This window comes from Anopheles stephensi, chromosome 2 (genome assembly GCF_013141755.1).
Source record: "Anopheles stephensi strain Indian chromosome 2, UCI_ANSTEP_V1.0, whole genome shotgun sequence".
In the NCBI taxonomy this organism is placed as follows: Eukaryota; Metazoa; Arthropoda; class Insecta; order Diptera; family Culicidae; genus Anopheles; species Anopheles stephensi.
Window position 1 is genome coordinate 57,848,616 of NC_050202.1, and position 144,179 is coordinate 57,992,794.

Below are 144,179 nucleotides of genomic sequence, written 5' to 3' on the forward strand. Positions count from 1 at the left end.
GTGCGCTGCGGTGCCGGCCCTGGATGGCTGTGCGAAATCAATTAAAAGATACGTTTTTAGTGTTGGGATTTAATGGGAATTGTGATCTTTAAGAGAAATGATTATAGTTTTGCTTTATGGAGGGGGGATTTAAGAGTGCGGCAGGAATCAAAACTATTGACAACTCTTTTCATCACAAAAATAGCTTAATGCAGACGCAGATGGAAAGCAATCAGCAGTCCATTTGTGGACTCTGGAGTTTTGCTGTTGGAAATCGGGAACGTCATTCTGGAGGGATTTTTGTTTAAATAACTTGAATAGATATAATGAATTTGATACGAAGTAAAAGGCCTTGATACTGCAATAAAAGGTATAATCATGTTACCTGTAGGCCAGGAAGGAGATAAATAGTGTACGATGCCTTTTCTCAATACAATCAGATTTTATTGCTTATTTTTATGATAACCACTAATTGATAAAGTTTTGCTCTCTATTGGATGTCAGATATTGATGGCTCTGAGCTTCAATTTGTATGGCATCCAAGTTTCTTGTATTTTGATCATTCGTAAGAACCAGCCCTCAATTGGGAATTGGGATATCAAACCCCTAGTCTTCTTCGTCTTAACGACAACTTAGCCCATGCCTGCTATTACTGACTCTATTTATAGTTATTTATATTACTGACTATTATAGTTAGGTCCCAGCGTGTGAAGTCCGGCACCGCTGTCGCCATTTTCACCAGGTCGCCTCATCCCAGTGAAGTCACAATTATTACTAGTCACAATAGACACACTAGAGCTTTTAGTAGTTTGGCATATTATTGCCTTTAATTATACAAAAATTGAAACTCAGAGGACGTGCTGGTGAATCCGATCCCTAAATCAGCCGCTATAAATGCTTCTCGGACTTGGCCTGATCAACAATCCTCAATAACACTCACTGTCTAGTGTCGTTGTCTACCATCCATTATTCCGGCCGTTCTGGTGGACGCATCAACGCTTCTATCAGTCCATCTCAGTTTGGAGCTGCCACGCCTTTTCCATCCATGTGAACAGTCTAAAAAGGCTTTAAGGGCTTGATAGTCCGGAGTCATTCTTATTACATGACCAGACCAACGGAGCCTGGCGAGTATATTTTGCACGATGGTGGGATCATCATTCGGCTCATAGAGCTCTTCATTGTAGCGGCTCCTCAATTGTCCTTTCACGCGGCTATGAGGGAATCGTCAATTTTGGACTGAGTTCATGTCTCAGAGGCGTTTGTGAGTACTAGATCTATGAATGTTTTATACAGTCGCAGAGACGTCCCTCGCGATAAGAATTTTGAATGCAAAAGATTCCTCAGGCTGTAGTAAGGCCGGATGTAGCTTCCAATTTTTTATGCCGTCTTACAGCATGGAGTGTTCAAATATTACCAGCAACATCATAGCACCACACAACAAATTTAAATCAAACGGATCAACAGCACAATTTTTTCACATTTCGTTTATCTAGCTTCAAGCGCTTTAACTTAAATTCAGATACTTCTCCATTACGAGTAAAACCCTATAATCTGTCCTACCAATGCGCGATAGGCAGTGATTTGACATTCGGTGCAATATCAATTTGACACACTCTATTTCCGTTACCTACAGTGCTCCCGAAGCCGTTGAACTTACCCTCCTTCAAACTGATGTGTATCAAAACACATTTCTCATTTTCCTTCTGTTTGCTACCCTTTTTGCTTGGGATCGTTCAACTGTTTCTTGACCTTTGGGCTTTGAGCAAAAAGTCTCATACGAATGCTGCCCGTAGTGCGTCGTCTATTGTGCAGGACGCACCAACGCTGCGGAAGACCCAGAACAATCTGCACTCAATTTCCGAGCATAAATTTGCCTGTCACCAGCGGTTGGCCCGGGTGCATGACATCGAAACAATGTTTAATATACTGCAACCATGCAATCTCCCTGCGCTCTGGTCTCTCTTCTCCTTCATCCTCTCCGGCTTCCGTCGGTTCCGCACGGAAGCGAATGCTTATGATGAGGTTCGACACGTCGCCCATCATCACCGGGCACCGGGGGGGGGGGGGGAGGCCAGCAAGCGTATGTGATTTGGTCAAGGCCGGCGTGTGAAATTCGCATCATCGGCAAAAAAGTACCATGGAAAACTCCCACTTCATTTTGTGCCTCTCGTCGCGCTTTTCCGCGCTACCACACTCGGAGTTGGCGTTGTGTAAAAGTTTTCCACACCGGAGCGAATGAGGGAGCCCGCCCGTTCTTGATGACAATCAGCGAAGGAAAATCATTTTCCACACACCAGCGGGCTGCTGCGAGCGGCGATTGTTTCGCGAACGGATATGCAATTATAATCTGCGTGCCTCCACGACGCGGTACCGACAATACCTTGCGCTGCATGCGCTACGTCCGGCAAACACCGATTGTAAGCAACAGTGACCACACACACAAACGTCCTATGGACAGCCGCCATTTGATGGGTTTGCAAATTCGCGGCCATTTTCCCTTTGCGCCCGGTCGGTGGTGAAGGCGGTGGAGGAGGTGGCAAGAAAGGGACAAACAACCTACTAATTAAAACTGACCTACAATAATGCACAGCAAGCTCCGAACGCTGGCCCATGATTGCATGATAATTAAACGGTTGCTGGCTGGCGATGATGATGTTGTGGCCGATGGTGTGGCACTTTCGACACCCAACGTGTTTCCGCCCCACCTGACGTGTCCCTTCCCGTTCCCAACACCTGCAACCCACCCGGCAGAGGATGAAACGGTGATTGGATCATCCGGAGGAATGCATGTATGGAATTGGTTTCTAGGGGGGATTTTTTTGTTCGTTCGGGGTTTTCGCTATTGCAAGGTACAGGTGAGAAGACCGGAAGGCTCATCAGCAATCATACAAACACAATCAGCTGCAAAAAATTGAAGAGTTGGAAAAAACACCTTCCCTTACCTCATGCTGCACGCTCACCGTGTAGCATGCTGGACAGCTGGACGGACGGCCTTAGATGATCGGTTAGGATGAATTACGATCCTTATCGTTTTCCGTTGGAAAAGCGTGTTGATTATAATAGTGCCAGAACGTTATTTGCGCCAGTGTTGCGATAGGCATCGATATGACGTGAAGTGAAAAATACTCTACATTACTACGCAGTATGCTCGAGAAGTACTCGCTGTTTGTATAGTCCAATATTTTTTGCCCTACAGTTTACATAAGTTATAACTATATCTTTGCAACGGAATAGTTGTATAAGGTGCTTCGATTGAGATCACCAATTCAGTATTGAATAATTTCAAACGTGGTTCGTTAGAAGAAAATGTTAATCTGAACCAGCTAGAAGCCCGATAGTTTATTTTACCACCAACGTACGGGGCGTCAGTTTATCTGCTTTCGCTAGTCAGCTTAAGAAAAAACAATACACTGAACAGTCATTCGTCTATGTTGAAGGGATTCTGGTCCAAATAGAAGGCACCTGGAACGGTAAGAAGGATAAGAAGCCTCACGGGGCGATGGATGTGTCTAAAAATGTTATTGGTCATAGCTGATTCCTGTTGGGAGGCTTTCGCATCATAGACTGCCAAACGATCTTAATCATTATCACTTCGTCACAGACGTAGAAAGCTATTTTTTTATAGCATTGCCCATCTAGTTTAGGATGTTTTCATCAATATTTCGAAGGCTTCGATACCTAGATTAATTTTTTATATGAATCTCTAGATAGGTCACAGAATTCTGTTAAGTATCCACACTCTGACCTCGGTTCGAATATTTCGTCTATCTATAGAAGTGCGCAGATAATGTAAACCTTGAAGTAGTTACAATTACTCATCAGCAGCAGAGGTAAATGGGTATCAGCAGGAATTACCGCAACTGTATTAAAATTTAGACTTTAGAGAAATAAAAGAGACAGTACAAATAACCAAGAATGGTTAAGTTAATCGCAAGGACACAAGAGCATCGCATGAAAACAACTGAAATAGGTTATAATCCTCAACTTAATTGGCCAACACAACCGATTCTTCACATTCACTATCACAAATGCTTAACATCCCCCAGGCATTTTATTTGTTTTGTAAACACAGCTTTCATACTGTCCGGCACTGAATAGTGAGCGATCCGAATGATTTGATAGATCGTTTCTAACGGATCCCTGTAGTCCTGTCGATCGTTTAATTAGTAAAGTTGGCCTCGGGCAGCAACGATGGGATCCAAAAACAATCCAATAAAGCTAATCAAGTGTGAATGACTTCCTAATTCCTAACGTTGTTTCCCCCATTTTATGTGATCTCATTCTTTCGGACGGTTAGAGAGAGAGAGAGCGCCTAGAACCCTCCTACACCATAGACCGATCGATCTGATGCGCAAGAGCCGATGTCAGGAGCCAACGAGTTGAGGCCACGAAGAAAAGGAAACATAAATTGGAAGAACATGGCAGAAGAGTTTGTTGAACGATGCCATTCCGCTGGGAATGGCAACCAGCCCATTTTAATACCTTGCTATGATAAATGAAATATCAATATAGTCCCGTGATTGTTCATTTATTACCATCGTAAATGTGTTATGTTTGCTGATTAATAGATTAACGATGACGATGCGCTCTGGAAGGTGTGTGTTCGTTTAGTGGTTTCGGGTATGATCATTGTTTTCCTGCACGTACGTACCGCTCGTTGTTCAGGGCTGCCGGGGAAGGATAGGTCTAGCCCGATCCGCATGATCATCGTGCGAGCGTGCGAAGAGGGTTTCAGTTTTGATTTCTAGCTCATGGTTCGGAGGATTTTGCTTTCTAGCCCAATCGAACACCCTTCACAATCATTTATAAGCTGTTCAATTCCTCTTCAAGCAACCCTTATTCGATCTTAAGGACGTTGGAACAAGGTTTTTGTGAGTAATTAATAATTCTATCCAGAAGGATTATTTGAATTCTCTATAGTGATATTAAATATTAAACTAAACATCTAATTTACAGAAATTGGCAAAGACTAATACTAAATGAGAGACTGCGATCGCCTATGAATAGCTCCATCCCATATGGCATCACAAATAGGCATTCAGAGTGGGTTGATGTTTATATTCACTTGTATACTCTGCTTTCATCCAATCAGCGTGAATCTTCACCGGTGGTTTGATAAAGATTAAACTTCGATTCGATACCTGCCATCATTCCGTGATGAAGTTTCGATTCGATTCGAGTTTTGCTCTCTGCATCTCCCACCCTCACTCACCGAAACCGTTCGATTTGGTAATTATAAATCTCGTAACCGTAATCAGCTTCACTCCCGATCAGTTTCGCCATTTGTTCGAGCGCAATGGACATGTGCAGGCACCGCTGGAACATATGTATTGCTCATCGCACGGCCGGCCGATCGATCGATCGATCAATAGATCGATCAGTTTCATCTCATCTCATCGGACTGGCGGTGGTGGTGGTGGTGTTGCTTGCTGGTGCTGCTGCTGGGCCACAAATGAATCATATCTGTGCGAAGCACCATTTGTATCGCCAGCATAGATCACTGGCTCCCTCCTGTGAGTTGCTCGGTGGCCGGCTCTACACGAATGCCGCCTGCTACAGGAGGGGGAGAACTTTTCTTCCAAGCGCTACGATTGGATGGGGTGCTTTTGTCTGAGGTTTTTTTGTATAGTGTCGTATCTAGGATGTTGTTTGGGGTTTTCTACCCATCGGAGGATGGGAACAGTTGTGCGTGTGGACCCATGGGAAGATCGGAATTCGCTTATATCATTGCACCGTAATTCAGTGTCGGTATGGCACCGACGGTAAAGGAACGCGTCAGTCGCGAGAAAGCTGAGTGAACGATTGGGAATTGGGAACAACAAAAAAAAAAGGCCGCAAGCCCGCAAAGAAGTGCTACGTATGGTTCCACGAAAACACTTGTCATGACATTGATTGTGGTTATGTTTTCTAGTTGTTGCTTTCTTTTGGAACAAAGTACTAACATTATGACGGCGATCTATGACGGTGATTATTCGATATACATTGATCCTTTATGGTAGGTTGAAAAGATTTTTTTTTTCGGGTCCATGGCTCAAAGTTGGATTATTCTGTTGAATGTGAAATTTCATACCCAAAATGATCCTTTTGTAAGTCGTAAGACTTAAAGAGATGCTGAGCATTAAAGAAAAAAACACATTAATTGATACATTGATTTATACTCTTCAATAATTGGGCACATTTTATCTTACAATTGATAGTTCTATTGACTCAAGTAATCTTCACTCGATAGGGATGAGTTTGGAATCTTGTGCGGATAGTCCCCCGTTCGCAGGACTGACTATCCTATGGGTGCTATGGGTGAACTTAGGCAAAGAAGCCAGAAATTGCAGGCCAAGAACTCCATGAACATGAAGATGTCGAGTAATGTCATTTCTATAACAAGTAATACACTTATTAATTCATTCAATTTGTTCACGTTCCCAACCGTTAACCATGGCTCTTGTCATCCTTCGTACCTTTTCTGCCGAATTATATATTTATTACTTGGTCTAGAATCTTCACAACCCGCAAATATAACGACTCATTGCATCTTTCTTCAAGAGACTATAACTTAGAATTTCATCTTAGGGCGCTAGTGAGGTCCCGTCGTTTTTAAATAGCTTCTTCGTCTCGTAAAGGATTTTAAGAGCTTGCCAACTTTAAAAACAACACTTCAGAATCACAACGTACTAGTGATAATGGTATACAAACTATAGCATGAGATGGGATCCTTGAACATGAACATGGCAGGAACTGATATCAATCCCATCCGTCCTCCCATTGCGAGGACTGGTTATCCTACTACGCTGTATGATTAAGTATTGTAGGCCAGAAATGGCAGGCATGACCTAAGAGGTCGTCAGGTCAACAAGAAGAACTGATATCAATCAGCTACGAGAAAGATCAAGTCAAGGAAGTCAAAAATGACAGGAAGAAGTTTCTTTTAAATATCACCATTTTTATCAGTAGTGAATTATCATGAGTATAGCAATAAGTTAGAAAATTTTTAATTTTCTTACCATGCCTTGTTTGTACAACGCTTCGTTTGTAAAATTAATAAGCAAACAGTTTCGGTATCAAAATTCTCCAATGATTGGAAAAGCTTCACCAGCGTTTCGGTGTGCCTATCGAAACTTTGCTGTATTGTTCCAACCAACTTCGCAAGCTGATTTTCCTCTTTTGGTATTGGAAAGTAATTGCATTACCACAAATTCGTGCACCATCGAGAGTGCATCAACAGCATTATGCATGCTGTTGGTGAAAACAAAACAAAAAAAGTGGCTTGAATTACAGAATTTTCTACGCTTGCTTGAGTTTGCCAAGCCGCTTCTGCTGTTCTGCTGCTGCCGGTTGAACGATATTAGCTTATGCAGTTGCTGTGCAACATAAGCTTAGCGCACTTGATGGCACTTGTATGAATGGCGTCGATGAGGATGGTGCACTCGCTCGGTACCACGCCAAAGAACAATAGACCACACTGCACTCCTGCCTGCCATTGCCTGGTGTGTGTGTGTGTGCGTGCATGTGTTGTGTACTGCAATCGTCGATCAGCTCACAGTCGGGATTTACCAGCCGTAGTGCCCCGGTGCCTCGATTGCACCATCCCGTTGTGCGGCCCTGGTGCTCGGTTTGTTGTCAGGCCGGGTTGCAGCACAAAATCGGTTGATGACAATGAACATTTCACCATAGACAAAAACGGTGCGCAAATCGCAAAGTTTATGAATATCACACCGAGCCAAAAGCGGGTGCCAAGCGATGAAGTTCGCTCCATGGGTGTGAAAAGGATTTAACGAAGGATTCAGGCGATAAGTTCCGGTGCCACGGGTCGGCAGGTGTGTGTGGGTTGGGGTACAAAATAACAGTAATAATGAAAAAAATGCACTCGCGCGTATTCGCTACCAGTGCCTGCTCGGTTCTGGCCATATTCGCGTGTCGCGGTCGGTCGGTTTGGCTTGCGACATCGAAACAGAATATTCACCTTCCGGCCGAACAATTCTTTTGTGTTTGGCAATTTGTGCGAAAACGAGCTGATGCACTGCTTTTGATAATCGTAAATATAATGTTTTTGTGAAAATAATGACTATTCAACCATGTTGTTGTGTTGGTGGGGGGTTTTTTTTCACCGTTTGCTTTACTATTGGAAAACCTGGCACGCGGCTGGTTCGGATTTGCTGTCGGTGTACAGGTAGCTGCACGTTGGTTTTGACGGTATTACGAGTGAGTGCATCGCTGCAATAGACGTGATATCAGGCCAACGGCACCAAATGTGCAAAAAATAGGGTTTAATAATGGAGCCTAGGTTAGAAATAGGAAAATATGGTATAAGATAATATTTTTTGCTCGTGGTTCTATGTGCATCAAGGAATCGGTTTCCCGCAATAAAAAATAGCTGCGTGCGATCTAACATAAGCCTTCTCAATGGATAGCATGATGTTAATAAATGAATAGTGACCTATCAATTATTTATCAAAAAATTATGACCCTAGGAGTCTTCTTAATTGGCTTCTACAACCTCGAGAGGTCTTGACCGGTCACCATTGCCTTCGGTGGCTTGTTTTTATTCGTTGCTGGATAGTAAGTCCTGCGTACGGGGAAGCGGTCTAGGCGGGATTTGATCTCCGCCACTCTATCGCCTTGGCCACTAGACCACTAGACATGGAACATGGGGGTCGTGTCTAAGAGTTCCTAGATGTATGATTCTCAATCTTCAGAATATTTTCTGCTGAATTGGTCCACCAATTCTTGTTATCTTCTGAGTACCTTTCCCAACTTATGTCCGGAAGGTGTTTTACGAGCCCTCAAAGAAAAGCATTTCAAAATGGCCCTCTTCAAGAATAGAAGAAGAAGCTCACAGCAAAACCCAACATAATCGAAGCAGTTTATGTTACAAAAGCAAGCAGCACGGTGAACTAAATGAAAGGGCTTCACGTGTTTGTCTGACTGTGTCTGACTTTTCCGTAATGTCCACAGTGACATGACATGAGTGGCTGGCGGCCGGGCCGTTTAGTGACGATGGTGTGCTGATGAGCAGATATGCTAAAATCATAAAATAACATGACTGCAACACCCGAACGCACACGCTAAATAAGGACGCGCGGTCGTGCGCTAACAATGGAACGATGCAAGAGTGATGGATCGCAAACGCATCGGCCGGTCGCCATAACTTGGACGCGCGAAGCTTTATTTGTGTAACATGGTGGCTCGTTCGTCGGCTGATTGCTTATTATTTTCATGCAGTATTAAATTATGCTACATTAAAATGTATTATGCCATAGCGACAATCATAAATCGAACAAACGTGGCACGCTCGTGGGGGTTTCCATGGTAGAAGCCACGTTCACTGCACTACCCGTTCTCGATTGATTCTTAGTTGCAATATAATCGAAGCCGTGTGGATCGCGATCGCCGCCCGCAACGGAGGCGTGTGAGAATATTATCACCACAACACGACATTCGACACGTTAGTTTATCGGGCCCGCACTATCCAGAAACGTGGCACACTCGAGACGGCCGTTCGTCGCACCATTTTCTAGGCAGAGCCATCGCTGATAATATCGTTCCATAAGAGCTGGATGCTAAAACTGGAGCTCTCCCGTCGAGCTGCTTGGCTTTGCATGGCCACATGCCAGGGAGCGTGAAGCACGCAGTTATTGCTAGCAAATCTTTATGGAGCAATAAATATTACTTATCAACTACATTTTTCAAGCTCATCTCCCTGTTCGGGGGTTTCACCTTCGCTGCCGAGGAGCAGTGCAATGTGAGTTTTAAGATGTTGGGCGGCTCGCCGTACCAGCGGCCAGCTCGACCAGCCGCCGCACACCACACTAATTAATTATTCATTTCGGTGAAGTGATAAAAGTCACCGATATATATAAATGGAAGAAACTCGCCGCTTGGAGCAGAAGCCAGGGCCGGGACCGGGGGTTTTCTCGTTTGTTTCAACAAGTTACGGTAAGTTTTACGATGTCAATCCATCACATTTTTATAGCACTTACCGGAAGGAAAATGTACTGGAACTGATATTTCTATTTCCATTCTTCCCGCTCGTAAGCACCGATTTGGGCGTCTGGTTGGTGTTTTGTGTATGAATTCATATTCACGATTAGTTTGCTGCATTAACTCAGCCTTAGTGGCGGCAGATATTGGGCCGAACTCTGGGCCAAACCGTGGGTCCGAATGTGCTATTTTTATGAGATTTTAACCTGCACCGATTGCTGCCGTTCTTTTGTGCGGGTTTTAAGAATGGAGGAGAACCTTAGTTTTAAGGAATACATGGACGGCATCATCCCCCTTTAAGAATGATGTCGTAATGGGCGGTTAAGTTTCTTTAAGTACTTCATTAAATCTTCTCGCCGATGGCAAATGAGTGGACGCGGTTTTTATTTTATTTTGGACCTAGCCGAAGGCGCTTCTCACGCCATACTCCACTGTTGGGCGAGTGTGTGTGGTGAGCGTTTTGTACTGGAAGTGCAGTTGCGGTCTGTTCAGTTAATTCATTTATCACTTTTCTCCTCGAACGCTAACAGCATGTTGAAAATGAGGACTGATTGAATTGTATCTTCTGTTGCTTCGGTTGAATAATTTTCGATTGCTATTGTTTTCGCCCCTGTTAACGGCTGTGAGAAATGCATTGTTCGATAGTAATAATTTTATGATCGTTATTGCTCGTGTGCGCTTAAGCTGATGGCTTTCAGCACACTACGTTTATTGAGTTTTTGTTCTATTTTACTCCAGAGTATTTTATTTATATGAAGCATTTCATCGGACAGTCGTCTATACGAATTTCATAAAACTATTTAAGTGTCACAGACGCATTCAGTTCAAAATCAGTCCGATAACGCAAAACATATAGTAATTGTCGCGTTCTGAGGGTTCTGGTTGGATCTGAAAATTTTAGAGAGCTTAATATATTAGAAGTATTCTCGAAATGGACAGCTACGAAAAGTCACAGGGACATTTTGTTGAACTGCCAATCGTTGGAGACCTAATAAAGGACCCCTAGCTTCAGATGATAGACGAGTGTCTCCATTTCTCCAAGGGAGTAACCATATGCTACAAACAAGTTAGCTTCCGTTGGATCGCGCCGATCATGTTTCTATGGAATGACTGTAGGTTGTACTAGCATTCTCGAATAAAAATCGATGTAATAGTCTAGATTAAAAAACAACAGTAAGCAGTTGCTGCTTGTTTTTCACCTTCTATAAATACAATGTGCTATAAACGGACTTTGATCCTATTTTTTATTCTTGAGAGATGGCCTTGACGTTGACGTATTGCTCGGATAAAATGCCCGATCAAAACTGGAAGCTCCATTTCTCGTTTTCAACTCAAGAATCATCGCGGATCATCGCGTCTTCTCTGTCTATGTTGACAACCCTAAAAGACTATATGAGCTGGGTGGTTCGGTATCATTATTATGACATGGTGATATCATGCGAGTCTGACTGCTTCACTGCAGAACAGGGCAGCAACTCCTCCATTGTCCTTCCACACACCTCAACCCTTCAGCCCTTCAAGCCTCTGATCATCTCAAATGCCGCTAGCAAGAATCCTTCTATTTAGGACAGAGTCCAAATATTGTTAGAGATTATGTGAGTACTAGGACTATAAATATTCTTCATAGTGTTAACTACGTCCATCACGACATGTATTGTGAGAGAAAAAGTTACCTGAGGCTTTGGTAGGACGGCTTGGAAGCCTCCAAGGAACCTTTGGCCGTATCTCAAGTTCTATGTTACCAAAGTAGGGTTACGGCGAAGAAATTCGTTTAATCAACTGCTTATAAATTATTTTAAAAATCTTAGGAAATTAGAGATATCATTACTTCTATCATGATATAAACTTTGATACGCTATGTGAATTCCGATAAAATATTAACGAACTATTTGGGACAATAAATTAAGACCGTTAATTTTTAGCTTAGAGCGGTCTTGTGTTCAAGGTTCAAATCCCATCCAGACCGTAGGGCAGACTATTTTACTAAGGGTACAATCAAAAGCTGCACAATCAGTAGTTGTAAAACCGAATATTCCTATTCGCGGCCCAATTGATCCGTCCGGCATGTTTTCAAAGCCTGAGACAAGGCCTTTGAAGGGATTGTACTGAAGCTTTATGTGTCTCTCACCTCTGCATTTTCATTCACCTTTAACATTAAATGATTTTTTTTTAAATTGATATTATTTCCAAAAGACTTACTCGCCCATCAAAAACACTTCCTCCTTTATCCAAAAAAGTGTCCTAAAATCATTTGTTTCTCGTTAAATATGCTGCTCAATTACCATACCTCGCAAAATGAAAGTGTCGGCCCACTGGCGGACATCGTACAAACACGCCCTCGTACGCACACACATATTAAGGATAGCGATGGTCAGATAAGCACGACGTGATGGTTTTTTTTCTTGTTCCATTCGAAATGCATCACCGCATCTGTTATGGCTGTGTTTTTGTACACACATTCCTGTCTACATTCCGTTCGATGTACAATTTCCGGTGCCGTTGTCCTCGTCGTTGCATTTTCTTCGAACGCTTGCCCAAAAAAAAGGGAGGGGGGGGGGGGGGGGAATGGAAGGTTAAGCGGGGTCTTTTGACAATTTCCTTTCCCCACTTCCACACCTGCATTTTGTCGCCCGCATTACCCTTTTCTTTATGAGAAACGTCCAACCGTTCGGTCGCGATATGATCGCCGCATCGCCCCAGCAAAGATGCATTCTAGAACGGGTGGAAAGCATAAAAGAATTGAACGAAGATGTTAGTCTTCTTCCGGCGGTCCACCTCGCTTTGTCTCACTTAATGCATGGAGTGTAAATTTTATGACTTCATTAAAATTAATTTTAAATAAATAATTGGTAAATAAAGCAGCATTATCGTCATAAATTGGAATTTTTGTGTGCCCGCCCGCCTCGGGCGCCTGTTTTGTGTCGATGTTGGTGTGGTTTCTTCATGGCACACGTTTCTAGCATTTTTACCCCTTCTAGACTAATAGAGCTGCTAGCTGAGCTGAGAACTTTTCCCGAATACGTTAAAATCACTCAGAAACCCCGTAGGTGGATTAGCTGAGCAGTTTTTTGAGGTTAGAGAAAATCTTCTGGTCCGTTTCACCGTGGATGGTGACACAAGAGGGTACGGGAAATGCCCGGGTGGCTCTAGTTAATCCATCCGCAACGGTTAATACCAGCGGCGACGGCCACGGTGCGCACATAAACTAAGCCGGGCAGCTGACGAACACGGCAGTTTCTGACTTCGTTAGGGTTCGTCGCTTGACGCGGAGTTTTTCGTTTGCGCTCCGCGTGGGGCTTCTCAACAAAGCCCACTTCCGTCTTGCAAAGAGGGGTGCAGGCGAATGCAAAATGGCAGCAGATTCCAGTTGCAAAATGTTCGCAAATTCGCAATCCGTTTTTTTTTTGTACTCGTTTTCCTTTTCGCTCTTCGCCCATTTGGTGTTATTTCGGTCGGTGACTGCAGCCGGGGGTTTGGGTATCGTCCTAGAGCTTCGTTGCAAATGAGCATAATTTTAATTTATGTACGAACAAATTTTTATAACGTATGCAGCTACATATGTAGCCGCTGTAAGGAGGGAGCATTCACGTAAGGCGTCACGTTTGCTCGGAAGGGGGTCGTTCGTGGCAATGCGGGTCTGGGCCACTCGAGGGTGTTACATATGTGGCGAGTGGAAACGCTTTTTGTTTTGTTCTTCCTTCAACTGCCGACGCGTTTGTTTTGTTTTGTTTTCTAATTTGAATGTGTTAAACCGCACATGTCTTCTCCGTCCGATTATGCACGGACGCGGAGCCCCGAGCATGCACATACACATATTTTATGCGAGCCGACGATCGGATGGCGCTCAGCACCAGCGAAGTTGCGCAGAAGTTGCCCAGCCCCGTAACATAAAGAAACATAAAACCGATTCACAAGCCACACGCGCCCCTGCGTCGGAACGCGTATGCAAAACGCAACCATTCCGAACTATCCCGAGGGGTAGAAAGAGACAGATGGGTGTGTGCGGCGCGCGTATCGCAAGAAGGGTACCTTTCCGGACCTTCCCTAGCCGGGGCAGGCAAGCCAGCGAATAGTTAAAGTTTGTCCAAGACGGGGACAGCGCCATGCTTAAGTATTTTTACTGCCATTGCACTTCTTTCGGTTCGTTTGGGATTTTTTTTGGCTTGCTTTTTCATTCGCATTTCCTCCACAAACTCGCCCTCTCTCTCTTTCTCCCTCTTTGTTCCTGCACTTACGCAACGGAGCAGTGCGAGGAACTGTGGTGCGGCGTATAGTACCACACCAAAATCTTATCGCGCACCAATCTTTCCGCTCTGCTGGAACCCAGCACTATTCTAGGTGTAGGAAACGCGTCGGTACCGTTTGCTGGCATTTTCCCAGTTTTCCTCCTCGCCCAATGCTGCTGCTGACGTTGCTGTTTTCGAGTGGTTTCTTTCGTGTCCTTTCCCTCGATGTTTCTTTCCACCTCGGCTGGGGCATCTTCTCGTTCTATTTCACTAATTACCATAGACTTTAATTTTCGTTTAGTGCATTACGTTGCGTTCGGAATGGGGGTCATGTAACAACCCGAAGGGACAGTGGGAAGTCGCACATGTATACTCGCACACACACAAAAAAAAACAGACAGAACCCAAACGGTTCACATCGTTTGTCCCTCGGACAGTGCTTTTGTGCGAATGTGCCAAGGTTTAGCCAGGGTGGTTGCGAATAAAAAAAAAAGCCCAAGTCACTTACGGCAGCAGCTTTTGGCATGGGAAGGCTGGAGACCACGGGAAGGCTCGCAAAACGTGCAAACGGGGTGCGAAATTTGCATCCAACAAACGGCACAAAACGCACAGTGTGCAGTCTCCTACATAATCTAAACCACACTAAAAGGGAAAGATTGAGGCCCGATAATCAACGAGCGCGATGCACATCGAATTAATTTTCACCGTGGCCTCGACACACTGTCGTAAATTATGCTTGGAAAAAGCACTTGGTTTGTGTTTTTCTTTTTCCTTCTGCTTGACGCGGAGGTGGTTTCACTGCCGGTGCTGCTGCTTACTTGAGAACTTACTGCAAACGTGTAAAGTTGGTTTTTGTTTTTGTTTTTTCGTCACCGGTATGTTTTCGTCTCTACTACGTCTGTTTGCGTTACGGAAGGAAAAGCGCCCGCAAAGGTTTTGGGTAAGCTGGCAGTGCAGGTTGAAAGCATTTTCCAGCTGCGCAGGAATATGATAGTGCTTAATGAGAACCGATTAAAATCTATCGGAGAACGGGAATACTGCCCCATCAGCAGTATTGGGAACGTGGGTAATATAGTTGAACCTGCTGGGGAAAATTTATCTTCAGAAAGAGTGCAATTATTAGCAATAAAGCTTGGGAAAGGTGAAAGAGAGAGAGAGAGAGAGAGAGAGAGAGATGCCTTCTTCTTTTTTTTGGCTGTGCAATCTCAAGAAGTCTTGGGCCTGTGATTTCAGGATTCCTTAAGCTAAATTATTTTAATTTATTCGTAGCTGGATACTCAAGTTCAGCTTACGGGAGAGCATCGGACGAGATTCGATGCTCCGTCCTCGACCGCTGCAAGCAGTGACAGATTGCCTCTAAAATTGCCTAACAGTCTGATTTTCTAAGATCCGAAATTAATATCCCGCTAGACTCGAGGGTAAGGACAACAGCTTTCGATAGTTTGACATACAGGGAGATTTTAGTTTCAAAAAAAGGGTCCAATTATTAGCAATATAGCATTGATGCAGTGAGAGATGCCTGCTTCTATCTTGGCTCTGCAACCTCAAGAGGTCTAGAGCTTGTCGTTACTGGCTCCCTAAGCTTAGTCTAGCGTACGGAATGGTGGTCTTGACGAGATTCAATACCCTAAAAGTTAGATTTTCCAAATTCTGAAATTAATTATCCGATAAATTCGAGGATGAGGACCCACGAACTCAATTTGTAGGTCTTTATAGACTTGGCTTAAATCTTCGAAATATTATTATCTCTATCAGTTACTCTTCTGAAGTGAAGTACCAGAACAATTCCTATAAGAACCTTGATAAAACTATAGCCTCAAATCACACACTATAGTTTTCGTGTTTGCACTACGCCATCGCACCGAAGTTACCATGACACAGAGGTACTTATTACCTCAAGTGACAGCAACGCTTCGTTGCGCTTGTGTGCCCTCGTATCATACTACCCAGATCGCTGCCCTCGCGCATCATCATCATCATCACCATAATCGTTTGGTGCTAGCAAAACCATTCGTCAAGGTATCACCGTTCAAAGTTTCTAACCTCCCCTTGTCCACAGAACAACCCAGCGACGGAAGCACATCAGTACGGGACACTAACAAGATAAACAGACTATCATTGCTTTGTCAATCGGGGCCCCGGTTGTTTGAGGGTTGGCTACGGAATCTCGAATCTGCAGGATTGGTGGCCCAATGTTTCACTTTCTTTCACAGGAACTGAGCCACCACCATGCAACGGCAAACAGTCGGGCCACTGATGATGAACGGGACGCCCTGCGAGGACAATTTGTTTTCGTTATCCTGCTCGCACCGAAACTCATCCGGTTGGAAAATCCGATTTTTAACTTATCCCTCATGTGGAAAATTGTCTTTTTATTATATTTTTTCAATCATACATATCTCGACCGAGCGCAAGCCGGTGGATGGTGATTTAGGCGATCCGGGCGGGGGGCATTTGTTTCCAGTGTGCGTGTGTGTCGTAGGACACGATGGCAGCGCTGGACTGATGATGTTTGGGTGAAAATTTGATGCGGGCCACGCTGTGTCTGATGTTAAGTGATGTGGAAGAGCCGGGTTATGGTTAGCCTGCGTTTGACTTCGTTTGCGATAAGGATACGGTCTGGATTCAGTTAACACTTGCACCCGGGGGCAGAGGAGGGAGGGTTCCAGGATCTTTGAGCTGGTGGGTTAGAAAGTTAGCTCAGCGTGTGTCTCTTTCAAGTTTAGTCATGCATCAAGATGAACGATCGTATCAAAGCGTTACACTGTTAAGGTGCGCTGGTGATTCTAATGATGAGAGGCAGCTTGATGAAGCTCTGAAGATGATAGCCTTTCATCGTTTGATGGAATAGTACACACACAGAGACACACATACACAACACGAACGTTTTGAAGAAGAATTCTGGGTTTTGGGTTGCACATTCATTCTGCAATCGACAATCTGATTGTATCAGGCTTCGTAATGATTTCGTTTTTGATGTAAATGATGATGAAGTTGATGCTGTTTTCGTGTGGAATTGAAACATTTTTTGTAAAGCGTGATGAAATTCAGTGATTGTGTACTGATCTGTGATTTCATTATCTTTACCAAATTGCTATTCTGATGTGATAGATGTTCTTCTTTTGTTTAATAGTTCTGTTTAGATTTATATGTCGATTTACAGCAATTAAATAATGCCTGCAGTTTTGTATTAATATTTTATTCAAATTTTATATTTGGCTATACCCATTTTAATAGGTTTTTTTAAGGAGTTACAATTATAACTTTATAATAACAAATTATAATTCAATTTTTCTAACTATACCCATAGAGTTGATTGAACTACTGAATTGATGTCAATACTATTTCGAAGCAAATACAAACAGACTTTTTCCTTCTTCCCGTTGCTTGCCAAATTGCTCGAAACAAACCCCTTTTTTCGGCTAAATCCTGTCATAAAATTAAAATCACCGATACGAAAAAGGAAAATCAATTTCACTGGACAAGGGTCAGCGTCGGTTGGCAATTTGATGCGCTTAACTTTAGCAAACGGTTTACTTTCACTGGCCAAAAGTTCATTTCATGCTTGATTAGCGAATATTACCCTTTCGTTTTTCTTGTACTTGGATATAAAAGTAACGATTGATCCAACAATAGAAAGGTAATCCATTCATCAGACTGGGATTAGTAAGAAATATTGCGAAAATAATACCATAATTTGGAGACGAAAATGGACGGAAAGTAATTTTTAATTTAATAACGTTTATTTCGTTTATTCGAACTAGTTAAATCTGCCTTTAGACAACAGTCTTTCTATTTTTCATAAATTGTATTTAAACATAATTTAGAATCTAAATTTTTTTCCTAAATCTTTTGAATTATTTAATAGGTATCAAATCCATTTAAAGAGTGATGCTAAAAAACATTTAAAGCAATAATCAAATCAGTAAATTAACACACATACCAATTCTTCATGTTCATTACTTCCTACCATCCTTCCGAACATCAAAAGCTGCACGACGTAATTAAAGTTTTGTTATATTCCTCTTTAAAAAAAACTGGGTCGCACACTTGTTTCCCTCGGCTAGACAGGTGCTTTTCTTCCTTCTTCTCAATATAAAGATTTCCCTCGATTCGGTCTTCTTTTTTCTATCGGCAGGATAATAACAAACACCGAAGAACGGAAGGGACCATAGAGCAGGGAACACAAAAGTTATGATAAATTCAAAACGGGAAAATAAATGAAAAATGAGGTCGGATTAAACGACACCAAAGAACGCCAAACGCTTATGCCAATGGGGCCAATAATCTTTGTTGCCCTTTCTTAAGGGTACGAACCGATCTTCTTGGGCAGCAACCGTCGTCCTAGCGCCTGTCGGCACGTGCGCGCGCGCTTTTTTTACCGAGTACCTAACACCGGGCCGATTTCGAGGACCCAGACAAGACCCTGCTAGCGATTGAAATGAGGCCGTTACGTGTCGCCCTTGTTAGCAGGATCTAGAGAAAAAACACAAAAACGCAAACCACTTGTCCAGTGCGAAAGGTGCGCACCGAATCAGTCAGACTCGTGCCCCAAAACGAGAGTCCAGCCTGCCTAATTATGACGAATCGCAGTGCATTCTCGGTGGAAAGAAGACCCTATGTGTGTGTGTGTGTGTGTGATTGCGGAGCCAGAGCAACACGCAATCAGCTGGCCTTTGGGTTCAGCCGATCGCGAGCCAAAAACCTACGGACGTTCTTCCCGGGTTTTTTTTTTGTGCTATTCCTTTTCGAACTGTTCGACTCTTCCGGCCTGATCACACGCAGCGGGAATTCCCTCGAGAGGGAAGTTCGGCACACCTGCCAAATTATGATACATCGTCGACGTTGTGTAAATGTGTTGCCATCCTTTGCGCAAGTGTCTACGGACCGATGGGCAAAACGATCAAATCGTGTGCAATCTCATGCCGATATAAGAAGACGGTGGATAAATGTGCTTGTTGAATTTGCTAAACGATCGACGCCAAAATATTACACCACAATGACATAACTTAGGATCTGCTAGCCCGTGACTCAGGGAATTTATGCTTCCGCCCGGCGTTAAAAACGATCACCACGAGTACGAGCACGATGCAGCTGGATAAGGTGGTTTAAAGGGAATAGCTGCACATGCGTACCATTAGGGAAGCGTATCGGGATCTTTCATCAGAATACGGAAATAGGTATCAAGACGATTCTTATGTTCCTTGCTAACCGTCCGCTGGAGATTCTGAGATGTGTGAAGAAGTGTTTTTAAATACTGTATTTGTTAGTTCTACGATGCATAGAAAATTAAGAGCTCAATGAACTCAATGTTTAGATCAAGTGGAGTCAAATCTGTAGGAGATTGGATGCAGTTTTAGAACAAAGTTTTCTGGTAGTAGATTGGTGACCTGGTCTTGTCTGAAAGACGTGCCCACAAATCATTTTCTCACGTCTACAAAAATATCCAGTCAAAATACCTTTCGCGACCGGACTGTATAGAACATTCATACTCAGTACTCTCAAACGCCTCTGAGACAACAGAACTCACACGAAACTGACGAAACCTTCTTAGCCGCGATTGAGAGGCAGATGTTCAGAACGTTTTTTGACTCCAAGTATATCGAAGTTCAATGGAGGAGCCGCCACATTGGTGATCTCTTCGAACTGTACGATGATCATCGTGCAGCGAATTAGCCTCGCCAGGCTCCGGTGGGCAAGGCATGACATAAGAATTACACCGGACTACCCAGCCCGTAAAGTCCTTTTAGGCCGTCCACACGAACAGAAGAGGCGTCCAAACTGAGTATAGAGGATAGGTTTAAAATATATATTTATTCATCCTAAACGGCCGCCCCGGTGGCAGATGCGACAGCGGCGTTGGTTTTCACACGGCAGGACCGGGATTCAATTCTCATCTGGGCCGTTCGCCCATAGTGAGGACAGACTATCCATCTATGCGGTAACAATGAGTCTGGTAAGCCAAAAATAGCCAGCATGACCCAAGAGGTCGATAGACCAAGAAAGAAGTAGAAGATTTATCCTAAAATACATCGTGTAGATAGCGAGCTCATTGTCTGGTTCCGGTAGAGTCAAACCTGTCGAAGTTCGGATGTAGTCAAGGCCAGTGTACCAAAATGAATGTTCAGGAGTTTTCTAGGAAACGATTGTTTCTACCTTAAAACAGATTGGAGAGCTGACCATGTCTAATAGACTTGTTCGCCAGAACTGACCAACGAAGAAAAATAAAAAGATGTCCAACCACCGTCAAGTCTAATGAAGTCTCCAGAAATCCCTACGCCCAAGCCAACAGAAATAACCAATAAGCCGCGAAGTTTAATATTTTTTGTACATTTGTATTTTTTTTTATTAATATTTTGTTTTCCGTGATTTTACATTCTTCCATCCACAGTTGATATTAATTACAATACTTTGTTCTGTGTGTGTGTGTGCGGGCGCGTTTTACCAGCCAACAAACGGCCATCTTTATCTACTGTTTTCGGCACACACGCACACGCACTCTACTGCGGTTCGGTCGATCGATCTTAGAGCTATAGTGTTCGGTGCCAGCTTCTCTTTTGTTCTGTTTTGTTTTGTTTTACGCACTCGCACACATTCACATTCTATATAATTTACACATTTATATTTATATGTATGTATTATGTATATACGCCTATATGCATATTTATAGAGACCGTGTGTTTTTTGCTTGCTTGTACGAGGTCGAAGAGCTTACAGGACGTGATCGGGAACGGGGGGTTGGGAAAATGTTGGGGGGGTGGATGGATAGGAAAATGATTTCTTCTTCTTTCTTTTCTTCGCCATCGGTGCTCCTGCCTGCTTACCACAAAGAAAGTACACAGTAATACTATTGTATAGTATAAGTCAACACATCCACAAAAAAGAGACGAATCGTGTAATGAACGTTACCTATGTGCGTTTATCAACCAACGTTTGTTTTTTTTTTAACCCGTCTGGACTGCTAATGTTGAGCATCTGAGTGTTTTCTGTTTTGCCACACACTCACACACACACACACACGTTAACTTCTCACGTGTGTTACGGTGCGCTAATTCCTGTTGTTTTGTTGGTTTTGTATTGTGTGTGCTCATTACAATCGCTCCTGTCGCCCGCTGTTTTCCACGCGTATCGCTTACCTTATCTTCTTTTACTATGTACAATAATTTGCGCTAAAAATGTTTTTTTGTTGTTGTTTGTTTGTTTGTTTGCTAGCTTGTCAGCTGTTTTTTGCCGTGACAAGCTTGCTTTACATGCAAACGCCTTTCTCTTTGTGTGATTTTAGTTCTTCCCTTTTTTTTTGTGACTTTTGCGATCACTTTCTCGCCTTGACTGATTTCTTTTTATGTTTTTGCTTGTTTGTTTTCCCCATTTTTCACCTGCATTTGCATATGTGTAACAAACACATCATTTTCTCTTCCTTTTTACTGAAGATGCGTTTCGCTTCTTTTTGTTTGCTTCTTGCTCTACATCGAATTCATATTGTAATAAGGTGTCTGTACAACAGCATTGCTTCAATGTTTTCACCCCCTTTTCGCTTCACAACATCAAGACGCCTACACGCTTACGCAAAGTTTTGCTTATGTTTTTTTTTTGCCTTTTGCTGAACTATTTTACAGTCTACTTATTTATATGGCATCTGCTTCCGTAAAGTTCGTTCTGTTTTTTTGCTGCTGTTTTATATGTTTTTTCGTCCCCCACTCACAATCGACGCCCCTCCCCACAATTTTCTTTGTGCTAATTGTATGAAAATTTGGTTTTTCCATCCACAATCAACGAGATGCTAACGGGCTTGCTTGCGCGGGGCAAAACCGTTCCCTAATAAAAGTGGGAGCAAAATTTGTGATTGCAGTTTTGTGCAATACCTCACATTGCTGAAACAAGTGTATTACTAAATAAGGTTCAGGGGGGGTTAGATAAATAAATTACACTACTCCTTAAACGAGGTCAGCAACTGAAAAGGAAACAAACTGTTTTCCGTGGTCAATGGCCAGCTTTTCGACGCTGGCTTTTAAAAAAATAATCATCCAGTAAAAAGAAACGGATTCAAACTCGTCCTGGCTGATTGCTTCCACGATAATTCAAACTAAGAAAATTGCACTTTTCTCCACCAGCACACTCCCGCCTTCGCTTGTCCTTATGGTGGGCATTTGTCTGTCCAAATCGAAACCAATTTTACGAACTCTTAAGCCGAGTTTTAGCCACCTGACGATCGTATCCCGCAGCGTCATACTCAGCGTCCTCTGCGCTAAGATTCGCTTGGCTTTCTAACAGTTTTGGAATTCACTATTTTGCTTACCGCTAATCAATTGTAACGTACATCACCTGTGTTGTTGTTTCCTGTGCCTTCAAGATAAATTTCTTCCGTCACGCCTGTCCGTTTGGGGGCGCAAGTTTCTAGTTTCTATCGGCGCGGTACGTTTTCACCCCCAGGCTGTGTTGTTGTACAAAACTCCACCACAAGAGTGTGGTGTTGCGTTATGTGGTGTTGCACCCCGGTGATGAACATTGGTAATTTATCAGATTTTCAATCTTATTTACAAAAACAAAACAACATGAACTACCACAAAGCCCCCCCAAGTCAACTGCAGCACTGCATTTGCTTCTCACCAGCGTGTTCCAGCGCCGGACGAGGCGGGTTGAATTAAATTCGTTTTAAACTTGCGCTCATCATACGCTTGGATACCCTTGCCGCTTCTCGTATCTCGACTTGGCCGACTTCTCGACTTACCTTTTGCACGCCGTGTGTTTTCGTTTAGCCTGCCATGCATTTCACTGACTACTGGATTGCTCTATGAAAATCATTTTATAATACTGATACCGGTGCTGGATCGTCCAAACAACGATCGTCCCTTCGCGCGCTCTCTCCAATAAATTCCATTTCCTGAAGATGATGTTGCGCACTCCTTGGTCCAGGAGCTGGTTGGAGGCTACACTAACGGGGCTCTTTGAACTGATTTTTTTTTCTTTCTGTATGTGTAGTAGATATAATCGTGGGTTGTGAAGAAATAGAAAAAAGTTGTACGAATTTTCTGTGTGACTAGAGACGCATCTGCGACGCAGCTTCTTAACGGAACATCGAACGAAATGGTTTGGGGAGAAAGAGAGTTTTTGTTGCTGTTGTTGTTGTTGTTGTTGGGGAAGTTAGATTTGTACTTGACTTGCGGTCGCTAAATGCAGTTGATGTGGATGAAGATGCAGCTGGCTGGCTGCCGATTCGTGGTGATGGTCGTGCAGCTGATGCAGCGACCCGAGATGGTGCTGTTCCAGCAGCGAGGAGGCAGCATTCGCTATCGACGACAGGGACGAGCTGGACGATGGCGACTGTTGCAGCTGATGGGTGGAATGCTGGGTTTGGTGCAGTAGTAACTGCTGTTGTTGCTGTTGCTGCTGTTGCTGCTGCTGCTGCTGCTGCTGCTGTTGGTGCTGGAGGGATGTCTGGTGCTGTTGTTGCTGGTGTTGCTGCTGAAGTTTCGGCGAGGTGCTAAACTCAAACAAATTGGTATTGAAGTTCCCGGTGCTCCATCACGTGTACTCCGAACGCCAGCTCTGTTGGTGAAAGGTGAGTAGTTTGGGAGGAGACATTAAAGTTAGTTTATTAAAATGGAAGCAATCAAATCAAATTTAAATTCTATAAAGAGAAAAATACGAGGCAGGCTCTTAAAGTAAAGATACAATACTCACCATTGAATTAAGTCCTAGATGGTACGACTGTGAATGGGGGACGACTCCTCCACCTAACGAGCCCGCACCACCGAAGCCGTTCTGCAGTCCACCGGATGTTCCGAGCGCTCCCATACCGGTCGTGTACCAGCCTCCGTGCATGTGCGTGTGCGCTGGATGCAGTCCTCCAGATAAATGGCCGTGTTGTCCTGTTTGGCGAACAAGAGTAATAGAATGTCCCATATTAGCGTTAGTACTTTGTTGTCACTCTTTAGATAACTTATAGCTCTTTCTATATTATTAATAGTATCTTGAACTTACCCATCGAACCGGGGAAACCTCCCGGGAAGGAGGGTTTATGGTCCAGTGGCTTCATCAGGTCTCCAAGATGGCCGCCGAGTGGAAGACACGAACCCGGAATTCCTTTCTTCTTTTTCGATTTGGACGACAGCTTTCGATTTCGCGTCTGAATGCCTTCCTTTTTCATCGTCAATGGTCGGTTAACCTGCAGGTGAAAGCGTGAACAACAAAGGTACAAAAATCATCATTAGTGGATGTAATCAAAAATTCCCAAGCCTTGTCTCTTACTGATATACCCCTTTTGGTGCACTACAAAACTTCAAATAACAGATCTTGTTAACGTGAATAGTGGACCTGAGTACAAACACCCGAATCGTCGTTAATTTTGAGCAGATTCCATAAAGCAATGCCCCTGTCTATCTTTGCGTATCATCGTCCCGAGCACACTTCCCGAGACCACCAAAGTAGACCTCAGACCCAATAGTGCACACACACACGCACGCGTTTGGCCCATTTGTTCACAATCTCCGAGCGGGGCGCGTTCCGGTCGATTTACGCACGGGCATGATGCTTCCCGGGGTTCTACCCAGAGCAACGCGTGCTAGCTAGCACGCGCCACACGCACACAGAGGCCTGAGCCAAAATCACCTACTCCGCAAGCAAGTAAAGGGAGCCCCGTTTACAGAAGATACGCATACTAAATGCCGCGTAAACGAGATGCCTACGACTATGATATCGACCCGGTACGGTGGTAGTTTTCTGGGAAATCTGTCCTTCTCAATCGAGTCGATTCTTTCGCCTGCCAGGTCCCATCCATCGGGCGAGCATCCGGGCCATAATTAGTCCCGCGGCGTTGCAAGGGATCGCCCCAGCGGGCCCTTCTTTCGCAAACCAAACCATATGAAATAAATCTTGATGCAAATCAGCATTCTTGCGAATGCGTATGTATGTACCCTTGCGGTGTGATCAGGGCCCGATCATCATCATCATTCGTCGTCGGATTCGCCGTCGTCGCCGTTGTTGGGTGAAATCGAGCGAAGTTATTAAAGCGTTAATTGGCGTTCTGCATGCTACATCTAACTTCATTACGAAAATGAGCCGAGCTCTGTCTCTATCCCTTTTTACTGGTGCGCACCACTTCTTGGGCGTTCTTTGGCCGGCTTTCTCCCGACTGGCCAGGCTGGCACTGGCACTGTGCCGGCGAGCTGCAAGTGCACCAAGGCCCCGACAAACTCTGGGATAAATGGGTACTGATGATTTTTCGAAGATAAATTGAATCATTAAAATTTCTTTAATTACGAAAATCTTTACATCCGACCGGGGTTTCGTTGGCGCAATGTCGCGGGCTTATTATCGAGTTTACACTCGGGGTAAAAAGTCCGGCCTCGAGGCAACACGAGGATGATCCTCGAGACCGCGGGTCCCTCTGCGTAGCCAGATTCGGTCGATTGTGGTCGTACGGATAACGATCTTACAGGGCCAAATCTCCGATCTCTCATCTTTCATCTCTGCTACTGCACACAAACGCATTTCATGTGGGACCGAAATTTGGCGGGGACTCAAATTTCAACGTTCTGCACAAACTCGGAATTGGTCAAATTGGTTAATTTGTTGCCGTGTGCAGTAGCAAGTGCAAATTTCCCTCTGAAAGGTATGATCTGGATTTTTCTGCTCGCAATGTTTGGGCGGTAAAGCAGTTCCAGTTCCGGTTAAATGTTTGATCGAAAGACTTCTTCAGCAGTAGCGCCCCGCACAGTTCTTCAACATCGGTTGCAGAGGTTTTAATCTCTCTCGGCGATCGTAATCTTCCATGATTCTTCATTTCCTGCCTACCATCAATTGTAGCAGCACTCCCAGGGCATCGGTGCATTCGACGGGAGGACGCATATATCTGTCAATTGTCAAATTGGCTTGTGCAGAACTGTGCAATTGCAACAGCAGGACGTCCTGGCAGAGACAGGCAACAACCGAATTTGGGTGCGGCCGTGTTTGTTTGTGCGAAACGAGGAGAAGGGACACATTCAGTGTAAGAAGAATCGGGATAACCTCCTGTGTTGATCGTCAGGTAGAAACATGAAACTGAACCGATGTCAGAGAGGCTAAGGATCAGATGGGGTGCGGAACAATGCACCCTGCAATTGAAACTATTTTGTTCGATGGCTTTTGTGGATTGCGGAATCCTCATGGAGGGTTTGTTATTCTTCAAGAGCCTCCTTAGACAAGTTAAAGAAGGGAGTGTTTTCTATCAGATTTCCGCATGCTCCATGTGCGGTTGTAAAACGACTCTACAAGGGTATCAATAACCTGGAGTCGATCCAGTTACAGAATAGAAATTGAAAGATCACGTAAAACTCAATACAGGAGAATAAATTGAAAAGAAATAAATCGAATTGGTTCCCGAGCTTTCGACCATTTCCCTTCAATATAAATATTGCATATTGCACTCCAAATGCAATTCAGACCCCCAAGGCTCGCCAACCCGGTAAACCAGGCAAGTGTCACGGTGTGAGCAGCACAAACAAATCCAGCAAAGGTGTCACACTCACTGAACCTCCCGAAGCCCACCGGGCTAGGGCCGAGATCACAATCGTATTTGTCATTCAAATTAAGTTTGTACGTCATCTGAAGGATGATAATTATCGCCTTCTTTCGCGCTGTCTCTCCTTCTCTGTCTCTTTCTATGTGCACTATCCTACACCGGTTTTCGGTAGCAACCGACGAGCGATCACACACCACGTGGGCGACCATATTTCTCAGCCCGCCTCTTCAACGCCACATTGACAGCTGTCAGATGCGCTTCGATAAAGGTTGCCACTGACGATGCAGTACATTTGTCTTCCGCCGATCGCTTACGGGCGGTGATAATTGGTGGTTTAAGTAGCATCAAAATTGAAAATCTCCCACCGGTTGCGATGTGGCGCTGATTGGGGTAGTTTAAATCCACCCGAGCAGCTCTAGAATGTTATCAATCAGGTAACAAAGCCACTGACTACGTGTAATGTACGTCCATACACGGTTAATCTACTGAAATGGAAGGCTCGTTTTATGGTCAATAAAATTGCACGTAACAATATAAATTACATCATGCACTGAGCGGCTATCAGCATCCGTAACCGATAACCGTCGTAGCGATTGCATTTCTTGGACACGAACCGTTTTTTCTCACTCCGCAACAATTTTGGGGACGCGTGGTTGAATCGGGTCGGGTTATGCTTAAACCCTTTTACAACCACTAATCAACGTGTGGATTGAGTTGTGTCCCGGGCGATTAGATCGGCCAGAAAGATCGCGACGTGTCACGATAACGCGAGGACGACCACGATGTATACAGTTAGTGATCGAAGGTTCATCATCACCACCGTGGCTAATTGCAGTGATAGAAGCACCATAAAACGGAACGAAACTGTAATGCTGATCCGAATCGGTAGCTGCATGCACGCACCGAACGTGCCCGGATGTTATCGGGTGGATCAGGCGATATAGCTTTTGGGTTTAGGGTCACCGCGGTTACGATTTCGTGTGACAATCATTGGTTTTATGATCACTGGACTGATGAGTGTACAGCGCGGTTAATAAAGCTGGTGGACAATATCGTTTATGTCCAACTGCTTTTTGTTAAAGCAAACCTTCGTTCATTAACTCTGGATGATGTCACATTTTCTTGAAGCCATGTTGAGCTTATTCTTTCAACAAACAAACCATTATTCTCATCGGTTGAGAAATGACGCTTCAAACTAAATGTCATATTTTCCCATTTTTAAATCACTTTAATCGTGCTTCGTTTGGGAAGTGGAAAAGATGGAAGGAAAATGATACTTCCTCAAATCTCACAAACATTTCATTATCCTCCACTCCGCTACGACGCTTCTCTTTTGCGGGTCTACTCTGCGCCTCCAAAAACACACACACAACACTCAGCTCGCACTCACAGACAGCCACCGCCGCAGCCCGCCATACAAACACATTATAATGATAATTACTATTATTACGGCCATAACAATTCATTTATGCTGCGCTAGGCACATCATGGCCATATTTCAATATCACCATGTGGCTCCACGCTCTCCAAACGCTGACCTACCGGCAAAAAATCTCCCTCCACACAAGCTTTTTTATGATGAAAATGAAAAACCAAGCTTTTGGACATATTTTGCTTCACCACCGAGGGGTTGTGTTTTTCCTTTCGTCTCTTTGTCTCTTATCGAATGGACACCAACACCAACCAAGCTGGCTGCCAGGCCGAAACTCTACTCTACTCAGGAGGGTTAAATTGTTTCTTTGTGGTACATTTCTTTTTCCTCGCTTGAGCTAACACACACACACACACACACACACACACACACACTGGGTTATTGCTGAGCTGGAGGGGCGGGCTGATTCAAACTTGATGTAGTTTTAATTTTTTAATGCATTTTTTCGTTGTTTGCTCTGTGCCATTTTTGTACCCTGCTAGGAGAAACTAGCGCATTTACTTTCTTCGTGGGGTTTCCCCTTGTACCGTAGAGAGAGAAGATGGGCACATTTCCCGAACATTGTCTTCAGTAGATAAACACCATGTTCCTTGTTATAGTAGCAATGTGATTGTTTTGCGGTCCACATACCATAATCCACCCAGTAAAATGTACCAGATATCGTATCACACATGCACCCGAACCCTCTCAACAGTTCCATTAGCTCGATTTTGTGGCCTTGGTACAAGGGTTTGGGGGGTTTAATTTTTGCTAAGCATCGCATGAGCTCGCTCTACTATCCCCGAAAATGCCCAACAACGACTCGGTCAAGCAGCGCACTCCGGTCCGGTTTTGCATAAATTTGAATAATCACCTTTTTTCATTCCATTTTCATTAGCCCAGTAATGGTCCGGGGTTTTGCTATCTGTTGCTGAAGACCGACTATTATTAGTTGCATTTTTAATTGTGTTTTTGTTTCCAATAAACACTTTTATTATATGTTTAGACCTTATTTTCCATTTTCCGTTTTCCCCTTATTACTTCAACTACTCTCGTTATAAAATTCTTTCCCATACTATTTGTCACTGCGCTTACAAAAAAAAAATCCCCCTTGAGAGCGATCCAAACGCACACCCATCGCTGGACGCCGATTTTCACTCGCGCTCGAGGCACCTTCAAGGCCTCCTCCATGAGTGCCTTGCGGCGGTCTGTTGGCGCATAGTGGCGCGTTTTTCCACCCGACTTTCTTGCGGCTTCCATTCGGCTGTCGTCTTTTCAACTGTCAGTCAAAGGCCGCGGACATCGTCTGACAAAAGCTTGACAACCATCCGTAACCATCCGATCGGGTAATGGACGCGCGGTATCATTATGCTTTCGCTTACTTTTTTTCTTCCTACCTATGAGGCCGCCCATCACCCCGTTCATCATTGTGGGCAGGATGGGAATTGGTTTCGTGAATGGTGCCTGACATTTCTTCACTCGGTACGACTTTGGCGGACGATTTTCCGAAAGGTGCACTACCTTTCGGCTGTGGCTGCAGGTTGTTGTTGTTCGACTGTACTGTCCTCGCTGCTGTCCCATTGATGCTCTGCTGAGTCAACACACCGGAGATGTAATGCGACGATGAAGTCTAGGTCGAGGTACCTTTTTTTTTTTACTTCGATTTCGTTTCGTTTGATTGATGTAATGCAATTGAAAAGGACAGGTGGGAAAAAGAGGGGGAGGGAAGCGAAGCCAATTTTTCCTTATCTCCCAACAAATTTTCCCTCCAGTCAGTCGGTCGGTGATTTCAGCTCAAGTGTTTTAATCTCTCACCCGCGCTTACTGCTGACAAATCCGTGATTGCCAGTAAGGGACATCAGTGGAAAGAAAGCCGATTTCTGCTACAATGAGCATCAACCAGCCCTCCGTAATTCTTTCCAGTTGCTTTATCCGGGGAAAAAAACCTGGGGTAGAACCGCAAGGCGTTCGTCTATTCTTTAATATTCATTGTTCCATCGTTCCAGCATCCAGATTCACAAAACGAGCGCACCCTCTCGTATCCGAATCAGAAGTAAATCAATCTTATCGCACTTCCCAAACCATTTACACCCTATTATCATTCGGCTGGTAGCGCCGAGGGTAGAGATGATGGCAATGACTGCAGAATGATTATCCTCTCCCGGTGGCCAGATTTTTGGGGCGGAAAGTCATCATATCGGGCAGGACTGGTAGCAATTCCCACAACCCCGTCGTGAAGCATCGACGCGTATGAAAAAGGGACACGCTCCTACATCCGGGACACGTACTATGTGTGAACCTTGAGGGAGGGAGCGTTTGGCCGGCGAAACGAGCAACCGACGACACGTGCCAGAATATGAAGCGCCATAATCTTTACCCTCACCGGAGGTGATATCGGGTGTATCTTGGTCTGGCAGGCCCGATGATGGCAGATTAGAGGATGAAGTTAATTTCCTGTTCAAAGATTTGATTTCGGGTTTTTTTTTATCGTTTAATGTACGCTGCACACGGAGTGGACATGGATTCCCCAGGCTCATTTCCTAGCCGAGACGAGCAAACTATTTGCTTTCAATTAAAATAAATCCTAAAAAATCAACAGCATTTATTTAACACCCGACCCGAAGCGCAGGTACTTCGATGTGAGGAACAGTTTTCCGAGGAGTAGAGGAGAATGCTTGAATTTGCATGGCGCAGTACATATGGCATCCTGTTACACTACCAGAAACACAAATCGTCCTCCCGGATATCCTTAGTCACACGCACGTACTTCGAATATTAATCGCTTCCGTGTACCATTCCGTATTGGCAAAGCACAGGAACAGGGCACCCGATGGATGCATGGTAAATGGGTCTTGAAATCGGACAGGATCTCATCCGCTGCTGCAGGAATGTCCACCATTAATGGGTCATTATTTTCGTCTTTCACCCCCGAGTCGGCCGGCCCGGGTGTACGTAAATTTTATTACTTTGACCCTCGAAGCGAACCGGATAATCCATGCAGCGATGTCGTCCCCAATATTCCATCCTGCCACCGATGATCAATCTATCGATTGATTAAGTTCTTCGCTGTGCAATTTATTACATCCCGTGGCGTGTTCTCGCCACCCTTAATAACACCAGTAGACGCGGTCCGCAAAAACGGCCGGTAGCTACGGTGGGGGGGTACTTACGTTGTGCAGCTTGTAGTAGAGCCCGCAAGCGTTGCAAACTGGTTCGCCACCCTGATTCCTTCGCCAGAGGGTGGTGGTGGTCGTTTTGCAGTTGGCGCACGATGTTCCGGCACGTCGGGCGGCACTTTGAAGCGACTGGAAAGAGAGATGGTGAAAAAAAAGCGAGAAGAGAATTAACAATCATACATCAAACATTATCGACGCGGGAAATGCACTTCTGTTGTTGGCGAGATGCTTCGGTGATTGGTTCAGTAATGTTTTGCGATCGCGTGGGGATCAAATCTTGGTCCGAGCTTCCTTTCCTTACAAAGAAGTTCAATCGTGGAATCTGCTGCCGCTATCTGCGGTGAGCTCAGGAGTACATGACATTTAACGAAAGTTGTGGAATTTTACCAGCCCGAAGCCAGACGAGCGTTTGAATAGTGTGAAGCAGCTTAAGCCTCCGAAAAACTCCGATCTGCCTACGAAGAAGCGTACCGGGCCGGGAAAGCGCACCTCCGAGATCGCCTCGGGAAAACAATTACGCTTGAAATTGATTTATTGCACCACGCTCGGTGGCTGCCGCCCAGGAACGGCTGGTCGATCGAGCGATTGGTCAATTTTCAAAATCGTATCGGTCAACTTTGATGCGACCGACACACCGGGTATCCTTGCCTGAGGCTGGAACAACGATCGGACGGTCATCACCGGCTGACGGTATGTCTAATTTTGCTCAAGCTTTGTAGCCCGGAGCGGTTGTAGTGGACAAGGGTCGTTCGGTTCAAAATTTGATTTCTTACGTTTCCGACAAATGTCGTGGCTTATTGTGACAAGCAGCACTACCGGAACATTTTTGGTGACACACAAATTTCACCACCATTTTCCAAGACACATCACAGTGATATGATGGGCTGGACATAAATTTTATCTACCTCTGTTTAATGTCCTACAGACAGAGACGTATTAATGCGATTTTTCGTCAGTTTCTGTTGGTCTTCTTCTATTCATTTCAAAGGGAAGCAGATTGTCCAAATATCGTAAATCGGTTCGTTAGTCAATCATCACATTTTCTGACAGCTAGTTTCGGAAAACCTCTCAAAAAAAAAGAAAGATGAATTATGTGTTTTACCACACATCGTCAAGAAACCGTAACATACATCGTTGGTTTTATTTGTGCTTCTGCTATCCACTTCCTACGCAAGACTTTATTAGATGTGCCTCAGGAGAAAAAAAACCTATTGCATAATGGAATTATGCAGTTTTTAGGATTAGTTTGTTCCGAATCGAAAATCATGCGTTTGGAAACTCGTACCACCGATGACTGATGAGCCCTGTACGGAAAGCGTTTATAATGCGTTGAGTTTGGTTTGCAAAAGCATTATTAAGCACCGACGAAACTACAAAACAAACACGTGATGAGCTTTTCAAAAAGCAGTAGAAATAGAAACTAATGTCCAAACGATCTCATCATGACCGTATCGCGTGTGGACAGGGTTGAGTGAGACTAGATAATGTTTCTTTTTTTTCTCTTTCGCCCTGTTCATTCATTAATATTTAGCTGCTTGTTTTTGATTTTAATTTTTTTTCGTCCGACAACTTGGTGGCTTGAACTCGAGCTTCGAAGCCTCCAAACACCCAGCGGGAATGATGGATTGGTTTAACACTTTAATTGTCCGCGATTGCTTTGGCGTTGTTTGGTTAATGGTGGTCGGGTGTTTAGATAATGAACGACCGGCCAACGCACAAGACAAATGAGGTATCTTTGCATTAAATGTTTTGTCGACGTAGAGATTGTGAGCTCTTTAGCTGTGAGAGACTCTTTTTTTTCTATACTTTATAAATAGTCCCAAAATTTTGAAGGTTTTTCCTCACTCAACGCACCCAAGAATCGCATTCGAAGCACGATTCCAAAGCTGAAAGTGAAACTGCCGTGCAAACTTCATTCTCCAGCCGCACCCAGCACCACTCACGGAAGCGCATGCACCACTCTGTCTTGATTACAAAATAAATCCTATTTCCGTGACGCCGCACACTATTTTATTCAAATGTCCTTCTTCCTCCCGATCACGGGACTTTACGGAGGGGACCACCACCCCATCCCACGAGACACGCGCCCCAGAATTTCGGTATTAATAATGAAATCGAATCGACGAAGGCCACCGCAGAACGAACATCGCACCGAGCGGGCGTCCTGGCATTATCCTGGCAGCGGATTGTGTCGGATCATTTCCGCCGAAACGCATTCCGATGGTAATGGCATTTGGTGTAACGAGCTGGTAGAGAAGTTCATGGTGCGAGGAACGAGCAACCATTTTTCGGAATGAAAATGAGCCGGATGTTATTGATTGGAGTATGGTGGGGATGGATTTTCCACGTAAGGCTTCCCGGCCTACTACTACTACTACGCCATCCGGTGCTCATCGTGGTGACATTAATTATGACCAAATTAAATGGCTACGACCAGCGGTTGGGGCGAATCATCCCCAAGGGAGGAAATGAGGGGTTCTTCCATTCCGTTCCAATGTCAATCGTGAGGGGTAAGCAAAATAGGGATAGGAGCCCGGGGTGGGGTGTATAATATGAGTTTTAGCACGCAGTTAACCATAAACTCTGACGCGTCGACATCAACGCTCACCAACACAGAGAGACGGACTCCAGTTCGGGAAATCGGTGTTGGAAAATCGATAAAATCCATTTTGTTTTTCCCAACCCTTCGCTACACGCGCTTCCATTGTTTCGGGTTTTGGGGTGGGCTCGGGGTGGGTCGCATTCAAAACCTTTCTTTCTCCCGAACGCGACAGACAGACAATTGCCCCTTTTGCACCCAAAGCCCGCGAAAGAAAACCCCACTGGGTGAAGCTGCCGGGAGCGAGCGAGCGCAAACGCCAAAACAAGAGCACAAAAAACATCGCCGTGCGAGAGCGCGGCTTACGAAACGAGAGCGCGCGCCAAACCGCGAGCCAAATCACATTTCCACGCCTACTTTTCTCGATCGATTTCCCGACGTTCGAGCGCGAGAGAGAGAGAGAGAGAGAGAGATGGTGAGATTTGTTTGGGAAGCGATTGCATCGAACTGCATTGCAATGCACTGTACTCGGGGGGCGGATGTGGTTTTTGCTGTGGGGTTTTACGATTCCAACCAAGAGCTGTGGCACATTGGATTGGAAGGTGGTAGGTGGTTGGTGGTGACGGCCGCGATGTTTTGACAGCTTGTACGTATAGCCCGTGAGCATATGCGAATGGCGTAACCAAGGTAACGTCAAAAACCAAACACGCTTCAAAGCCGGTGGCGTCCTTTCGAGTACGTTTTGGGCCTGAATAATGGATGAAGTCAGGGAGGGGGCGCGAGAGGATGCGGTAGTGGATGACGCACGGTAAAGCGGAAGCGTTGCAGGTGGTCAATCAAGGTCCGAGCGACACGGCAGGCGAGTGGTCGTAGCCGCAGCAGTGGTAGTAGTTCATCAATTTTGTAGCTCACCATCAACCGGCATCCAGCGGAAAGAAGATGGATGATGATAATGGCTGCAGGTTTCGCCGTTCGTCCACTTTTCCGATGACAATAAGCAAACTAACCACAGTAGGTATTCGAGGGGGGTGGTGCCTCCGCGGACGGCGCGGTAGAACGTAGGGAAGGAAGCTAGAACCACCAGAACCAGTGCCTGTCAAACTGACATTAACCCAATTAAAACCATAGCCACTCTCGTACGTCATCGTACGCTCCCGGTTCCTGAATCCATTTCACGCATGTCACTTCTCGGACACCCCGGCCTCTGGGTCTGGCTTACCGGTGATCCAATCCAATCCAATTCCAATCCATCAATCCAGTAATTGTTGTTTTCGTGTGCCTAAGCCAGCCGTGCCTTCCGCACCAGGTCGCGCCTCACTATCTAAGCCGTTTTGGGATATTGTTCAGCTGTCAAACGAATCGGTTACTCCAACAAAAACTCGTGGTCAGTCAGTCTTTTTCATTTTGTGTTTAGTGCTTTTTGTCAGTGACAGTGACCAGGGACTTGAAGTGGTTTGAGTCGAGCAAAGAGAGAAGGCAAGAAGATTAGAACTCCGCAGACGCACTTTAGAGCCACAACATTGTGCGTCGCGTGGTTTCGTCCCATATCCTTGGCTCCCGATATCCGTGGACCGGTTCCGGTTGGGTTCCGGATTTGTTTCTTTTTTCTGTTCGTTCTTTGTGTATCATATCTATTTCCTAGCGTCGTTCGAATATCGATCGATACGTTCCCGATCGAGTAATATCCGTATCGAAGCGCGTGCACAACAAACCACCACCAGATGTAGGGAAGCTGTACTACGGACCACAGCCAGCGTCAACTGTCAACAAAGGTGTTATTAATTGGTTTTTATCTGCGGTTGAGTATCGATTTCCAAAATCAGCTTTAATTAAACGCTGGAGCGGAGGAGCGGGGGAAGGCTGGATGACGAGCAACGGCAAACGGGGAAAAACGGGAACTCAACACACCATCCAAGGCATCAGGTTAAAAAAAAACATACACAGTAACTGAGAGCTTCTCCCGCTTGTTCCCGGACGCTTTTTCGGGTATGTGTGTGTGTGTGTTTGGTTGTCGTGCTGTTGTTGTTTGACTGGAACTGGTTCCTATCGATCGAATTGCGTTACGAGACAACTCGGCATGATGTCTGCCTATTCGTTTGTCATATTTTGGATACTGAGTTGCCGATGGCAGTAATATTCCTAGCTAGTTCACGCCTGCGTCCTCCGATATCTATCGGTGATCGGATACCGGGTTTTTGATGCGTGGTGGTGCCATTTAAACGATTCCAATTGGTACTCTTTGGCTGGAGCTCTTTGCGTGCGTGGGAATGAGCATAAAGATGGAGTGGCATAAACCATGGTTGACAGTAGGGGCTTGGGGAACGATCTTAATCGATTTAATGTAATAGCTCTACAATGTTAAAAAACTTGAAATACGCTAAATTGCAGAGGTATTAAAATGATATTATAGACATCTCCCTCCAAGAAAAACCTGGCATCAGAAGGCAAATATTTTTGATCGTCTTCATTGCCAATACAACCTTTTTCGCCAAGAAATCTCTTCCCTCGGCTACCTTGTCACAGATACAAAGGATGGCACGGCCGTACGTGGGACTCGCAAGAAATGATTTCAAATGAGACATAAACGAAACAACATCGGTAAAATGGCACCAGTAGCAAGCGGCCCCAGTTTGAGTGCGTGTGTGAAAGCGTATATTTATATCTTCCTACCGTAGCCGTATATGTGTGTGTGTTTGTGGGGAGGTAAACGAAAGGGAAGAGGGTTGCAGTAGGTGGGATCCAAGTATATATGTGCGTGTATAAATTAGAATCGAAATAACGCACTATCGGTACGGTAAGATCAGCTACCAATTAAAGTTGACAGCTGGGTCACATGTACGTGTGCGAGAGACCGAGTGTTTGCTGCCTCCTGCCACCGTACCTTGATGTTCCTTCTCACCCACCACACCCAAATTGGTTGCCCTGCGGGGTACACGAGACCCCATCTCCATGCTTGCAGGGATGGATGCTGCCGTCCCGGATGGGCGAGAGCCGGAACGCCCCAAGGATATATGGGTATCTGCGGCCTAGGAAAAGGATGCTCTTTGTTCTTCGCCCATCTAGTGGCGCGAAGACAATTCCGAGTTCCTCCCCCAACAAACCAGGGACTTTGTGATTTTCGTGAAGGGGGGGGGATGAAAATAGCAAAACACTTCAGACAAGAATCCTTAAATCCCTGGTCTGTTCTAAAACCCTCGCTCAGGGAACGTCCCGTTCGGGATGAAATCGTAGTGAAGATTATTTTAAGCACCCTCTTTGTATGTATGCATCCCCATGGTTGTGTGAGTGCGTGTGTGTGTGTGCGTGTTTAAACACCGAATGATAACGATACCAATCTCCAAGCCCCCCCCCCAGAGAGCGCTCTCTCCTGCGCTATAGAAACGCTTTAATCGTGGCGACGGTGCGATGGTGAAATAGAAAAGATCGCGCCGGTCTAAGTTGGGAGTCCTGCTGAAAACGCCGTGCGCCCCCGTCTTCGAAATAATCCCCAAAGGATAGTGGTAGAGCAAAGGATGGCCGGATCGGCGGGTCTCTGTACAAGCCCGAGAAACTTCCCGTGAAGCGTCGTCCCAGTTGGCAGAGAGTTAAAGTTTTCCCCATCCCGCACGGGGGAAAGCGTGCCTTTGGGGGGGAGGGGAGGGAGGGCAAAAGTGGAGGCGAGAAAAGGATTCCTTAACGATATAAATTATTCATGCTGCAGACATGTTTGGAGAACAAACAATTTCCACACCCAGCAGCATCAAGATAAGCCCGGCCAGATAGCAAAACGCAAAATGGTGGAATAGTCAAACGCACGCTGTGTGTGTGTGTCTGTGTGCCAAGGATGCTGCGGGGCGAAGAGCAAAAGGTGGTGGAAAGGGGGTGGAGGAGGAATGAAAACTTTGTCACTTTTCCCTTTTGGTACCCTCGGGGTAGAGCCGGTGCGCTGGCTGTGTTTGTGCAACGTCCGCTTACCGAAAACTCTCGACCGAAACTCTTCTTCTATGTGTGACGTCTTGACAGGGAAAAAACATGGGGGAAAACTTTTCCATCTCGAGTCCTGGTCGGGACGAACGGGCCCAGAAATGGTTTGTGGAAAAATTCTCGTCAGAATCCCTCTTTATACTCGGAATTGAAGGGAATAAAATGTGGCCCATTACATAAAGTTCCTTGCTGGTTTTCTTCTCTACTTCTGCACGATGAAAGGATGGTTCCCGGGCGTCAGCAGCATCAGTAGCACACTCGAACCCCCAGTTTTTTTTCTTGTTCTCTGGCCGTATCGGTATCGCGGCATCGGGATACCGATCCGATCCAGACGAGCATCATCTAGATACGCGAAACTCCCAGAAGATACGATGCGCATGCCCCACAAAACCGTGCCGTGGTAGTTGTTTGGCACGCACGCAGTTGCGCAAAAAATCTATCTTCCACCTCCCTGCCTTTCCCCTCCCTTTTTTCACCCCCTCGGAGATCCCACACGGTGATTTATTTCCTCCCTCCGGCTTGGTCCGGAGGCCGCAACCGGGAAGCAAGGATGAAGATGGATATGCTTTTGGCTTCCATTTTGTTGGCAGATACTACTACAGGCCGGCAGACAAGCGCTGGCAACAAAGTCTTTTACCTAGTAGATGCAACGCACCTATTTTTTTAGGCTGGGATGAATGCCCTCGCCCCTCATGTCGCAGTTGAAAAACAATCAAAGTGATGGCTGTTGGGCGATCTTGGACGACCCTTCTCAACAGAGAAAAAAAACTTAACCTTCACAATCATGAGCAAACTCGGGTTCAAACCTTTAGCTTCCACGTTTGATAGACGTAAATCAGCTTCCATTAGCGAGAAATTGCCTCGTTTTGATTGATACGCTTTCACGGGCTGCGGAAACCGGCGGACCTAGAGTCTGCCGCAGTACCACCGTATCCCGACGGGCGGTAGTCAAAAGTTTTGGCTACCGAAAACGTTAACGCCATTTGTCGGCTTTCCGTGCGGCCGTGGCCACACCCAACTCACCCGGAATTTCTCCCGACCGAAAGGAAAAACTTCTCCGGTAGCTACCGAAGCGTAGCATTCCAAGCATCAGGGTAGTACTGGTCAGTGGGATGGCAAAAACAAAGGAGAAAATCAAAATCCATTCTCCATCCGGGCCGGCAATAATAGACGCACTCCCTCTTTGAGTACACCTCCCCCCCCCTCCCTCCACATTTTTCCTTCATGCTGTGAACCGGTCAGAGTACGGGGCCGCCCGAAACGAACGTCTTCCGAAACGTCAAAATTCTTGACATACCATTTTTACCGCGCCGGTTCCGTAGGGTTTTTGCCGCCACCGGGGTTGGACCTGCGCTGCCCAGTGGCATTTCATTAATGAAATTCGCTGCCACGGCACGGTCCGGACACCCCGGTAGTAAATGGGGACACCCCCCTCGATCTCGTTCCACGCAAACGTCAGTCAAACGTTGCTGTAGCCGGTGACTTTGCAGCTGATTTTCGGTGCTCGTGTAGTGTAGCGTGTTTTGCTTTTTTCATCCTCCAAATGTCTTGCCTAAAGACGTAGCTTGGAAAAACACGGTTCCAGCTGGATTGGAAGCCCCAAAAAATTGGGCTATCGACCAGGCTTTTTGATTCGTTCCCATTCGCCTAGCACAATGGGTTTTGCGCTTCCCGACAACTGTGTCGGCCCTAGTTGTAGGAAATTCATCACCTTCATAATTTATGTCCATCTTTTGCTGCCGCCTTCGGGGTGGGGAGAGGGTGGTTCAAGAGAGGGAGAGAGAGAGTGAGGTGTACAGGTGGGTGGATGCTAGATGCTGGCACATTATACATTTTGTTTCGACTTTAATGGATTGTTGGATAGCTTTCTGACGCACAGCCGAAGGCACGGCTTGCATTGCGGAAAGAATTGGAAACAAGGGGTCAAAACAGGCAAGAGGGTGAATAATTGTTTCCCATTGTGCGGCGGTGGATGGAAGAAGAAAAATTTCAGGAAAAATTAATCGTTTTCCATTGCGGAAAAACAAACAAGCAACAAGATTTTGAAATGAAACATAAATGTTTTTCCTTCCAATTTTGTTAAACAAAGATGTATAAATTGCATGATAAATTTGAATACAGCTTCAGGCATAAAAGAAAGAATAGAAAACAGGATTGAAGAAAACTCATCCCCCCTACCCCCCCAACCTGCACCAAGTGTCTGTGTAGCTGTGTACGCCAGCCATCGATTAATGTAATACTTTGGAAATCAAAAAGAGGCGTGACAATTGCACCAGTTCGCCTTGGACCTTCGCAAGTCCGCAAGCAACATTCCCAACCGAGCCAACATCCGATCCGTGTCGCCGAAACCGATCGATCGCCGTTGCCGTTGTGCGTGTTACTTTATACGTTTTACTTCTGTTTTCATCTCATGTTTTCTTTCACGTTTCGTTTCGGCATTAATCTGTGTCTTGGGTTGTACAGGATGCAATTTGGATGCATCGAGGAAGGACTGGGAAGAGCAATGGGGTGCTTTCTTTAACGGCTTGTTACACCTTTTTCCCAGGGAGGGATCGCTGAGGACTGGATATTGCAACAATTCTTGCGCGGTGTAGTTTACACACACACACACTCGTCCCGATTACAAATGCGAGACACTCCGGGCCGCTCTCGATGTCTTCTGTGTTGCTGTGTTGTTTGTCGTTTGGCTCGTTACTGGTCGTAAGCCTCGGTCTGCCTGTTTTCGTTTCCACCCGGTGGCTTATTATTATGTGGGGTCTCGCTGACGCTTCCTGAGCGATTCGTATGCATTCTACGGCCGGTGAGGCACAACAGTCACAGCAACCAATTGACGGCTGGCACAGGAGGTTTGAGTGCGGTCGTATGAAAATTGAAAGCGTTAAGCGGGATTTCCGGAAGAGACTTCTTGGTCTTTTGATTGAATCGAGCAAATCGGATTATCGTTAGCCGAAACACCGCGCACAGGGTGGCGGATTAGATTGTCATTCAATTTCGGGCTGCATCCGCCAGCCAGGTTCCATGGGGAGCACCCCTTACCTTGTGCAGTTGCGTGAAGTCCACTCCGAAAGGTTCAATGTCAAACGAAAAACGGCCCGATCAACGCGTCGTTGCGTTTCATTTAATTTCCGTAATTTCTCGGTGCCTTCCTCCGGAGGTCGTCGTGGGTCGTTGGGCTTTGGGATTAGCTGCGGTTTGCGGCATTGCAACCCCGGGATGGGATAGCATCCGTTTCGGTAGCACACCGGCATTGGCCGGGAAAGACCCGTACCGGCCAGACGCTGTTCGTGCTCCTTATTTGTCTACGGCCGGTAATTTCTTGGCAATTTATTGAGAGCTCACGTACACACGAGCGTCCCAGTCGAAGAAGATAGGTTCCCGCGTGAATCAATACCCGGCCCGACCCTGGTTACTATCACCATAAACGGCACAGGAAGTATAGGTACACCACGAGTACCAGGTGGTTCCGTGTAGAGGACGGAAAAAAGTTTTCGCCCTCTTGCCTTCTGCCGAACGTCGTGGGAGTTTCGTACCGTACGGGTTTGGAAGGATAGTAAAATTAATAAGGTGCGTGGCTTGAGGTTATGGCCTCGTTCCTGGTTGCCTGGTTGAAACAATAACAATCGTTGTTCATATAAAAATCACCTATAATCTAATAAATTGATAAAGAACAACGTGCACGAGACGATCGGCAACATCGGGGTGGCAACGGCATGTAGCGCTACGTTGCCGAAGCCGACGACGACGACGTCTATATTGGCTGCTTAATCCAAAAGCCTTCAGCGGATGGGATTGGAACTGGCGCCCTGTTCAGTGGGGGCCATTTCGGGTGCTGTGCCAGCAAAGTGGGAGTGGGTTAGTGCCGTGCTCGTTGTTCCCGGCCGAAATCGGTACCATCGGTTGATACAAATTCCATTACCTTAGTTGGATGTTATACCCTTGCAAACGACCATAGTTCGAAGCTGCTCTGCTGACTTCACCGCAGCTAGTGTCGCTAGCTGCTGCTGCCGTTGATGTTATTATGGTAGTAATTTAACAACCACCACAACCACCATCATCACCGGTCTACAGTGGAAGCTCTTATGAAATGTGAACTAACCGTTGGGTTCCCCGAGCCTCTGTGGGAGAGCCCTTCTACCGAACCAATCTACCGTAGCGGAGTACCGATTTCTTTGCAAACAATTTTTGTTGTTGCTATTCGCATCGCCCTTTACAGCCGGGGAGAATCTGTTGCCAGCCCAATGGTGTATCCACAGGCCCGTAAGCTATCGCGAATTTATGATACACAAAGTGTAATTTTATTATAAGCCATTTGTTTCTAGTCACGATGGGTAAGCGAGACTCTTCCCGGTAGACAATGAAACCTATGCTGCGAATTGGTGGTGGAGGTTTTTTGGCCGCGTGTCGTGTGCATACGAAAACGAACCCCGAACCAGCAACAGTGGCAGCAGCAGGTCGTGTAGTTGTCACGTAGCTTAACGTTCCGGTTCCTTTCTCTGCTCTTCTCTTCTTGTTTTCGCTCACAGCAAATACTGGTTTTAGGAGTCATTTATGGGTCATAAAAAACGGCATTATAGTAATATATTTCTAATGAGACAAGCCTCCTCTCATCGAGTAGTTCGATTGGTTGGAGGTGCATGGAAGCAGGCGTATTATTGCTCAAATTTGTTACAATAAAATACACCAGTTTTTTAACCTCTTCAAGACGTTGTGCCTCAACAAGACCTCTTCTTCTGCAAGTCTGGTTGGATTCGAGTACCACAAAACCCTCGAATTACATTTCTCGATTGTCTTCCAGCGTGCGTCCTTTTTGGTTGATGAACAGGACAGGCATACGTACATAACCAGCATATTCGATTTCCAAGAATCTGCCTCAGTATGCTTGCCACTCAGACGCCTCTTCTAGACCAACGTGCGCCAATCGAGATGAGACCACTGTGACTGGTGTTGTACAGAGGAATAAAACCGAATAAAAACACCACCAACATATCCCAGCTTTGGGGGGGATGGTTTTGCCTCCCAGAGTTCTCCCGCTCCCACATCCAGGTTCCTTCCACTGAGTGACATTGATTTATGCTGTTTGTGCGTTGGATTTTTTTCTCCTTCTCTCTCGCTCTCACTCTCTCTATTTTTTTCTGTCCCGCTGTTTGCTCCCTTGTATCAAGCATCGATTTTCCCGTTCTCCACCCGCAATGCGTGTGGCGAAAAGGGAGTACTGTGTGCAATATTATGCGCCATCTCTTCACGGCATGGCCCTCGGGTGAGTTTTCAGCACAACACACCGAACAAAGCAAGTGTCAGATGTGTCCTGCGCACAGAAGAACCATCCTGTCCGCGGTTAGACTGGGGTTGAAAACGTCACCGGACTCCAGTGCGCAAAAGGTACAAGTGAAAAACGATGAGGTGTGAAGAAAACTTTTTAAAACACGATGAGCAAGAATGGGGATGAAACAAACCCTCCAACACTGGACCGTAATATAAGGAAAGGAAAAAGGAAAAGGTGATGTTCAAAATATTATCACCATCGAGGGAGAGAGAGAGAGACGGCGTACGTCGGCCGAACCGAACTGGGGGGCTGGCCGGGTCCGGTTCAGGGCGGTAGTTAAATTATGGTGTTAAAATATATGTTACATCAAAGTTTATAAATATCTAAAGCCCTGCCAAACTTCACCGAACCCCGGTGGGTATGGAATGGGTACGTTTTGTTCTGCCTTGTTTGTTCTTTCGTTCGCTTACCGGGCGCGAGTTTTTTTTTCCTTCTTCTTCGGTATGCAACAGGCTGTGGGAGAGCTCTGTGTCCGCGTGGTGTGAAAGAATCCGGACGGCAAAACATTGGGGAGCAGCGTTTTAGCAGCACCAGCAGCAGCAGCAGTTCTTGTCCTGCGCTGCGTAAATGAAACTGTCCTGCAAGAGCCGATGGCTACACCGGTGGAAGGAACCATATTTCACCGGCGATTCGCTGTTTGCAAAACTTCTTCGCAATAATGCTCGTACCATCCATCTTGACCTCGGCCGACGACAAAATACCGTACCGGGTAACCAAGACCAAGCAACGCAACTACCCCAAGCTGACAACTATATTAGCAGGCAGCATCGGCGACAATAACGATCGGCAAGCTCGTAGTCGTTCTGCCCGTGTGAGAAGGCTATAGGAATCTCTGCCTCGGTTCTGCTGCTCATCCGCATCCGCATTCCGCTTCCCGCCCTAAGCCTTCGCTGCCCATTCTGCTGCGGAAGATCGGTTTGGGCTTAGGATCTAATTTATTGGTCCTATCGAGGGTTTGGTGTCCGTGTCGAAGGTGCCGAACTTGATGTGGTTGCTGCATTTGCTGCTGCTGCAACGCGCACCCATAACGTTCGGTGGAGGCGCGAGCGCTCGCATCGTGAGGCAAGTCACCAAAATGCTAATTGGAATGTATCGCGTTTCAATTTCGCTGGAAATTTGTAGTCCCCGAAAGGCCCAGCTCCTTCTGTTGCCGAAAGGAGTTAGGGGGATTTTCGGAGAAAAAAAAACGACCGATTGCCGAGTCGTTTCGTTTTTTTTTTTTTTTCGGGACCCAACTCGAACGTCTCTCACGATTTTGCGCCTTGGATTTTATGTTCGAAAATTAATTAAATTACTTTTCCGGATTCACTCCCCGAGAGCAACGAAACGACCCAAACCCTCCAAACATTTTGCGTTGATCGTCGATCGGATGATTCCTTGGCGTTTTGTTGGCGATCGGCTTGACCGTGAGATCGAGAATAGTGAGAGACAACAGCGAGGCACAAAAAAGCGGTCCAAAATACTGATATCGGATTGAACCTTACCCGTTACCCCGGTTGCGTTTGCACACGGACGCAGTTCGTTTGCTGCGCACGAACAGTTTGGAGTCGTTTTAAAACGTGTTCGACACAATTAAAAGCACATAAAAACCGTGTCCCCAAACGCGCGCTGCCCCGGTCGTACGGGGTAAGCATTATCGAACAAGCTAATGAATTCCTCGAATTAGTCGAAAGAAAGGTAACAAGAGCGAGCGATGGCTTTGGCTGCGGAAAGGGTCGCCAAAGCTGAAGAGTGTCCTACCTATAGAGATGTCAAGCGCTGCAACCTTGTGCCCGTGGTTTGCACGGCACGGTCCAAGGTTCTGGCCGGGATGGAAAATTATTTCTTCGACCTTGCTGCTTGCCTGCCAACGCGCGCTGCCGGTTACGCTTGCCTGGGCGAAGGTTTGTGCGATTGCCATGCTAATAACTTTGCTCAAACAGACTATAAACCTGTCTGCCCGGTTGCGTCGCCATCGTCGTCCGTCATCGCATCGGAGTCGACCGGGAGCCGGAAGCAGTACGCTCCCGAAACAACTCACTCAACCAAGGTACGCCCGACAGCTCGACAGACAATTCAGGCCCTTGGTTCGGGTTTGATTTTGTTGTTTTAGAATTTTAAGCAAAACCATTTGCTACCTCCGTGCAGTCGTTTCGTGCACCGGTAGTACGATGAGCAAAACTGATTTATCGATAAATTTTATAACCCAATAATTAACATCATTAACATAACGGACCAACGGCACGGGACCAGCTACGGAACAGGCTTCGTCCCTTTAGTCGCAACTTCGTGCCAGTTCGTGCGGATGATGATGAGCTCAAGACCTCGCGCCAGTGGTCGCACAATCACTGCACGCTCACCGACGCGGCCAGCACGACCTTGCGACCTCGCAACGAATCCTGCTCGGTGGGAAGACAAGTAGAGCTTCATGATCCGTAAGCGTAGGACGAGCAGGAAGTCCCATTTCACTTTCCCTTTGCAAATGCTTTCCTAATAAAACAGTATTTATTCCGGCCATGTTACGTTGGCTCATTCGTTGTAATATGCAAATGAATTCCCGGGAAACCGGGTGAATCTCGATCTGCCCTCAGTGTGGTTAAAGAGCTTTCCACGGTTGCTGGCTTGAAGCATTGGTTTGGCAAAAGTTTTTGTACCGGAACAGTGTTTTGTGGTGGTGAATTGCGCATTCGAAAGCAGGTCAGCGCAAGTCGAATCAATTATTCGAGTTTTTCGGATGGCATGAGGTTGTATTTTGGAAAGATTAGGGAATTCTTGGTAGAAAGTTTTTCTTGACATTCGTGACAATTATCCTGTCAGCAACAAAAAACCACAAACTGTTTGACATTCGATTGTCGTTTGATGGTTCAAGTTCAAACGCTTTTACGTGGAGTTTCTGTGCGGGTTGATGGGTTGTTTGTTCTAGGCGCACGGGCCAGTAGTAAGGCTCTGTTAGCTCTGATAACACACAAACTATAGGGCTGATGCAGCACGTACTCTAGCTCCGTAGCTGTCTCCCACCGTATTCCGTCATCCGTGACGAAGATAGATCCACAGCATATAGGTCTGTGTCGTGCTGCTGCTGCTCACCAGCAATCTAGACAGCGTTTGCTGTGTGACCCGCGCCAGCAAGTATAAGACCAACGTTTGGGTGCTCCATCCATCTTGCATTCCCGGTGTCTGCGCGCGCCAGTCAGATGAAATCGTGATTATCTCAATGTCATCCGTGGCTCATTCATGCCACACACTCACGGCATGGTAGTTGACGGACTGAATGACTGACTGGATTTGGTTTTGGCTGATGTGACTGACTCGGCTGATGTTTGTGCCTGACTGTTCTGCTGTTGCCATTCTTACCCCGAGCGGTGACGCGAACTCGCCCTTACCGCAAACGCCCAACGATCGCGTTGTCGCGGCAAGTGTGAACAGTGTGGAGTGGAGGACTCCGAGGGAGAATTATTGTTTTACCTTATAATTTATGCACTTTTGTACAATTATTAACCATCACGAGAAGCACCGAACGACATGCTGCATTACAAGCATGCGACCCTGCTGTCTAATGAACGCATGCACACAACTAACTGATTGTGGGCATTGGGGCTGTTAGGTGGGGGGAGGTCGACTCGAAAACACGACTAATTTACGATCGTGCCGATTTAATCGAGCTTGTAATAGATTGAATTAAGCAGATCCATGCTCGTGCCACCGGGCCAGGCCCTTCCTTGAGGATCCTGCGGGACGTGCGGCTAGTGTCGATCACGTACCCGGGCATCATCATCTTTCCAGCAGCCCAGCTCATCTCGCACAAACGGAAGAGATGACGTCGATCTTTGAAACTGACTCCACTGGGCCACGAAGAAGCTGGGCGCCACCCGGGCCTATCGTTGGGTGGTAACGGGCTGTAAGAACCGGTTTGTTTACTGATTGTCTCAGCCATGTGGCTACACACGCACACTTAAAGAGCTTTCAAACTGCCAGGGTGCAAGTTCACCCCGAGTTGGAGGTACTACACCTGTGCATGACTTCAAGTGCATCATAATAAACTGCACGATATGGCCTTGGTCACGTCTGGCCGTCTGGAGGTCCGGGGTGTGCAACCGGGGAAAGGTAACTTTATTGGATCACAGCGAAATATGTCACCAGCAAGTAATAAGTGACATTCACGCTGAAGTTGTACTGCTACTCCCTTGGCTGCCAAGCGCTGTCCGAATATCTGCGCAGAGCACATTCCAGCGGTGGAATTCCGAGGTACAAGATAATAATGTTCGAACAGCGACGAGTCGGTTTCATGCCATCTTTCCAAATGGTTTCCGGCGGGCAGATACGTTTAGCATATATTTATGATCGAATTGACGGATGGAACACGGAACACGGGCGACGAGTACGATCGAACGGTTCAAACGCTTTTGGCCCCGAGCTAAAGGGCAGTTTCGATACAATGTTCCCCAACTCCCCGGTACCGCGCGTTTGGCTTCCTTCAGCACTTTACACGCAAGGATGCATATCTTGGCAAGAGGCGAGAGCATCGGGCAGGAAGGCAAGGCGGAAGCTTTACCATGTTGTACAAGGTTTGAAAATTGCCCTCCAATTTACCGTAATCAGTTCCGCTCGCGTCCGCGTCGGCTCCAGGTTTTGTTCCCCAACCCCAGCTTTCGCTCACCGATCGCCCTTTTGTTTGGAGATCATTCGGCAGAGGTTTCCATCCCAAAAATCACCCTCCCGAAACGGTGTCAGATATCAAATCAGACACCAATATTCATCCGCGGCCCCGCGTATGCGAACCCCATTTAGTGCGGCTGCTTCACGAGTCAGAGCGGATGCGCCCGGCTCTGCTGGTGCGATGTCAATTAAAAACAAACAAAACCGTGCACCGGGCAATTAGTGGATAATTGAGCACTTCCAACTGTGCAGTTGTGACTGCCGATCAGTTGGTGCGCATTAGTTTCTGAAGGTTTTCTTCCGCTGGAATCGCTGGGCAGATGAGCTTTACCTCGTGAGCGTGCCACGGGCAGTGATGAGGCCCATCAACGCGGCATTGGCAGACCTGGTGCGAGGGTCTCTCCAAATTCTGGTGGACGTAATGGCCGCCCAATGAACGGCTAAGTGGTCGCGTGAAGCTGCAGGCGTGCACATTTTGGCACAGTGTGCTAATTAAAATTTCATCTACCACAATATCTCAGAAGCCGTGCGAGCTGTGTTTTTTTTTTCTTCTTCTGGATCGGAGTTCTGGGGTGGGACGCCCGGCTTTACCGGAGTGTCCCGCTGTGAGCTTTGCTGTTCGGAACGGACCCGGAACCTGCTACTCGAACGGAAGCTTTTAACCACCCGTCGATGCCCGAGTAGTCCTCTCGGCGAGATGAGGTTCGGGAAGGATCCCCTGAAGTAAGAGGGGTGAGAGCGGGAGGAAGCACCAGTTGTGCTGGGAATGATTCTGATATCGTCGTAGCCTGGCTGCTCATTGGCTCGATGAGAAATTAATTTAAATTAGTCAATAAACTGAAGAAAACTTACGTCCTCCCTTTCCTGACGCAATGCCCAAGCCTGCCCAAGTCTGCTCTTGAGAAGCAAATGAGCGGCCTCTGGAGAAGTGACTCGACGGCGGTCAGTACGTTCGTTCCTGAGAACCAATCTTCGGGAACTCTACACCGAACCATTTGGTTGGCGCCCCACAGAGCGTGGGGAACTGGTGAGTTTGGGCTTCAGGTTCGCCGTTTGTCAGGTTCGTTCTTGGGATACCCGACGATGACGAAGTCGTTGTGAAACGTTACTAATATTGCATGAATCATGGCTTATTGTACACAAACGGACAAGGCAAGAAGTTGTTTTCTTTTATTTTAAGGTAGGAAGCTCTCCCTCTCTCTCTTCCATCTCGTTTGGTATGCTGTGTCTTATGCTTTTCGATGGTTCGACGATGCCTTCGGACGTTTCTTTTTGGGACCCATGATTCTGTGAAATGTTGTCACTCACCTTCACGATGGACACCAGCAGCAGCCTCTCTACCATCGTGGCCGTGGGATTCGGTGCATGAACGTATAAATATAATTCTTTTCGTTTTATTAGAGCCTTCGTCGAAACGCGAAGGAAGCGAGCGCTCGCTCGCTGGGACATCATTTATGGGAGCGGAATTAAATGAGAATGCTACCAAGGAAGCATGCCCGGTTGGGGAGGGAATTCAAACAGCTCTTCTTGGCGTTGCATGTGAAACTAATATAATTTTATAACAAAATACTTGCTCGTTTCAGATTTAAAAATGTCCGTCCCTGCTGATGCATGAAAAACCATTATCCAGTTTTACATATTACAGGAACAGGCAATTTCATACGACATTTGATTCAATTCCGTTCAACTCCGCGTCAAAAATCACCCAACCATACCCGTGTCGACCGTTTGTTTTGTCTCTAATTGTAGCAATCGTGCGTACAGACCCGCCGTCATATTTTCGGAGTCCAATACAACAGCAAGCATGAAACATGACCTTCACAAAACACATTCAACCGGTTGTGTTGCAGGTCCACTTCCGGCAGCAAATGAGCAATGGAGCTCGTGGAGGTGTTGAGCCGATCGTGGCCCGGGAGCACGTTTGATAATAGAACGTTCTGCACGTCATCGCGAGAAAATGTCTGCCTTCAGCATTTCCCTATTCACCGGGGCACCCAGCTGTAACACTCGCTGTCCCAAGGCTGGCGTTAGTCATTTCCGTAGTGCAGATCGGTTAGGACAAAACGACCCCCGGATACTCCTAAACGCTGGGCTTCGAAAAGGGCTATCAGGCGAAGATAATTACTCCACTGTCTTTTGTATGTCACCGTTTACAATGCCCGTAGTAAAAGAAAAGCGGTTCCTAGCGTGTGTGTGTGTCAAGGTGGCTACATTTTCTTCTCCGTACTCTGTTTGCCTTGCTACCCTTTTTGCTTTCTCCCATCAAAACTGAGAAGGTACAATGGCCCCATTGGTTTTTGGTTTTGTTGTGTAGCTGCGTTTTTTGTGTGTGTTCGTTTTGCTCTTCTGTTGCAAGTTTTGTTTTTTGGGGAGGTTGTTGGCCATTTCGCCGTTTTTGTTTGAGGGTGGGATGGGACGTTGATGCTATTCACAATTATTAAGTGAAGATCTATGTAACTGATAAGACGCACGCGGTCCCACACCAGACCGCGCTCGTATCCCCCTCAGCCGGTCAAAAGAAATTGCGCTGAGAAAACGCACGATGGCTGTTACCAGGGCTGTGCAGTGTACGTACAACAGCAAGAAGAAAAAAAATGCGGTGCCTGCCCTAAATGTCCATGTCAGGCATCTTGTTGACCAGAACACAGATGTTACCGGTCCGTGAAAGAGAGAGAGAGAGAGAGAAAGAGGGAAAATAAATCTAGTTCACCTGTACTGTAAATTGTTGTGTCACTTTGGTAGTTCCGATCGCTTATATTTATTCATTTTTTTTTTTCAAAACCTTTCACATGGATTGATAAATAGTATTGTATCGAAGTAGGTTTTTTGTTTTGTCTCCACAAAAGAAAGCTAAAAAACATCACTCAACTATCAAATCGTTAAATCCACGCACACAGACACACTCATTCGCTGCTCTGTGTGTTGTCCGAGTGTCGCGGGACAACGTGCGCATGACACGCACGGATATCAGGAAGGGCAGACACCGCTACATAATGTTTTCTTTGTTAGGGGGTCCAAAACAACCTGCTCGGTCCGCAAAACTACCATTAGCACGGGGCAGGTGTAAATATGCTGAGCATCACATTAGACCCTTAGGCCGCTGCTTACCACCAGACTGCAGCTGCTCGACCTGACTGCTACTGACGGGATGGACGGGAGACTCACTGAAAGCGAGTTTCATTGCTGCTGGAATCATTAAAATCGTTTGCAGAAATTATTTAATTGCCCAAAACTAATTCATCATTCCAGAATTAAAGGAAAGAAGAAGAAAAAAAACATTGGAGACCCGGGGACTCACGGTTGGTCCTCGGGATCAAAAAGGCTTTCTTCAGTGCGCGGCTAGCAATTCGCCTTCGAACAGGAGAAGAATGCTTGTTTTAAATTGTTATTTGATTTGAATACACAAATTCTCTTTCGGACAGGAGAACCGCGCAACTTGGAGCCCTCCGAAAAGCTCAGTTTGCCGACAGGCTGAGGAGCAGTCAAACGCACAAGCAAGACAAAAAAGTTACACGATTGTCAATTGTGTAGTCCGTGGACTGCTGCTGGGGCGCTACTGGGTCGAAAAATTGGCCATACAACCGGTAGACCAATCGCTACCGATGCAGTCGCAAGTCGATCGGTCGTTTGCGATAAGCGGATCTCGTAAGATCTTCCAGCCAGCAGCAGGTTTTCCTCGGCTTGTCGTCTCGGTTTTTTTCGAGGCTTGCCATATGTAAGGCCTGATGTGCATACCATAAAGTAAGGAGGGAGTTGGGAGGGACACACCTTCCTTCGCCATCCACCACCTTCCACCCCATCCTTTGCATAGCGCCATGGGCTTGTTATCCGTGTGTACGCATGTACGCTCGGCGGTCGCCAAAGAAGTTTTACCGAAACCGCAGCGGAACAAGGACCCGAATCGCTGAACCAACCGTACAAGCATTGAAATAAATTAAATCACTTCCTTATTTATATCGGATGTAAACTAATTAAATCGAACAACGTACAGAAACAACCTGTCCATTTGGGTCGGTTCTTGCTCCTTTTGGCCCCACTATCTCTCACACACACACACGCGTTCAGCGGTCCAAGCTACAGGTTGCTTGGGAACGGGAAAACCGTTTCTTTCAGGTACAGATTGCATCATGGTCATGGTCACCGGGATCATCGTTAAATTGTCTGTGGTGGCGTTTTTTTCTTTCCTCCCTGGAGTTAGCTGTATTCTTGTACCTTTTGCAGAGCAGCTCATCGAAGATGCACTTTTGCAGTGGGCCTGGGAAAAAAGGGCCAAACAGAACCTCTGCTCCAGAAAGGATGGCCCTCAACTATGACCGAAATGCGGTGATGCAGGATCCTTCCAAGAGTTGTGGGAAACCACAACCCTACAATTTGCTTTCCCGCGCTTCGATCAGATGGACCGTCTTGCGATCGTTGATTGATCTCTCTCTCGATCGCGATCGGCCCGGGTAGGGCAATTAAAATTGGGGCGCCCCCATTTTGAGATTGATTTCTAGAACTTCAGACTTTTCGCACGGATTGCAACTGATTGTTAGTCCACATTTTTGGTGGCCAGCATGCGTTGGGATCTAAATTTCTTAACCGCTTAGAAACCGTTTAATCCATTTTAATATTATTGCAACGAAATTTCCTTCAAGCAAAACCACAAGTTAACGGTAGAAGCGTCCCTTACGAGCGCACCGATCACGGCTGGATCCCGGGATCATCGAGATGATTTATTCGATTTTGATAATATTTCTCACACATGGCTACGCCTGGGTTTCTGGGCCCATCCTACTAGCCAACCCATTTCTGTCCGACTACTACTTCCACGTTTCGGTTTCGTGGTCCTACGGTCGTCAGAAACTCGATTACTTCGACCGCGAAATGAGACTGGCTCGAGTTTGTGTGTGCCTGTGGAGCTGAGGACGAAATTGCAATTTCTGCAAACTGAACATATTCGATGAAACAAGCGGGAACAATAATCGGACAACACGCCTCCTCAAGCTGGCTGGCGGTCGCGAAATGAACCATAAAGTAGAAAGTAAAATTGTTGTTCGTGCTAAGGGCTGTCGCTCGGGATGAAAGCAAAAGTGCAACGGGCATGTGTTCGCGTCACACTGCAAAAAAGTGGGTTTAACCTCGTTAAAATTGAAATCGGTATGCGTTTTTCCTCCCGGATGTAGTACCGCAGCAGAAGGTTATGCCGGTGGTACTTGCAGCTCAGAGTTATTAATTCTTGCAAGACAAGCACGTTCCATTCTATATGAAATCGAATAATATTGCAAATTATATGTTACTATTCCCGTGCTGAAGTTCTTGAAGTAAGCTTCAAACTGACGAACTAACGAATTCGTAGTGCTCCGTCTGATGGTGATTTAATCAGCGGATCGCTCGCGAACGATACCGATATCGATCAATCCAATTAGCAGCAGTACAAACAAAACACTTGTCACCATCTCTGCCGGTTATTCGATACATTTTCGCCTTCTTGTTTCGTTCTTCTTCTTAAAAAAAATTGTACATAAATTCCTTCCAACAGCCAGAACAGACCAGCGAAAAAAAAGTATCATCATGATATCTACCAACAATCAAGATCATCCGATCCGGGGTGCGCCTTCCCTTTCAAGCGAGGTGCAACCCGAAACACACAACACAGTGGCTTCTGTTGTTTGGCATTACTACACGAGAAACGATTCAGCGAGTCAAAATAATGCCAACCGCCGCTAAACCGATCCGCATCCGTTTGACGCACACCACTCAACCGCGCCCGGTGGTGCGTCGATCGGGAACCCAACGAGATGCAAAAATTATCTTGTCGATGATACTCATCGATATTGCTACTTACAATTAAAAATTACCATAAATATAGTGTGTTTATGAATCGCGCTCACCGACTGCGAGAGTCGCGCCAGATGAGCTTGTTACTTTCGGTTCAGCTTTGCCAAAGTCTCAAGCCCAATCCAAGCTCTTGAGTTCTTAATTTCGTTTGATTGTCACATCGTGTTTCGCTGCTGCATACCAACACCGGTCAGGCGTTGTTGCTGTTCTGAGGTTCTGAGACGATCTTGGATTATAATCGGACGAGTGCGGGCGATAAAACTTTTGATTGACTCGCGATAGCTCGCAGCAACGTGTGAAACATTTCCGATTAAAGAAAGAACTTTGGATATTGTGCAGTTCTTGGAGATGATGAAGTGCATATTAAGCAACGTTGTGTTGGGGAGCTTGCAGCACAAAAAGGTCACGTGAGCATGTGTTATTTAATCTGTCGGACGATATTTACGACCCGCTTAGAAGGGTAATCAGATGTTCGTGTGAAAAGAGGGCAAAATATCCCAAGTTCTGAGGAATTCCGAATATTCGTGGAGGAAGTGTAATGGTTCAGATACTTACGCTAACCAGTCTTCGTTTCGGTTTGATCAGTGGACGATTCTGGCCGTTCATCTTGTAGTAGAGTCCGCAGGCATTGCACAGATAGTGGCCGGTACCGTCCCTTCGCCACAGGGGCGTCGATGTTGCACCACAGTTGACACACTCTCGTCCCTCTGTAGATTAGAAGAGTTAAACATACAGTTTACGATATGCTTTATTGAACGAGGATTATAATTCTAATAAGATTTTTTATAGAAGTTTTTACGCCCCCCAAAAGCTAGGTGCTTTTACGAGTTGAAAAATGTACTTAATGTTAGCGAAGGAACTATTGGAAGGAATGGATTGGTTCGATGCATGTCTATTGAAATTAATTAAATTAGTTCGCCACCAACATTAATTTCAATTTGACGTTGATAAATTAGGGGAAAGAAATCCACGAAACGTTGGAGACAGTTTGTGGTGTCCCACCGGCGCAAGGTCCAGCCCGCAGATTGAGGACCTGCAGATGGAGGAGTAGGATAACGAAAAACTAACAACAAACATAACCCACAACCGGGGCTAGAAAATATGTTTCCCCGTCCGTTTCTTAACGTCACTGCTGGAAAGGTGGAAGGGACGGAAATAGAAGGCGCTTGCTCAGCGCTATACATTGCGGCCATTGAATGAAACCCCTCGATAGAATCAGGGTAGAAGCAGAACAAGACAGCAACAAAACACACAAAAAAAACGCACCAAGAAAACGGGGCATCATTTTTTATGCTAACCGCAACTAGACGACAAGGACGAACCACCGGAGGCATTCGGCATTGCCTGTCTCATCTGGTGGTGACACCAACACAAACACACACACACCGCTGCTCATTGGGTCGATCGATCGGGAAAGGTTTTCCCACAACCTGTGCCAGCCCAGGTCCGCTGGACGGAATGGGCTGCGGGTTTGGGTCACCTGGGCCGTGCTGCTGCCCACTATCAAATATTAGTTAACCGTTTAACAAGTTATGGAATAAATTAGTCTCGATTTCGCTTTCGACATTTCGACACACTCGCGCACATCGATCGGTGTAGCCGGTGATGGTGTGGTGGCTTCCTTCCCGCCTCCAACGTTTTTCTGGCGTTCTCTTCCGAGATCACCCAGCCAGCTGTGAGTGAAGCCGATACCGAGGGCGAGCTGTCTGTGGGCCGTTGGCAACCGGGAGCGGGTGGAGATAATTTTATTCAGAGAGAACAACATTTTTATTTCGATATTTATGTGATTTTCTGTGGTGTCGCGAGGCACAGAGTGCGTACGAACTGCGCAGAATTAGGCATTAGGAGGGGCAGGAAAGAATGGAACCGTTGCCAGGGCATGGGGACCAGAAATCGCACCCCTACCGGTTAGCTTTTAAGTATCTTGTTCTTGTTAATTTTTATAAGACATTGTTTGTTTTCTGGTGCCCCCGGGGACACACCATTCAAATGGGGGAGCGGAGCCCGCTTAGATGGGACCGGGAATCTATTAAGAAAAATGTTATTTCCTTGATCATTGGCTACCTTCTACGGGCACGGTTCACGGTTCTGGCTTTCACTGTTCAACAGCGGTTTTGATTTTATTTATATGCTTTGGTTCCTGTGTCGAGAGCTGGCAGTTCTCGTGGCTGCCGACCAGAAGTCGATCATTTTTTGTCTGTGTTTGGTGCTTCATGGTTCTGTCGAATCGAACCGAGCAACCGAGTGAAGGGGTGAGCTACATCGCGAGGACACTGCTGGCGAAGTGACGATGATCCGTCCTGCCATTCCAGGCATCGTTAAAGTGGATCGTCCCGCCACAAAGATGGGAACGGAAACCGAATCGATTCTCCTGCTAATAATCATCATCCATAACATCATAATCACAGGTATTTGCCATATTTCATTCAGCTTGATGTGGATGAGGTGGATTAGGCTCAGCTTCTTCATTCTCTCCCACCGATAGGGGGGGAGAGACCTTCCTGGGACAGTTTGCCCATTAGAGAGGTTTGGCTTATGGGAACTAATTGGATCCCGTGATCCGGTCGGGCTGTTGCTTCTTTAACCTTAATAAATCGCGCTCAGAATTTGTGTTTGGGATTCGCCCATCTAAAGGGTGTAATATCAGGTGCAGAATAGGCAATTCCTAGAATAACGTTTAGACAAGCGTTCCGTTAGCGTGGATAGGATACGAGGGTCTTTTTCTTCGGTAGAACTTTAACTAATTTCCACCACATCCACATATGGGTCGTTTTTCTTGATGAGCTTAATAGCTGTGAGTGAAATATGGCACAGCATTCTAAAAGCTTAACGTATCCACTTGAGGCCTCTATTGTCTGGAAGCGGATTAGCTTTTTGGACTAACTAAACCAGCTTCATTCACCAGAGCATCAAGAGATGGTAACCAATTTGTTGGTCAAATTATTCGTCCGTTCCGTTGTCACCGAAACAGGAAAATGGCCATAAAACGTGTTGTGTTATTCAATTTGACTAACGTGGTAGCGTTTCCCCCCTAATCGTGTCACATTTGCACTTTGCCTATGACCATTCAATTTTGGCGTAATTTAAGGCAAATTTATAATCTCCCCTCATTTCATTCACAGAACGCACTGGTGGTTAGCTGGAGTTGAGCGAGCTAACCACTGTCACCCCGAAATTCCAACCGAATCTATCAGACAGACACACGCAAAACAAACACTTCTATTCATAAATTCTCGAGTCTATGGTCAGGATGATGGTGACCGTTTTTGGGTCTCTTCTCGATACCCAATTAGAACCCAATAGAAGGAAATGGGACTCATCGGGGCCCGCCGATGATGGTAGAAGCAAACCGAGAACCCCAACCTGGTGGTGCGATGATTGTCATTTTTCACTCCATTCAACGTCCGAACCATCCGGAGGCGTACATATTTTCGGTAGCGATGATATAAATTAAAATTTTTATTCATTTATATTTCTTGAAGCTTTCCCATCGCCGTCTGCCCGGGTACACTTCCACCTTTCCGTGCTTTTGCTTTCTTCACGGTTTTTGTTTTCACCATTTTCGATCGTTTGTTTTTCCCCCGCTGATGGGATGCTTCTTGCTGCTCGCTTCTGTTTCCGAGAAAACAAAAAATAAACCACCAGCGCTACCACACTGACACGCAGGGGTTTTTTTTTCGCTGGGACAGATACATCCCTCCGACTGCCGAACTGCCCGGGACGGTGGCAGTTTCCACGCTGCGAAGCCACCGGTGGAAGATGCTGGCGAGGAAGTAATCCACCGAAAAACCACGACAAAACGCTCGCTCGAAAGGAGCGGTCCGATCCGCTGGTGACCGATAATAAATCAGTTACTTAATGATCTTTCCTAAATAAATCGCTGCCATCGTAGCCACCGCGTGTCGGTTCGGTCCCGGCGACCGGGTCCCGAAAAAGGAACGGACCAGCCAGCGCGAGAGGATCGCTGTCGTCTGCCGTTAGTACTCGTGTCTTGGGAAGCTGTACCAGCAGCACACACGGGCGTTGGATTACCGCGCTTTGGATACACTTTGGTTTATCCAAAGACCCTTGCTGGATGCTCCTTTGCTGGAAAGAATTGTCGTCGTTCGTGAGTCCTTCCACGGTTGTCCCCAGCGTAACGAATGCATCTCGAATGCGCGAATGTAGGGAGAGAGAATGTAGCAACGGACCCCGGTTGACTAATGTTTTGTTTAACTCGTATAAACAATGTGTTGAGGACAAGTTACAGGTATTTAAACATTCCTTACAATCCTCGCCGTCGAGCTGCGTGGCTGATCATTATCCACGCAGCTTGCTCCAGGTGAGATGAGAGGTCGTTGTGGTGCTGGCAGTCTGGTGTCTATATCGACTTTGTAGGTCCTCGGGCAGCGAAAAAAAAAGCATCCCGAAACAAACCTGCAACAAGCGAGTTGCGATTGCACAGTCCGAGTTATGGGAAAAAATCTTCAAAGAAGTGAATTCTTATTGCAACAGATATCTGGAGGATGTAAGCTGGTTCTCCAGTAATATCGCTCGAGTACACCAAAGATGCTTATGGAACTTATTTTACCATTATTTAATTTAAAGAATTTGTTGTTCAAAAACAACTACTAAACAATGTACCAGACACAGAAACTAATGCTGCCTGACTAGTGAGAATGCCTCAAAGCTATCGAGTAACGCTACGTACCCACCCGAAGGTGATGTGTTAGCGAACTCGTAGCACGAACGTACGGCCTTGGCAATGACTCTCGGCTATAATTTTATGCAAAATTCTTAATTACCTCTACCATCGCAGCCGGAACTGTTTGGCTGGGTTAGATAGCGACCCGCATGCAACAGCACACGGATAGAATGGGTTAATGTTAATGCGCTACTAATCGTCGACCATCAATGCACCGGGTCGATGGAACACAACTGCACACAATTATGCAACCCATGCACTCACCGTATGGGTATGGGTCAACAACGCTTAATTTAACTGATTTTTGGAGGTTATTCTGGTACGGAATTTTCAGAGGTCAGAATGATTTTAGAGCATGAAGAGCCCTATCAGGCATTGTTTGTTTTGAGGATTTGAGGATCAATTAGACGTTGTCGAGTTTAGGGGTGATGATATCGGTAGGTATCGGACCAGTTACTTTATAGGATGTATTTCTGTACCTATGGAAGTTGAATATATATATTGAAACAACTGCTAACAACAAAGCCACCGGCTAGGATATTGCTTTCGACAGCTCTCGAAAGCAAACACCCAGCAGTAAGACATAGACACGCAGTGTAGTGGTGAAACACATATCAACATTATTAAACCAAACAAAACGAAGGCTATGAAAACAAAATCATTTTAACAATGTAAACCGATAAGTAAAGAAACGTAACATAACACAACTGGTCAACGGCAAACAGAAAACGGCACCGTAGACAAATTCCCACCGTTACCCCAAGACCCAGGACCTGTCAATAGAGAGCGCCAGGGTTGCTTTTTTTTAAGGGCCAGGTAAAATCAGGTGTCACCATGAATTGCACACTGAAGTAGCGGTACCACCTACAGAATCAGAAAACCCTGAAGTGTTCTTAGCTGAAGTGCTTTTCTTTTCCTCGAACAGCAACATATTTTTAGTACTTGAGTTTAATTTATTGCGCAATAAATTTGACCTTTTTTATTGTTTAACCTACATGTTGCAGTCGAGCAAAAGAGTTTTCTCACTCCTTGTTAACGATTTCCTTTGGTCGTCATCCTTCTTCCCAATCTGGCACACTGTTACCTGTGCTACCTTTTTTTTTTTGCTTTGTTTGGTAAAGCTTCCTTCGAAAGGGTCGGGATTGCGTGGTAGGGCCGGTACACATGTACCATACGGGATACAGAATTCTGTTCTCCCACAAACCCGAGCCCTACTTGCACAACAATCGCCATCTACAGCACGCAGAAACACATCCCCGGATTGGACTTTAACTTCATTTTTGTTTTGCCAAACCCGAGCAGTGTAGCAAGTGTGGTGTCGTGATTTAGCTCAAATACAGCGCTCGGAAACTATCTGGAGGTGATCGTAAACAAGTGATCATCTGGTTTGCTGACGGGGAATTGGAACGATCCGCACTAACAAGCACGGTACAACCTCTGACCAAAGGATGATACGAAAAAGTGGGACAAAAAGAGAGAGAGAGAGAGAGATCTTCTGAGGGATGTCCCATTCCAGAGAAGGAAAAAAAAACCTATCCTCACGAAATCGCTGCCAGGATGGGTTCTAATGCTTGGCACCGAACGCCCGAAAAACGACAAACGACAGGCGTAGCAATTCCAAAAACTGTCACACTCAGGAAAATATATGGATTTTAGGAATCCGTTTTCCTGATGCTGATGCTGCTGGCCTTTGTCGAGGTCCAACCGTTCGGTACACCTTGCCCACACATGACACACCGTTCGTCCTGACGATCGTGATGGGGTGTCGGGGATGGTTCGAATACCTCAATCTGGTACCCACGGGCTATAACTAGGTAGCCGTAGTTCCAAACACCAAGTTCTCTGTGCTGGATGTATGTTGTCTTAGAGGTTTGTTTTGGGTTTTCTGTTTGGTATCTGCACCGTCAGGCTTCCCCGAGAACTGGACGACCCAGAGATGCCTAATTGGATCGCGTTGGGAATTCTTGCCTACCAGGAAAGGCGCCAGCAGAAAGGGAAGCTTTAGCTTGGTGTTGTAGACAAGCATACGTTAGCCCAACTGGTACGTTTTAATTATGCCACGTTCGAAGAGGGGGAGGAATTTCGCACATTCCACGGCTATCAGTTTTCCCTTGTACAGGAGCGTGTTTTGCATGCTGGAAAATGTCACGTTCGTTTGCAGGTTCAAACGAAGAGAGGTGGCTCTTTAATTAACTTTCCACCCAATTCGGGGGAAAACAACAAACAAACTCCCAAGTAAAAAGGGTTCTCGAAAAAGGAATCGAATACAATAAGCTAATGCAGTTTTGTTACGCTTTCCGCCAGCACTCTTTAATCAAATATGCACTCGAGAAGTTGCGAGCGTGCACTCCACCTCATGCTGTCCGGTTTCGTTCTATTGTTTATTAACTTCGGAGTTCGATGATGCTCCAGTCTCCGCGCTATGACATCATTTGCGAGAGACACTCGCTCGTTCGCATGCTGGTATGCGCGAACAAAGCGTGTTGCACACTGTGATGCACACATTCGCACTTTTTTGTTGTTGTTTTCATTCATCCCCCGTTTTCTGGTGGCTCTCGAGACTTGGCACCACAAACTGCACGGCACGGCAGTATCGAAACAAAAGCGCTACATGTGTTAAACGAATCGTGCATCACTTCCGCCCGGGAGCACGGGAAGCTTCGATTCTGCCCTTGCCGGCTGTCTGAACTGTTTTTCAACAATTAACTTCGTGTTCAAGTTTGAATTTCCTATTATGAATGTGTGAACGGCAGCGGCGATGGTCTTAACCGTGAAAATGCACGGCCCGCCCTTCGGCAGCATTATCCCCGCGCACGCACCGCACCTGTCTCAGCTGATTGAGCTCGCCACACTAGCCGAGTGCTGCTACCGGTACCGGCGCAACGCAACGCCAGTCCGGGGCGAGATTCGCCAATGGAGCATTGAGGTTTAATTTATGGTTGTGAGAGAGTTACCACCTCCGTTTGCCCAACGCCAACCCACGTGTTCCACCCCTATCCTGGTGGTGCCCATACTTTCAAGTGCGTTGTTTTGCTACACTGATTTAAGTTTGAAGTTGCGGTTCAGATGGTGTGTGTGTGTGGATGTCTGTGGTAGAAATATCTATAAATTCCACCGCCGCTCCATCATCACTATCACACGAGACTTAATTTATGCGAGGCTTCAATTGCTTCCAACGCAAGTGCGCGTTGCTTCTAATGCGTCCTCGCTCCGTATCTTTCGGAGTTTTGTTTTCCGTTTCCGTGGACAGACATCGCATCGATTTCGTAGCTGACCCCGGTCGACGGGCCAGCCCCCCCCCCTTGAGTCAAAGTGCAATTGGGCAGCAAAACTTGAAGGGTGCCAGCCGCCACCCGGCCCACAATCAGAAGTACTTTGCTGGAAGGCTTTTTTCCGAACGATCGCCTGCCCGCTACAAATGGGCTGTTTTGGGGTGCAACCGACCGGAACCGGTCAGCTTCTGACCGAGGGCGTTCTTCACCATGGATGATTTAAGGGTCGCTGTTCGCGCAGACCGTTTTACCGGTCGTCGGAGCTAGCTTGGTGCGTGCCGTGCTGTTGCAACCGATCGTGACGTAACAGATCGAACACGATGGATGCATTTTTCCGGTGCAATTGCTTGGCACAAGTTTAATTCCGGCTTCTGGTTGGATCAGATAGACAGCCGTCTCTAGTACTAGGAGTTGATATTACGGATTGAAACTTTTCGAGATGACCTCAAATGTAAGCATGAAGAACGTATAGCAACAAGAGTGCCTCATACAAACACTTCACACTACCTCATTTAGAACCATGACGAGGTTAGCTCTCTTCCAATTTATTGTCCCAAATGATTTGCATTGCACGGTTTGCCGATTTTGCATTGCACGGCTTGCAGCTGCATAGCGCAAAAGAGTGCATCAAGCTGTGGTAAAATTATTGGGCCAGCACAGGGAGCAGAAATTATAAAATCCCATAAATCTGCCTTCCTTCACCTGGCAAGCTTTTCCCTTTTCTTTGCATACTCGTTAGCATTCTGCAATTTTAATTCAAGGCATTAAAAAGTGCTTTATATGTACAACCTAATTTATGTGTGTTTAAGAAGAGCACTAGTAATTATTATAGTAAGACCCCAGGCAAGCTCTAAAAATAAAAGGCTCAAGATGGTCAAGACATTCGTTGGAGAAAGGCGTTCGTTCGGAAGTTCCATTTACCGAAATTTTCTCACCATTTCCCAGGTATAAAGATAATAAATTCGATTTCGGTTCTTGATACACACCGCTAGTGGAGCTTTGTTTTCCTTTCCTATTAACCGAAGCACACTATACAAAGAGCCAGCCATCTCTTCCTACAAACACTCCAGCCTGTTTTCCTTACCATTGTGATGCTGCACAGCCGATAGTGATCTACCAAACACTGGTAGCAGCTACCAAGCTTACCCTGATTCCGCAAAACGATGACATAATCCGTGCCCGTGTGGTTGCGACGGTGGCCCCGGCAGCCTAATGTCCAATTTTGGACGAGTGTTTCTAGGAAAGCGTTAGCACTAAGCACGCCAAGCGCACAACTGCCGGAATTCGTTGACCTCATTAAAAATTGACTCTTGGAGGGTCAGCGAGCTCTTGAGGTAGTCTTCCCGCTCTATCCGACCACCGAGCTCTGTTCATCGCCCGGTGTGTGTCTAGTGCGAGTTTTGATTTGATGATCGTTTAAGAAAAAAAAGTTCTTCAAGTCAAAGAGCGAATGCCGCCAACCAGACAGTTAGCGGCAAATCTGGCAAGTGCAACTCCACACGAGTGTCCTTGAGCGTACGTCCAAGTGGCAACACTTGGCTACCAGTCTTCTGAACCTCCCAACACACGGATCTTCGTGCGCGCACTTGCCGTAAACCTTTTTACTCTCCTCCCAGCGAACGCGAGTTTTACGAGTTCCGAAAACGCTGGACAAGCCGGAGATCCGATCGAACCGTAAACACATTGCGCACGGAACTTCATGTAAACAGCTTCCAGCGTGCCGGACGTGAGGTCGTGCTGGAAACGCTTCCCGTGTGGGCAGGTGTATCGGCTGACGACTTTTGCACAGCGTTTCGCGATCTTCACCATCTTACCGTTACCGCGCGGTCTAAAGAACACACTTAAGTGGTACTAATAAATTTTCAGTTTTGCCGAAAATTGCGTGTTTTGAGTGCGTTACGAAGGATGGAGTGCAGTACCGTACGTCGCCATGGCTAGAACAGCGGCGCGGTTTCTGGTGATTGAAGTGCGCTCAACCATCCCCGGCGAATAGAGCATCTAGCTTGCGCACTATGATTTTTATTACTTTACGAGCGTGTTCCATTAACGACGGGCCGGTTACAAATCAAATCGAACTAGTGCGGCGCTGCATTCCTTTCACCGTGAGCAGTCCCGTCGCCCGTCGATCGTTCTAAGCCGGACTTGTAGGAAAGCCTCGGTCTGGTGGTGCACTCATGATTTTGTAGTGTGATTGTAATGTTTCTGTGTGTTTCTAGCAGCTAATGGCCATTACGCGCCGTTGCCTCGTTTATTGGATGGCAATATAACCTCCCAGCCAAGAACAATGGCGAATGCGAATATTGCTCTCACATTCCGAGACGCACGCGAAGGGCATTATGCACAACAGGCCACTAGGAAGGGGAGGGGGCCTGCAATAAATAATGTGCCGCTTATATAACGCAGCTGACGGCACTGACGAAGTGTGGCAGAAACTACGCGCATGACCCACTCCAGCGTCCAGCGTTGAGGTTTTGTTTTTTTTGGGGTAGCGCACGTTAGGCGCCCTAGCTTTCTACAATCGCACATCTCACCGGTGCGATGCAAACTTTGTCATCAGCGAGGTTGATTTATTGCTTCCCAGCTGGGAAACTGCGCATCAGATTCAAGAACCCTCCCATAATTTGTCCAGAACCGTTGGCAGATCAATTCGTCGTCTGCCGGCTGCGGATCAAGGTGCAAGGTGGATCTGGTGGGCAGCACGCATTCGGCAGTGTAAGGTGTTAATTTGCTTTCCGCAATCTTTACAACGATTACAAACCCTTCAAGGTCGTACGGGGGCAATTTGAATAATAATCGATCGACGGTTGCAACATGAGAATAATATCTGTTTTGCATGGCTCGGATGCGGCTCTGGATCGGTTTTAATTGATTTTCCCATGGAAAAGCGCACATTACGGGAAGTCAGCTTGCGGGATCGGGAAAGATGCTAGCGATTGCCATTCCAAAACTGGGCATTCGGACCACGAATTAGGCCACATTTCGCTTCACATAAAGTCAACGGTTATCAGATAAAACTCCTAAGGAACAATTTAATATCTCCATAACCGAGGCTCTACAGTTCGTCCTCGACGTCGAGTTTTCCAACAGTTGCCTCTTCTTGTGTGTGTGAGGCTAGCGTCTACCCTATCGCAAAGCGAACGATGCCGGTCCACGCCAATGTAAGTTTCATTTTATTTAATTGTGGCAATTTTTTATTACAAAAATGTCCAGCGTCCTCCCCCATTTTGCTCCAGTTGCAACCTCTCCGAGTCGGTGTTGCATGCATCCCACGCCATTATGTGCTGCAGTTTCCATTTTCTCCATTGTTATTGTTGCATTCCCTTGCTCCCTGTTCCCTATCACCCTCCCCCCTCCCCCCGTCCCTTCTTTACAGTACAGTAGCAGCTTGGTGCATTTCCTTTCCATTGGAGCCGTTGCAGCGTCGCCGTATATGTTTTGTTTTTGCTTCTCAACTTTATTTTTCAACTCAAAAACCGGACCGCCACCGTCGGATCTCCTTGGGAGCCCTTCCACGTTGGGCAAACGATCGTTTTTTTTTTGTTTGTCAGTGTTTGCCATTGTTGTTGGTGCCCTTGTGCATAAAATCAGCCACCATTCAGGCTCCATTTGCCCACCCGCGGTTGTGGTTCGTTTTTTTTTTGTTCTCCTTCCAACAGGCAGGCCCTGCCTGCCACCAGCAACGATCACGGGGCGGACCGTTTGTAAAGCGTTTGCTTGCGGAGGTAACGCATCGGTAATGAGAAGATGCAAATCGATGAGCGAGCAGTGCGAGCGTGCACACATAGCACGCGTGTTGGTAGTGGAAGAAATGCACTTTTTTTTTGGAAGATATACAACCCTTGTGCATCGGGAGATGCTTTGCGATAATAGAGCTTACGAAAAGTAACAGTGAAAAAAAAAATGCCCGGTTCATTCAAGAGATAGTGCAAGTAGTTTAGTAGTTTTGTTTATGTAACCAAGACAATGCATCTTGTAACGCGTTCGAACCGTGGCGCTTCTATGGGGAGCGTGAGCAGGAAACGTAACTCTCCGCTGTCTGTTAGTTGCAGCCTTTTTCGTAGATCGTAAGTCAGCTGGACTTGGAATTGGTGGATTTGCAACTTTGTGGTCCAGTTCTTTCCAACTTTTAATGTTTCTCATCTAAACGTGAACAGTCTTTGGCTGCGTTCAAAAGAAAAGTGAGAAAGGATAAAAGACTGGAAGATGATCCCACTGTTACAGCAAATAGCACAGCAAATGAGACTTGCCAAGCCTCTGCCAGATGTCATGAAAATTCTACCGATCAACCTAATCTGTAAAATCTTGGAATGACTTGGACTATTACACCAAATAGTATAACGAATCAGACTCAGGTCAGAGGCTCCACCAGAGCGGTGTGGTCATGTCATGAGAATTCAACCGATCGACCAAATCTGTAATATCTTCTAAGTGAAGTTCTAGTGATCAAGACATTGAATTGGCAGATGATGGCGCTAGATCCTGCAGGATATTGAGGACTTATCCAACAGACCAAGATCACAAAGCCTCAACCATCAAACAAAAAGATCCAGTTTGGAATGTTTCCAGACATATTGCTTTATACATTTGTTTCGCTACACAACACAGAACACATACAACATAGGAACACTTTTCCTCACTATGTGCAACTCACACAGACCGTGACCATAAAGTGCAACAATTGAGCTATAGAAAAAATGGGGAATGTTTCCCGTGCGCTTGGTGCTGTCGTAAGCACTTCAAATAAAGAAAGTAACAAACATTGATGCGAGTGTCCCATATGGGCTGATGGGTTTTTCTGTACACCCAATCCAATCGAAATGCTTACAAGTTTAGCATTGGAGAACGTTTTTTTGGGAACAACTACCTTCTTCGGCGCAAGGTATTAAAGATCTAATTTGACTGAATTTTGAGACCCTTCGGTTCGTTGACATTGGTGAAACACAGAAGCGTTCAACTTAAGAAGGGTTTACCGCACAAAGAAATAATATTTACACTAAAGTAACTGAAGCTTAAAACTTAATGAAAGCAAAGAAACAACTAAAGCATACATGTACAGTAAAACAAAGTAAGAGAAATGAAAAATAAATCCACAAACACCACTGTGTCCATATCTTACCGGCACTCGTGCGCGCTTTCGTCCGCTGCGGCTTCATGTGTGGGCTGTTCATGGCAGGGCGCGGATTCGACTGTCCGAACGAGGCACCACCGTGCTGGTGGTGATAGCCGTACCCGCTCGTATCGTACCCCCCGTACGCCGACTGGCCCGACCCGTCGAACAGGCCGCCACCACCACCACCACCGCTGCCGGAAGTGTGCGGCGCGGACCCGCTGCCCGCATTGCTTTGGCCACCGTGCACACCGCCGCCGAGCCCACTTCCGGTCGGTTGGCCGCCACCGTTCGTGTGGCCACCGGTCCCATTGCCACCTGCTCCCACCGTCCCGCTCGTACCTTCGCGCTGCTTTGGTTGGTTCTGGCCGCCACCGCCACCACTTCCGCCTCCGCCTCCACCACCGCCACCACCACCGCTCGATCCATTACCGCCGGTGAGGCAAGGTTTCACGTCCAGCCCGCAGCTGTCCGCCGTCTGGCCGGTGGCACCGCCGCTCACTCCACCTCCACCCAGCCCACCGCCGATCGCATTGCTCGAACCGACCTGGGCCTGGTGCATGAACGCATTGATCGTGGCCTGATATTCGGCCGGCGCCGTCTGTACCGAGTCGGGCGTCGAGTCCTTGGGTGGGGTCGGCGGGAAGGAGAAGATATGCTGGCCGGACTGGCCGGTCTGCACCTGGCTCAGCTTGTCCTGCGGGTCCTGGGGGCAGGCGAACGGGCTGCCCCAAGCGCTGCTCGAGGCGATCGGTTTCGGTGGATCGCTCAGCCAGGACAGTGGCCCGTGAAAGTGCGGTCGGCAGACTTGCGGTGATACGTGGGACGAGGTCATGCGGGATGCTGTAGAGAATGGAGAGAGAGAGAAAGAAAAGAGAAGATGAATAAACTGATAAGAAACAATGTTGAGGAAGATATTGCGATTAAATTAAAACACTACTTTTAGGCACTTTAAGGTAATCTGTCGAGTTTTGTGTAGTTTCTTGTGGAATCTGTGGAGTTTTGGTGCCTTGCGTTATCAAAATGAGAACTATTATTGGCTTTAACTGTGCCGGGAACCTTTGCAGATATTATGAATGGTGTTCATTCAAATTCATTCAATTCACGATCTGCTGTCAATCCTTTAAAGAAATTGTCACTTCGCTACAATCACTTCGATCGATCGATTTCAAGACTAGCTCCGAGTATCTCAAGATGTTTTGCCTTTGGCTTAGAAGGTTTGAGGTCATGGTGAGTCAATATATTCACTGTCCAACGAATATTAAACACTGTACAATGTATCTCAAAAGCTTTAGCTCACTAGCGAGTGACTTCATTCGGGCACTCGCCAGTTTACCGCCCTGAGTACGGCGAAGTAGCTGCATGTGTATGCGTGTGTAAGGGAATATAATTTTTCGTCATAACAGTACCCTTAATAGGTGGAATTATGAAAAATGCTGCACCTTCTTTGAGGTGATGTTGCTCTCTTACTCTACCTATTACCACCAGGCTCGGCGGTCGGCGATCAGGAACTTGATTCGACACTGGTTGCTGTGCCCAGAGTAGCAGGCAGAAGGACACAGTACCCCCCGAAGGCACCGATCGCAACAACCGATCGTTGAGGTGCCGAGAAAATAAGCACAGAGAGACAACAACGGTCAGCAACGCTGCCCAATGCTAACCCATACATCACATCAGCTGCGGAAGGAACCGGGACCCAAGGGTGCCCGGAGGGATTTTTTGGGCGATTCGCGATTCTCCACGATACAATGGCGCAATGAAGGTTGGCAGGCCGCACCCTCGGCCGTTCCTCTCCCGGAGCAGCATCGACGTTTGTCACTAAAGGGAAGCGAGGAGTGCCTCCAATCTCCGTTGGCTTGCTGATGGCGGCGGTAGCATACTTGCATGCCTGCATATTTCCCAGCGTTACACACGGGCCCTCGGCCTACCATAAACCTGCCAACCAGGCTGACAGATATTTGCCGCTGTTGCCGTAGCGGTGGCTGAATACTGTCGTAAAATTTTACCACCACCCGACACACGATCACTCGATTCCGGGCGGAAATCAAATGGATCGAAACGTTGGACAGAGAAATTCCAGACCCTCTAAGCGATCCGTCGCACCGTGAGGTGCAGTGAGGTGGAATAAAAATTTATGTTCAATAATAATAAATGATTATAATTATTAAATAGCAAGTGCATCATACACCTTGCACCGTTGCTCCGCAGCCGACGGACCGTAGCCCCGATGGGAAAGATGGGGAAAAGAGCATTAAATGAAACATTTCCAACGCGACCGACAAATGTTTCCAAAGTGTTTTTTTTTTGCTCTGTTCTTTTTCTTGTCCAAAATGTCTCCCGGAGGGGTTAACAATTCACCTCAGATTGATCGGTAGGAAAAGGTAATAAATTCAAAGGCACGCCTCAGCTGGGAAGTTACGTCCCGAAGCGGGTGACTTGTCAAAATAGAGCGATTGAAATTTATCTTACACGCCACGAGTTGGTAGAAATTGGCTGGAACTTTTCGACTCACTTCCCGCAATCAGCTCCGATCAGCGAGCGCGGATGATCGGTATACGGATCGAAAAGCGTTTAGTGTGGAGCGTTACAGTACCGAGCTTCTTCATAGTTGGCGGTGGCGTAGGGCTTCATTTGAATAGCCTTAATACGCTTCGTGTAAGACTTTTCTAGCGGCGATCGCATGATCGATCGGATGACCGTTGGAATCAGGCTGAACTCCAAGAGTTGTTCGAAACAGGGTAAATGGTCGTGATAATCGGATTATTGGTGTAACTGAGCGCTTAGCGGACACAGGTGTAAAAGACGGAAGAATATGGATAAAGATTGAGGATTCCTTGGACGTGGATAGAGATCGATAGCAAAGCTATCTGTGATCGGTGATGGATCGATCGGTTTTGGGGAGAGCTTAGCCTAGCTTATGTTGGTGGAGATACAGCTCAAACAATAGCTTTCCTAACCGTCTAGATGGGCGATCTTCAAGAAAAACTACACATGAAGCTTCGTTCCATAAATCCTACTTCAATCCAAATAACGTTGGCGAAATGCTCCTTTTTTCAATTACACATAATTCAACGCTTATTAAAACATTGCACATACCGAACAAAGTAAAGCAAACCCACCCTCGTAAATCACTCAACCCTCAGCTCAGCTGCTACCCAGCTTGAAGTGTGTAAGTGATCCACCCCACCGGGCAGCACTCCTCCGTCAGGTCAATAGTCCGCACAAAAAGTTACTGCCATTTCCTCGTTTCGGTACGGATTATGCATCATCCGCAGCAAATCGCCGATCGGTACGGAATCGATCCGACCGATCGCGCTCTCGTCGGTTGCTGCTTCAGCAGCCCTTGCACAAACGTGACCCAAACGGCGTGCCGGGCGAATGCAGCACCGAGCAGCCGAGTGCTGCAGGCTGAGAAAGCGGGCGTTCGGCCCAGCAACCGAAGCCCTCCGATAATAATAAATAATAAATAATTATCATAATAATAATAATAATATTATGATCCGTGTGCCGGTTTCGGTACGACGAGTACACGGAACGGTTTGCATGGGTTTTGGTGCATCGTACACACTCCCCCGGGCATCGTTGACGACCGGAAGGGATTGAACCTTGATTGCGCCCGATCGTCTCGGTGTACCGCATTGCCAGCGTTCCGTTTGCTGATGCGGTTCGGTACGAGGGATCCGTCAAGAGACAAGTCAAGTTAACTCCTCGTCAGAGTGATTTTGGAATCTGCCTGTGTGTGTATGTGTGTGTATTGTCCCTCGGTACGGCAGGACAGAAGGAAGTGAAGGATCCGATTCTGCTTCCAAAACCAACGTGGTGCCGGTGTAAGAATTATGACCGATGGATGAATGGACGGATGGATGATGGAGAGCGTGCGAGATTCGTTTCGATCGCGTCCAGCAGCTCGAGGGACGGTCGGACTTGAAGCCGAAGGTTGTTACATCGCCTCGTCGATTCTGGACATTCTGGGGGCTTCCACTTTGGCGTGATTCATTGATTTATGTGCGTTAAGATGATCGATCGATCGGTCGATGGTGGATTACAAAAATGCGCCTGCTGCCCACTTTTTTCCGACAACGGTTCCCCTTCGATTCGGAGATTCGTGGAGAGCCGTGCGTGGGTCTCGTTCACGGTTGCACACGAGTAGTAGCTGGGAATGAAAGTTTTTTGATTGAGACAATGCGCGGCGGCTGTGTGTCGTGTGCGGTGCCGTGTACCGTCAGTGCTGTGTGGCTGGATGTAAAACAGGTAAACCCGGTAAATGTGCTGCGATAGGTCATCGATCAAAGTGCGTTGAGAAAATGAGGCATTTTTAAGGACTTTTCTTCCAAGGGGCCACGACACATTCCTTTGGAGATGTTTGTAAGGAAGCTTGTGAGAATAGATCTTAGTTCTTCAATGATTTTTAACATCAAATACAGCAAATACCTGCATGATGTAGCTCTGTAGCTAGCCTCACTGATTATGCTGAGAGAGAAATGATCCAAAAGCAACTCCTCCCTTATTGGATTCATATCAATCCAGAACACATCGTGTCTGCGCCACGCAATACTACTTCCTCTCTCTCTCTCTCGCTCCCAGGTACGAACGATGTAAGATTCAACACATATTTTACAGCATCACATCATGTCTAACAAGCACAAACAACAATGAAATCATAAAATTTATAATGCTCACACAGCGAAGACCGCATCCGAAGACCGCTCCGTCGACCGAGCATAATTCTGTGGAAGTGTGCTAGCCACGCTAGGCTTCAACGATAACGGCACGGTCGAAGAATGGAAGTACGTCGAATGGTGGGTAATAGAAGAAAACAAATGATAAATACCTGTAATAACATTAATACAACCGTACGAACGTAGCCACGAACACGAGGCAGATAGCGTGTAGCGAGCTGCGGAGCTCAACGATCAGGCGAAGGAACGGAGTGAAAAGTCTGGAGCGAAGATATACACACTCCACCGGCAACTAGTCAGCAGCATAGCAGAGTGTAGAGCAGTGTGGATAGGATAGGGAACGCAGGGATTTCACGAGGGTAACAGCAGACGCTGTTGTGATTTGATTCGGAGCACGAACGAACCATTCTTTCTGCACTTTTTATTCGCCTGCGTTCTGCTGTCAATGTACATCTCCGCGCTCTAGTCTTCACGTCCGGGCGATCTGGAGGAAAGGTTTGGGTGGTAAATAGGCCTTTTTTTAAGGCTGTCCAGCTTTTGCTCTCTCTCTATCGCGCTTTTTGCTTCAGTTTACTTGTGCCGCACGTTTACGAGGTCCCGAAATCATACGTGCAGAGTTATGATTTATCCCGCGCACCACTGTACGAAGATCTGACCACCTCCAGATGAAACCAGCGCTCGCTGCCGATCATTTGTGAATGTGACTGGAATCGCGTCATGGCGAGAACACGGGCACGTACGTACAATTTATTACTATCAGCATCTCTGCGCTTTTTTTTTTCGTTTCGTTTTTCGTTCCCGGATCAACAGGGATGATGATCAGATGGATCAGACGGTACGGAACAATCATCGTCCCCTCGTGGATGGCCTGGTTAGCGTTAGATCGTTACCTTGCCGCTTTGTTGTTCCATCCTCCAGGTCGTGCCTGCGTTTCCGTATCATTGTTTTAAGGCCCTTAAAAATTTGTTCCACCCGTTGGATGCCACCGGGAATGGAATGGGTTTTGTTGGGTGGTTTGTTGGGCGAAAAGGAAACATATCTTCCGGACGGTATCTGCCTTGTTAGATCTTTACTGGGATCCCGTGTTTTTGGGTCCCTGTGGCAGTAGAAGCATCTGCCACAAATCATCCGATCCGGATTGTATCCGTGAAATGTCCACGAACGAGTACGGCTGCCACCGCGTGCAATAAATTGGACACTCACTCGGTAAAGGATCACACGGACGAGATAATTTCATCAGGGGTTGCAACGATCGGATCCTCTGAATGGTTAATTCGTTCGATTAGAGTCGAGAGGTTGGAGTTTTTGTTTTGTTTTCCGGATCCCATAATCCCGCTCATGCTTATCATTATTTATGATTATGATCTCATGATGTCAGTTGATTACGGTACCTTCCGCAATGATCGGTGATGGGCGCACTCTCTGCAACCACCGCTCGTCAGCGGAGATCGGGACGAATTATTGTTCATTTTATTATGATACCACAGTAAAACCCGACGCTAGTTGTGACCTCAATGTTTACGAATTCTCTAGCGATATGGCCATTTGTTGAGGAAAATGCTCGACGCGATGCCTTGCCGTAGAATACGTGTATGAGAGCGAGTGCGATTTTACGAGAGTTTTATGAACATAAATCGAATCGGCTATCGGTTACTTCCCACCTGCTATCGGGTTGGGAACTATCGCAACCACCCTTGAACAGCTGTCGAACAAAACGTTCATCACGTATCATCGCCAGCATCGAAATCGCGGTATCCGAACCGAGCTCCAATTTCGCGCGTTTCGCGCCACACAGGTAATGGGGTGTGTATAACGCACGGCCTAAACTTCTTCATCATCGTCCGGTTCGAAGGCACTACGAAGTGTTCTCACATTGACCCGGTAGGCGAACGCACCTCGTACAAGTCATCGACAAAGTGTCAACGATTAATTTGGAAGCGAGATCGCGATGTCCGATCTGGATCCCGATGGCCACCGATCATCAATGCTCGATCGCTTCCACCCCGGTGCCTCAGCAACACTATCTACTACTCCTCCTATCAGCACGATTACGATCGAAATCTATAAATCTACGCATGCCTCCCCTTACGCTGGTACAGGTAGGTGCGGCTGCGGGATGACGGACGGCGTTGCGCGTCCAAACCCATTGGGATGCTGTCATCTCCGATCGTACGCCCGTTCCCGCGTGTATCGAGTGGCAACAGCACGGTGGCGTTCGTTGCCAGTCCAGTTCGCCTCCGAAGCGTTCCTCAATCCAGGGAATTGTTTAATTAATTCAATGTTTATCCCAGTTTTTCGCTCGCTGGCTCGTAACCCGGGCGAGGAGGCCCCATCGCCGGGTATCAGATTACGTGGCAGAGAACAAGTTGTTCTAATCACGAAGCGTGTGGGGACAAGCCGAAAAATTAAGCAACGAACGAGTGGGTAAGCGATAAAAGAGCAACAACCAAATAACATAAATGAAACGCGTATAGAGGCATTCGGACTGCGGACATAGGGTAAGAGAAATGTTTCACCGCGATAGATTTCCCTGGTATTCGTGGTTGAATTTCCTGGAAACAAGACATCCCGAAAAACCGGACTACCGTACCAATTCCCGGCCGAGTCATCGCGAGATGGTGAAAAGACCTCGGATCAAACGCTTAGGCTCTTTCGTCCGGTTACAGCTAGTGAGTGAACGCGAAACATTACTTGTTCTTGGTGATATCTCAGCATCAACAGTGATCTCAAATCAAAGCTCACGCTAGCGATTCGAGCCCATACATTGCTCCAAAAATAGCTTCCCAAGGATAAGCGCCATCAGCGCCACCCAGAATTTATCGACACTGTATCTTTTTTTTCTGCAAGCTCCTTGCCAGTTCCGGGTTGGGTGAGTTGTTGCTGGTCGCCAACATTCCAATCGCCCATTAAAACAACGCTGCGCGTTGTATACAATGTGATTTTTGTCACAGTCCGCCAAATTCTTGCCTGCTTGCCTATACTTCAAGAGGATACAACCGCGCCACTGGTTCCATTCATACCGCCCAGTTTCTTGGTTGTATTGAAGCTGACAAAAACATTGTTAACCTTCCCTGCGCGATCGTTCGGTGCGCTGAGTAAATTTAATGCTTCAAAAACTCTCGGCGGTACGCGTTTCATTTTTCCACGGTGGGAAACGAATTTGAGCACGGTTGAATTGCTTTTTCGGCGGCTAGCGATCGGATGTCACACCGCGCACCGTAAGCCCGGGAGGGTGGGAAACCTCACCACGCCATTCAATTCAATTGATCAGTTTTTCGGGAGGACCCTTTTTCGGGGGAACCGAAAGGCGCGTGGTACGCCGAAAGGTTGATCGGCAGGCGATTTAAGCATCCGGTTTGACGAGAACGCTGGCACAGGACGAGCAAAAGGGCACTACTCCGGACGCAGCAGCGGACAAGGATGTGGACATTCAATCAGGCAGGATTAGCAATTGAACGATGGCACTGCTCCGCATTTTCCTGATTGCTGTGTCCCCGCGTTCCACCCCACGGGGGCATTGTTCGTATGCGTACGGGACAGGTTTAACGATATGTCTCGTTTGTTTTGGGCTACGGTACGAGGCGATCGACTGCCGGGCGCGTTTTTGTACCCAGGGAAGTTCTTGAAGTGGTCTTGCCTCTGCCAGAGACTGGTTCCTTCGCAGTTACGCATCTCGAAAACGGTAACCATGAACTTCGTTGCTGTGCTAGGGGCCCAGCATAGCTTCTTCACCTGCAGCTGGGAAGATTGCCTCGAGTGCCCTCTGTGTGTGTGTGTGTGTGTGTGCAGGTTCCTTTTTTTCCTTCACCATCCGTCTGCAACGGATGCGCCGTCGTAAAAGCGCCGTTGCTCGCCTGCAAGAGCTTAAAATTTAAAACAAACCCCCAATGATGGTGGTGCATCTGACGGTGGATGTGTGTGTGTGTGTGTGGCTATCATCGATTCCGAAAGGCCGGGCGAGCGAAACGAAAACCGAAAAAACGATGCCCGCAGCTGAGGAAAACGCTTTTTGAATGGCTTTTTTTGTCTGAGTTGCTCTTGTGGGGGTCGTGAAACAATATAATTGAAGCATTAAAAACGTGTAATTGACCACGATTAGAATGCAGCCATGGGTTGCATTGTATGCTCGTTTGGTGGTGGAAGGATTTGCCAAAAAATCGTACGCGGCGTTTGATTGATCGTACCGCGCGCGCTCGCGAATGCGGAACTTTGTACTGTTGGTAGCCGGTGGACATTAATCGACACTTACGCTCTTGAAGGCTATTGTTTTTATTGTGATGTTTTTTTTTGCACTCAAATTGGATAGCTTAGTGCTTGTGGAATTATCAGGAAAATCTTGAGCTTTTTTTCACTTCATCTTCAATAATTAACTCATTCACAGTGAGATCCTCTTCTTGAGGAAATACTTTGAATGTTTGCATACTTTGTGCCTCACTATGTATACTGTCTTATATTCCTTAAGTGGAGCTCCCAATTCTCTTTCTCCTCTACCAGCAGGCAAAGCAGCATGTACAATTCCCACCGATCTAGCCTGTTTTTTTTTTGTACCCCCTTTAGGAGGCCACAACATGAACCGGACCGGCTTCAATATGGACCGCAATGCCCATGTAAAATGCTCAAGGTGTGAAAATGGATTAATTAAGTGTCGATTACCAAAAACCGCTGCCAGCGAATGGCAATAAATGGAGCTGCCTCGATTCCACCACGGGCCTGCACGTTTCGCCGAGTCGAACATATTATTAATTAACGTGCGCGAATCGTTTTGCGTTTTTCCTGCTGCTGCTGCTGCTGCTGGGGTTTTTTTCCCTTCCCATCCCTATAAAGTGCATTGCAATTTTCCTCCGTTTTTGGGCCGGCCGCAATACTTATTTTTACGCCGCTCAACGGTGGTGCGTTCACGCACTACCAATTAAAGGATGCTTTCCATTCCGATCGTACGAAACGGGCTCCGATAGTGAGTAAGGGAAGCAAAAAAAAAAAAACCGTCGCATCCAGCAGGAAAGAATTTGGAATGCTTGGCATATTTTGCCCTACCGTAGTTGAAGGCTCATACTCTCGATTCGTTCCGGTTTTCGAGATCGACTATCGATGAAGATCGCCCGACAGTAACTGCATGATTGCTGCCTGGATGCCTTTTGTTTTGCCACCTAGAAATGAAGTCCCATCTTCCCGGGGCCGATGATGAATCTTAATTAAGCAATGGTTGATGCCATTTTGCAAAACGGTTCCGCATTCCGCCGGACTTGGAATTGCAAACGCCGTATGGAGTCTGGGAGTACGCGCATCATGTAAGATTGTACGTGCGAACCGACGTGGTCTCGACGAAGCGATAAAAAAAAGGAACATGATCCCACCACGTACAGACAGGCGGATAATATGTAAGCGCGAGAGTGTTTTCACACTGCAAGAATCAAACCGAGAGCATCATGAGGAGGAGTTAATTTCTTCATTTATGGTTGGTTTTGCTGGTTCACCTGGCTCAAAGCACATTAGGCTCCGCAAAGCAGCCAAGCCGTCGACGAGAAATCCTTCCGATTTAACATCCTTTCCAAGAAGCACGCGATCATGCTTGTCCACTAATAGTGAGGAAATCAGGCTAAAAGCTCCAAAAAACTAGGCTTCCGAGGGAGCATGTGAAGCAAAAACACCCAAGTGACAACTCTAAACCGATTCGAAGCAACAAAACAATGGATTCCCAACGATTCACTTCAAGCTGTTTTCTTCTCTCCGGCAACATCCAAACGCCAGTTGTGTAGTTCCGGTTTAGGGTTTTTTGGCATTGGAAGTTCGCGTCCAAAGAAAAGCTCCACATTAAAGCAGTTTCGATGGATGGGATACATTTAATTCGCATTAAAGTTGTCCAGCTGTTGACAGGTTGGCTGTCTGGGCAGTTCTTGAAGCCCGCTAACCGATTCGCCAAACGGGAAATTTTGGCCGAGAAAGGAAATGAAAAATATCACACCTTAGCGTCAGGGAAACAGGTGCCCATATTTATTGTGGTCAGTTTTGTCTTGCCACTTGCATTAGTCATCCACCTTCTTGACGCCTCGTGTGATGGCTATCTGTTTAGATTATTTGAAGCCTCCCTTTCTTCCATAACATAAGCATGGCACAGTGTCATTGTTTACTGCTTCATCACAAAATCCGTTTGCAAAGCTGAACAGGACCATCGCTAACTGTCTACGTATGACTTGAGCTATCAAAACACTGCCAGACACCGATCCAGCGGTTGGCTTAATTTACAGGAACGCAAACGTCGTGTCATAATTTGGACTAACCGAGAAAGAGAGAAGAACAAAAAAATTGTCTACAAGCGATCCAACACTCGACAAGCTGCGGGACTCGCTTGTCGAAAGGGAACGGCACACCTTTAGTTAAACTTGACCCGATCGAAAAATCACCTGCTCTCACCTGGCAAAAGGAATCGAACGGGCCAGAAACACTTGCCTGAATTGTAACGACTCCCTGAGGAATGGAATAAAAAAGGACCCAACAGAACAACAACAAAAAAACGCTTGCGCACACGCTCCTGTAAGCTCACAGAATCAAGGAAGACGGACGACGGTTTCTTTGTGTTGCTGCTGTCCTTAATTTATGGCTAGTCCTTGTCCACCGACCGGCCACAGGACACCGCTCGAATCCTGCAACGGAGTCAACGGATCCTTGAGCCGAGTGTCGTCCTTTTTCCTAAGAATCGCTGATTCCGTTTTACTTCAGGCATTTTTTTGTTGTTGTGTCGGTTCTCCCAGTTCTCCCGCGTTTTTGATTGAACTGAAACCATTACACTACGGCCCAGTTAAGCCGACGGTTGTACATGTGGAGCTTGAGAGAGGGAACATGATAGTAATAAAAAAACGCACGTAAATCGAAAGGCCAGACCCAGTCTCGGCCGGGTGCCTCAGACGACCCCAGACGTTTAAACACGAAAATATGTATTTATTATCAGCGCAGGCACGACGCCGGTGGACGACGACCTGGTGAGCAGGTGAACGTGTTGCCCCTTTTTATACACGTGTTCCCTGGTCGTTCGCCGGAGTTCCTCGTTCTGGTTGCACGTTGGTTCTGGTTGAGTGGAAATTAACATGCGGAGCTGTACGACGCTGTCTTCGTTTGTGCCTAACTTCATTACATTAGCAGCAGGGTTGACTGACAAGTCCGAGTTTTGGCACACTTAGCATAAGCCTTTATCCAGAAACAAAAAAGCCAGGGTGTGTAATTAAAATATTGTTCCTAATGTGCAATTACTTCAGAGGGTGCTATTCTGTCCAGACATTCGAAAGCACACCGACACAAGGACAATGTAATGTCATCCTTTTTCGCGCAGAGCGAAGGTACACAATATCCCGAATTTACATATAACAGTTTAATTAAACGGCATTCACAAACGCTCCAGTGTCTTCGGTGTCCAGATAACGAGACCTCACGTTTTTGCTTTACTCTCTTCTGCGTCCAAATCGCAGAAAAACCCCGGCTTTGACATTCCGACGCAGTTCCGCAACCGGAAGTGTGTTCCGTTTGCAAATAGCAAGCCATCGAATAAAAGTACGACCTGTGGGTTAAATTCGTCCATTTTGTGTGCTCGTCCAATTGAACGAGACTCTTTTTTGTGTTTGTTTGTCGGCTGTTGAGTAAACAAGCCTTTGTCATAAGATTGGACTCGTTTTTGTGCTTTTGCTTCTTGCCGTTCGATTTGACGCACTTTTCCATGCTGTCTAACCGTATAAAAAGAGTTCATCGTCCAATTGTACCGAGAGAGCGAGGTAATAAAGGTCCGGATCATTTTATTTATCCTCACCGTACGCATGTAAATAGAGGTCTTGTTGACCGTAGGAGGAAACACATTTTTAGGTTGTACAAAATGAAGGTTTCCTTTCCTGAAGAAGCAAACAAGCCCTTTCAGTAATGGCGGGTATGCAATTATGATCCCTCGGGAAGTTTGAATTATTTGGAGCATTGAAGCGGAGCATCACACATCCTGACCACTATATAATGAACGGGGAAAATCCATTAGAGACGGGAAGAAAAACAACAACATCATTACCACCTAAATCATTATCCTGGGACGAGGGTTTGCTGCTGTCGCTATCCTTCCCGTTGTCATTTATTGTTTAGTCACTCCTACCGGTAAAGGGGGTTCGATGCAAAAGAATGGAGCAAATACGTTCCCTAAACATCCTCCGTCGGCCATCTTTTTCCGTACCCGTCCGTTGGGTGGACTTAGGAAGAGCAAAACCAACGACAAGAAAAAAAAAAACAGACTCAGGGATGAAAAACACACACACACACGCTGCATCGAAAGCTGCCAGCTGCCCCACAACCGAAATTGATGGCAGCGACCCTGATGGGATAGGATTTTTCCTCCCATAATTCCATACGGAACGGGAGCAGTGCGCGATAAGGATCGCTGGTCCACGCTACCGGATACACATCCACCAGTTGTTGGTTGGAAGTTTTCTTTCAAAACCTCTCACCCCTGGGGTGGTTAATGATGGTGCGCGGACAATGAATCGCTCCTGTACCGGTAGCAGAGGACGAGCACGTTGAAATATTTGCCTTTTTAAAAAAAAGCGCCCAAGCTGAAATAAAATAAACCCTCCAAATAAAACAGCTAGAGTGAATTGTATCATTTTCCTAACCACTCCGTAAGCTGGCGGTTGACATTTAACAGTATCCCATCCCCGGTTGTTGCTTGAGCAAACCGTTGGAAGGGCAATTGCATCCAATGTGTTACAATCCCTCGCAGTAGCCCTCCCGGGAAAAAGGTCCTTTGCCCGCTGCTTTAAGCCGATTGACGCAACCGATCGGCCCGAGTGAGATAAGCGACCAGAAATCATCGTTTAGAGTAGAGGCACGGGAATTAAAAAACCACCAGCAAATCTAATCCCCCGGAAATCGTGAGGGGCAGACAGTGTAAGAGTTGTTTATTTTTCTCCCTTTCTTGATGTGGTTCCAGCTAACTATGCTAAGCGATTGAGAGTTTGCCCAGAGCGGAATTGGTTCAATCGAATATTCGCCAACCGTGGAACTCGGTCTATATTGGTGATGGCGTCGAAATCATGTCCAGACATTAAAATCACGCACAGAAGTGATTGTGAACGAGGGCAGCACTAAATCGCTCTCAATCAAGACATATGTTTGAGATGCATTGTCTGTCTCACCGTGAGTCCTGGCGCTATCACCCATCGCAAGGACACCCAGAGCTAGAGTATTACTCGATTACCCAACAATCATACCAGCAGGGAGTTCCTGGTACCGACATCGATGGTTTCGGGGAAGATAAGCAGCAATTCGGTACGCTTGAGCTCCCGTTTCCCTCCGATTGTCGCCATGATAAGAAGTGAGTTTTCCGAAAAAAAAGGGTGGAAAGATTAGGGTGTTGTGTGTTAAACGGTTGCGTTTGGACGAGTGATTTGCACAAGCTGTTTCTCGCTGTAAAAACCCAATACCTAAGGTGTTTTAAATGCTCGACATTCTCAGCTCAGTAAAAGTAAAGGAGGAAAAACAATGCAATCAATCTCGGGACTCGCCACAGAACTTTAACAATCCATCCAAGATATCCCACGCCGGGCCGTAAAGTATGGTATGGCATGCGGTAAATGAATGGTTGTTTGTTTGTTTTTGTTAAAATTTTATACCCCAATCGCTGATAGTGCTCGGCTGCTAACGGAACGGTAACGTGTACTCCTGACGTTCGCCAAAGTGCGTCGCGTGTGATGGTGGGCGCTGGCAACGAAACTACCGCCTCATTGCCATTGCCACCCAAACCAGCAACGCGCGGTGGTGAGGTGAAAAATGTTGCTCAACACCGGGAGTAAGATTAATAATAATGACTACTGCGGACGGTACGAAACGCACGTAACCGTGGTGCCTTGGCGGAGAGACTGGGGCGAGAACAAAACTAGGCCAAACTAGACGGAACTCCGGCCAAGCCTTTTGCCACACGCACCCCACGTGTGTGGGGTTCCGTAGTCGAAACTGATATACATTACATTATTTAATTTAATTTATGTTAATAGAAAACCGAGAATGCCGAGAATCAAAACAAACGCCCAACCAAACATCTAGCTTAGCAGCCTTCCGATGGAAGAAAGGATGCATGTTTGATGGTGTGCGTTGGGTTGAATTACAGGTATACCCTCCAAACAACAAGTTTAACCTTCCCGAAGCCTCCATGCAAACTGTTGAGAGGCCTGAGCCTTTTTCCCGCGACTTTTACAATTAGTAACCTCGAGGAAACGAGTCCGAAAGCTTGCTAAGGGTTAGTTCACTCGGGTGAGAATGTAGTTGTGTGATAATTATTACCATTTTACCAAACGTCACTCGCTGTACACACCGGCGAAGGATCAACTGACCGCCAACGAAACGGACGCACGAAAGCAAACCAACCCAACCGTTACAGTCTCGGCGAAGGGCGGGTGTCCAAGCTTTTACCAGCAGGATTGGGGAGAACCGAAACAGCCACAAAGAGAAGAAGAGAAAAACGAAAACGTCACGCACAGAGCATGGAAATTGTATTGCGTCTGTATGGCTCGGTATGGGAACGGGAAAATAATGCTGCTGGACATGGTGTACCCTGCCCGTCTGGTGGCCTTCCACGGGACGTTTTCGAGTATAATTTTTCGTTACATTGTTGTCCACTCGTGTCCGGTCCACCTTCGTCCGGTGGTAGGCCAGTCCCCCACGATTGGTCGACCAACCCCGTCGAGTTGCCCGGTGCTGCAAAGTATCAATTTGTAATAGGTTATGTTTTACTCCAGTTTCAATGGGGATGTGATGGCAACGGTATTCATTTGTGTGTATGTTTCCACCCCGAAGTTTCCAGCGTGGTGGTGCAGGTTTGGGGGAGGGAGAAAAATGGCGTCCACGTCCACCAGCAAAACAAATGAGGTGATAGTGGACGGGTTTTATCGATTCACCAGACCGCGGCTCGTCGGTCACTCACCACCACCACCGACGCCGATGGGGTGTGAGTTTTTCCATACCGGCCAACTGTTGTGGCCTGTGGATTATTACCGAAATATGCTGATGAAATTGACCTCTACCATGGCCAACAGTGTAGGGGATTTGTTTTTTTTTTTTTCATTGCTGCTTTCTCCCACACAGTACGGGAAGTTTTCCCACCAGCGCGTGTCTTTGTGTCTTTCGGGTAGGAAATAGCAGTAGTCGGACCTTTCTCCGTCACGGCGATCCTGGCAAGACCCTGGTAGTGGAAGGATATTTAACGCATTTTTAAGATAACTGTCGCGCCGGAAACTAAACAAATTGATCGGAAGAGGAACAATGTGCGCAGCTCGTTAGACATGAACATTACGTTACGACGATAGGGAACCGCTGGTGGAACCAAATCGTTTCCCTTGGTGGAGAATTGTAGTGAATTGGAATAAATTACTCTCAGCTCTAAGGCCAACATTTTGACACTTCATGACATCGATTTTGTGATACTGATGTGTCGTGATCGTACCAGTTTTCTTCTAACCTTTTCGTGTGCTTCGAATGGTGGCCAATTGATGGGAATGGAAGTGTAGACGCCAACTCGCAAAAGGTCCATATCAATAGTACCGATCAGCGTGTCATCGCGACGCCATTTCGTGATGCGTCCGTTTTGGACACCTTTTTTGGCTCGGTTTCGGGGCATAACTGGGAATGCATAAGCAAGGGCATGTAGTCCTCGCCATCAAGCTAGTAGAAACTGATGCTTCTACCAAGCGATCCTCCAAATTGGTTCTCATCGGGTCTGGTTTATTGTGTTACGATTCGAACAGCAATCGAAAGACGCTCATGTGAAGAAATGGTTGGAATTCATAAATTTTCCCCAAATCCCAACACTACACCCCTGGTGAGCTGTGAACTGTGTGTGTGTGGCTTTTCAAATCACTTGTCAAAATTCAATGCCGCTTCCTAAAACGGCCAAACACAACCGAAAATAAAAAATTGAATGATGCGCTTTTGAAGCAACTCCTGCGAATTCCTCCGACAGTCGTCCACGAAGCTTTGCCGTCTACGAAAATATTTTCGAACGTGTCTCATGAAAATTCCTTTTCCCGTTATTATTTCACTTATCACTGACCAAACCATTCAGGCCCAGCGCGCCAGACTGTCTTGAAGACATCCAGCGAAGGAGAGAGCGCGAAAAAAACCGCGTCTCCATTCTGCACTTTGCGCCACCGTCCAGTAATAGGAAACCATAATCAACTCGAGCGTTTTATCATCTCCTTCACCCGGGCAAAACTTTGTCTCGTTAAGCAGGCGGATGATAGATGGACTACACGACTCGTTGGTGGCGTAAGTTTGTTTTACCTCAGAACGTCTGAAGCTTCTGTCGCGCAAAAGTCCACCACTCGGAGCGAGTCATCATCCACGGCTTCGATATCGATCATAGCCCGTTCGCGATGATGATCATCTGCCGCAGGAGACCGAGAGTGCAGGTTGGTGTATAAGACTCCGAACGCTATCTCAGACCTGTCTCGTTAACAATAAGCCCTATCGCTTACACATGTATTATGTGCGATGAGATCGATTCCGATCAACGAGGAAGGTGATCAAGCAATGGTATGGTCCGATTTTTTTGTTGTTGCTTCCCTTTCCGTACTTCTTGTTCAACGTCACCTTCGAGGGTCGGCACGCGGAGAAATCGCATCATAAATTGTGATGCATAATTCCTCGCGTTGGCCGTTCCCGCGGGAGTGTTTTTTGCGAAGAATTCCACCAAAAACCCCGGGATCAAGTCACTGCTGTTCGGTATGTTCCGTTCGCGCTGAAGCAGCGTCCTGAGGTGAAATCACATCAAAAATTCATCTGGCTCTGGATGATGGTTCGGCAAAAAGTGTCCACAGCTTGAAGCTTCAGCCGGCATCCTAGTTTCAACTCCTGCGCTGCGTGTGTCGCAGAAGTGTCGTTATTATTGTACCAGGTTGCAGCCCTGGTTTCATGGTGCCATTTATTTTCCCTTACCATCATCCGGGCGGGTCGGGCGGTCAGTTATTTAATTTATTATTTATTTATTACATTTTATATGATTCGCGCGACTGCATTGTTGTTTATTCGTGCATCCATTCGTTTTGCTTGCGATTTTTGTTGTTGCTTCTCCTGTTCGCTCGTGTCGTTCTCATATCCCTTTGTATCATATCCCCCTATCATAAGGACGCTTGTTCGCGTTCACGCCATGCGTTTGTCTTATCTGTTTGTTTTAGCCCGTTTTTTCGCCATGCGTTCCTTGCTGTTTTCTTGTATTTTAGTTCTTTGTTTTCTTTCCCCTTTTTTTTGAGTCCAAGTGTGTGCAATACATTATGCTGCCAGCCAGCCTTTTGTATGAATTGTTTCTGCTGTTTGTCATTTTGGGTTGTTCGCGAGCGCGGTTTTTCGCGGTAATGTTTGTCCAGTTCACTTTAGCGGCGGGTTTCGCCGTGATGCTGCGCCCGGACACTTTCCCCTTGGGCCGCCCTTCCTTGGCGGACGGATTGCAGTCGCCGCAGGTTTTGTGTGAGGTCCAGCCGTCCAGTAAACGCCACACAGCCACAGTGTCTGTGCCGGATTTATGGCAACCGAGGTAGCACCACAACACGGTACGTCAACGCGCACACATGACTTTGGCAGCCGAAGCGTCGCCGGTGCTGCTTCTTGGAAAAATATCCGTACCGCCCGAGCGCCTCGGGTTGCCCAACCCGTCCACCGTACGATTCTCCAGTCAGTAGTGTTGACAAAGCCGCCGTTCCCGCTGCAAATCCCGATGCCGTTTCGCAGTTCGACCTCCTGGAATGCTTGAATTTATTACATTATGATTTCTCTCGTTTCGCGGGCTTCAACCGACCAGCGGTCAGGCGGTGTTTTGATGGAAACAGCGAAACCAAAGGAAACCAGCAACAAAAAAAAACCGGTACCACCGATCCACCGGTGCAAGATGCTGTGCGATTCGTGCAGATTTATTGATTTTATTTATGAATTATTAAAATCCAATAAATAATGGAGTGAAAACTCTGGTGATTGGTGACGGGAGGAGGTTGGTTTACAGGGTTGGAAGCCAACCACCCAGAACCCTTTCGCCATTGACAACGGAAGAAACGGTCGGTGGCTTCTGTCGGTGGGCTTTTCTCGTGCGGCTTAAGGCGAGAAGCAGAACAGGAAAGAACAAAAAAAAATCATACATTTATTTGACATTTGCTTGCTCTTCCCTGCCGAAAAGAAAAGAAAACGTTCATTGAAGAACTTGGCAAACTTGTTAAAAATTGGGAAAAACGGTGTCGGTGCCGCAATTTTGATTGATGGGATCGCACCGGCCGATATCGGCGTTTGTTCGGCGCAGTTTGTTGCCTCACTTGACTGATTTGAATTGAATTAGAATTCATGATTCATGACAGAGGGCAATCCGTGTGCGTGTGTTTGTTTTGGGTGGTTTTCGAATTCGAATTCTTAAAGATGTTTCGCCAAGGCGTTCAAAACGTGTAGAATAAACAAATCTCTCGGACAGGGTTTTTCTTTAAGGAGGAAGTAATTCAAACTAATCATGCAGCTGTCAACACTTACCAAGGGACACAATGCACTTTCATGCATGAAAAAAAGGGTAAAAATTCTCTAAACTAATCATCACCAATGATTTCTGCCGGATATTCAAAGAAATTCTTCAGCAGTTTCACCATCTGGTACACGATACGTGCGAACGAGCAAGCAAACGAAGACGGTACAATAATTGAAGCAAATCTGGATGATTGGTACGAACACATTAAATGCCCACTTTCCGGACGTAGCTGTAAACGGCTTAAACCTTTAGCCAAACATTTCCGTCTCGTCTGCCTGCCACCAGTATCCCTTAACCATGTTCGATACCTTCCGATCGATATGTGGCTTCCTTATAGCCGGTCGGCCCGGATTGCCTGGTGTCAGATTAATCGGATCTTCAGTATCTTCTGGAGAAGCAGACACACACGCACCACTACCATCAATCGATTAAGCAGAAAGGTACGAGGTGTAAACCAACAAAACCGCAAAATCTACCCCAAACCACCCAATTGCCCAAGCAAGCAACAAAAAAAAAAACATCATCACGAAATTACATGCTTCGTGGTGAGTGCATGCGAGCATTGAGGAAAAGGCGCATAGGTAAGTCAATTATTTAATGATACTTAACCACGTGTTAACCGAACGTCGTACGGTGGTGAAATGAGTAGAATATCTTGCTTTCGACAGAAAGATCCCTGTTCCAAAACTGTTGATGCTCTGATGCCACAGAATTGGATCAACAAGAGTGCGGTTCGGTTAATCAAATTAGCTTGCGTTCCAATCAAAATTTCGATGAATGAATTTTCACCTCTCTCGTTCTTTCTCTCTTCCACCCTCTTCCATCTCCATATACAGCCACCAGTTTTCATTGACAGTTCCGTTTCGATGGTGAAGACGTACCGTGGCGTACGACTTCGAACGGCAACCAGTTAATCGTCTTACAATTTAAATCAATTACCACCTCAAATCAGGCTCAATTATCACATCTGGCTTTGAGGTTGCGCGCAAAAAAGGGGCAGTAAGATGAAGAGGAAGCGACACAAGGCGAACGGTGGCCACGAAATTTTGGAACTGTGCAGCATTACGGTCGGCTCGTTCCGGTACGAGATCGAAGAATGTTTCATCTCAGATTCATTCATAAGTAGCTTATAATAATAGCAATAATCTGGTCGGGATCTCTCACACCGAAGGAAACGGTGCTGGAAGCTGGCCAAGCGAAGAAGCAGTGAGCTACCAAAAAAGATACCACCACGACATGAACGATACGATAATGATGAATAATTACCATTTGCTGGTCGTTCGCTGGTTTGTTCCTTGCAACTCACTCGCCTTCTCTCTCTCTCTCGATCGTAGTTCGCTGAAGAATGACGAGATTTTGTGGAGATGTTTTTCTGCATGTCTTGCCGTTGTAGCTCTTTCTCTAAAACATGCACTTACGGCGATGATTTAAGATGGTTAAAACTCAATTCTTTGGCAGGTTCTCCACGGTGCGCACTTCCTTGAGGAGAAGTCCCGTAATGAAGGGCCTCACAAAACAAACGGACCAGCTCGATCGTACTGCTACAGGTGCAGGAGAAGGTAGAAATTGAGCGATCGAATTATTCCAGTACCTGGTATGCCTGCCCGTTTCCTCACGACTTAGCTGGATCCGCTAAGCTCGCGCACTGGGGTGGCGTGTGTCTCACGTGATAATCACTTTAATCAGCTTGATTTCATCGCGATCGAATCGGTTTGATTTATTTTATTTATTTCTCCTTGCTCGTTCGCCTATCGACTGCTCGGCTGCACGCTCTTTCACATTGAACGAGCGGGACCGGTGTTATTTCCATTTCCAGCTCAGCATTTAGCCGCTACTCGGCCTCAGGATCACCAGCTTCGCTTGTTCCGAGTGCGAGGCTAACGACGACGAGCTGGTAGTAGCGCCCTTTATTCCGTCCCGTTCGTCCGGACGGAAGCAGGTCACAATTCAGACATCAAATCAACATAACAGGAGGATGTCGTTTGTTCATAAGCATAAATAATCCATTCTCCGCCGGCCGGTTTTTCGGGACCTACACACCCGGAGCAGAACGAAATGAACCACCCGTGGCCGTTTAATGTGGGCCCTGGGCTGGGCCGCTTGTTAATTCCTTCTTGTCCCGAAACATTCTCCACCGTCATCGGACGGCTACATCATCATCATCATCGGCAACGGTCGTCGTCAGTATTTCTATCGGTTGTGACCGTGCGCGGAGATGGAAGTGTTCCTTCCGTTGGCCATAAATTGGCCACGCTGGCGCTTCAATGAGGCACGCTGTCTCGGTGTAGCTGTGTGTGTGTGTGTGTGAGGTTCAACAGTTAATGCCCGTAGCCTGTTTTTTGTTGTTGCTGTTAGTCTCGATCCTTTGCGAACAAACCTGAGGCATGCGCACTTGGGATGTGAAAGATAGATTGAATACCTTCGACAAAAATCGATTAATCAGACCTAGTCGTGGACAGTGGACCGAAAACGATGGGCGCTCGACCCGGGGACACCTCAGTCTATCGCGAATTCTATCTATTCCGTAACCAAAATTGCACAACCAATGCAACACACCAAAAACAGGACCTTCATGTAACCGGAGCGGTCCGGGAGCCTACGGTTATCTAATTAAACAATAATTCAGTGCCTAGCGAAACCAATGTCGCAACGCATTGTACCCACCCGCAAAAGGGCATTGGATTTTGGTTCGCGCTTGCACAAAGCGCCAACCCTGATCCGCCATTACAACACCCGAACAAACTAGACATTGTTTGGCCGAACGGCAATTGGGCGTATTACCAGCTGGGCCAAAGCTGGTTTCCAAACTCAAGTTGGATGCGTCTCGAAACCTTCTACCAAATGTGCATCCATTCGCCGACTAGCTCCGACCCTGAAGCGAAAAGTGCCATTTTGTGATGGGCACACTCTGTGCCTCTAGCCCGGGTGTAAGGGTCCGGTTTTTGCGAAACAATCTCCTCCACAGACAGCCCTGTGTGTGTGTGGACATACTTGTCCGCCGGCTAGTTGCGGCCGTACTGCAGCAAGGTGGAATTAAGTAATAAAAACCTTAATAATAGACAAACGACCCCTCTGTCCCGTGCTCTCTTGAGCCTCTCAACCGCTCCTAGGTGTATGGGTGTTGGATCGACCTGCCCAGACCGATGGGCCCATTCTCACCCTCCCGGAGGGTGAGATTTTAGCTAGATTTTCGAACCGCACAAAACCAAACCTCTCCCAAGCTCCCATCCACTACGTTTGCTTAACTTCCTGCCCAATCGTCTCCAGCACGACCGTCTCTCGGTCATCCCGGTGGTGGCTTCACCTACAGCATTGGTAGCGCCTCTTTTGCAAAATGCATTGCATGCGAGTTCAAAAATCAAAACACCTCGCCAAACATTTATTATAATGAAAAACCCCGTAAACGTATCAGCACACGCAACGTGCGACTCCTACTCGAGAACACCTTCCCGTCCAGAACCGGGTGCGACCGAAATGGTGTTTAGTTCGTTCGGATGCGGGCTCGACTTTTACCTCGTAATACTCGTTAGAGCAGTGGTGGTTCATGCGAATCGTTATGCAACTGCGATAAATCGGGGCAGCAAGGCGCGCGAGGTTGTGCATTTCGAATCGAACCATTACGGCTCCCAAAACAGCCCGGGTGCGGACCCGTTTCGAGACCTTTTTGCCATCGTTCCCGTACACACACACACCAGTTTCCTCGCCACAAGTGTCAAATGTGTGTGCAAGGTGCACCAGTTCGGAGTGGTGGAGCGGTAGCCAGGCCAGGAAGCGTTGAAGGGAAAGCAAGACTTTTGATTCATTACGGAAAAATGACCGGTCAATCTTGTACACACGCATTCGGCTTCACCCGGCACCACCTGCATCCAGTGGCCACCACGATAAGTGGTTGTTAAGGTGTGAAGTAGCGTGTCGATCAGTTGTAGCTTTAAATGGGTGCTTTAAGCTTTTATTATCCCCCGGTACGCGATACGGTAACCCGAAACCTCTGAGGGTTCAAGAGTGAAGGTAATGCTGTACGGAGCGAATAATCCAAAGACTTGATATGACCAGAGATCAGTAAAGAGCGACTCTGCGTGTGGTGTGAGCGATTCTATTGGGAGTTACAGCAGAGTAATCACTATCGATGTTCATACACCCCCTTGAATCTTGCGAAATCCTTCAACCTTAAATGATTGCTTGTATCAGTTCCCAGATTATCGGAAGTTTTTAGGCGACTTTGAGGGTTCTTCGAGAGACATAAATAAGGTCTTCAGAATTACTTTTTGGTAAAAATCTGAAGTAATTGACGCTGAGTTTTCTAAAGATCACACAAGCTCTTTACTACTACAACAAGTCATCAAGGACACGACTGATCTCACTGACTGATCAGTTAGCTGTAAGAGCTGCCAAGCTGCCAGTAAACAAATTCATCAACTCTGTACCCGTTCGCGGAAACTAGGCATCCTTCCAGAGCGCACCATTTTGTGCCGTGTCCGTCCCATTTTGTTGACCGTTCAAAGCATTCTAAGCAAACCCCTTACGACAATTGTAGCCGGGTGGGTGTGCGCCATCGTCGTTTGCGCCACAACTGTGCCCGCGGATATTATGCACAGCCAAACAATTGACAATTACCTCATGGAGCTGCAATTGTGTGTGCAGCCAGAGGCAACATTGAAAGGCGGCAAAAACAGCGAGAGATGCATTCGGTCGTTGGTTGCGCGTGTGTGTGTGGTTGTGCCTTGTACAAACGATGCTAATAAAACCACCCCAGGAGCAGCAGCAAATACGATGTTCAGCATTGCGAAGAAACCTACTCGTTGGCGTCCTGTTTTTTTTTTTTTTTTTTTTTTTTTTTGCTTTGCTTTGCTTCTCTCACCCACCATTAGTGGGTGATGAACGCACGGGGGCACGTCACGCTATCGATCGCGCCGAGCGTGGTCGGAAATCGCGCCCAGCTCATCCAGCCCCTTTTGGACGAAGGTGCCAACCGCAGTACGCAACGAAACCTCACATTAAGCAATAAACATCTGTGTGTTATTATAAAATAAATACCCCCAAAATGAAGCTAATAAAATAATAGCGGAAGGCTGGTGCAGCGCGCGACTTTTTTCTGGTTCCTTCACTGCGTTAACTTCACTCACGCACGCAGTAGTTTGTATGCAATTTTCCAACCACGCGGGAGGTCACACGCGTCCTCGGCGGCCTTTTCGTACGGCAACAACCGTACTTCGCACAATGTGCGCGTGCAGGCCGTGGCGTCCGATGCAATTGATGGTCACCAGTGAAGCAAGCCCGCACGACGGCAGCGGCCGTGGTCAAGCGCCACGGTCTGCACATGCATGCAGCTTTCCGCACATCCAGAAACGCATTCCACGCGGCCGGTGGGGTGCGCCCCTCCGGCACCACTATTATGTAAATATTTAATGAATTAATTGAGCGCCAGACATCGAGAGATTATGTTCTGTCGCCTTTGTCGGCGGTGGCATTCGGTGGCCTCCTTTTGGCCGTTGCTTTTTGTGCTCCGTACGCTGCCATTGCTGTGACTTATGGTACCGAGCGGCACGAAACTAATTAATGAAGATGAAAAATGAGCGCGCTACCCTTCAAAGGGTGTATCATTTCGTTCCGTGTGCGGACACCAGTTTGATCAGTCCACATTCTGAAGACACTGCTGCCAAACTGGCTAACCCTTAAGAATGTCCCGCGAGATGCGTTTCACCAAGCATATTATTTACATGCTCCACGCTGGACATCCATCATGCATGCAAGAGTTAATCAATGAATAAAAAAAAACCCGCGCTCCAACAATTCCGTAAAAGCCATCCGAAAGGTTCCCAGAATCTTCGTTTGATGTTTACTGCCAGCTTTTCCAACCAACGCTAGCCGACTGACGTCCGAGGAAAGTTTTCAATTAATCGTTTTTAAATTCATTTTCCACGAATGCGATCGGCTGGTTTACGAGTCGGCAATCTGACTGTTTCTTTCACTGCCTTAGGGCTGTTTTGGCTGAACGTCGCCAATGACTGGGTGTTATGTGTATAGCACCCGCGAGATATTAAAATTCATGACCAAACCGTCAATTGACACCTTCCCCGAGACCGTTGGTACGTGTACGATCGCGCAGGAGATCGTCGCTTCTACTAGAGACGTGCGTTCCTGATTTTTTTTCGCGAGGACTATCTTCAGGAATTCGCTGCTCTTTGCCTCTAAATTCGATAACCAACTTCACACACACACACACACCACTCGGTGTTAGGCTGGTGGAATTGGGAGGAGTTAAAACAGTTACCTTCCACCGTCTAACACCCCGTAAGGGATATTGCTTCTTCAGCCTCCAGAACTCCAGAATCCTACCACGGTAAAAGGGGGCCGGACAAGCGGTGCCCAGCCGCAAGAATTATGAGTCGCACCCGGCCCGGCGGCAAATTTATTCCGTTCGACATTTTGCGCGAACCTAGCGAAAAGCCAGCTTTAGGGGGGGCTGTACGGTCAAGCGGTACGCGAGGCCAATAATAAATTATTGATAAATTATGAGAACTCCAACCACCCTGTTCTCTACTGTTTATGCGTGTGACTGTGGGCCGTGATGGTGCGTGAGTGTCTTTCGGAGGGGAGGTTTTCGTTAGTTAGATGGGTATCCCCACAGTTCCCATGATGAAAAGCAAAACCCCAATCTTTCCATCCATGGGTCCCGCCATCGCTTGTGGGGTGACTTATGGGGACTTTTGTTTTGTGTTGGTGCGCTTCGTTTTTTTTGTTGCTCGCTTTGACAACTCATAGGTGCCAAATATTACAACTGCGAATGTCGGCAGCAAGAAAGGTTTGGGCTATTGGGTTTGGAAGGAAATAATAAGAAAAGGCAGCCAAAGCTCCAACACACATTCCCAGCCAGCCAGAGGGCTTTCCTCTTGCCGAGCTTCGCCGTATTCCATTACGTGTGCTTGATTTATGAATTATGTTTCTTGGCTGTGTTATTACTTTTCTGCGACTGTTGCCGTGTGGGTCCCCATTTCTTCCAGTTTCCCTTTGGGGGGCGGTACTGGTGGACAGCAGCACGCACACCCGAAAGGTGCGAAATGCGGGAAACCAACCAACATGAAATCCATCCGATTCGGGGAGGTTGAGGATCGGCAGATTTCGTCGGCAGATTTCGTTCACTGATTGGGCGCATTGAAGGAACGAAACCCACCTCGCAGTGTCCGCAGTGTGCGTTGGACGACGCGGCCTCATAAGAGAAGCGTGAGAAAAATGAAGAAATATGACCAAAACCCTTGTTGCTCAGCACCCATGCTTCCCGTGTGTGGGGGGGAGAGTACAGCCGAGACATTTCGGAAGTCTCGCTGCATGTCAATGACTTGATTTTACAAAATGGCGAAACACACGGACATCAGAAGACACCAGAAGGCAGTGTAGCGGCAGTGTAGTTAAGCATTAAGCAGAATATGATATGCTTGGGCTCATTCAATGAGCAACAAACGCATTGTATCCTTCATTCAGCGATGACTTTCGAAGTTTATTAATAACAGTCCCTCTCTCTCTCTCTCGCTCTCTAGTCTCCACTCGGGAATTCTTCGAAAAGCCTCGTATAAAACAAACAAACTCCTCGCTCCCGCACCTCAAGCACCGGTTCCAGCACAACCCCGAACCGAAAGAAATAACGATAAATTTCTCAATATAATACGATCACAGCATGGGTCCGAAAAAGCTTCGCTCTGGCTTCTATTCGCTGCTTACGAGCATCATGCTACCCGCCGGTTGACAGTTGCGTATTGGTTCGGTGGCCTTCCGTTTACATCCACTTCCTGCAAAGGTTTGCCCAACCCCGTCCAAGAGATCCGGAGGTGGCGATTGCACCGTAGCACCTGGTTATAATTTCGTGCCCCATTCGTACTCCAGCCCCCCGGGGGGTCGTCCTCGTGAGGCACAGATTCTGTTCCTGTGTTTTGCTTTGCCGGGCTGTTTGCTTCCAGCACTAGCATGAAACTAATTTATAACTTAGATAAACTGTGGTGAACGGGAGTTTGGAAAAGAAAATACGCTAAGAACTCTTGCAGTGCGTAAATCGGCAGGATATCTGGGACCGCAGCAACAATGGGTTCCAGTTCTGCAAATGGCCACCAGCGGTAAGATGGCCGTTAAGCCTTTCGTGTTGGGAAGGTATGAACCCTCAGCATGCCCCCGGTTCCGAATGATGTGTCAATTGTCGGAAATGACGCACAAAGGCGATGATCTTTAAAATATGCGGCTACCATTGTTCGGTTCTCGGTCTTACACTCCTTTTTTCCGTGAATGCTCACCGGGTTTGAACTACATTTGGAATCTATTTTTGATGTGATTTTGGTACGGTTCTTTTGACACCTTTGAGACTCCTTTCTTTTAGGAGAAGAAAGAGCTTCTGCGATGCGGGCGCGATGGTCAGAATTTGGGTTGCGAGCTATCGACTCTACTTATTCAACGGAACAACCCAGGAAAAAGAAAGGATTCCATGCTGTCTCTGTACCGAAAAGTTTCAATTTTACTGATTTATTCTGAACCTTTTGTTCAGGGGGGTTTGGAAGCTGTGAGCTCACAGCTGGTAAAAAACATGGAAAGTCTTTGTTTGCGCTGGGACAATAGCTCTTAGGCGTCACATTTACGGGTTTTGTTATGAAAATTATTGGATACAGCTTTTGTTGAACCTTTAAAGGAATGGACACAACAAACACTTCGCTCGTGTTTGACCTTTTTGTTTGACAGCTTTCCGCTGGTGTAATGAGAGTAAAGGGATTAATGTAAGCCTGACAAGCACCCAGCAGTGACAAATGTAATACAAATATTAAACTTTTCCGTTGATTATTACATTGGCCTACAGGATATACATTACATTACAGGAAAGAGGTCAACCACACAAGCTCCTTGAAGCTTGCCTTCAAGTCCGGCCGTGGTTCAATCAGCCAAATATTGTTAGCCTCACTTGATTGCAAAATCAAATTAATTTTTGTTTTTGTTTCAACACGGCACGAAGTTTTTCCCTTCGCTGGTAATCACTTCCGCAAGCTTTCCGAATAGAAAATACAATTTGTTCTGGTGCGCCTAATCTGTAAATCAGCCCGCAGCCCCGGTGTAGGTTGCCATCACGATAAGCGAACGTTACAAAAATTGTTTTCTCTCCTTGCTCTGGAGGGTTTTGTCTTGCCGGGTCGGGGTTTTTTTTTCGTGCTCAATTTTTCCAACCTTTTCCGTGCTGTCAACGGCAGCCGCTTAGGGCTCGCGAAGATAGTGGTTGTACCAATTTTCCGCCTGGTATGCCTTTTGCGTATTTACCATGCGCCTGTTTTCCTGAAGAAGTTCCAGGAATAAGGTGAGAACGAAGGTAAAAAGGAAACGATCGTGTGCCCCTACAGGAGGACAAAAAAAACTCCACTTGAGCCAGGTTATCTCGGCAGCATCGAGGATTGGATGTAATTATTATTTATAATAATCATTTTACATAATTACAACCAATTTCACCTGTACCCGGTGGTTGTACAACACTCCCACAAGCACACCATCTCTAGTATCCCGGTTTACCCATTTTGACTCGAACGTCGGAAAGGAAGCGTTGAAGGTCCTATGCCTTCCGGCTGTGTTAAACTGCACTCGGGGAAGAACTTCGGAAGTATTTTTTTGTTGTTGCTGCGTTTCTCTCATTCTACCACTTGTCCTAAACTTTTACTTCCTTCTTTTTCCGGGTTCCGCTCCCATTCGCCGCTGCCTGGAGGCGTCTGCTAAATCGCAAACGTAACCGTGGCAGCTGGTGGCAGAGTGATGAGTTCATTTTGAGGAACAAAAACTTACGAGCCCTAAGACTTGTGTTTGTGTCGAGGTTCACCAGAAGTATCATGGAAGAAATTGAAGATTGTGGTGTTTCAAGAAGATTGTCACGCTAACCAATTTCACCAGATTACCTGTACCTGTAATGAGGGTTTGCTAAGAAGATGCCAGCGTTAATGCTCATTGCACAGAGACAAACCGGCAAGCAGAAACAACCTTCCTTATTAAAATGATAATCATACGGGCCCAAAAAAATGTAAACCACGAACGGAATAAATGGGCAGGCACAATGGCGACTAGTTTTAATCGCTGGCAGCAGAAGTGAGACAGCTCGAAGTCTTGGCTACGGCGAAGCACACGAGAATTGGTACACGGCAAAACATGACGATCGTGTTTACAACGTGCAAAAGACAACAAGCGAGAACGAGAGCTGGTTTTCGTGTTTATCTTGTTTTATAACTCTATACACCGTTTCTGTAGAGCGCTGTATGTATACATAATATCGTGGCTCGTGGTTCGCGCCTTCCTAACCTATCCGAGCGAGGTCGAGCTGCTAGAGGAGAAAGATTATGTAAATGCTGTATGAATCCTGGTGCTTTTGCACGATTATAGCAAACCAATTCTCGCGGTAAAATGGCTGCAACGAGGATCTCTGAGGATCTCCAAGGATCGTCGAGGATCGCCGAGCGTTTGGTTTAGTTTTAGAACGTTTATTAATTATCGCTTCATTTTCTCGTCTTCATAAGTCCTGGTGGCTCTGTACGACGGTTTGATCCAATGTCCACATACCTTGTTGTAGCCAGAAGAGAGCTCTCATTTCCCATTTGCATTCGTACCATCCCACTTTATGCTGCAGCACATCACACATTGAAGTTCGCGCGTTGATGTGCAAGTGAATCTTGATTTACCGGTTCCATTCTACGCCATCCATTCGATCGTCCTCTGGCAATCTGTCTTCTTCGCATTCTGTGTTCGCCAGTTCCCTCCAGCCCGAACCTGCCCGTGATCTACAAGATCCATATTCATTACATACACACACACACACACCGTTCGTATGTGGCAATCACACCCGAATTGGTCAAAACAAAACGGATAACCCTTATGCTGAGATTCCGCCCGGTTGCCGTGCAGGTATGGTGAGCTCTCGCTGCTCGTTTCAGCCAGGTACTTAACGCAGCGTTCCTCGTCTGCAGTGGGCTAAAGTGAGAAGCACACACAACCCAGCTCACCCGGTGCTGATCCTTCCCGGCGTCAGTCCCTTTTTGCTTCTTGCGTGGCTGCAACGGTAGTCAAGCGTCTGTCTGCAAGCTTCTCGAATGGCCCCGGACAGTTGCCGGATTGGCTTAACGTGACCGAATCGATGACTTCGCCTCGGTTTCGCTGCACTTGAGAGTGGTCAGTTTCGGAGGACCGGACAGACGAGTGGCGCCAGCACACCAGGATGCAAATCGTAGCCCAGTGTCAGGGAGAGGCTTAATTGCAAGCTTACACGCCCGCTTGCCAGCGACCGGAGGGGTCCTGGTGCCCCGGTTTTCTACCCCGGCATTCCCCGGTGCTCGAGTGCCTTGTTCAGTGTCCCTGTCGTTTACAATCTTGAACCTCGGTAAGAGATACATCCGATCTGATCTGATGCGGATTATCTTACAGTCCCTCTGAGGACGGGATCGGACTTTGCCCGGACGCGTTGCGCTTCCGGTGGTGTATTAGATTCCGACCGACCGACAGCTTCACCGAGCTTCTTCGATTGCACGCGTGTACCGAACGCAAGGCTCTTATAAGAAGCTTACGGCTACCTTCTCGTGACGAACGTGTACAGATATCAACGATCAATAGAGTCTAAATTTTGCGTGTAGAGGGAGGATCTAACCCCTTAAAGTAGGTACCACTTGAAGCCAATACATGAATAGGAATGATTTATGTTTGGCGTACCTTTAATAGGCAGCACTCCCACATCACGGAATGACACAGGCTTGTGGAGGGACTACTTGTGAGGTCTAGGTGATTCAAAATGGGAACGACACAAGACACACACACACACTATGCTTTAGTTAGCTCACCGAGAACACATTGAACTCTCGTAAAATTAGAGCTTTAAGGAGTACTAAACTCTTCTCAATTTTCTTGATTTGTTGGAACTCGACTCACTCGACTCAAATCCCTCTTTTCATTCTCCTAGAGCTCCTCAGTTCCTGGAGCATCCAGTTTTACGGCAAACGAAGGTTAATTAAAGATTCCGTCGTCAAACCTGCGTCCAACTTGTTCTAAAGTTCAAAATCCATACCCAAACCCAAACTTAATGAAACTCGTAGTTCATCAACCGGGCTGGCTTGTGGGGTCGCCCCATTCGTTAGGTTAGGAGTTTTTGATTTTTATTAGCCACCTTAAGTGGTCGCAATCAATCGCGATAAATGTTTGTCAATTCCTAGAACGATTCGTCAACCCGAATCCTATCGGGTTATGGTGATTGTGGAGAAGGAGTCAAAATGTTGTTAGGAAACGGTAGAGGAACCCCACTGGTCTGAAAGTGGAACACGCTTAGCTCGTAAAACAAACACTATACACTGGTCGTTAAAATGGTTATCGAAAGAATAGGCTTTTCGGTTAGGGTTCTCCTATTTCACTTTTTTACTTTAAAGCGAGAAAGAGTCCTTTGAGTTATTTTACCAAAAAATATAGACAACCTAGGTTGGTTTTTTTTTTCTAAAAACTATTTGTGAGCACATGTCACACATTCCAGACTTACCAACAGCACATGGCTGTTACAGTTTAACTCGCAATCGAATTGAGTTGCCGCCAGTTGAGCAGCATGTTGTAACATAATTTGATTTTATTTAGCATGAGCTTGCAATTTCTGAACCCAGCCAGCCACGACGGCAACAAGGGTCGGTGGCGTCGAGCTCGAGCCCGGGAGGTCTCTGCGGAAGGACGTCTCGGCCGGGACGGTCTCTGCCAGCAAAACCGAACAGCGGAGAAAGACTCAAACGCACGGAGGATCGCGTACTGTAAAAATTTCCAACAAAATCCGAAGACGAAAAGCTCAAACATCGAACCGTGGGCTTTACGCACAAACACACAGTACGTCGAACTATCTACGATCGCGGTGCGGCGGCTGCCGAAGGAAAAACCTTTTAATGGATTAACCTGCGACCGTGTGGTGTTGTTCGCTTAATGGCCCACTCGGCTGGTTATATTTGGAGCACATCGGATCTTTAACTAGAGAAGCGAGTTCAAGCATGTGCGCGAGCGCACGCCGCACGACGGAGGCGGAGAAAATTCAAAGATGATGGTCATTTTCTCCTCAACAACAACAAGCCCGGGGAACAGACAAAAAAAAGCAGGCAGACGTTGGAAGGCAAGGAAAATACGCCACCGAAAAAGGGAATCTGTCGGAACAGCAAGTAAGAGAAGCAAGCAAAAGAAAAGGAGCACTTATTTGTTTTAATGTGTTTATTAAGAAAAGCCTTTAATTTTACCTTTCTCCTACAAGCTCTCCCTCTCTCGCTCAGTTGGACTGAATTTGTTCGCTTGCCCACTCTAACGTATCGCGCGTTTGCGGCTCACGATCACAAGCATTAAGGCCTAAGGTGCGATCATCGAAATATGATCGTCCTACGGAGGCAAAAAGGAAAAAAGGCCCGGCATTCGTCCCGAGTTGTGACGTTTGTTTGGTGCCGCCGAATCATGCGCGGAACGGCAATCAAGCGGCTTTCTGTTGTCGGTGAGTGCCGCCCGATACAGCCCCGATACGCACATGTGGTTTCGATCAAGGCACGAAATAGAGAAACAGAAGCCCTGCCTGGTAGCCGGAACGCTAAATTGAATTATGACAGTTTGATTGTGTTTGGGGCACCCGGCACCGGCAACCCACCAATCGTCATCAGCCATTTTTGGGGGGCAGGCTTCGGAGGGGCGAAGGCGAACGAGAGAAAGGCCAATCTCGACGGCGATCGGTGGTCGGTCCGGCTGGATGCAAAGGTTTGGAATTTTAAGTGGCGCTCCAGAACCGAACCAGACCGCGGCCCTATCATCGAGCGGGCGTCCCAGGTCGGGCTCCGTCGGGCTCCAAAAAGGACCCTCCTAATGCGCCTTCGAGACAATGGGGGATGCGCCACACGAACTACGGTTCCTAGCAAACCGGTGAGGGGTCACCGGTCCGACACAAATGTGGTAATTAGCTTCAATTAAGACATCAACCGCAAGATGACAGATTAATTTTTGCAGATTAATGTGCCCTGCTCGGCCGTTGCCGTGACCGTGCGCGCACGGAAAGTAGCAATTAATTGCATACTCTAGCAATTGAAAGCTCTCGTTTTGGAGACGTTTGGTACAGTTTTTTTTTTCCTCGCTCCCTTGGTAAGATCCCTTGGCTTTGGACTTTGGAATCCACGAGACATGCTGCGACACTTAGACCAGTCCGGCGTCTAGCGATCTCATTATGCTACAGCAGACGGGAGGCTGATTGAATTAGCTGCATCTTAGATCGGCGACGCTCGTGCAACTAGCAATCCTGGAGGGGATTTTGTCCATTTCTTCTGGAATGCCAGAAACTCCTCCTGTTCGGGACCAACACAACTCTCGGACTCTCGAGCGTCACGACGCGCACGATGTCGTTCGTGTCGATGAATTTCGGGTGATTAAAACACCTTCTTCGTGGGCACATTCGATGGGACACATTGGCACATTCGGTGACCTTTTTCATAGCCCAGTGAAATAGGAATTTCCTAATTTTCCAACGCAGATAAACTTCCAGTCGCCAGGTAATACAAGCAGGCTATAAAAATCGCCTACTAAATTTCTACGTCGCTAATAAAGCGATAGCGATGAACCAGCTGGGCAGAGACCGGAGTTCAAAATCGACCTTGTGCCACTCGCTCCACGGAAGCCCAAATCCCAATCCCGAATGCTAATGTGCTCGACGCGCGCACACATTCGAGCAAATCCGAAGGGAACGGGCGCGTATCATGTTATCGATTATTTTATGATCCAAGCCCGAGGACCCTGGCTATTCGTTCGCCCCAACCATCGTTGATAGATCCATCCGTTTTTGGCGTTTGGGACATAAAACACCACACAGCCAAACTCGGTAGAACGGTAAGATAAAAATCAATCACGCGGATTCAAACGGAACCTGTTGCGGGTGACTGCGTCCCCACGAATGTCGCCGTGTTTAAGGTTGATTTGTTTTTATCATCATTTCGATTGCTGTGCCGTAGCATAAAAATGGAGAAACTTTACGAGACAGAAGCAATAAAACAGTTACCACCTCCTAGGAACCATTAGGGCGAGCAGCGGCCACGAACCGGCCGGGTTGACTCTATTCAACTCTGCAAAATGGGCAGCGCACCAGAGAGATCAGCTTCCACACGATCAATAGGCGATGGTCCGGGGGCTAGATAGATCCGGGGGTGTCTCTCACTCTCGCTCACCCATGTAATATGATCGTCGGAGAACGAATCAGTCGCCCCACAGTGAGCCATCTCTACCGAGCTGACCATGCGGCCCGTTTTAATGTGCGTCTGGTAGCGAGAAGTAAATCAAATATTTAAATTAAAATTCATCCTACTGGTACGCACGCTCGAGGATGGCCAGCGGCAGCAACAACTTAACGACCAAATCGACGGACGTACGGATGGTACACCGGGGGTCGATCGTGATTGAAACGCGATCGTGAGATTTATTGCGCATCAAACCCAATCAAATGGTAGTAGAAATTTAGTGTACCAGCAGCCCAACAAGCGGTGATTGATTTTGGTCGGTTAAAAGTAATAAAGTAAACGCTCGGCTGAAGCGCACGACACCCGCCGCGTGTGAGAACGGAGATTCTAGGAAGTTGCGCCCGGTTCAAATCAACGGTGAGGATTAATTTTCATCACCACTTCATTAAATGTATATTTTGGTGTGCTATTCTAATCACACGAAATCTAGTTTGATGGGAGGGTTTGTTTGGGTGTTGTTTTTTTTGCGCTTTCTTACTTAGCGTACGGGAATCTGGTTGAAAGAAAATCCTCTTTACGATAGCTTTGGTGTCTTCTAGCTGCTGACGCTTCTACCAGCTCGCGCTGATGTGACGTATTCCGATTAAGCATCTTTTAATTACAAACCTCACGATGAGTGTTTCATCGCAAATTTAGCTAGTCTCTCCATACGGCTCAAGTCAGTTGGTAATTTTCCCCCACCCGAGAACTCATTCCCATCAGCTACAGCTGGAGCCATAGGACGGTGGTGACGGAGGCGACGGGTGGTGGAATGGGCGGTCGGCTGAATTGCATTCAGGCACGGCATCGTCTTCATTTTCGACATGCAACTCAACTGTGCGCGAATGCGCCAAACAGAACCCCGAAAACAACAACTAACAACAGCAACAAAACGCAAAACTTCAATGTCCCATCAAGCGGCAAACCTTTCTTTCGTTCTTTCGGCCCATGCTTGCGTTGCCGCCTGTCATCAACCCTGGCTAGCTGGCTTCACACATACATTCAGCGCACACGGTCGGTTCTGGCCCAAAAAATTGTGTGTTCAATGATAAAGTAATTACTCGCGTATCTTGTGAAGCGCCATTCATGTCTCTCGCTTGCTTTTCGGACATCCGCGCGTGTTGCACAATAATGCGCCACACGAAGGGCGGGCGAAGAGGAAGCGGGGTTAGGAGAAAAAGGGGGGGGGGGTTATTTTGGCGTGCGATAATTACATTTCCGCGACGCGTTCAAGCGAACTCGCCGTTCTTGATGGAAATCTCAATTGCAGTTTCGGTCCCTGTGCCAAACACACGGGCCAAAGTTGCCGTCAGCGACGGTCCGGACGCTGCACTGCACACTCAGCTGCACGAGTACACCCAGCCAGTGTAGTAATTATTGTTAATTACTTTTTTATGTAATTGAAATTGAAATAAGCAACGCCACGCTCGCGCCAGCCCCACGTTTGGCAGCGTGTTTAAGCACGGCAGTTAAAATCTTAGCCCTAAACAATGTAAGTCTTTGACAGAGAAAAGCGGAAAGCAAATGGGAGTGGGTTTTCCGTTTTTCCTCTTCATCTAGACTAGCTTTTTCGAGAAACAACAACTTTTCCAAACTACACTTACCGTGTGGACCGTAGCTCGTTGGGTAGTACCGCCGATGGGAACCATTTTCCAGCGGGTAGAATGGGTTCATCTCGGACGGATCGACCGCGGCCGTCTGGTGGCCGAGGGCGGCCGATGTGCCGGGTGAACCGCCGAGCCGCTGGTTGTCGTACCAGCTCCGTGCCTCGGCTGCCGACGTCATATCCATGATGGCTGCTCGCTCGCTTCCGCCTAACTCACAATGTAACGCTTCTTCTTCTTCTTCTTTTTACTCTCTCTCACACACAAGCACACACAAACACTCACTTACACTCGCACACACGTTCACTTAAACTCTTGGAAAATGTTTTTTTTTTAATTCTCAAACTTCACTTCAACCGAACATCACCCACAGAGAGAGAGAGAGTGAGAGAAGGTCCTTACGGGGGAGGCGTTTTCTTTCCTTTCAGCTCAAGCTTACTTGCAGACAGTTTTTCCTTCGCGGCACATTTTCACATCTTCCGCGCAACATCCCGTTCCGGTTGGTTCAGTTCCGCCCGTGGTGCATCGAAGCCGCGTCTCGCTGCGTACATGTCCACATACACACGGCGACTGCGTACGACACAAAATGGTGGATCGCAACGTGCAGCAAAAATGCGATTCGTTGATCAATCGACGATCACGGCGACCTTATTTATCACGCTGCTCTCGCTTTTGTTGCTTCATTCGTCATTCCGGGCGCGACACCACGGCACGTTGAATAGCATTGCGCGCCGCGCACATCGACGACGATCGCTTTTCCTCGCTCGCTCCGTGCGTCTTGGAAGGGAGTTGGATCCGCGATGCTGATGATTTTGGTTGTAATTTATACACAAAACGCTGTGTTGCTCATTCAGTGAAACAAATTGTGCGTTTCTCGCTTGTTTTGTTTGTAGCTCACCGGGTGAGAACTCCCGGTCCCGCAAGGAGCTCGCTCTGGGGAAAAGAAGCAAACAAAGAAAGAAGAGACATTATAAGTAAAAGGCAAAACAAAAAGCATCATTAGACTGGTGATCACCGGCTTAAATAAGGTGGAAAATTGTAGGCTCGCTTTTCCCGACGAATTTGATGCTTGGTAGGGAAAACCCCTCAGCGGGCCAAACTGATACTCCTCAGAAATAACCGTAAAATTGTCTGTGTGCCGCTGTTGAAGAAGGGAAAACCACGTGAGTGATGAAATTGACAGCCGATCCTGCCCGACACACAGCTACAGCTAGATTGCAGCCGTACATCGTACCCCGAGCGACACGCTATCGCATCGGAACGGTTGGGATCGTTATCAGCACCCGCTTCCCAGAACAATCCATAAGGTACGGGCTGATAAAAAAAAAACGCAGCCGAGGGTTGGAATTGGGCAGTTGTTTGGCGCCGTTTTTGGGGGGCCAGTCAATAGCGCAACGGATGCTATCAGCGGTTGTAATACACTGGCCGATAACTTACGATTGCCATCCAATCGATTTGATCGCTCGAGAAACCGGCAACGGCACCGCCGGCATCGGCACCATCGAACGCCCGGCAAAGCGTTTATTCGCGTAATTTGTGACATTGAAATGATGTCCACACGACGTTTGCGAAGCGATGCGCAATGCGTGTTTGATTGAGCGATACTAAGGAAAGGAAATGTTAAACGAGCCACAACAAAATGTTCACGAAAAGGAGACGGTCTGTTCTACCCGTTAATGGATCCGTCGCTTGGTGATGTGACTCTGCTGTGTGTCCTTCGACAGTTCGGCGTCCATTTTCCATTCCAGAGAGCCCACAGGGAGATGTATCAGGCGTCGAATGCAGTTCGTCCCTGTGTTTTTGGCAGTCAAACACCATCAACCAACCGGTGGCTCAAACAATCGACGATCGGTTGACAATAACATGATAAGCGCCATATTTCGCCCTACTTCTTTCAACATTCGGTCGCCGCACTGAATCACTGATCCGTGCCCGGATTCAGGGCAATTCGAGAGACAAGCATAAAATGGCGCACAACAATCGAATCGCTGTCGATTGAGTACCTCCAGAACAGCAGCTAATGGAGCGGGGGGAAAAAACGGAGAACCCCGGAGGAAAACCCTCCGGTGCTCTGCCCCCTTCGCATCTGCGAAACAGTCACTTTGTTGCATGTTGTGATGGCGGGATCCTTGCAGAAGTACCGTTTCGCCCGAGAAGCACGCCTCTTAGCCCAGTGCTCAGCGAACGGGAAATGGGGTGCGCCACAAAGGCAATCGGCTCAACTGCTGTGCGCAACAATGAAACTGTTTAGAACGTTGCAAAGTAAGTGCGCGCGCGCTTGCGACGTAATCGATATCGGGTCGCTCGATCGTTCCCCGGGAGGAGGGATAAAGTTTTTCGTCCCTTTCCCAAGGCTAGCCCCGGGTGGACAGATCAGCGCAGACCTCTTGAAGGCTAAGCCGGGCGGGAAAATGCAGAGTTGGGGGAATGTAACAATGAGCGGTATAGTGGTTGAAGGATATCATATTTCTGTCACCCGGCTTAGGGAACCCTGGAGGATTGGCAGGGAAAGTACGGAGTTAGAACGGAAAACACGGTTCAATGAGACAATGTAGCAATTGTTGGTCCGCATTTATGCAACTTGAAGCTGTTAAAGTTGTTTGTATGGGATGGGATCAGGCTGCTCGGCTATTGGTTTGAAGCCAAGCAAAACCTTGAAGACTCTTCGTCTGTCGTGTTTTTTAACGTCGAGTAACCCTGCTTTTAGCGAAAGATTTTCTTGGCTAGAACTTTTTGTTTCTCTTTTCTATTTATTACTCCTGTGTCCTCTCTCTCTCTCTATTGCGCTTCTTCTACCAATGCAAAGAGTAGCATAAAAAGGGCCATCAACAACAACGTGCAGAACGCGTCTGTCAACACGTAACGCGATGAATTAGGAAAAGCGTTACCGATTGAATAATTCAATTTGATGCCAACGCCCCCACCGCCCAACCGGATTGCGTGCCAACGACATTCTAATCAAAAGAACCAACGACTTCGCCCGCTAAAGTAACAGCGCCAGCGCTACTGCGTCAATTTTGGGGGGCCGCCCAAGGTGTCACATTGGCTTCGCGGGAACAAGAAGACACCGTGCTTCTTCGTACATCGCACACCTCTATTCGGTAGCCATTATGACAACGCCACCCGTCCACTGTAACAAACGACGATGACGAGCGGTAATTAAATCACGCTCCTAACGAACTAAAACAGCCACCGCCAAAAGGTGTCATCATCATCGGTAGCTCAGACTTATATCTTCATGCAACGAATTGCTTCTTCACCAGTGACCATCAGGCCCCGGCGTGGTGTTCATTAACCTGCACCTGATTAAGCTACTGTTTCTTGACAGGAAATGCACTAGCTAGTACCACCACAGTCCAGAGGTCTCCTAAGTGTCTCGAGATAATCAACCTCCACCAGAGTAACGGCGGAAGTCCACCAACTGTCACCTCCAACTCAAGCAGCTCCAAATTTCTTACTTCCTAACATAAAACTCCAGAAACTACTAAGGTTTTGTGACAAACAACGTATCGTAATAAAAATTTGTTTCATGTGTTTTCTACCACCGTTTTCACTCGAACCGACCCGGCCATTTTGTGAGCCTTCTCCTTCAGAAGGTTGAGAGAGATCACTTCCTTTACACAGCAGTCGTCTGCACCCCGGCCCGGTTGTTCCTGTGTCAGTTTTACGACGACAATTGGTACTGTAATTTTATAGTTGCCCTCCCTAAGTCAGGTTTTACGACGGCCTCCGGTTTTTCCTCCCGACTCCCGGTGGTTGCACGTGGAAATGAGAGTGACCCGCTCGGCGTCGCACGGATAAACCTTTGTGCGACTCATTAATGGGAAGAATACTGGTCCGGAGGTCCGGTTGGAGCATCCAGAAAGGGGGCAAAAACAGTAGTAAGTGAAATAATAACATTTATAGTACCCTGACCCCCTCCTCCCACCCCTGCCCTCAGTCGACCCCCGGGTTTGCCAATCTTGATAGTGTGAGTCGTAAAGAGTGAACTACAGAAAAAACGCAAAATAATCATGCTCACATTCATAAGAATCTAATAAAACGCAAGCGTCGTTGAAGCTTAACAATAAAATTTGCCCGTCCGCCCCTGCGCACAAGCCTGGACAGGAAGAAAGTGGAGTTGGGCTGGCTGTTCAGCACCCACAGAGGGCAGAGGACCCTAACAGGAGGACCCGGCCATTTATGCATGTTATATGTGACCATCAAAATCATGACGGGTGTCGTAAAAGGAAATGAAACGCACCAAGCCAAGAAAACTACAAATCAGCAAATGAATCCGGGCTTCTCATAAAACACTCACTCACTCGAAGGCTTTTCAGGCGTGCTCGAAAGTAGCGTCCATTCATTCATCCTTCATTTTGGAGGGTGGACTGTTAAAAATTGGGGATGCTTTGAATGGGAGCAGTAAAGTATGGAGCAATCAAAACTAAAATGATGGTCATGCAAACCGATTATGGGCGACACTCGCCAATGTTCTAGCTAATCGAGAATTCAGAGCCGCTTTGACTGCTTACAGGAAGGACACGAATTCTCTCAATGCAATCAATTGATTAGTCAACTACGGCAAATCGGATGCATCTTCAGCTCCAGCATTGATAAGGCGCAGGCGAGGAAAAAAAGCTCAGCTACATTCCGATCCGGTCATCTAGCACGCCCGATATGGCGCGTCCGGTACCGATCGCAATTAGTCGCCCAGACCTGTTCGCGAGTACCGCCAGCCAGCTCGAATGGTTTTTATGTTTTACATCCAACTTCTTTTCACTTCCCATTTCTCGATGCTTCGCCTTCCACGCCGTTGCTACGTGTTTGCCACAGTCCATTTAATCATTCGAGGTTCGTTCAGTTTTCGTTCGTTACTGTCGTTAATTCCTATTACACGATTGTGTACTACGGAGTCCCTCGAGCTCTCGCTCGCTCTCTCGCTGTGTGTTCTTTTTATGAGAGGGATCGTTAAAAGTAGTTACAAATGACTAACAACTGCAGAACAACAAAAGCTACAACCGTATCTTCTTCCCATTATATACCCTACGATACGAAAGGGGATATGGTCAACTGGATCGAGTTGACGGTGATTCGAATGGCCACCTGTAATGATGATGGTGAGAGGATCACTCTGGATGATTTGGTTTGGTTTGCTGAAGGTGGTAAATTTCCCACCCAACCGGTGGTGACCACTGAAGCTCATTACGCTTGCGGTCCGGATTTACCTGCCTCATTTTAATTTGTGGTCTACCCTTTGCCGGAGACTGCCATTTTTCTTGAGCGAGTTCAAGGAAGGAACGACCCAACATTAAGATCTTGTCAAAGAACGTTACGGAAAGGACCCGTTTTTCGTTGTTTCGTTCGCTTATTAAAGCTAGCCAACTAGTTTGGTGAACTAATTGTTGGGCTATTTGTTGAGAGCCAAAGAGCTTGATATTAGCAGCTGCTTAATTAGAATGTATCTTAGCGAGCACTGCTTCAAGAAGGCTGCATTTATAAATCCAGCTGCAAGGCATATTGTTCCCAAAGAAGTAGAGTGAAGTATGAATCTCTTGAAGATAGTAAAGCTATTAGCCACTTCTCATAGATTATTTGCATCTTCTCGAAATACACCCAATCGCTAGCTGTCCACAGCGCTCTTATCACAAATCTTCCTCATCACGGCGCATGATCTACGACTCCGTTTACCCGCTTCACGCGATTGCCCGATTGATGGTCTGTTTATGAAATCGAAACAATACCAAACAAAAGCTACAAATGAGTGTTAATTGTCGGATGCATTAACATAATGCTTAAACAGTTAAACCCACGTTTCAAACGTTCCAAAATTCGAATGCAAATCGTTCCTTTCTCCTTTGGCAGACAATCAGAGCAAAATAAAGCTAGGTCGTAGGCGCAAGCGCTCCTTCAATCCACGGAACTCAGTGACCAGAGCCTGAGTCGTTTTTTTTGCCGTCCGTTAGTTTGTCTACGAAGAAAAACATTTCCATGCTAAACAACACCATACCAAACCAGGTGGAAAATCCGTAAGCAAAAAAGGCCTCTCGGGTGTACACTTTTGGGGCCTTTATTTAACCTTCCATGCTCAAACGCTAAGGCATCCCTCGAACTTTGCGTACCAGCCATTCGGTGGGCGCAAAAACTCACTTGACCGAATCGTGCGCACAAATCACGCTCGCGCACACTAACAGTGACAACTTATTTGCGCAACACACAGACAGCTCCGAGCGCGTCGCAGTGTCGCGCGAACCAGTGCTCCGTTACAATCAATTCCCAACCCGTAGACTTGGCCAAATGAGGTGAGGTGCCCATAAAATGCCGCGCCCGTCTTAATCGTCGGCTGACAGGGCGAGAAAGGTTTCGGGATTTATGCACAACCTCCCCCAGTTTATGTGTGCTCGGTGAGGTGAGAAGGCTTTTTTTTTTTCTTTGAGCGAGGATGACTCCAAATATCTGGACAAAGCTTTTGGAGGGGCTTTTGCTTTGGGTTGGACAAGAACCTCCGGAGAGCGGCTTTTCCTGCCTCCCGTGAAAAGCGGCGATCGTTACGGTGGACGATTTTTGAGGTGACGATTGCAAGAAACGGGTTCGCCTGAAGTTGTGTTGTGTGTGAGTGTGTGGCTTTGTGATCCAATTTTCCCCCGTTTTTTTCAGCAGCATTTTGGGGAAGAAGACGCAACAGAACGGGCCCCACGGTGTGTCCAAAATTAGAGCAAAACGCGAAAGTGCACCGATTTACGGTAGATTAATTTGAATAATTGCAATGGGGAGTTGGAAATTTATCTACCATTGTGAGTGGTAGATCGGTGTATAATTTTCACCCCTCCCTGTCAAGACGTTTTCCTCCTTCTCGCCCTTCGAGAGTCTTCTTTTTTAGAGACAAAGCGAACGGCAACAACAGGCTCGAGAAAGCGTTCAATCAGCGTATAATTATTTGGGATATTTGGAGTAAAAATTGATGGTGAAAATGAAAAATTGCAAAAAAAAAAAACGGAACTGTAGATGTATCCGAGGTCCTCCGGGGTGAGAACGGTTTGGCTGCTTTAGCCCACGAAATCCTGTTGCCGATGCCGATTGGACAGTCTAATAAATCTCAATCACTTATCACATCACTCAGCCGCCCATTGTCTGTCGATATGGCGGGCTACGTGCCAAGTTAGCCGTCCGCTATCTTTCACACGATCGCGAACCTCGCAGTGCCACGCACGCGACCACGTCTCCCCTTGGACCACCGGCTGCGTTTTCGGGGGTGCGAAAATGGATAGTTTCACCCGTGGCACCGCTCATTGCTAGCGATCAATTCCATCGATCATTGGTTGACCCCGAACGGGTCGAGGTGCCGGAACTTTGAGAGGCCCCAAAAACTTGATCAACCGCGCGTTCTTGGAGGCCCCCCCCATTCAGCATAATTGCGCACCCGGGCCGTCCGGACCAATTTATGGTGATAAATTGTTTTATCTCGCGCGTAGTTAGTCCCAGCGGGGTTGGTGCATGCTGTTGCCGGAGGCTCCATATTTCAACATCTCACACTGCTACTCCGCTCAACCTGATTAGACAACTGGTTGAAAGGAGCGCTTGGACGGTGGCAACACCTCGCTCTGCTAGCTGTGGTGGCTAGCGCGCACAGACGGATCTAGGAACCGGGGATGCTGGGGTTCACAATTCAAAGAAAAACCCTCCGAGAGGAAACAAGGAAAAACAATCAATAACTTTCTTTTACCTCACTAGAATCGAAATCGGAACGAGGCGTCCAGGGCACGGAATGGATGGTACGTATTTGAGTAATTAATTAATACACACACACACGCTCTGTGTTTGTACGCGTGTGTCTGTCTGTCGAAAGCTAGTCCCAGTGGGTGATCGCTCGGTGCGGGAGAATTTCTCGGAACGATCGCTACGGTAAGACCTCCAAGGAAGACCTCCAATCCCGGACCACTGTCTATTAGGACGATGATAAATGAGGTACAGTCGCACCACAACACACACACGCACATCAGATCTCACATCTGCGATCACCAGAGTTTGGAAGGTTTGCCACCGATAACCACCGGGTGGGGGGGGGGGGAACTGGGGAAGCCTCCAGAATTGAAATTATCGCACTTGTAAGCGGACGGAAGGAATATCTCCCCAGGATAGAGCTTTTTATCTATTTGCGTTTTAGTTTTGTTGGTGAAGACTTGAAAGCTCCACGGGAGTCCGCCAAAACAAAAGAGCTCCCCCTTTAAAAACAATCAAAGCCTTCCACTTAGCTCGTTGCATCTCTAGGTGTAATAGGCCTCAATATATTCAATGCTAGCAGCACTATTGTTTGTATGTCGCTCTGCGCCCATAATGCGAGACCTCCGAACTGCCAACAATCAGTCAGGTCACACACGTACAGTCGGGGTTCGGGTGTCATGAAATCATTATTCTTGCCACCGTAGGCACGAAAAGGAAACTGTCCGAGGCTCCGAGAGTGCGTTCTCGGACCACAAACACACACAAAAAACCCATAACTCCTAATAGCGGCAGGTTCGATCGAGCTGCAGGATCGGATACGGTGTGCGTGTGAGGTGTGGTCAATTGGAGTGTTTTGAGTGGTGTTTTGATTTATTGATTTATTTCTCCCTACTCTCAACACGCACTCGCACACACACACACGCACTCTGGAGAGACTTTTCATTTTTGTTCAGTTCCTATGCTCAAGTGCTCAATCGCTGCTCGAGTCTCTCCAAGATTTCAGCCCACCACAAGGAAACGCTAAATTCGTACGATCCCATAGCGCATGTGAATGAACAGGGGGAACAAAAAATGGCCAACAAAACCGATTTTGGAAGCGTAAAAACTGCAAAGCTGCCGAGACTGCACAACACCGACGGTGTTTGGACCTAAAAATGGGAAGTACTTGGAGAACCTGCGAATATCGCAAACAAATCATGGTCAATTAAGAGAATTAATTTTTAATTCCGTACCATCCTTAGAGGAACCGCTCGTTTGGGGGATTTCTGGTGGGATTCGTACCGGGTAAAATATTACAAAAGTAACTCGAACTTTGGAACCTTGGAAGATGCACTCCCGGCAAATGCATCTAATCTTTCACGCAACGCGCAGGACGTTTATCAACCTGTAGAGTCCGGATGTATCCGTATATTTTGACCAGCTCCTAATTATCTGCTATTTGTTTTCCCCGATGTCCCTACGTGATTGGGGTGCCTCTTTATTTTGGCACGATCTCAAGCTTTCCAACTAATGAGCCGAACGAGTGTGCGAGGACATACAAATTGTCGTTTGCCGCAGGTGCCTAATTTAAATCCATTTATTTGATTGCATAAGTCACACGAATGAAAATTCGATCAGAGCGGTCCTCGATCCGTCTGTTGGTCATCGATCCGTCATCGGGAGTTTCTTCCGTGGTCCTCTTATCTGCCAACACTCGTCAACGTCACGCGGTCATGTCTAGCGTACAACCGAAAGCATTGTTTGCGGCACGGTCCCAACAACAGCGAGGCGGGACTTGAGAACGGAAGACTTCTCAAGGTGTAATGTAAATATGAGTGTAAAAGGACCAAACAACAACGCCAAGACTCGTTTCGGGGACAATCAAAAAAATGTCGTCGTTTTTTTTTTTGTATCGGACGCCCTGTATCTCGTACGGTGTGCAAGTGCCGACGGCCCCAGTGTTCTCAATCAGCACCACAGGACGGGTGTCCCAGAACCGCACCTGATGATACATCTTGAACCGATAATGTGCGCTGGACACTACTATTTGATAAGGGAAATGTGTGTGTGTGTGCTACAAGAAAAAAATTGACAAACTTGTCAATCTTTTTCGGTGCTCTTTCGACTTCAGAACTGTGTGACACTCTAGCTCCTTTTTTTTTTTTTTGTTACTCCCGTACAGAGGAACCTCAGGAGTTTTTTTTTTAACCTCAGCAAACTTCGTATGACCGCTTCGTACACGTTTCAAAACCGGCGTTGATGGCGTTTTTGATTTGATTAGATAAGAACCGATAATTTGGAAGAAGTTTCGGTGCGTGTCCGGTCAATGCTGAAGCCTTGTGTGCCTACCAGATCGAGGCAATCTGGAGTTGGAGTTTTTTTTAGAATAAATAAGCGATAGTAAACTTTAGTTCCCCCTACATACCAGCACAGCTATGTATGTTCTCACGATGATACTGAATCTCCCGGCCTGAACGCTTCGATCTCAGATCATCAGCATTGATCAAGCGAGAACATGTGTTTGGTACGCAAATCACATCAAAACCCGTGATCTGATTAATGCCCCATGTCCACTGTTTGCCGTGGACGGTTTGTGTGCATGGTGATCACGCTCTTATCACCACGAAACGTTTCGATACAGGGCAATAAGTCGTCGATGGCGATAAGAAAGTGACCGATGTGATCAGAAGAAGAAAAAAAACGGGGTGGGGAGAGAAACAGATCGCATAAATATGTGTCTCCCGAGTACCCGGTCAAATTTGGGGCCCCGGTCGTTCAATTATGAATTCGTTATCGAAAGCACTCAAGTGTCAAAGTTTTTAAATTTATTACCAATTTACGACACCGATAACATGCCCGTGCGATAGTGATCCACCGCGAATGCAACTCCTGGAGGCTTGCGAGATATTGGTAGTGTTCTATTGCTTTTGCCCAAATTTTTTTGTATTCCTCTTCTTCAGGGTTCTGTACCAGCGCATTCTCGCGGTCCGTGGTTTCCCGACTCTTGATTGTTTTATGACAGTCCTCTCAAAATATTGAACCACTTCAATATCCGTGGCGGGTACTTCGAACAAGTCTTCTAGCACACGCCCGAGGATTGCTGCCGTGGCTTAGTACTACGGTGCAACAAAAAGGTGGTACTCACTGTAAATCACTCACTCGTACACTCGCTGGAGACGATCTGCTGCGGAATAGCCGACGCAATTGATACAATTGCTGGGCAGCATACAGCAACACACAGTACGGTTCACAATATGTTTTCTTTTGCTTGGGGGAAACTATTGCGAGCACTAAAGAGGAAATCTTCGGAATACACACACACACACTCTTGATAACGTTGTTTGCTGTTGTGCTTTCAAGTTAAAACAATTTTTGCCTTATGCTTATCATATCACACCACACTAAGGATCCTTTTGCGCACTACCGAAACAAATACAGTCGTACTCCGCTCACTGATACACAAACAAACGGCGCTGGTGATGGACAAATCCGGTCTTGATGATGATGTGGATGGGCACGCTGGATGCGCCTGTCACTAGAACAATTCCCACAATTCACACGTAGCGCAGTTGATAATTATTTAATTCCACCACTGGCACGCAGGCAGGCTAGATAGTAAGTATTTGGAACAAACGGGGATGCAATTCATACACTTGCGCAGGTGGCGTTGCTGCTTGTTGGAACAATTTCGGTCGATCACATTGTCACTACACACCGGGTTTGACTTGCAATTGAATGGGTCACTGTCAATGCTGGATGTTTGATAACCGTGGAAACCTGATCAATCAATCACCCACCACAGCTTTCCGTTGCAAATCGTTCTGCTTACACGGTTGTAATTGCACTTTACAAGTTTCCGATACGGTCGAGACGCTCACCTTCCTTCAATAGCTGACTCAAATCCACCACCAGTTCACTGCTACTAGTCACAAGCGCACTGTTTTCCAGGGTTCGCGGAAAAACTCCACCGCACAAAACGTTTGAAGGGCTGGTTAAAATTTTCCACACGGTTTTCCGGACGATCCGTCGTGCGAATCGTCGTTTTGTAAAGCGCGCCACTATCCTGCAGATCCGCCAATTTTAGAGCAAAATAATCCTTTTACGGCGGGGGAAACGGATCCACCACACATACACACGATTTTCCGCGCACTGTGAAAACGTGAAACACGCGCGCGCGCTACCACGCCAGCCAACGGTTTTCGAAGAACTGCTTGCAACGGCACGAATGGATGAAAGGCATTGCGCGTTTACACGGCAACGCAGCAACGCACACCGTGACAGGTGGTGGCTCCGTTCTCGCGCGTGCGAGAGTTGGTGGTGTGCGTTCTCTCTTTCACTCACTCTCGCTTCCTCTCTCTTCGGCTAGTTTCGAGAGGTGTGGCTTACGTGATGGAAGAGGCGTGACGACCATACTGCTGCTGCACGCTCGAGAGAGACAGTGAGTGAGAGTAGGATCGTGCGAGTCTTTCTGTCTCGCTCACTTACAAAAAGCCGTTCAGTTGCATCAGCTGCTTCTTCTCGGTTTTCGGTCTTTTTTTTCTCTTTCTCTCCCATTTAAATCTACGAAACAGAGAGAGCATTTGGTTACCGAATACTGAATGAGAGGATGAGTTAGAAAGAGAGAGAGAGCTGCTTTACAACGCGAAATGCAATCGTTTTGTAGCAGAAGCCCTTTCTGTGATGCTTTTTTTTTTGCGCTCATCTTCTTACCTCTCTCATTATCTCCCAATGCATTTTGCGCCGTGTTTTAAAGAGATGACGAGTCCTAAAGAAGACGCACACGAAATTCAGGTTTTCCAGCATTATTTTCCTCCCTGTTTTTTTTAAGTGTTGGAAAACTCTGACGCCTTTTGCTGGCCTGGGTTGTGATTGCAGTTCGCCCTATTGTGGTGGTAGTGCTCGGCGTCGTGACATTTCTGTTCAAAAGGATTCCGGCCACCAACAGACACACTTTGTATGTGTTGTAACGTCGCTGTCCGCACCGGGAGGCTGAAGATGACATAAAAATAATAAAATAACTTTGGCTACACAAACGAAACGGCTGCTTGGTAGACATTTTCGCCATAGCGTTTGGTCCTCGTTGTAGTGCGCCGGTGGTAGCACATTTGTTGTGGGTGTGTTTGTGTGTCTGAGTTGTTATGATTGCTTTCGTTAAATCGTTCAAACTGGTTGCTTTTCGAGGGGGGACGATTCTACCGAACTCCCACGTAACGCACCAAACGCTCTGCGTGAACTGCCACCGGACAATACCATTTTCAATGCCAGTTCTTTTAAAGCTGCCAATCAACAGCACCAAAATTAACCGCCATTTTCCACCACTCGGAAGCAAAGTTTATGTTTTTTTTAAATCAAGGGAACCACCCTTCTGCTAAAGTTCGAAAATAAGTTTTAGTTAATGTCTAACCATTAAAGAGCTGGGTGTTTGGCCCTAAACAACACGACAACTACCACCAAAAAAAAAGTTGTCCCTCTTCTGCCCACTTCTCGACTTCTCCCCGGGTCCCGGGGAACTGCTTTGTTCTCGAGAGACAGAGAGAATTTAGTTTTGGCATCGTATTTTGGATGGTTGAGATTTCGGCGCCCGATTGTCAGTGCCGCACACAAACGAGATGCAAACGCGATTAGAAGAGCGTTCCCTCGCGCGCCCGAGCCGAGGGTTTTTCTCGGGGTTTCGATTTTCCACCACAACAGCAGAACCCTGGACGGATTGGGCTGCCCCCTGTTTTCTATCGCTTGCCAAACCAAACCGAGTGCGATAGTGCGTTGAATGTGCGATTTGTGTCGATCGTATCGGGCCGACGATTAACAGATGTTCCACTGACACATTACTGGGCCACATCATTGTTTGGGTTTCTTTCAGGGTAGTTCATTCGGCAGTTGGTTCGGTTTCCCGGCCTCTCACTCTTTCTTTCTCTCCCTGTCTCTCTCTCTCTCTCTCTCTCTCTCTCTTACAGTCTATTTATGCTTGTTGCAGACAGAACCGTGGTTGGTTTGAGTGATTGAACTCTAGATTTTATTAGAATAGCATGATATGTGAGTAGATATTGAAATATATGCATTTATGCAGACATTGATTTGTTTTCCTGTTTTAATTGTATAAAAAATTAGAGTAAATCATAATTTTTAGCTGATAATCACTCAAATTTAACCATCTATCTGTTTCATATCTTATCCAGTACATTTTTTTTCTTCTTTGAATTTTTATCTTTATTGGATAAATTGTCCTTCAAAGAATGCTAAAATTCAATCAATTCAATTATCAGTTGGCTTTTCTTTAAATTATTCTTAAAGCTAGGTTTGTTCCTATTGAATAAAAAATCAATGAAGATATGTCCAACATTAAAGTGATACAAACATTTTTATTTAAATCGTTTAATTAGAAAATAATGTCTAATAAATTCTAATTGCACAGCCTGGTCGTATTGCTAAAATATAATTTTTAATCATATCCAAAACTATGAAAAGAAAAACTTTAATAAAATCCATCTATATTTAAATAGTAAAGTAATAATTCTAACTTGTTTAACGCACATAAACGCCTTACTAATATTAAAATAATTGTTGATATACACTTAAGATCTATTTTGGAGACAAATTAATACAGATAATAATACTTAATAATAATTAATACAGAGACAAACCTTCCTTAATACCCAAGACATTTTTTTATTCCATTTTGAAATTCTACGTTTGAAAACTCGTTAAAATCTGTTCATATTTCCATTTTTTTAAACGGTAAATTGAAAAGCAAAAATCTAAATTAACTTTAAACACCAACTGTGATGCCCATTGTAGCGCAACCATTAAATCCATCTCCGAAAAAGGGCAGCTGGCCACTTTCCCACTGGCCATTTTTTTGCTGTTGTTGTTGCTTTCTTTCACGGGGGTTTTTGTGGGTTCCTTGTGCTATCGAAACGTTCGAGAAATTGTGTGTTTTCTTTCTTTGTTGTTTTCTGCTCGTCTTTATGTTTTGTTTTGCTGTGTCGACGGAGGTTTTCCACTTCCCGGAACTGACCAGCGCACTCCACCGGAACAGGGCAAGCCGTTTCGGGTGACGGAAAACTTCTACCGGATGAAGGAGGAGGATGGGGGAAAGAAGGCTTACGGGGACCCCACGGCATTGGCGAGACAGTGACGAGCGGGTTTTCGCGCGGTCCGTCGCTGAACGTGCTGAAAGGTGCATGCCAAAGGGTAATTCATTATTTTCATGACCTAATTTACATAATTAAAGCATTTGCCGAAGCCCGCCTAAATCAGGTCCGGTTGAGCTTTCGGTCGGGTCGGGTGCGGGCTTTCGTTTCGGAAATCTGTTCGGCCGTGTCCGGTGCTGCTGTGGAGCGCATAAAAGGTATTAGAACGTAAGCACGAGCAAGCTGCACACGTGAAACGACGTGAGTACGACCTCCACCGGTAGACAGTTTCGGAACCCGGCGAAGAAACTGGCAGAAAAGAATGTGCACTGCCACAAATGTTTATGATTGGCTCGTTGTGCTTTTGACGGTGGGCAGTAAATTATTGCAAAACAGAAGCAAGCCTGCAAACCCTGGCCTCACGTATCATCCGAAAACCATCGGTCCCGACTTCCGACCGCATGAATGTTGGCGCATCGAAAGGGATCGTTGCGGGCGAAACTGCAATCATCCGCCGAAAGCGATCAATGCCCAGCAGCAGCAGCAGCAGCAGTAGGGCAGGCCGGAAGTCCTGGGACCGATTTCTTTCTTCCTTTACGATGTTGCGCCAGGACGGCGCTTATGGTCATGTTTATCCTTGCCTGCGTCCGCGATGGTCAAAGCTTGCACTTTGCTGCATTAGCATTAGCTGGGCCGCTAAGCTGAGGGCCACTCATAACTCTTAGTGCTCAAGTTGTGTTGGCTCTTTTACCATGTACCTTTCATCGGGCAGGACCCAAACGCGCTAACTGATCCAGCGAGGGCACATCACCTGCCTAACGAATGATCCTGTCACCGAGTCACCGAGCTTGCTGTTGTCAACGGTTGAGCTTTACGGTGCCGTAGTGCATGAAAATTAATGGGGTAATTTTAACGCTCTCGGAAGGGTTGTAAGGTTTGAACGAGGTCAGGGAATATTTATTATTAATTATTTATGAAATATAAGAGAGATGCAAGTTTAAGTACACCAAAGCGATTGGGAGACGTTATTTTTAAAATCTAGAACTTATTGCACAAGACAGGATCCTCATATGGGTAACTGGGAAGAGCAAGTCCCTGTGTATCGATCGAGGGCCTTTTATTCCGATTGTTTGTCCAACGATACGCATAAATTTCCAACGCAACCTAAAGCCCCTGAAAATTCATTACTGCTTGTTTGTTACAGTATTGTTAGCCCGAAAATAAAGCAAGGCAGTGCTTCCGATAGCGTACGACGCACACCAATTAGGAGTAGAAAGGACCAGATGCCATATGAGTATCAGTTGCTTTTTTTAACTAAACGTCCTCCAGAATCTCGGGATCCATTCCCTCGCCCGAATTGAAGCGATTTTCCACGAAATGAGACAAAAATCAACTACAGTACTGTACTTTTCAAATTAACAAACCCCAAAACAGAAACGAATCTTCATGGCCCGCCAAAACGAACCGCCAAATTGGAATGAAAATGAAATGAAAACACAGCGCGAGACAAATAGAAGCGTTGGGCAGAAGAGCGCAGCAAAAAGGAAATTAAAGTCGCCACGCCACGCCAAGGCATCGGGCAGTAACAATAAGCCACAATCGGTCCAAAAATTGATACTCGGTGCTCTGTTGCGGACACCATCGTCCGTGGAATGGGAGTACCAGGCAGAACCAAAAATTGGCAAACATTATCGAGGCAGGCGAGCGAGCGAGCAAAGGAAGCAAGCAAGTAAGTTACCAATAAATTTGCATTCGATTTTTCTTTTTTGCTTACTGTGGTACTCTGGTCCCATTCGTTTTTCCACCGAATGCTTTGCAGGTTGGGGTTTTATTATTTTGGAGAATTTTTCGTTTCGTTTACCGCTTGGTTTTTTGGTACGCTTAATTCAATGGTCGTTTTTTGCTATTGGTTGGTACCTTTTACTGTGGCAGGATCTGTACTTGGAAGGATGCTAACGGTCAAAGGAGCATTGGATTGGATTGGGAAGAATCGAAGTAATGGAACGAGGTGGATTTTTTTGTGATTTGAAATTAATTTCCAAAATTTTGCTCCAAATATTAAATCTTCTGCTTATGTACAAGAATTGGTCTAAATATTCTCCTCAATTATATTATTCCCTATATTAAAGTCATTTTTAAATTCAACCCCAGTCTTCAGAAATATCCCTAGCTCCCCAGATATTCAACCACAATCCAATCCAGACAAGACCTGCTCCACAAACATCCACAAACATCACACATCAAACGAACTGGCTCGTGGAGCTCCAAACGAAGATACAACTGTCTGCACAAATGTGCAACGGGCGGGTGTACCCGCTTATTGACATTGCCACCAGCCAGCAAACATAACCCGAGCCCGCAACCAGCAACGAGCGCTGTTCAAAGTGCATTCGAAATGACATCTACCCGTGTCTACTACCACCATATGCAGCCTATCGAGAGACATCGAGTAATTGCAGAGCGAAAAACATCAAACGGAATCCGTACCGTACCGTACCGAACTAATCTCGCTTCAATCATTCATCTTTCTCCGGCTGCTTTTGTTTGTCACCCAGTCGCTCAGCCCAGTCGAACGGCGTCCCATTGATGCAAATGTCACTGGGAAGCGTGCGATCGGAGTTGCGAAGATCATGCTCAACCTTTGATTGGCGGTTCCAACCAACCGGGGTGCATCGTAAGTCGTGAGCATACTTTTTTCTGTTTTTACTCCTTTAAAACTCGTTCTAGAAAATATGAGTCTAGCTTTTCAAAATGAGAGCAACTGACCACCTTTTTTGACTCATTTTTGAGCAAACCTTCAACAAGCTAATATCGCATGCCGCAAACCCATCACCGATGACAAACGGTTCCAGATGGTTGGTCCCGCCCGCCCGTGAACGGTGTCCAATAAAACCCTTCGCCTTACGACTATGGCTGCTGGAGACCAGGTTCAACGAACCTTGGGGTTTCCCTGCCCTGAACGCTTGCTGCAGACGTTTCGCATCACCTTAAAGTCATCTTTGCAAGACTACGCACCACGGCACCTAACGGACTAGGACCTAGGAATATTACAACATTCACCTCGTGTAGCTCATTGAAGCGCGCACACAAATGAAAAGCGCGTGAAAAGCGAGAAACCGCAAGCTTTTAAAGTGATTATGTGTCCCCGGGCACATCACGTCCGGTTATAAAGACATCCTTATGGGCTTCAATAAAAAGCGGCCTCGATCGTCGTCGTCTGTCGTCGGCATAATGCCATATGTGTGTGTGGGTGGTGAGAGAATTTCCATCAGAGTTTTCTACTGCTAACCCCCCCCCCCCCCCTCCGATTGTGACCACGGCCCGCGAGAGTGTGAAGTAAATCGATTGGTAGGTGTTGGTGTGCGTGTTTTACCCATTTTGTTAACCACATATTCCAACCGGGCGTGTGTGTGTGTGTGAGTGCTGAGGAAAAATCAATAATTTCAAGCGACGATGAATTGTGGTAGACTTACGCTTGGGGACGAAAAACCAATCCACGCACACTCACAGCTTCAGAGTGCATACAGGCGGAAAAACGGAAATTGCTTTAGACTGTGCCGAAAGTACCGAAATTTGCGTCTGGTGTGAAAGAGCAAGGTGCGGTCAAATTTCCACACAATTCCATTTTTGTACGGCGATGTTTTTTCCGTCCATCATCGCTTGCGAGAGACGACCGAATTTTCACATCGCAATGTTGCGCGACACTCCAGCAAACGTAGTGTTGCAACAGAAACCCTCAGCCCCAGCGAGCCGTTTCTGAAGGGAACTGCTTTGGCTGCTGGGGTAAAACCGCTCTTCAGCAGGGGTTGTTTGGGGTGCAACCAATGGGACGGGCGCACTGAGTTGCATCCGGTGACTCCTCCCACTTTGAAAATGGCGCGTTGCAACCGGCGACAGATGACCGAACACAGATCGAACAACCAGCGGCAGGTGCTGCAACTTGTGGATGCTGCCACGTTTGCAGCTTGTTTTCCCCCGGCCAGGAAGGGGGAAAATCTAAACCAATTTTCCTTACTTTGGAGCGAGGATGAGAGAGCGAGAGCACGAACGCATGCGCTTCAGCTTTTCCTGGTAAAGGAGGGAAAATCTAATCTGATGTCTCTTTCTCTCTCGAAAAACAACACGAAGCACGGTTGTCTCGTTTTTCCACAGCTTTCCCACACAAAGCGGAACGGTACACGGTTCGGGCCGAGTCACAGTGATCAGCGTGCCAAGTCCTTGATGAAGTTTTCCCTGGTTTTTTGTACTGTCCGGCGTTGTTTTTTGTGACTGTTGTTTCATAATGTCTTGAGTTCTCCCGTGTCGCGCTGTCTTTGCCTCTCGCTCATTAAGCGAGTTTTGTTTGATGATCCAATTTTCTTGCTTTATCTTCCCGGTGGTTTCTGGTCCTTGCACAGCAATGGGGGAAAAAAAGCTTAGAGATTTATTTTGAAAGAAACTAGGAGATGCGTCGTCGTAAGAGGGAACGCTTTCCCTGGGCTTGATGGAAACGGCTCACCGTTACGGTTACATGTTTTTGGTGTCAAATTGATGAATGAAGAGTAACGAAGCCACCGAGAACGTCCTTTGGAGGTTTTTTGTTTTCTAGTTGGAGCTTCAGGGTGGAAGATTTTTTTTTTGGACCAACTTCCAGGGACCAAGGAATTTGCTTTCGGATTGGCGTCATTCTTCTAATGCCGAAGTGTGCTCTGATTCTGATTCGCATGTTGAAGATGCTACGGGAAGTCTGTAGCTTCACTATCGTTTCCTTTGTTTTCCTTTACTTCCGGTGGAGACTAGAGGGCCTTAGCAATTGTGATGAAAAAAGCAACATACAATGAGCTTGTGTTCTTGTCCAAAAATCATCAAAAATATTTCTTAATCTTATTAGCTAAAAAAAAGGATAAATCAAAACAAGATATCAGTATCAACCTACGAGCATCCTCTCGTCCAACCCTTAACCGCTCGATCATATTAAGCTGCTGATTTGTGTTCATTATTTTCCAACTTTTAACGCGCCCACTGTCGCTGACTTTCGAGCAAACCACGATCGCTCGATCCAACGCTGATATGCTGTTGTACGTTCCCGGAATCGAACGTACCCGTATAGCTCTAAAGCTCGCTGAAGGATTTAATGATTTCCTCTTAAAACAAAACTCCGATGGCCTATCGATGGTCGATGATGACCATCCATCCTCATGTTCGATTTGAAATTCGTCAACGCACGACGACAAAACAAATTAACTGGCTCGTAAAAAAGTAGCCTTCAATTTCTGTAGTCACAGTCACAGTGGTGGTGGTGGTTGGTGGACAGTCGTTTTACCCGGGGGTGGCGTTAATGATCGCTTGGGTGTCCCTCGCGCTGGCTCCACTTTTATGGAGCTGATGGAGCTATCCTTTACCTCAACCCCACTTGGAGTTTTGGGGTGGCCAAGAACAGACTTCCAAACTGTCCAAAATGTTGTGGAACGTTTCTTTTACGGACATCAAGATGCTGTCTAGGTACCACGCTTCGGTGGCACACGTATGCGAGATGAAGGTGCGCGATAAGCCGTCTAATTTGTAAGTGGTTGAGATTTTAGTTTTGGCAATAGTTGTTGAGTTCAGGTTACAATTTTTGACGCTATAGAATCCCTCATGTCATCAAGACTGATAGGTGGTCATCAGGGAGATTATATTACATCAAATTAAATCATTTCACTAACAAGCTGCTCGTCTTTATAGAAAAATAACTTCACCTCTCTAAATATCCAAACTTCGACGCAAAATTTGTCCCCGAAATTCCCTCTAGTCAGAAATCTTTACCCCGGGCCAAAAAACTTCAGGATCAGCATCCCTCTCACGGTAAGTAATCTTTGTTGCGATTCGGTTTGCAAAAATTCATCGATTTCGGATCCGTTACGGATTCGTTCCGTTTCGGGGAGGAAGCAAAAAAAAAAACCCCGGCAGAATGTGGTGTGTGTTTCTCGGGAGCAAACCTCATCCACGATTGTCTAATGCACCGTCAGTGGAAATAAAAACCGAGTGGGGAGGAATGAGAATGAGACAGATTCCTTCTATCCTTTCCATCCCCATCGGATTCCCTTGGAGCGTGGAAGAAGCGGGAAAGAGGGCGGGGGGTGAAAAAGGAGAATAAAATTTATATCCTGCCTTATCTGTGATCATTAAACATCGTGTCATGTTGGGTGGGTGTGTGTGTGTACTCACACTGCTGATGCTGGAGAAGGAAAATCGTTCAGCAGAAGAAAATGAAAGAATAATGGCAAGCTCCGTAGGCAAGCTGTAACTGACAGCATGCGGGAAGCGTGTGGTGTGCTGGGCTGGGCTGGAAGGCCGGAAGCAAAGGAAGTTGATTTCGCCAACGCCACACATACATACACGCCAATCCGTGCAGCATACGGTGGCTTGGCTTGGTGGAAATAAAACGGCATAAAATAGCATAAAATAGTACTGTGGCCGTGGAAAAGAAACGCAAAATCAAACGGATAGGAAACGAATCCTGGGTACGAAGATACTTCGCCTCCAGTTCGACGGGGGTTTCGGGTGGGTTAGCCCTCCCCCCTCCCCTTCCAAGAATTCTTCAGATGGGGTTTGGTGGATTTGCACCATCGGAAAGGAGAATCCGGCCCGTGGAGCGAAGATTACCCGTTGAACTTCCCAGGCACAGCTCCGAGGGATAGCATTGAACGGGGTTTCATTTGTTTTCCCGACCGGGTTTCGGGAAAAGGAAAATCTCTTCCGTATGTGTTTGTGTGTGTGTTTGTGCGGTTATTTCGGGAGAGCCTTTGTGTGGATGGCACCCAACCTCTGGATCCTGCAAGCTGTGGGGGATAAAGTTTTCCGCCCTTTCCCACCGCGCGTTTCTGCCGAAGAAAATGCTTGCAAAAGTATAAAGATGCTGCGCTGATATTGAGCCCCTGCGCTTGACACGCAAAGCGGGACGGTGGAAAATTTATGCCCTCTTTTGCCAGCCGAAAATCGCATGATTTACCTTCCTTCCCTGGCCGCGTTGTCTGGGTCTCGCGGGTCCGAAAAATTCTTCCACCGCTCGGTGTGTGCTTTTTTCTTGCTAGCCATGCGTAACTTCGCATCTCGCAAAAGAAAGCCTCGGTATCTTCATCGGTGGCTCGGGGGAAACGAGCGATGCCTTTTACGCGCTAGGTCAAGCAGGTCACTTTGCCAAAAAAATAGAAAAAACGCCACCCAAATCCGTGGCGTGTGCTTGCGGGTTGGATTTTAAATTTCTCATCGTGTGGCTTTTTGGGTGGCGAGGGACCTGTTTCCAATGAGAAGCTGTCACTTACGGGCGTGACATGATATATTTGGTTTTTGAAGTTGTTTTAAAAAAGCCACAGCCGAAGAGATTTCGGCCTACCGTGACAGCCGTCGTAAATCGGTGATAAGGGCAGATCCGAGGAAAATGTCCTTGAAAGCGGACATGTTCATCACTGCGAGGTCTGGCGAACATTGTCCAGGAGTTATTTCGAGTACGTTACAAATTGGATAAAATTCGTTTGTGGGTCTGTGTTTGTTGTTTTTCGATTTTCGGTTAGTTGGCAAGTTTGGTTTTTGGTATGTTAAGGGTGATCGTAAAACTGATACGATTTGGATGCTTAGATAGTGCACTAGATATTGATGTTTGTAGTGATTTTATTGGCATACAACCCTTCCAAGCAGCCGGAAGAGATAACATGACTCTAAGCCTTTTTCATAGGGACTCCAGGACTTCTCCAGGACATATGAATGGCCTAAATAAGAGTGACATTAATGAGTCGCAAGAGTCTCCAACTTCTAAAATCATTAATTGATCAGTATTATAGAAGAGGATTAACGCAACATCTTCTTCTTCTTCCTTGGCCTAACGACCTCTTAGGTCATGTCCGCCACTTGACTTGTTGTTGGCACATAGTTGGATAGTCAGTCCTCACTATGGTGGAACAGCCTAGGTGAGATTTGAACCTCGCTCCTGCCGTGTGAAGACCCGCGCCGCTGTCACTTCAACCACCGGGCTGCCAGATCTAACAAAAAGCTAGAGCATGCAAGTAAATTAGCTTACAGAAGCTTTGGGTGTCTCAAGAACTCCTGCAGTGAGCGTTAAGACTGGTTTTGTAGAAGAAATAAGCCTTCAAGCTGAAATGTAGTAAGGAAAGGAAATATCCTCCTAAAAAATGGTAAATGATCATAACTAAAATAACTTTACTTAGACATCATCAAGTCAGATTATGCCGTGATCAAACAGCTCAAGCTTCTGAAATTATTATTCTGAAATTATGAAGTCTACGATAACTTAGCGATTTTATGGATTAGAAATTAGATACGATATTGAATAAAATGATGTCAGCTAATATCTTAATAGAAAGTCCTGCATTATCCAGACAACATTAGTCGGCAGGCTCAATAGTTCAGTAGATAAATGAAGAACAGCGAAGAAACATTGGATATTCTTCATTCAAAAGAAAAAAGCTACTTGAATTTATGGTACATGCACAGTAATAGTTGCGATATGCTCTTGGCTACGCTTGCTCGTCGTTTGCTAACAACGAACAACAGAGCTGCATCCTCCTTTTGAATCATCCTCCATTCTGACATTTAACCAATAATAAGCATGTGTCACCGATCAGGATCCTTCCTTTCATCCAGATTCTTTGATATACCGACGCGTTTCAATTCCGAGTCCTTCCATGGCAACTTCAAATAATTACGCATCATTGGCAAACGAAGTACCCGTACAACATAGTCTGAAATCCTTGCCCTCTTTTCGGAGGTTCAGATCCACTTAAACCTATGCTCGGGAGCGGGCACGAGAATTGTTCTCACGCACACACAAGCCAGAATCGTCAGCAAGATTTTTCCCAGGCTACTACATCGACCCATTCCGATCGTTTCCGTTGATTTATTTACTGTAGTAAATTTCTTCAGTGTTAGACCTTTCCTTCACGCGCCTTCGATCGGCCCAGTCCGTGCTACTTAATGGTCTTGTCGTGTGGCCCATCCGGACCTGATAGCTGGCGAAATCCGAACCCCCGGCTACGGGCGCTGCACTTTTTGCATACGCGAGCCCAATTTTATTGTCGCAATATTATTGCAAATAAACGTACCATGTCGCAATTAACACAACCGCCCCGAAACATGGTCGTAAGGGAACGGGCTGGACCAACACTGGCGTACACATTTATCGCCCCGGTCCGTGACGAACCAGTGGAACCTGTCAAAACAACGCTCTCCACATTCGGTAACTGCAGCACTGCAACTCTGAAAGGCTTCAGATCTTCCGGAGTGTGTCTCTCTCTCTCTGTGCGCTTCACCACATCACCGTGATCACGAGATAACATCGCAAAACCTTACACCCGTCCAAATGTGATGGAGACCCGTGCGCGGGCACTGTTTGTGGGTATCGTTGAAACAATTTAATTACTTTAGTGCTTGTGCCGTGGCCGCCGCTTTCATGGCAATAACTTCGGAATCGATTAGATGCGGTTTCCCTGGCCTGGGATTGTGTTGGCGGCGTAGCCCGGCACGGGTGAGAAAGCGGGAGTGTTTTTTTTGCTGTACATCTTCCACCCGTTGCCCTGTCCGACCTAGCCCTGTCCAAATGAGGCGAGACAAACTTTGCCTTTTGCACAGCGGTAAATTGTTTTGACAGGCAAATCTTCACGCTTTGCGCCACCGTGTTTACCCGGTTTAGATGCTCTCCCATCCATGGGTCGGAAGCTCATGTAATGGCCCGGTAGCATCGAGGGATAGCACTGGCAGTGTTTGGAAGTAAATTAGTTACAGAAAATTAAAGAATTCGTTTCGGTAGAATCCTGGTTTCACTGTGGCGCACTGTGGTTAGAAGGGAAACAGATAATGGGCGCACTGTGGGTATCGTTTAGCGTAACCCGACCGAGCCGAGGGATTTAATATTCGTGAGAGAAAGTTAGTTGACTGTATTTACTCTAGTTGCTTCATTAGTTGAGGTTAAGTTTGGTGCGAGGGTTTGATATTTGGGAGCCGAAATATTGATCCTCGACCAGTTAGTGTTCTGTCGTGGAGAGATTAGCTGAGAATCCTGGTTAGGTCCCAAGACAGATCGGCACCGGTCTTTAACATGCAGGACCGAGGTTCAAATCCCATTGCCATACCCAGGCCAGGCTATTCAGCTACCGGTAAGATTAAGTCACAGAAAGGCAGCAATGGCAGACCAAGACCTCTCGAGATTGTAGAACAATATTTCGTTGGGCGAATAAGCAATTCTATAACATTGTAACTCCCATAAAGTCCACCCATTGATGTAACACAAATACCGAATCCGAATTTTTCCTTTGCCGAAACACCGTTTAGATGTTCTATCTAGCAGCTTACCGTTGCTGGCCATCCGTTGATCTGTTGAAGATCAGTGCGAGGTCACGGGGAACGTCGCGATGTCCTTCCAGCGCGTCCCTCAAACGAACATCCTTTACCGCGGCAAGTATTTGTGAGCGCGTATGTCTGTGTGTGAAAGAGTTACGTTGTAAAAATAAAAATCCTAAAGCAGAGAATAAAATAAAATTCTTCGGACAGTTTCGCATAAAAGGAGCGTTATCTGGAAGATTTACGATTTCGACTTTCCGGGCTTGGTAAATATACCGTACCGTACGGCGTGGTGACCGCTTGCACCCACCGTGAAAACCGTGAAAACCCCACCCACCCCAACTCAGGGTGACAAACGTACAAACATAGATTTAGTAACAGATTTCAACTGTGCACACATCCGCGCCGGATATCGTGGCAAAGGACATGGAACGGAAGAGAGATCCTTGAAAGCACCTACCATGGTTAGCTACGTACGTTCGAGTATGGGTACCATGGAAACCTGGCGATGCAACCTAGAATGGGAATGAAAGATTTTTTCCGTTTTTATTTCCGGCTGATGTGCATGTGTGTGTGTGTGAGAGAGGGAGAGATGTTTTTTTCTGTGGCATTAACGACCTCTCCACAACTTCACAACTGTGAGTAGTATTTTTGTAGTTGAGTAGCATATAGGTATTTTGGTCCTTGAGGAAGATATTCTTTAGGTTAAATTAAAAGATCAGTCATAGAAATTAAAAGCCTTTAATCCCTTACAATTCAGTAAACAAATTCAAATACTTGTCAATTTCCAAAGGGACCATGGCCCAAAACATTTGTACTGCACTGTACTGACATCTTTTAACTCCTGTCAGATTGTGCCCACTGTGACAAGCTTCTGCTGGTGTGACCACCATGGAAGCTGGACGAACAGTCCTACCCTTTCCCTGAACTGCAACATCATCCCAAACTGCACGCCGTGAGCGTAGACCGGAAAAGCATTCAGCGTTTTTTTTTTGCGTGTGTCGATTTGTAAGAGAAAACTTAAAAAAAAGAAGATGTCAGGGGAGAAAAGAAAAACAACTTTGGCCCACTTGTGATGGCACTTCAAACAAAACATACGATTTTCCCACTTGTGCACTTGCGTACCACACACACACACACACACATACGTACGCAGAGCTTTACGCCCGCCGTAGCAGAGAAAGGGCGGCTACCAGAGAATCCATTGCCCAGGACTGTTGGCTCTCGCATAGGGGAATTTATGGCAAGGCTTTGGAGATTTTGGACACGAACGATCGGGTGCTTCCGTTCGATGGATTTTTCCTGAGCGTACGACAAGATTTAGGTGCCAGTGTCATCTCGATCTAAATACAAGTGATTTTTTTCCACACACACACACACACACCGACACCCGCAAAAAGGGAATTTAGAAGTTGGAACTTTTTGTGTAGTTTAGGCGATCGCCTGCAAAGTCCGTGTCCGAGAAGCGTACGAAATGTCGAATCGTTCGCGTTGGTGATTTACCGGGAATCCTATTGTAACTCTGCCCGGGCGGGCAATACATTCAGAGATTTACTGGAAGAAGCTAGAAATTATGACCATTGTGGCGTTGGAGTTGCGCCGGTTGCGCCAATCTAGGGCCGTAAATTTTGCTACAGGTCAGTCGGTAAACGCGCGCGCAAGTTGGAGCTTTCTTTTTCTGTTGTCTAGGGTTGCTAGGATAGAAAAATACACCATTGATGATGAATATCCCAGTAGAAGTCCCGCGGGAAGGATTGATTGATAAATATATTCCACTGTCCAGAAGGAGATTTATTTGAAAATTGTTAAAACATCTGCCACTAAATCCTTTCCAAATTATTATAGAATTCTGTAGTAATTCTCATGTCATCAAATTCTTGAAGTGTTTCAAACACAAACATGTTTCGCTCTAAATATCTCAACTCTGATAACTTCAGATTTTTCTACACACTCCTATACATTGACTGCTCTGTTGTCACTCGTCTGTGAGGTTATGCTAGGGTTTTGCTTCCAATTCCTTCGTGTCCTACCACCGTACAACATCCTTCCAGTCGAGTGTTTCCAAAATGTTTCCACACCAATGAAGCTGCTGGAAACAACCACCACCACCAACACCATCATGCATAAGCTGCCATCGTCAACCTACACAGGCGCAGGCGAAGGCAGCATCAATTCATTTTCTTATCCTTTTTAAATTGAACAAAGCGCACATTTCCCTTTTCGGGCGCTTATCAGCGGGACCGTATCAGCGTCGCTCTATTGTCTTCATTTTCACCAGCAGCACCACCCTGAATGATGCTGCCGCGTGATGGTTAATGCTGTCCGCTGTTGCTTTGTCGCATTAGACAACATTGACGAGACACGAGATGAGACACGAGGTGACAACCGTACCGAGGGGTAGGGGGGGGGGGGGGCACGAGGAACGAGGGTGCGCCCGGGGAGGGGTGTATTTTTCCTTGGTGACAACGCTTTTCGGTTGAGTTTTGTTGTGCTCCAAAAAACGTCCACTTGTTTGGGTGTGTGTGTGTGTGTTAGGGGTTATGGCTGCGTTCCTTTGATGCCTTTGTCCTGATCCTTTTTTAGATCCTTTCGAGCAGCGTGCTCTCTCTCGATTGACACGCTGCAGACGGTTTCGTCGGAATGGTTGGGCAAACAAGATGGAGCTTTGTGGAGGTTGTGTCGTTTCCTTTGTGCAGTGCAGGAAAGTTTTGATGATGGTTCACCCGGTTCCACACAACAGTCAGCAGCGTATCATTGCGAACCACCGCTGGCACGACGCGTTTGGTTGCTTGAAGCACGATGAAAGATAGTTACGATGGTTAGATTAAATTTGCTTTTATTCAACCAAATATTGCGCTAGAGAGCGGAGAGGTTTGAAGTCATATTAATCAACAAGTTTGAATACATTGCAGCATTCATTCAAATTGGGGCTAGTTTGATTTTTGATATCCACCGTGAAGCACTATGCAGAGCAGCTGAAGATCTGTTGCTTTTATTTTTACTATCAATGATAAGCTGCAGTAGAAGCTACAATATAGTTTATGTGTAGAAATAAGATCCAGGGAATAGCCTTTACAGCAGCACTTATTAGTTACTGTAGCTAGCTTTATTTAAACATATTCTTACCCATAAACCCCCCCGCTCACGTAGCATAATTTGTGTTGATGGATTATCCAGTGCTTAAAAAAGTAACATGACCTCAGCTATAACGCGAAGCACACGCACACCCCAAACCGCTTCAATGTATCGCTGGCCGTGCGTTCGGTACCGTATGTATCTACCAGCCAGTCTGCACGAGAAGTAGGAGGAGCTGAGATAAATGTTTAGTACAAGCCATCAAGATTTATGGGTATCGTGATAAAAAAGGGAAAAATTCGCGAAATCGCGAGCGAATATTTAGCAGCACAGAGAAGGACGGACAGGCGAGAGCGAAAAAAGAAACCGAAGCAAGAAAACGCGTTCATGTACATGGCTGCGTCATGTAAGCAGTCAATGGTACTTCGGCTGGGAAATGGGAAGCTTTAGCTAAGCGGCTGTGGCTGGATATTCGAGTGGCTTTAATGTAATGTGAAGCTAAGCAAAAACTGTAGTTTTATTTGAAGTTCTGACAACACTGTGAAGAATTCCTATTGGCGAAAATCTTTGTTTGTTGAAGTTGAGATGTTATACAAGTCCCTGAACAAGTCCCAGAAATTTATAAAGCGGACTACTCAACCGCAAGTTAATTAGGTCCCTAATAGCGGGAAATCAATGCCAAATCCTACGAGCAAAATATATTTACTGGTCTTCAAAATACTACAAGTATCCAAGAATACCCAATTCATCAGAATATTGCAAATTACAAGGGAGTCCACAGGGTTTTTGGGGCCCCTTTTCTACCAAATAAAGGGGCCAATAGAATATTTTCTTTATTTTCTGAATAAATGATACGGTTTTTAGTCTATTTTGCAGATTTGGTAGCTTCGTTATGGGCAACGCAGGCATTTTAGAAATAATTCCAGAAGACGCAAGCCTCGAAAGAGAGGTTGAGCCTTTGAACATGGTGAAGCAACGACTCTGAGAAGAGACGTGGAGAAGAGTGCCAACCCTACAATGTCATGTGGTCGAGTCTGTTCCTCTAGTCTGTAGTACTAGAAATGAATTATTGACTGCTCTCGTCCGATCGAGTTTTGATCCCCTATCTCATCAACTTCAACCACCAACCAGCTCTATCGCTTGGCTTCCGAATCGTCGTTACCAAATTTTCGCACTTGATAGCTCGCTTCGGATCGCTATCGCACGTGATTGTTTGCCCGAGATCCGTCAATCCGTCAATCGTACGGCCAGAAAGCCTCGTAACCGAGAACTACGCATCTCCGCCCAAAATCCATCCATCCACGACCCTCGCAAAAGCATTGTAGCAGCGGTTCCCGAATGTTTGCTGTTTTGATGTCGTTCGTGCTAGTTTGATGTGATGCTCTTCGGCGCTTTTGTTTTTGCTTTCTACGCCGAGCAGCAGCTTCCATCCCAAGCGACCGAGCCCCAAACCCACGGGAAATAGATCCTAAATAGTCAATTTATAATCGGATTAAACCCAGCAAGACACGCGCTCACGGCCGTCCGGCTTTCGCTGACGCTACCCTTTTGTTTATTTTGCGCCATAAATAACACCATCATCATCGGCTGCGAAAGTCCGCTATCGGGCCCGGGAAATCGGAGCTCGGGAAATGAAGGCAGCAAAAAAAAAACCCCAGCACACGCATACACAGACACCAATCGAAGTATGGTGGTACCGTGCAAGGATATCACGTGCCGGGGCTGGAAAAAGGACACGAAACACGCAATCGACGCAATCGTTGGAGTTGCGAAAAAACGGAAGACTTTGGCGGGTGGATTAGTTTGGTGTGATGGTGGCGTTGGTGTATTGGTGCGACCGCACCTGCCTCGTTCGGTGGGAAGATGGCAAAGACTTGGCCGAGTCTTGTTGTGCACCCTGTGCGTGCACTGTGTTTCCGGGGAATGGAGGGTAAATCTATCGCTCGAGATCACCTCGTAGAGCGCACTCGCAATAAACAACCCCTCGTCAATCTGGTGCGCCCCTATCTGGTGGCTAATATCAAGACGCGTTTTGCTGTGATTGCACCGTTTAACAACGCTAGATTTACGATACGCACGGCGAGGGGAACTAGTGCGTGCTCGAGCTCGAAAGACCAACGCATTGGAAAAACAAAGCAAGACCCCTAAGTCTTTAGCTTTAAGAAATAGTTATAATTCACTGCTTACGCTGCTGTTCTTGCACTCTCGTCTGTTGGATGCATTCGCTTTGCTCTGTACACGAACACATCCCGATAGATTCCAAAGGATAATGGCAATAAAATGTAGGGAAATGCAGGACGAAAATACTGCCTTTCTAGGGTTAGCCCGGGACCTTTTCGCTACATTATGTCTTGATGGTGATGGGTCTTTGTCTTTTGTAGTCCATGTTTGTCGTGGAGCGTTTCCTTTGTGATGAACACTCGGTATGGAGAGCCCCATATTGAATGGAAAATAATTCTTCACAATTTAGCATTTAAACCACTCATTTGCTTCCTTTTTGTAGTTGAGTTCTCATAAATATAAATAGCTAGTAAATGAGGAGAGTCCTTTAAAGGCTAGTTATATGTAAACATCTTATCATTTGTATGGTAATGTGAGGCGTTAGAGTGTCGAAGTTATTTTGTTCTTTTGATGAACAGATATCATTAAAATCGTGGAGATGATCAGGATATTCTGAGTTCATCAGAATTAATAATAACACTCCATGCGATTATCAACTCTGAACTCCGAATATCCTGATCATCTCCAAGATCTAAATGATATCTGAATATAGTCTCAGCTTAAAGTCTCCGAGGAACTTCGAATCCTGATTCGCATGATAACAGGAAGAGGACTCTACAGCCTGCCATTATTGGTTCCCTTGACCTGGATGTTCAATTCTAAGTATCATAAGTCATTCCTGATAGATCCGTTCACTTACTTACTTACTTACTTACTAACTTATCAGGCGTTACAATCGCTTCTTGGTCTTGGATTACTTCAACATTCCTCGCGCCGCCTGTTCTGTTCTACTGGTCGTTCTGACGGGCGCATTAACGCCATCACTCCATCTTAGTTTCTTAGGACGGCCTCAAAGGACTTTACGAGCTGTGTCGTCCTGTGTCATTCTCATGACATGATGATGAGGTCACTGTACACCTCGTAGAGCTCTTTATTGTATCGGCTTTTCCGTTGCTCTTCCTTCCATGAAAACTTGGACTTTTGAATTCAAAATTATTTTAAACTAGTTTTGTATAATCTTAATAAATTATTCTCTCAAAAAGCTTCCAACGAAAGGAATAAAAGTTGAAGCATAATGAACTGCTCGTGACATAATGCAAATTCCACCAAAAAACCCTTCCCCGATCGTTTACCCTCTCAACCGCGTTGGCTAGATCCGAGTCAAAATTATGAATGAAATTTCTTGACGATCCGGTTCATAACTCGTCCACCCTGTGCTCTTCACCTCTTTTGCCCAACATTTCTCTCCATCCGTTCACTTCCGTCCATCATTCACCCTCTGCCCCACGTCAGTGTTTAATTGATTAAAACGTACGATCTAAACTACCCACATGCGTCAACCAGGACTGTCCAGAACGTCCTCTGTGCCTTAGGGTTAACACTAACGATTAACCGAGACACCGAATGTCAGATTAGTCGTGGCAGACGGTCACCGAAATTGTCGTAACCGAACACGCAAAACACACCACCCGCTCTCGCTCGCTCTCTTCCGGTTGTTCTGGTTTGTGGTAGCATCCGTGGTAGCGATCGTCGCGATTGCGTTCCCCCGCCCCCCTCGGGGATACTGCCAGCCACTGCACTGTTCATTAATTTTGAAATCCGATACGCTACCTCGTCGTCGGGAGGTGTGCTTGGAGTTAGCTGTGCCCCTTGATCGTGTACCTAACAAGAACTCGAAGCTTAAGATTGATTTCTTTTTCTGTCCAGTTGGACTGTTTAGCATTCTCCGCCAAGAGACCCTTCGGTTACTCGATCGATAGTTGCGCCACTTGGACGCGGTTGGCAGAAGGGAGAAAGGGGAAAGGCCTCGCCCGTGGTCGAGTTAGGCACAGGAATGGCACAGCACTAGGACCAGAAGTCAACCGCACGACGCAGCAGGGCAGCACAGGTTGCTGACGATGTCTCGTACGAGTAGCTAATATCCCCGAACGGAACGAACGAAGCAATCTCGATTATATGCCACACATACAGACGCCCGCATACAGACACACACACACAGCGGTATTGGGTCGATTCTGGCCTGAGGGCTTTCCTCTCTCCAGCCGAAGGTGATATGATTGATGCCAGATAGAGCGAAAACTGACGGAACAATAATGATATTTATTAAAACACTGATCACAACCGGGAATCGAAACGGTACGATCGCGAAGCGCAGGAATTGTGAAGGTGTTTTAATTTCGTTCGGCCCATCGTGCAGAACCTGATCGAGTTCGAGCGTACCAGGCCAAAAACCCCTGCACACGGGGCCTGCTGATGGACCGTTAGGGGGTTGAGAAATAAAATTAATGATTTTCAATAGAAGTGGTAAAATTCAGTAGCCATTCGGACGCGGGCTTTGGAATTCGATCCCTGCCCAGATTCTCCTGTGCCCGTAGGCATGGGACGAGGACACCTCGACGCAATCTCGCGTGGTGTAGATTTTCGATACCGGGCAGCTTGGGAGCAGTTGGTGCTTGAGCTGTTTGACGATCGTCGAAGAAGGTGAGCGGTACGCGCGAAAGAGCGTGAGTGATGCGTGTGGTGAAGAAAAATTAACACCAAAAACGACTCGGTCCGAACGGGGTGCATTCAGATGACAGCTTGGGCAGGATACACGGTGCCACGGTACAGATCGGCAACGGTTGATCCCTGCAACTGCAGCGTATCATTATTAACTGCACTGTCACTGGATTGTGCATACAATTTATCAGAATAATTTATTACCAAACGAAGTATACTTGGTCGGGCAATGGTGGCCATTTTGGTGGGCGTTCAAAGGGGGTAGACGAAAAAGAATGAAAACATTCGTTACAAGGGTTGTTTACACCCGTTCTAACAGCAACTGTTCGATCGGTGTAGGTATAATTATTCTGTTTGTTTGTTCAACGGGGTTGCAGAACAATTTAATAAGCCTGAGAAAGGTCGAGGATGATAAAAGGAGGTAATTGTTATAAAAATATGAAAATACACCAATTAAGATGTCTAGTAATTTAAATGTGTTCTAACAGAAGGCCAGACTAACTAAAGTTAGAAAATTATAACGCAACACCCAAACCAATGGAAAACCAAACAATGCAATGTACCGTGACTTCCCGGAACCAGAACCAGAAGTAAATTCCTGACTTATCTCTCTTCATTAAACGCATTGATGATTGGCTGGGTGGGTTTGAACCGCACAACCCCCGAGAAGACGCAACCACTGTCCTCAGCATCTTGTGCTCCCGGAGACGAACCCACAGTCGAACTACGCACACTCCTCATAACTCATCGGCCCTGGGCTAGAGAAGCAGGGGCTGCCCACACCTTCTCCTACTCTAGCAGAGGCCTTTTGTTTTCCCTCTGGCATGGACTGGGGTGCCTTCCGAGAGGTCGTAAAAATCTCAGCATGAATTTGATTTGTTGAAACGAAATAAAAACTCCGCACCCGGCCAGGGGGTCGAGGGTTAAACCTGCCCCGAGCCCACCCGACGATACAAGCCTAGAAATATGTGTACGTGCAAGCAAAAAGTTTGGCTGGCTGGCGTCCCGTAAGTTTTTGTATGATTAAAGCCAAAACAGTTTTTGATGTGTTTTTTCGGTGCCATTTTTGTGTGGAAGGGTGGCAAACTCCTTTGTGCTGGGTCGTTGTACCTCCACACCAATCAACGCCGGTTCAATGGTAGACCAATAATATGAAGTTAATTTTCCCTTTATTCTCAACAACATGTACATCCCCGTGGGGTCTGTCCCATACATGAATGTTTACCGGACCTCCCGGTACATTAAGCTGTGAATTGTTTTGACACATTTGATACCCAACAAATCAGTGTGTGTGTGTGTGTGTTTTTGATCTACGGAAGGAATCCTTTTTTCCTTTGGTTTTTGTGTGTGAAAAGGACAGTTTTCGGTGATGGAGAGAAACCTGATGCTGGTGGTAAACGATAGGGAATCGGGACTGGTGTATAAAAGGTCCTTTGGATGGGACGGTGTTGATGATGGGACGATTTCATGTACCGTTAGTGGAATCAATAGAAAGAATATTAATTCTTTGCTTCGCTTGTACTACCTATTCGTGATTAATTGGATTTTCTACGTTCCTTTAGAAAATTAACTACGATTTGATTCTCTTTAAAATTATTCTTCAAGTACAGTTGGTAGGAATTTTCCCGCCCCTGATTGATGCTCCGTAGGCATTTTATTCGGTAAGGCAGCCCTTACTGAGCTCCAACTGAGATGGAATGCATCGATCAAAACACCAGAAGCGCCAACCGAATCCTTAATAGATTCATAAAGCAGCAAACGGGCAGCAAAATGTTCGAGGGTGGCCCCGTTTGAATGTCGCGCGATCTTACCTCGTCATTCGGCCACCGATGGATACGCGGCTGGTAGAAAATACATTTAATTTTCCTACATTTCTCTTTGACACAACCACGACGACGGTGATGATGATGATGACTTGTGTCGCTCGTTCCGCAGGCCGGGTGATGGAAACTGATCAGTCAACTGGGGCTTCTGTCTTACCATAGAGATGAAAGATAGCTTGAGAGCGAGCTGCTGGTAGTGGTGGTGGTAGATCAGCATTAGCATCGTGCCCGGTCGATGTAGACTGAAATGCCACCTTTTAACGAGATATGTATAACGCACCGGAGGCACCGAGGAATCTAGTTCGTTTAATCATGTCGTGTCTCGTGTTGGTTCTCTTGTGCCTACCTTGCTGTGAAAAACTTTCAGCCATTGACCGAAAAATTACCGTTTTGAAGGGAATTATCATACATCTTGCCTCCTGCGAGGGACAAAACAATAAAGCCTTGGGTCGGCGGGATTCTGGGAAAATAAGTGTCTGGGCGTAGGTGACAAATATGAATGAATTCCAATCAATTAGATGGGTATGATAAATATGCTCCGGGTGGTGGAGAGCACTATTAAAAGGACAAAGTTTTTACCACCGTGTGTTGTGGGTCACCACCGGATGTGTATAAGCGTCAAATGTCTTGTCAAAATTGGTAGTGATTGCATCGGATACTTGTGGGTCTAGGATACATCACACAGAGTCACAATAATCGGATGTGGAGAGAAAAATAGCTAACTTAGATGTATTTGAAGCAATTAATGTTTGATGGATTCGTTCTTCAATTTGAATTCTATAGTGTAACGCACAACATAGCAAAGTATAATTTCTGCCTCAAAAAAGTCCTGAGTCCTCCTGCGATATTAACAAGAACTCCTCAGTACAATATCTTTTTCGCTAGTGAATACAGAGTCGCAAATGGAATATCTTCAGACAAATGTTTGAAGAACAATACGCAGCAACATAACAGCATAGCTCGCTGGGCACTGTACGCCCTGGCGGCTCGCTACTCCATCAGCATCTACGATGTACGATGTAAAGCAATGCCTAACCCCTCGCACACATGGTGCCACGCTCATGAGCACGCGTTCGCTCCACTCGGTGCGCGATATCGATCAGCTTCCTCAACTAATAATAACCATAATGGAGCGGGACCTCGGCACCACGCCGTCTTGTCACCGTAATAATCCTTGTCACAAGCAGCGAACGAGTGGGCTCGATGCACAGAAAGTGTATGGTTAGCGTATGGTGCAATTTGCTCTTGAAATTGCTGAAACGATCCGCTGCCGGTTGTGTGCGGTGCAGTGGATTTTTTCCTTCGCTCGAGACGATCGGAACGGAGCATCATATGATGCAGCATGCAGTTCTTGAACGGAGGTGAAATGCTTCAGATTGATCGATCCAAAGTGGTAGAATGAGTGGCAAAAAAGAGTAATGAAGGAACGGCAGCAGCAGCAGTAGCTATCAGGATATGCTTTCAACCGCAAAGTCCCAGATGACACACGAGCCTCATGTGTGGCCGCTTTGTGTGGCAAGTGGTTTTAAGGATGTGTGTGTGGTTGTGCGTTTTCTTCTTCCTCTTTTGTTTCTCTTTTGCCTCATAATGTGCGACATACTTTTGTTTTTGCACCCTCTGCTCTACCCTCCCCCAGCAAACAAGGATCAAGAGAGCGTCACGCTAAACGCCTTCACAACAGGGCACGACGCCACACACTCGCCACATTTTGGCCTTTCAAGGAAAAATAGGTTGCCATTGTTGAGGCAAAAGTTCAAGTTGCAAGCAGCACTCGAGCGGGTTGCTCGGTAGCCGGGGTTTTTGATTGAAATTATTAGCTACTGTTAAAACAGATTGTAGGCACGCGCCAAACAGCCACTTTACCTACAGCGAAGTGTCGTGGCTCGTGGCTCGATCACAATTGGGATGTGCAACAATGAGGAAGCGGGGAGAAGGAGGAGACACAAGTATGTGTGTGTGACAACCCGGATGGTAACAGGAAGCGGATGTGACCACGGTGGTCTGAACGATTGTCCGGAGTGTATCGACGTTCGAAAATGCCTCGATGCGATGCTGAGAATTTGAAATTGTCTGCTTAGTGGAATGGACTTTAGAACATTGGAGATGTGAATTTAGGAGTTTAAATTGTTGTTTCTTCATTTTCGATCTTAGAAACTCTGTATTGCCACTGTTTAATTGAACTTTAGGTCATTAGACACATAAGGTAAGTTTTAGAATTCGAATCCAGTGGGGACAATTCATTCGTTGGTTAAAGAAGACAAGGATGGATTATAGAGTAAGCAAACTAAGCAGACACTTGGAGCCCTGATCTTTCAAGAGGCCTTGTTCATATCGACAAAAGCATACATTCCTACAGGCGGGCTGGCTTCTCTGGGACCCTGGGAGCCTTGATCATTTAGAGGAATCCTCGAACACTATTAGGGGCCTCATATAATATATCCGCACGCACTCTGATTCTGGCCCTGCAAGCAGATTCGATGTGTTAGAGAAGTCTCTCCAACTTTCATTTTCCTCAAGGCTTTCAAGAGGGTTTGATACGACACTGGACAAAGTTAGATTAATTGGTCCTCAATTTTGACTTTCTTTTTTTGGAGTTCCAATGCCTTACAAGAAAAAGGTGTGATTTGGCAACTGACGTTTAAGTATGATAATCATTTAGCATTCTCCTTGCGATACGATTTAGGTAGTTGCAGATCATCTATACCAGGTCTATCGAATATACGGCCCTCGAGTCCTTTGAATCCAGCTCGCGAAGGAAGCTGGAAGCAATCGACTCAACTCTTCAGAAGGAATTTAGTCACATCAGTTTTGATAGTTGATTTCGTCCTAATTGTTTAAACTTCTAGCGGCATGTTAGAATATGCAGTGAGAATTTCAAATTCTTCTATTTATTGTTATGCTCAACGGCTTCAGAAGTCTTGGTCTGCTAATAATTTCCTTGGCTAACCTTGTTCCTTAGCATCCCTGTAGTTGGAAGACGGACCCCAAACTTACTAGATTTTTTCCTGAGCCCTCTCCTCTTGCTAGGTTTCCTCAGAAACTCTCTATTTGATTGTCCGTCTTGCGGTTGGACTGCCAAAATGCGATGAATCTCCAGGTCGATCAAGTCAACACACCCATTAACAAGACCTTTACGTCAGAGTCATGTAAGTCCTGACCTCTGAAATGTACATCACCAAGCAAAATCTGCTCATATATCTCAATATAGCTGGCAAAAAGTTGTTGTGTCCTCGTAAGGATGTTGTATCACACTTTTACATTTGATTGATATTTTTCCGACATATTGCTTGAGATGCCTTAAAGTTTAGAAACAAGCAGCAAAAAAAAAGTTCGACTCCTCTGTTGTCTCAACCACACCGGGTCGGATCGAACGCATCAAAATCGTTCATAAAATCATCACCAAACCGTTTTTCTTCGCGCTTTATCAGCATTTAAACGGTATCGTCGGGTGTGGGTTCGTTTGCAGTTTAGCCATACAGCGTCCAAGTAGCTAAGAGTGTCCGTGGCATGGCGTGTGCGTAACTTCAAACCACCCGATTTGAGATACGTATTAATTTTAGTACCACACGTGTCCGCCAGCTCCGGTGCGTTGTCCATGTGCCAAGAAGCGATAAAGCAAGCTCCGGGACATTTACCTTCTCCACCTTCCAGTCCGATGCCGATAGTAACTCAAACGCAATAGCTATAAAATTGCGGTGCGCAAGCTTGGCGCACCAGCGGCAGAAGACAGATGCGACCGCCGATTTCCAGGAACTTCGATCAGCCACGTTCTGGCCGTGCGTAGGAAGAGACTCCAAAAAAAAAAAAGACCCCGGTGTGCACTGATGTGTGCCAGCCGAGGAGACGATAGCGTTGTGATGCGGTAAGGCCAAAAAGCAATAAAATCAATAATTTGATTCTGAAATAAATTAATGATAATAATGTTTTATGGGTATTCATAAAAATGGAAGAGATTTAGCTTTCTTTTCCCGATCCCATGGGGCCCGCAATCCACCGGTAGCCGCCACCTCCAAGACCATGCTGGGTGCCGCTCAAGACTGTTGATTTAGCCCACCACCGGCAATCGCTGGAGACGGTTTTAGGTTTTAACGCAGATTTGTTCTCCGCGCTCGATTGATTGTTAAGATGCTTGGTTTGGTTCTCCACGTTTTCCACGTTTTATCATCCTCAAATAGCTTGTGTTGTTTTTCGCTGATGATGAAAATGCCATGTTTTATTGAGTGCCACTCGCTACGGCGACAGAGGACGGTGGCGGCCGTCGTTAATCTTTTCATTTTAATTTTTATAGCCAAATTTAGATTTCATTAACCGATACGGGCACGCGGACCCGCTCGCAACCTTATGACCGCTGTTTGCTTGGTTTTGCAGCGACGATTTCGCAAAACAATATGGCGAAGAACTTCAAACTGCTGCTGCTGCTGCTAATGCATTTCGGATCTACCGTCACACAAATGGATGGCAATGTTTGGGATGTTGAAGAATGTTGAAAATCACGCGTTAATATGCGCCAACCACCAGCAGCGGGTGTATAATTTCTATTAGGCAATGATTAATCTGTCAAAGCTTAATGATGAGCCTTTGATGCTCATTTATCTTGAGCTCGTACCATTGAGATGAGACCGTTTTTTCGACCCATAAAAGAGCCCGAAAGAAGCAGCCAGCATCGTGAAATATAGAGCAAAAACCTAATTCGGTATCTTGATTCGGCCGCCAACGAACCACTGCCGACGATGAAATCGGTTGATGATAATAATTGATCAGAACGTTGATACTGGTCACGAAAGACGGCAAGGCTGAAGCTCTCGAAGCTGCTACCGTATGTTTTTCGTTCCAGCCGATCCGATGCGCTTTGGCCGTGTATGTTTGAAAGGCCCTCAGGTTCGCACAGCAGCAGCAGCCGCTCAAAAGATGCCGGAGTTCCTAGTTGAAGGCCATTAATTAGTACATCAAACCACCCTTTTCATTAAGATCCATTATCTCGCGGCTACCGCATTGAACGTGTTGAGGCTCTTTCTCGCTACGCAATGCCGCCGCCGGTTGAAAAATCGCAAAAATCACGGGACGGCAACCTGTCAACCGCCTACTATCGAAAGCGCCATCCATCGAACGCAAACGAACGCCGCCGGGCCGTGGCTCAAAACTAAAGTGGCTTTCGCAATGCGCCAAATTGACTGCGAGTCCTTAAAAGGTCCTTCCCTTTCCCTTAACCACTCAGCTTCCAGCAAAGACCCAATGCAGCAGGCATCAGGCTGCGGACGGTTTGCAGCGTCATCGTTGGTCGGTGTCGGGCGCGATGACTTTCGGAATTTTTCGCTGTGTGCCGATTGATTCACATCATATCATCGGGATTCTTACACTTCACCAGCATCCAATTAGGGGAGATCCCGTACAATGTGAGACACGGTGGGCACGCTGAAGCGCCGCAGAATCGCACTGTGATGGAGAGTGTCTCACTTTACGATAGGTAGGTGTTGGGTGAGGTAATGGAAGAAAGCATAGAATTGTTTCAATTAGAGAGATCCTTATGAAGTCTAATGATTCAAAGTAACTTTCAACTAATCAACCGGTTTATTTGTCGTGATGCTTGTTTACAATGTTGATGACTTTATTTTCATAATACTTTTAATTTAATTAATTAATAATATGATTAAACTTGTCAACCAGATGCTAGCCATTATCTTTAGAATAACCAAAGAGTTGCGCGATCCCACCGGTATAAAGCCCCTTTTTGTTTGCTAGTTCGATCAGGATTAGAATTGGTGATGGGATCTCCCGAGTGGATTTACGAGTCCATTCCGACTCCACGTTTTAAAACCCGACTCCGATAATGTTCCGTTTACGACTCCGGATCTCCATCCACTTCGGAGTACTTCGATCAACTTCGGTTGCTCCGTTTTACTCCGGAGTACTGCGATTGACTCCGGAGTACTCCAATATCTCCGGATTTCTCCGATTGACTCCGGAGTGCTTTGATTCGCAGTACCGATAGGGGCGGCCCGGTGGTGGAAGCAACAACGACACTGGTCTTGATACGGCAGGACCGGGGTTCAAATCCTATCCGGAGCGTTCCCCCGTAGTGAGGGCTGACTACCCAGCTACGTGGTATCTTTAAGTCCAGTAAGCCAGAAATGGCAGGCATGACCTAAGAGGTCGTTCGGCCAAAGAAGAAGAAGAAGAAGTACCGACACTCGTTATGAAGCCAGAGAATATTCTTAAATCGGACATTTCATATCAGAGCAACCAGCAAGAAAGCGAAGGTTATGGTGTTTGTCCAGTGCAGCTATGCTGAATCGCATGCAATGCAAAACGTTAGCTGAAATACTGGATATTAAACAGAATTAATTGTAAATGAATATCCTGATGCTACGCTGGTATCGCTTGTTGTTCTTCAGCCCAAACCTGGTTTCAAAGAAAAACAAAAGACTCCTTCCATGGAGACCAAATGAAGCATATCTGCAACTGGAACTCCATTCCCTGGCAGCACGACAATCGACAGCACAGTGCCAGTTTGTAGCTGGCAACGCAAGTGCCGCACTGGCTCTCCTTAGCTCCGTGAACCGTCTAGTATTTTAAAGTTCTGGGAAATAATTCGTATAAGACACTTTAGAGCAGTGATAGAACAGTCAGATACCTTAAACTACTCCAGGTGCGAATTTGTTGTGCCACAGTCCGAGTTTCGTGATTATGTTTATAAATTATTCATTATGAACTCCGTTCAATTTAAATTTAATTTTGTTGTTGAATTTTCATCTTATTCCATATGCTCTTTTTGTTCATTATTAGTTTTTT

The 144,179-nt window shown here is 46.5% G+C and overlaps 1 protein-coding gene across 3 annotated transcripts; it reads right to left on the reverse strand.

Annotated features, from left to right (window-relative positions):
• Positions 1-20,493: 20,493 nt before the first annotated feature.
• Positions 20,494-114,544, reverse strand: LOC118506372 (GATA-binding factor C). 3 transcript variants are annotated; one of them, XM_036043395.1, is made up of 8 exons: positions 113,492-114,544; positions 102,653-103,585; positions 66,619-67,452; positions 54,102-54,253; positions 31,261-31,395; positions 24,162-24,345; positions 23,862-24,049; positions 20,494-23,726 (listed from the first exon to the last, which is right to left on the reverse strand). In XM_036043395.1, exons 2-8 carry the CDS (start codon positions 102,837-102,839, stop codon positions 23,703-23,705), a joined length of 1,704 nt encoding a protein of 567 aa, XP_035899288.1. In that variant the 5' UTR covers positions 102,840-103,585; positions 113,492-114,544; the 3' UTR covers positions 20,494-23,702. The 3 variants fall into 3 exon arrangements, with proteins under 3 accessions (XP_035899288.1, XP_035899290.1, XP_035899287.1); XM_036043397.1 differs by having other exon boundaries at positions 66,952-67,452; positions 113,478-114,544; XM_036043394.1 differs by having other exon boundaries at positions 113,478-114,544.
• Positions 114,545-144,179: the final 29,635 nt, after the last annotated feature.

Bases quoted from the DNA above. Each gene is read 5' to 3' on its own strand.
- LOC118506372 (XM_036043395.1), bottom strand. From the start codon at position 102,839: ATGGATATGACGTCGGCAGCCGAGGCACGGAGCTGGTACGACAACCAG. The intron at 67,453-102,652 runs GTAAGTGTAGTT...CATTCTCTACAG, and splicing joins AACGAGCTACGGTCCACACG to CATCCCGCATGACCTCGTCC. The intron at 24,346-31,260 runs GTAAGTACCCCC...TTTCACCTGCAG, and splicing joins TCTACTACAAGCTGCACAAC to GTTAACCGACCATTGACGAT.